The following is a 128,504-nucleotide window of genomic DNA, read 5'->3' on the forward strand; positions in this document are numbered from 1 at the left end:
GTTCTCTATCTTTAGTTATGGATATGGAACACGAAATACCAAAAAAATTAGGTGTACTTGCTACTCATGGAGATGGGGAACCTCCTAAAACCCTCGATGCTCGTTATGTGATAGATATTATGTACTACTTTGATAATCCTGAGAAAACCCCATTCAATCTGGTAATGGGAGACACTTTGGACCAACGTGAATACTTTAGGGATTATCGCTTGACTCAAAAAGGGAAACTATGATGGGATCAAATTTATATGTTGAAGTGGTATGCTAGGCAACTATGCTTGAGATATGATTATACTTGTTGCTCTAGGATGAAGGCTCCACACCTTCCCTTTTTATGCAAATTTAATGATAATAAAACCTTGGCTTCTTATGCTAATGGTATATATGGTTACTATGATGTGGAACAAATAGAAGAATTTGTTGCTTTTATGGGTGCTTATGAAATTGAATCTATGTTCAAAGAATATGAAAATCTTTATGATGCTGTCTATAGACCTGAAAATTTAGCTATCCTTAAATATTGCTATGCCAATTATGAATTCAATTCCGATATTGATGCATTTATTGAGAAAAGTCTCCGCTGTCCAAGAAAAGACTACTATTTTGCAGGAGTCTATGGAAGAAGAAATTGATGAAACTGTGAGCTCATTGGATGAAAAAGATGATGAGGAGAGCGAAGAACAAAAGGAGGAAGAGCGGATTAGCTACCCATGCCCACCTTCTAATGAGAGTAACTCTTCAACTCATACATTTTTAATTTCCCTTCTTGTTTACCGAAGGATGATTGCTATGATCCCTTGAATTCATTTGAAATATCCCTTTTTGATGAACTTGATGCTTGCTATGCTTGTGGCCAAGATGTCAATATGAATGATGCTTATGGAGATGAACTTGCTATAGTTCCTTATGTTAAACATGAAATTGTTGCTATTGCACCCACGCATGATAGTCCTATTATCTTTTTGAATTCTCCCAACTACACTATATCGGAGAAGTTTACCCTTATTAATGATTATATTGATGGGTTGCCTTATACCGTTGCACATGATGATTTTGATGAATATAATATGCATGTGCTTGCTGCTCCTACTTGCAATTATTATGAGAGAGTAACTACATCTCCGCTTCTTTATGTTTCCAATATGATAAAATTGCAAGAAACTGTTTATACTATGCATTGGCCTTTACTATGTGTTCATGAATTGTTCTTTTATGACATGCCGATGCATAGGAAGAGAGTTAGACTTCGTTGTTGCATGATATATGTTACTTTGTGCTCACTACTAAATTACAAATCATTGTTAATTAAAATTGGCTTTGATATACCTTGGGATCCGGGTGGATTCACTACTTGAGCACTATATGCCTAGCTTAATGGCTTTAAAGAAAGCGCTGCCAGGGAGACAACCCGGAAGTTTTAGAGAGTCATTTCTTTCTGTTGAGTGCTTTCATATAGTTTAAAAACAAAAAAAATAAAGAGGGGAACCTAAAACTTTTTCAAAAAGAAAAGCGAAAGTGAAAAAGACGAGCATTGTTGAAGTGGGAGCTAGCCTTGAACTTTGTTCATGCTCACAGAAACTTTGTGAATCTTGATTACAGAAACTTTTCAACAAAAATAATTATCCCCTTGTACAATTCCATTGTATTATAAAAATAATGTGCCAAGGTTTGCCTTTAGGATGTTTACAATGCTTGTTGGTTTGTACAGTGCATGACAGAAACTTTGGCTGTAGTGAGCGATTTTACATTTTTTACTGGAACGTCAAATGGTTCTGATTCTTTTTGCACTGTCTTTCTATACAAATTTTTTATTTTTCCTATTTTTTCAGAATTTTTCAAGTATCAGAAGTATGGTGAATGTTCAGATTATTACAGACTGTTCTGTTTTAGACAGATTCTGTTTTTGATGCATAGTTTGCTTGTTTTGATGAAACTATTGATTTATATCAGTGGATTAAGCCATGAAAAAGTTATACTACAGTAGACACAATGCAAAAACAAAATATGAATTGGTTTGCAACAGTACTTAGAGTAGTGATTTGCTTTATTATACTAACGGATCTTACCGAGTTTTCTGTTGAAGTTTTGTGTGGATGAAGTATTCGATGATCGAGAAGGTCTCGATGTGAGAAGAAGGAAGAGAGGCAAGAGCTCAAGCTTGGGGATGCCCGAGGCACCCCAAGTAAATATTCAAGGAGACTCAAGCGTCTAAGCTTGGGGATGCCCCGGAAGGCATCCCCTCTTTCTTCAACAAGTATCGGTATGTTTTCGGATTCGTTTCGTTCATGCGATATGTGCAAATCTTGGAGCGTCTTTTGCTTTAGTTTTCATTTTTCTTTTATGCACCATGCTGGTATGAGATAGTCCTTGGTCGATTTATAGAATGCTCTTTGCACTTCACTTATATTCTTTGAGTATGGCTTTATAGAATGCTTCATGTGCTTCACTTATATCATTTGAAGTTTGGATTGCCTGTTTCTCTTCACATAGAAAACCGCCATTTATAGAATGCTCTTTTGCTTCACTTATATTTGTTAGAGTGTGAGCATATCTTTTGTAGAACGAATTAAACTCTCTTGCTTCACTTATATCTATTTAGATAGTTGACAGGAATTGGTCATTCACATGGTTAGTCATAAAATCCTACATAAAACTTGTAGATCACTGAATATGATATGTTTGATTCCTTGCAATAGTTTTGCGATATAAAGATGGTGATATTAGAGTCATGCTAGTGGGTAGTTGTGGATTAGTAGAAATACTTGTGTTGAGGTTTGTGATTCCTGTAGCATGCACGTATGGCGAACCGTTATGTGATGAAGTCAGAGCATGATTTATTTATTGATTGTCTTCCTTATGAGTGGCGGTCGGGGACGAGCGATGGTCTTTTCCTACCAATCTATCCCCCTAGGAGCATGCGCGTAGTACTTTGTTTCGATAACTAATAGATTTTTGCAATAAGTATGTGAGTTCTTTATGACTAAGGTTGAGTCCATGGATTATACACACTCTCACCCTTTCACCATTGCTAGCCTCTCTAGTACCGCGCAACTTTCACCGGTACCATAAACCCACCATATGCCTTCCTCAAAACAGCCACCATACCTACCTATCATGGCATTTCCATAGCCATTCTGAGATATATTGCCATGCAACTTCCATCATCATCATATACATGACTCGAGCATTCATTATCATATTGCTTTGCATGATCGTAAGATAGCTAGCATGATGTTTTCATGGCTTGTCTGTTTTTTGATGTCACTGCTACGCTAGATCATTGCACATCCCGGTACACCGCCGGAGGCATTCATATAGAGTCATATCTTTGTTCTAGATATCGAGTTGTAAGTAAATAAAAGTGTGATGATCATCATTATTAGAGCATTGCCCCAGTGAGGAAAGGATGATGGAGACTATGATTCCCCCACAAGTCGGGATGAGACTCCGGGCGAAAAAAAAGAGAAAGGCCAAAAAAAAAGAGAAGGCCCAAAAAAAATGAGAGAAAAAGAGAGAAGGGGCAATGTTACTATCCTTTTACCACACTTGTGCTTCAGAGTAGCACCATGTTCTTCATAGGAGAGTCTCTTGAGTTATCACTTTCATGTACTAGTGGGAATTTTCATTATAGAACTTGGCTGGTATATTCCGATAATGGGCTTCCTCAAACGCCCGAGGTCTTCATGAGCAAGCAAGTTGGATGCACACCCACTTAGTTTCCAGTTTGAGCTTTCATACACTTATAGCTCTTAGTGCATCCGTTGCATGGCAATCCCTACTCACTCACATTGATATCTATTGATGGGCATCTCCATAGCCCGTTGATACGCCTAGTTGATGTGAGACTATCTTCTCCTTTTTGTCTTCTCCACAACCACCATTCTATTCCACCTATAGTGCTATGTCCATGGCTCACGCTCATGTATTGCGTGAAAGTTGAAAAGGTTTGAGAACGTCAAAAGTATGAAACAATTGCTTGGCTTGTCATCGGGGTTGTGCATGATTTGAATATTTTGTGTGGTGAAGATGGAGCATAGCCAGACTATATGATTTTGTAGGGATAACTTTCTTTGGCCATGTTATTTTGAAAAGACATGATTGCTTTATTAGTAGGCTTGAAGTATTATTGTTTTTATGTCAAATGATAGACTATTGCTTTGAATCACTCGTGTCTTAATATTCATGCCATGATTAGATACATGATCAAATTATGCTAGGTAGCATTCCACATCAAAAATTATCTTTTTTATCATTTACCTACTCGAGGACAAGTAGGAATTAAGCTTGGGGATGCTGATACGCCTCCATCGTATCTATAATTTTTGATTGTTCCATGCCAATATTCTACAACTTCCATATACTTTTGGCAAATTTTTATACTATTTTTGGGACTAACATATTGATCCAGTGCCCAGTGCCAGTTCCTGTTTGTTGCATGTTTATGTTTCGCAGAAACCCAATATCAAACGGAGTCCAAACGGGATAAAAACGGATGGAGAATTATTTTGGAATATTTATGATTTTTGGGAAGTAAAATCAACGCGAGACGGTGCCCGAGGGGGCCACGAGGCAGGGGGCGCGCCCTGGACCCTCGTGGGCACCCCGTAAGGCGGTTGACGCTCTTCTTTTGCCGCAAGAAAGCTAATTTTATGAGAAAAATCTGGACGAAAGATTCAACCCAATCGGAGTTACGGATCTCCGGATATAAAAGAAACGGTGAAAGGGCAGCAGAACAGAACGCATAAACAGGGAGAGACAGAGAGACAGATCCAATCTCGGAGGGGCTCTCGCCCCTCCCACGCCATGGAGGCCAAGGACCAGAGGGGAAACCCTTCTCCCATCTAGGGAGGAGGTCAAGGAAGAAGAAGACGAAGGGGCCCCCCTCTCCCCTTCTCTTCCGGTGGCACCGGAACGCTGCCGTGGCCATCATCATCACCGCAATCTTCACCAACAACTTCACCGCCATCATCACCAACTCTTCCCCCCTCTATGCAGCGGTGTAACCTCTCTCTTACCCGCTGTAATCTCTACTTAAACATGGTGCTCAACGCTATATATTATTTCCCAATCATGTATGGCTATCCTATGATGTTTGAGTAGATCCGTTTTGTCCTACGGGTTATTTGATGATCAAGATTGGTTTGAGTTGCATGTTTTATTATTGGTGCTGTCCTATGGTGCTCTCCGTGTCGCGCAAGCGTGAGGGATCCCCACTGTAGGGTGTTGCAATACGTTCATGATTCGCTTATAGTGGGTTGCGTGAGTGACTGAAACACAAACCCGAGTAAGGGGGTTGTTGCGTATGGGATAAAGTGGACTTGATGCTTTAATGCTATGGTTGGGTTTTACCTTAATGATCTTTAGTAGTTGCGGATGCTTGCTAGAGTTCCAATCATAAGTGCATATGATCCAAGTAGAGAAAGTATGTTAGCTTATGCCTCTCCCTCAAATAAAATTGCAATAATGATTACCGGTCTAGTTATTGATTGCCTAGGGACAAATAACTTTCTCGTAACAAAAAGCTCTCTACTAAAACTAACTTAGTTGTGCCTTCATCTAAACAGCCCCTAGCTTTTATTTGCGTGCTCTTTATTTTCTTGCAAACCTATCCAAAAACACCTAAAAAGTACTTCTAGTTTCATACTTGTTCTAGGTAAAGCGAACGTTAAGCGTGCGTAGAGTTGTATCGGTGGTCGACAGAACTTGAGGGAATATTTGTTCTACCTTTAGCTCCTCGTTGGGTTCGACACTCTTACTTATCAAAAGAGGCTACAATTGACCCCCTATACTTGTGTGTTATCACTTGGCAGATAATAAGGATGGCAAAGTGAACAAAGGTATATTGGATATACATGTTATTGATGTGTACTTTACTAGTGTTTATAGCAACCCCTCGGTATTTGATACTGGTTCAGTTGCTAAGAGTAGTAACTCGAAACGAGAGTTACAAAATAAACAGAGACTAGTAATTAAGGGCGAGGCAATGATATGTGTTGGAAGTGATTCCAAGGTTGAGAAGATCACCATCGCACACTCCCTTTACCTTCGGGATTAGTGTTGAACCTAAAATAAATGTTATTTGGTGTTTACGTTGAGCATGAATATGATTGGATCATGTTTATTGCAATACGGTTATTCATTTAAGTCAAAGAATAATTGTTGTTCTGTTTACATGAATAAAACCTTGTATGGTCATACACTTAATATAAATGGTTTATTGAATCTCGATCGTAATGATACATATAATATTGATGCCAAAAGATGCAAAGTTGATAATGATAGTGCAACATACTTGTGGCACTGCCGTTTAGGTCATATTGGTGTAAAGCGCATGAAGAAACTCCATGCTGATGGGCTTTTGGAATCACTTGATTATGGATCACTTGATGCTTGTGAACCATGCCTCTTGGGCAAGATGACTAAGACTCCGTTCTTCGGAACAATGGAGCGAGCAACTAACTTATTGAAAATAATACATACTGATGTATGCGGTCCGATGAGTGTTGAGGCTCACGGCGGGTATCGTTATTTTCTGACCTTCACAGATGATTTGAGCAGATATGGGTATATCTACTTGATGAAACATAAGTCTGAAACATTTGAAAAGTTCAAAGAATTTCAGAGTGAAGTGGAAAATCATCGTAACAAGAAAATAAAGTTTCTATGATCTGATCACGGAGACGAATATTTGAGTTACGAGTTTGGTCTTCATTTGAAACAATGTGGAATAGTTTCGCAGCTCACGCCACCTGAAACACCACAGCGTAATGGTGTGTCCGAACGTCATAACCGTACTTTATTAGATATGGTGCGATCTATGATGTCTCTTACCGATTTACCACTATCGTTTTGGGGTTATGCATTAGAGACAGCTGCATTCACGTTAAATAGGGAACCATGTAAATCCGTTGAGACGACACCGTATGAACTATGGTTTGGCAAGAAACCTAAGTTGTCGTTTCTTGAAGTTTGGGGTTGCGATGCTTATGTGAAAAGTTTCAACCTGATAAGCTCGAACCCAAATCGGAGAAGTGCGTCTTCATAGGATACCCAAAATAAAATGTTGGGTACACCTTCTATCACAGATCCGAAGGCAAGACATTCATTGCTAAGAATGGATCCTTTCTAGAGAAGGAGTTTCTCTTGAAAGAAGTGAGTGGGAGGAAAGTAGAACTTGATGAGGTAATTGTACCTGCTCCCGAATTGGAAAGAAGTTCATCACAGAAATCAGTTCTAGTGATGCCTACACCAATTAGTGAGGAAGTTAATGATGATGATCATGAAACTTCAGATCAAGTTACTACCGTCGTAGGTCAGCCAGAGTAAGGTCCACACCAGAGTGGTACGGTAATCCTGTTCTGGAGGTCATGTTACTTGACCATGACGAACCTACGAACTATGAGGAAGCGATGATGAGCCCAGATTCCGCGAAATGGCTTGAGGCCATGAAATCTGAGATGGGATCCATGTATGAGAACAAAGTGTGGACTTTGATTGACTTGCCCGATGATCGGTGAGCCATTGAGAATAAATGGATCTTCAAGAGGAAGACGGACGCTGATGGTAGTGTTACTATCTACAAAGCTCGACTTGTCACAAAAGGGTTTCGACAAGTTTAAGGTGTTGACTACGATGAGATTTTCTCACTCATAGCAATGCTTAAGTCTGTCCGGATCATGTTAGCAATTGCCGCATTTTATGAAATCTGGCAAATGGATAACAAAACTGCACTCCTTAATGGATTTACTAAATAAGAGTTGCATATGATGCAACCAGAAGGTTTTGTCAATCCTAAAGGTGCTAATAAAATGTGCAAGCTCCAACAATCCAAATATGGACTGGTGCAAGCATCCCAGAGTTGGAATATACGCTTTGATGAGTTGATCAAAACATATAGTTTTATACGGACTTGCGGTGAAGTCTGTATTTACAAGAAAGTGAGTGGGAGCACTACAGCCTTTCTGATAAGTATATGTGAATGGCATATTGTTGATTGGAAATGTAGAATTTTCTGGAAAGCATAAAGGTGTGTTTTGAAATGAGTTTTTCAAAGAAAGACCTCGGTGAAGCTGCTTACATATTGAGCATCATGATCTATAGAGATAGATCAAGACGCTTGATAAGTTTTTTCAATGAGTGCATACCTTGACAAGTTTTTGAAGTAGTTCAAAATGGAACAGTCAAAGAAGGAGTTCTTGCCTGTGTTGCAAGGTGTGAAGTTGAGTAAGACTCAAAGCCCGAGCATGGCAGAAGATAGAGAGAGAATGAAAGTCATTCCCTATGCCTCAGCCATAGGTTCTATAAAATATGCCATGCTATGTACCAGACCTATTGTATACCCTGCCCTGAGTTTGGCAAGGGAGTACAATAGTGAGGACTAAGAAAATATTTCTCGGTTATGGAGGTGATAAAGAGTTCATCATAAAGAGTTACATTGATGCAAGCTTTGACACCGATCTGGATGACTCTGAGTCTCGACTATACATATTGAAAGTGGGAGCATTTAGCTAGAGTAGCTCCGTGCAGAGCATTGTAGACATAGAAATTTGCAAAATACATACGGATCTGAATGTGGCAGACCCATTGACTAAACCTCTCTCACAAGCAAAACATGATCACACCTTAGTACACTTTGGGTGTTAATCACATGGTGATGTGAACTAGATTATTGACTCTAGTAAACCCTTTGGGTATTGGTCACATGGCGATGTGAACTATTGGTGTTAAATCACATGGCGATGTGAACTAGATTATTGACTCTAGTGCAAGTGGGAGACCGATGGAAATATGCCCTAGAGGCAATAATAAAGTTGTTATTTATATTTCCTTATATCATGATAAATGTTTATTATTCATGCTAGAATCGTATTAATCGAAAACTTAGTACATGTGTGAATACATAGACAAAAAGAGTGCCCTAGTATGCCTCTACTTGACTAGCTCGTTAATCAAAGATGGTTAAGTTTCCTAGCCATAGACATGTGTTGTCATTTGATGAATTGGATCACATCATTAGAGAATGATGTGATGGGCAAGACCCATCCGTTAGCTTAGTATAATGATCGTTTAGTTTTATTGCTATTGCTTTCTTCATGACTTATACATGTTCCTCTGACTATGAGATTATGCAACTCTCGAATACCGGAGGAACACTTAGTGTGCTATCGAACATCACAACATAACTGGGTGATTATAAAGATGCTCTACAGGTGTCTCCGATGGTGTTTGTTGAGTTGGCATAGATCGAGATTAGGATTTGTCACTCCGTGTATCAGAGAGGTATCTCTGGGCCCTCTCGGTAATGATCATCACTATAAGCCTTGCAAGCAATGTGACTAATGAGTTAGTTGCGGGATGATGCATTACGGAACGAGTAAAGAGACTTGCCGGTAACGAGATTGAACTAGGTATGATGATACCGACGATCTAATCTCGGGCAAGTAACATACTGATGACAAAGGGAACACCGTATGTTGTTATGCGGTTTGATCGATAAAGATCTTCGTAGAATATGTAGGAGCCAATATGAGCATCCAGGTTCCGCTATTGGTTATTGACCGAAGATGTGTCTCGGTCATGTCTACATAGTTCTCGAACCTGTAGGGTCCGCACGCTTAACGTTCGATGACAATTTGTATTATGAGTTATGTGATTTGATGACCGAAGTTTGTTCGGAGTTCCGAATGAGATCACAGACATAACGAGGAGTCTCGAAATGGTCGAGAGGTAAAGATTGATATATTGGAAGGCTATATTCGGACATCGGAAAGGTTCCGAGTGATACCGGTATTTTTCGGAGTACCGGAGAGTTACGGGAATTCGCTAGGGGAAGTAGTGGGCCTTAATGGGCCATACGGGAAAGGAGAGAAGGGCCTCAAGGGGTGCTCGCACGCCCCCCATGGCAAGTCCGAATTGGACTAGGGAAGGGGCGGCGCCCCCCTCTCTTTCCTTCTCCCTCTCCTACTCCTTCCCTCTCTCCCCTCTTGGAAAAGGAAGGGGACTCCAACTAGGATTGGGAATCCTAGTTGGACTCCCCCTATAGGCGCGCCCCTCCTAGGCCGGCCTCCTCCTCCTCCCTCCTTTATATACGTGGCCAAGGGGGCACCCCAAAACACAACAGACAATCTCTTAGCCGTGTGCGATGCCCCCCTCCACAGTTAAACACCTCGGTCATATCGTCGTAGAGCTTAGGTGAAGCCCTGCGCCGGTAGCTTCATCATCACCGTCATCATACCGTCATGCTGACGGAACCCTCCCTTGGCCTCAACTGGATCAAGAGTACGAGGGACGTCATCGAGCTGAACGTGTGCTGAACACGGAGGTGTCGTACGTTCGGTGCCAGGATCGGTCGGATCGTGAAGACGTACGACTACATCAACCGCATTGATATAACGCTTCCGCTTTCAGTCTACGAGGGTACGTGGACACACTCTCCCCGCTCGTTGCTATGCATCACCTAGATAGATCTTGCGTGATCGTAGTAAAATTTTGAAATTACTGCGTTCCCGGACACCCCCCTCCATAGTCCCCCACTCGCCCCCTCCCCCCCTCGAACCCTAGCTCGCGGCCGCCACCGGCGCCGGCCCCGCCGCCAACCCCTGCCGATCTGCCCGTTCCTCCTAGCTTAGATAATAAAGTTCAGGTTACCCAGCGATTCCAATACCGTCGCCCTACTCCCCTGAGTTTTAGACGAGGCCTGCGGTGTCCCTCCCCACCAGATCCACATCCCCTTCTCCAGAATGTCGCAGCCTAAGCTCGACCACGTATCCCGGGGAGCCCGACGAGCGTTCGGCCAAGAAGAGGTTTATCATGGCCTCTCCGGTGGACGTTGGCGAGGTGGCCGCCGTTTGCCCCGACCTGTCGATCCCGGAGCAACACGTCGCCGCGGAAGCCAGGGAAGATGTTGACTACGTTGCCATGTCGAAGGCTTCATGTCAGCGGGCTAGCGTATTACTGTATCTCGGGAAAGCTGGCTACGACATCAAGCTCGTCCACAGTGACGGCTTCACGCGGGCCATGTCACAGGTTAAGTGGTCCATCCTCAACCCCTCTGGTTCAACCGCCATTGATCTCTTTGTCGGCCATGCCGCTGATCTCCTCCACCAAGCGGTCAAGGATTTGCGAGCTTTATACGCCATCGAGCCCATTTTGTCATTTCTGAAGGACACGTTCTACGGCGGCGGCTTGGGATCCTCAATTGCCAAGTCAGATCTCATCGACCACGACCACGACCACGAGGAGGGCACCCACGAAGGTTCTTCCAAGGTGAAACAGACCATCTATGACATCAGAGAGCGCACCATGGGTCTGTGCTCTTCCAACTGGAAGGATCCCGTCCATAAAATGTGAGGCAACATTCTATCAGCAAATCTTACCTTTTCTAGCTTGCCAACCCGTACCCTTTGTTGTAGTAGCATTTGCCATGCGGTGCTTTAACTGTGTCGTGTTTAATTATTTCAGTTATGCAAAAATGTATTGTTCAATAGGGCTATGTGATGTTTAATTATGAATTGTTCACTTCAGTTTCATGAATGGCTATATTTGGTTGTTTATAGTTAGTAGATGCCTTGTTTATCTGTATTTGGTTGTTAGGTTGGTTGGAGTGAGCATTTTTCCAGTTATCGAGCAGATGCCTTGTTTATATGTATTTGGTTCTTAGTTTGGTTGCAGTGAGCATTTATCCAGTTATCAAGCAGATGCCATGTTTATCTATATTTGGTTGTTAGGTTGCTTTTTTTTAGCATTTGTCCAGTTATCAAGCAGATGCCATGTTTATCTATATTTGGTTGTTAGGTTGCTTTTTTTTAGCATTTGTCCAGTTATCAAGCAGATGCCTTGTTTATCTGTATTTGGTTGTTAGGTTGCTTTTTTAGCATTTGTCCAGTTATTAAGCAGATGCCTTGTTTATCTTTATTTGCTTGTTAGGTTGGTTGCAGTTTATTTCAGTTTTACACATATAACTGGAACCAAATATAGAATGTATTGATGTAGACAAACAATATGGGCATGGAGGAGGGCACAATATGGGCATTCCACTTCACCTTCTCCAGCAACCAGAATGTCTTTCGCCTCTCTCTTTATAGTCTTTAGTACAACTGTGGTTCATCATTCTTTACTTGGTGCTTCTGTAGTTCTTCAGTATATGTACCTGTGCATCGAATTATGCATTCATGGTTGAACCTATATTCGTAATAAACATGGTTGGATATGAAATAAGTGATTGCCTACTTTCAAATTCAAAACATATGATTTTTAAATTAGGGATTAATTAGAGATTAAACTACACACGGTTTGCGAAAGCGAACCATCTGCGATTGACGTGGAGATCAGAAACGTTTCTAGGATCCACTACGTGTGTGATCAATCTCCACTGCACACACGGCATCCTCTTGAAAACTGTTTGCGTTAGGCCACCTTGCGCAAATGTTTACCACATAAAAACTGTGTGTGATGGACAATCTTTGCCACACAGTTTCTTCTACGGACCGTGTGTGATGCATTCAATAACGCAAACAATAAAATTGTTAATATTGTGTGCAATGGCAACGCTATCACAAACGATTTAACGGGAAAAATTGTGTGTGATGTACCTGTGAACGGAAACGTTTTCCTTGAAGCGACTGTGTGGGATGTACATATGAACGGAAACGTTTAGCGGGGACTGACTGTGTGGGATGTATTTGCGACCGGAAACAATTTCGCCTATATGATTGTATTTTTTAGCTCTACTGTACGTATTTCCGTATTTGAGCGCTCGCCGCTCGCACACGACCTCATTTTGCCGAGCGTGCGTGCCAGGAGGGCATATCCCCGACGGCTTCTGGGTCATGTGGGAAGGACCCCCTATTGCCGTCACTCACTAGGCGACGGTTCCAAATGTCGTCGCGGAAAGGGGTTTAAAACCGTTTGTATAGCACCGACGCGTACCAGTGATAACCCTGAACCTCTGGTTATGGCCAACAATATGAAGGAACCTGGACACTTGCTCATCTACACTGGTGTGGATGCTATTTTCTAGTAGCTCCCCTGGACCTGAAGGTTTGAACAAGTATGGCAAATGGTGCTCTTTTCATTCTAAGCATCCACAAAGCCTCTGTGTCGTTGCAGTTGTATATGTAGTTCAGATTGGAGATTCTCTCCTACTCCCGCATAAGCATTGGACCATATCTGATGACAGGTCTCTTAACATGACGAACAACTCTCTTGTGCATGAACATGACCCATGCCTGAATCACAGCTATCAGTGCTCCGGTCTGAAGTATCAGTCGCATCCGAGCGTCCATAATCTAATCCATAGGGTGCGTTGAGCAATGGGAAAATCGATCCTACACCTTGCCTAACGGCCTAACAACGAACCTAACATAGGGGACAAGCAATGTTGCTTACCGGCATCGGAGTCAAGGACGACCAGACGGTGGCCAAATGGAAGAGCAGCAACAGCTCCTACTGCCGGATCTGCCACCGCAGCCGCGTCCGCACAGATCCGAGTCGCAGCTGCCGGTGGTGGTGAGGCCAGAGGAGGTGGCTGTCCTAAAGGTAGCGGTGACCGAGTAAATGGGTGAGCCTAGATTTTGCACCGTGCCGCCGCGCCCGATTTCCATCTCCCGCCATCCCCGCTTGCTTTCGCCCTGCCCCCCGTGTGCGAGCTTGCGCCACCCTCAGCCTGGCTCGCTAGAAACTGCCAATTCGGCAGTTTCTAGTGAGCCAGGCTGAGGGCTGCTTTAAGCTTCATGGGGATGCGAGCCAGCCCACTGTGTTCGCAACCAAACACACATTTCGTGGCCCAACTGGTCCTGGTTGCGATTTTGTTGGCAACCAAACGTGCCCCTAGCAACGACTACAACCACGAAAGCGAGCCAAAGGCGCGCCGCTGTCATCGCTCCTCCCTTGTTGGAGCTAGGAAAAACTTGTTATAGTAGACAATCAGTAAATCATTGTGCTAAGCCCTCATAGAACCAGCACATCAGAACAACAATCGCCGCCGAGGAAGAACTGCGTAGATAGGAAGGATCCAATTTGAAGACAGACACGAAGATCGGATCCAAGTAGATCTAACAAAGAATAACCGACCGAATCCCGCGAGATTCATCAGGGACACATCTCCACATGCCCTTCGACGATGGTAGACGCACAACTGGGACGGGAGCTAGGTGCGGAGAACCTTATTCCACCTTCAGGGAGCTGCCGTCGTCCCACCTTCATGAGCAGGACACAAATCCAAACAACACTCAAAGAAACAATTAAAAACGGAGTCCTCCCGCCGGCAAGGGTAGAGATTCACCGTGCCGCCATGGCCCTAAGGCCATCGGAGACGAGGTAGACCAGCAGGAGGCATAGGAACCCTAAGCTTTTTTCTGGAAAGAAGGGGCGACTAATGGATGTACATGACCACTGATGGCGTGTTTGGTTCAGTGGAAAAGTCGTGGCTTCCGAATCCAATGCTTTCTGAAACAGTATCTAGTTTTTGGTACGCACAACACGTACCAGGTCGGGTGCATGCTGTCAGCGAGGAGGAGCATCAGTGGGCACCAAATTACTTGGCCATTGTGTTTGCACTCACCTACTGGCAACTCGTCGATGAGCACCTTGCAATTTGTGAGGCCGAGGAGGAGGCGATCTCAAACCATGCTAGAAAGCGGTCGCGCATGAGGAACTTGTGGCGCTTCGCAAGCGCGCCAGTGACCGTCGTGGCTATTAGTTGTTTAGTTTAGTAATGGATCCGGTTAATTGCTAGTTTAGTATGGGATCTCTCTAATTAAGTATGTAATAAAACAAGTTTGGATCCTTTCTCAGTTATCTATATTTGTCTGTTTGCGTATTACTTATTGCATCATGTTTTTTTAACAACTTATTGTATCACATCACTTGCTCAGTCTATATACTGACCACCGGCCCTGCCCCCTCGGACCAACAAAGTGATGTCAAGCGAATTAGCACGAAGTTGTTTCAAAGATGGATAATGACACAATACAAAACAAAAACAATCAAATGTTGAGAAATACTAGGGCAAATAACAAAACTCACCCACCCCTTTTGTTTTAGAGTTTATAAAAAGGTTTGATTTGTTTTGTCAAAAGAAAAAAACAGAGTGGGAAAGCTGCACATATTAATAAATGGGAGACGCTACAAGTCCATCGGGTGATCCATATGAAACATCCGCCACCTCGACGGCCGTTTGATGTACGCGCGTGCAACCATCCGATCTACTTCTGGCGCACGGCTCGGCCTCCTCCCCCGACCCATTAATTCCTGAAACAACAGTCGAGTTGCAGAAACAAGCATCTCGCAAGCCATTCGATGCGTGACACGAGCCGTTCAATCCTCCTCTCTAATTCCTGCAACGATGCTCTTGTTGCAAGATCTGGTCTTCTCTGATTTTCTGCAACAAGACCTTGTTGTGAAACCTCATCTTCTATAATTTTCTTCAAAAAGACCCATGTTGCAAAACCCTCTTCTTCTTTTGTTTTCTGCAACAAGACCCTTAGAAAAATTGCAAACAAGATCTCCCGCGCGCGTCTAATTTTCTGCAACAACATTTTTCACGCGTCTAATTTTCTGCAACATCTTTCACACGTCTAATTTTCTGCACATCTTTCACGCGTCTAATTTTCTGCACATCTTTCACGCGTCTAATTTTCTGCAACAAGATCCTTGTTGCAAAAATTGCAACAACATCTTCCGTTGCGTCTAATTTTCTGCAACAAGACCCTTGTTGCAAAAATTAAAACAACATCTCTGCCGCATCTAATTTTCTGCAACATGACCCATGTTGCAAAATTAGCACGGCCATGGATGGGGAAGCTAGTGTAGCCATGGATGAGGGATGCGAGCGTGGCTGCCGGGGATGTAGAAGCACCGTTGTTGTAGAAAACTTGTAGCGGGAAACCGAGCTCGGGGAGGCGGCAGTCATGGCTGTCCACGCCGGTGCTCCCCGAGCAGCGGGTCGACGACAGACGGGGACACTGGTGCTCCCGGGGACGGCAGACGCGGCTCCAGATCTTGTTTCAGATGCGGTGGAGGAGGAACTTGGGCGGGATGGAGGCATGAGAAGAAGAGGAGGGGCGTGGCTGATGGAGGCTAGGCTATCGGCATGCCCACCGACGACGATGCGCGGGTTGGGGATGAGCCAGAAGGGATGATTAGGATGTAGATCAGGGAAGGAGAAAAAGTGACGCACGAGCGGAGGAGGAGATAAGGTTGAGAAAGGGAAGGAGATAGGCTTGGTGTACCCTCAGCGCCACGTGTAGCGCGGAGAAGGCGGCGGACGAGGACGGTGTTTTCAACCGGTTGAAGGTAAGTTTTTCCTTTAATAAATGCAGGGGATTTGCAAACCAACCCGTGGTTGGATGGTTAGGAGAATAGTGGTATCCTCAGTCCATCAGGGTTCAAGTCCTGATGCTCGCATTTCTTCCTGGATTTATTTCAGGATTTCCGGCGATGCGTGTTCAGTGGGAGGGGACGTTCTCGTCGACTACGAGGCGCCTACGGTGACTTCGTAAAATCTCAAGATGATACGCCGGCTCAGTTTCTCGGAGGTGCTCATAGGGTAAGACGTGCGTGTGTACATTCATAGGTGTGTGTATGCACGTATATATGGACACTTGCATCTGTACTGTGTTAAAAACAATAAATGCAGGGGATTTGAACGAGGGGAACAACCCGGGAGAGAAGAAGGGGGTCAGGAGTGTCTAGGTAGGTGAATGACATGTGGGGCGGGACAAACAATGGCCGATATTCACGTGACATGGGCCGAGTCCGATGTGCTTGGTGATAGCGAACTGAGGACGCACCTGTTCAATATATGCCTTTTATTCGATGGATTTTTGGCCGGGAGGAGCTGTCCATGGACGGAGAACTCCATGGGACGATGGATTTTTGCCTTTTATTCGATGGATTTTTGGCCGGGCCATCAAATTAGGGTGCAAATTTAGGTTTCCTGTGTGGGGAGGAACTGCACCAGATTAGATCCCGCAAAGCCGACCCGTAAAAGAGCATATTCCGCGAATATCCTTTTTACGGGTTCATTATGCGGGGTCTGCAACTGCGGCCATCCGCGCCGGGTTCACAAAGGCGTTCTTCCGCGAACTGCAAACACGTTTTGCGGGCCGGCCGGATGCGGAGTCTGCTAGAGTTGCTCTAAATCGTTGTGCTAAACCCTTATAAAACCAACACATTAGAACAACAATCGCCGCAGAGGAAGAACCGTGTAGATAGAAAGGATCCGATTTGAAGACAGACACGAAGATCGGATCCGAGTAGATCTAACAAAGAATCACCAACCGAAACCCGCGAGATTCGTCGGGGACATATCTCCACACGCCCTTCGACGATGGTAGACGCACCACTGAGACGGGAGCTGGGTGCAGAGGACCTTATTCCGCCTTCAGAGAGCTGCTGCCGTCTCGCCTCCATGAGCAGGACACAAATCCAAACAACACTCAAAGAAACAATTAAAAACAGTTCTTCCGCTGGCAATGATTGAGATCCATCGTGCCGTCATGGCCCTAAGGCCACCAAAAACGAGGCAGGCTGGCGGAAGGCATAGGAACCCTATGCTTTTTTTAAGAGAAGGGGTGACTAATGGATCTACATTGACTACACTGATGCCGTGTTTGGTTCGGCGAAAAAGTCGCGGCTTCCGAATCCAGCGCTTTCTGAAACGGTATCTAGTTTTTGGTACGCACACCACGTATCAGGTCGATCGGGTGCACACTGTCAGCGAGGAGAGCATCAATGAGCATCAAATTACTTGGCCATTGTATTTGCACTCACCCGCTGGCAACTCGTCGATGAGCACCTTGTGATTTGCAAGGCCGAGGAGGAGGCGATCTTAAACCATGCTAGAAAGCGGTCGCGTACGAGGGACTTGTGGCGCTCCGCAAGCGCGCTAGTGACCGTCGTGGCTTAGTAGTTTAGTTTAGTAATGGATCCAATTAATTGCTAGTTCAGTATGGAATCTCTTTAAAGTATGTAATACTAGGAAAATTTCTGGTGCGTTGCAACGGAAGATAAAATTCACATACCCATCTGCTCAATGGCAGGGACACCTGGTGCATCGCATGGCCATGATTCTTTAAGATAAACACCTGATGAATATATATAAAACCATAAAATGGTGCAACATGTAGCTTTTGTTAGCCTCTAGTTTTAGGACCCTCATCAAAACTTAAGTGAAGTGTCTCCAGCTGACCCCCACTTCCCTGGTTCTTCATCAACTCGGTATCTCCAAAAACATCCAACTGTCCGAATTCCAGGTCACTCCCTGGTGGCAAATCGGAGCACGGATCGATGGTGATGCTGCTCTATTCGGAAGAGCATGTGTTCTATCTTATCTTACAAGCTATGTTTATACTAATACAATAATGCCCACATAAATTCTCTTTAGAACGCGTAAATAGAAAGTAAATAGAGAAAGAAGAAAGGAAACCACGAATGAAAAACACGATTTTTTTTTTTTTTTGCAAACGTGTTGTTTGCAATACAGGAGTTGGAATGCCACATCAAAACTAATAGCTCGGCCAAAGTACAGCCAAAAACATGAACCCCACCTGTCATTCAACCATGTCTAATACAAATAATTTTCAAGGTGCAACCCCATGTTCATGTAGCCAAAAAAGAAGCAAGCAGTCATTCTCCACCACATATCCTCTCCCGTATGTTCCTTTATTCTCTCTCCTCGCTCACCTCGGCCAGCTCCGGTTCAAGGATAGACTTTTTTCTCTCTGAGGTATGCGAAGAGCAGCCGGTGGTGGATCGTGTGAGGCCGGCATGTTCTTTGCCAATCTTTATGGCGCATGCATGGAAGGTGTGGCCGCCCCCGACGCAGTCCTATATCCCGACCACGAGCTGCAGCTCCAGCTACGAGAATGCTACCCGACCTCGACTCGGGGTCCTCTGTGTGAAAATAGCTGGAAGCGCTTGCACGATGCAGGGGCGCGTTGCGTGTTAATAAAGGGCCCAAGGCCGGCGGCTTACAGGAGGTTAGGATTGGGATAGGTGTGGATTGATCTTCAAGCTAACTATAGGATCATATCACAACAACCTAATCTATCCTAACAGTTTACAACGCACACCACGCCCTATCTATCACGGTTCATAACGTGACCGCAACATACAATTACAATGTTTAACACTCCCCCTCAATCACAACTATCTAAGTTGAGATTGCGCCTAAAAACCTCCAGCTGCCGCAGTGATAGTGGTTTAGTGAAACCATCCGCCACTTGATCACCAGTAGGAATAAAACGAATGTTCAGAAGCTTGTTGGCAACCCTCTCCCGAATAAAATGATAATCAATCTCAATGTGCTTCGTCCTAGCATGAAAAACAGGGTTGGCAGAGAGATAGGTAGCATCAAGATTGTCACACCAAAGTGACGCTGCAGATGGGTGACGAATGCCCAACCCTGTTAACAGATTCTGTACCCAAATTATCTCAGCTGTGGTATTTGCTAAGGCCTTGTACTCAGCTTCAGTACTTGATCTGGACACGGTAGCTTGCTTACGTGCACTCCAAGAAATCAAGTTACCACCAAAAACACAACAAAGCCTCCAGTAGATCTCCGGTTATCAGGACAACCTGTCCAGTCTGCATCTGAAAAGGCACTAACAAGCGTAGAATCTGACTTAGCAAGTTTGAGACCATGACTCTTGGTTGCCTGAAGATGCCTAAGAATTCTTTTTACACCTGTCCAATGAGTATTAGTAGGAGCATGCAGAAACTGACAAACTTTGTTGACTGAGAAACAAATATCTGGCCTGGTTAAAGTTAAATACTGCAAAGCTCCTACAACACTCCTGTACCTGGTGGAGTCCTCGGCTCCAAGCTTCGAACCATCATACAGAGACAACTTCTCCGAGGTAGATAAAGGAGTTGGAGAAGGCTTGCAGCCTTTCATGCCCACTCGCTCAAGGATATCTTGTACATATTTTTCTTGAGACAGAACAATGCCACTAGCAACATGCTTTACCTCAATCCCAAGGAAAAAATGAAGACTGCCCAAATCCTTAAGCGCAAAATCCATGCGCAGATCCTTAAGAAGTGCATCAACTGCTTTAGTGGAGGAGCTGGTGACAATAATATCATCAACATAAATAAGCATAAAACTAGTTATCCCATGTCGATGATAAAAGAACAGTGAAGTGTCTCCCTTGGAGGCAGAGAACCCAAGAGACTGCAACTTGGAATACAGACGATAGTACCAAGCTCGAGGTGCTTGCTTCAGGCCATAAATTGCTTTATCAAGCTTGCAAACATGTCGTGGCAAAACTGAACTTTCATACTCAGGAGGCTGCCTCATAAATACTTCTTCTTCCAGAACACCATGCAAAAACGCGTTCTTAACATCTAGTTGTCGCATGCACCAATTTCGAGATATTGCAACTGAAAGAATTAACCTGATAGTAGCAGCTTTGACCACGGGGCTAAAGGTGTCCTCATAATCGATTCCGTACCTTTGCTTGAAACCTTTGGCCACAAGACGTGCCTTGTACCTGTCAATGGTGCCATCAGATTTCCGCTTGACCTTGTACACCCATTTGCAGTCAATGACATTCCTCCCTCTAACTGGAGGCACCAGGCGCCACGTGTTATTCTCAATAAGAGCAGAAAATTCTTCATCCATGGCTTGTTTCCACTTGGGATCTCCCAGGGCATCTTGCAACGTCTTCGGTTCACCTATGGCACAGAAAGAGCCCCAACGAACACACCCATCATTATAAACTTTGGGTTTAGCAATACCACTTTGTGACCGAGTACGGGGACAGGCAGGAGGAGGCGGAGCTGGCCGAGCTTGCTGGAGCTGAAGACGGTTGTGCGTGGACGATACGGCGGAGTCGGACGAGGCAGACGTAGGCGCAGAAGATCCTGAATCCGCTGCCTGCAGAGAAGCAGACGGATCTGGTGTGGCAGCCGATGACGAACTGCCACTTGGCAGTTTCGGAGTGGGCGCAGGGTGGGAGGGAATCTGCGCCGCACCGGGTTCCAGGCTCCCAGCCCCGCGGACGCCACGTGGGCCTCGCCCAGCCAGCCCGCCGGGAGAGTGCGCATCGTCCCACGCGGGGGACAGCGCGGGGGTCGGCCCGCCAGGGGACAGCGCCTCGGTGCGCCTGCCTGTTCCGCCTGGCCGCCCACCTGGCCCGCCTGGCCACGCGGATCCCGGTGTGGATTCGCCTGCCGCGTCAGAGGGCACGGATCCCGCGGTGGATTCGCCTGGGATCGCCGCGGCAGCTGATCCCGAGAGATCCCGCGGATCTTCTGTGGAGCTCCCTGTTGGCTACATAAAATCATACGAGTTTTCGCCAAAAATTTCAACATTTTCCTGTTCTGTTTCCTGCACACTTTCAGCTGGGTTATTGGCATTAGGCATAGGCATAGGCATATGATCAACAGCAAAATCAGTTCCCTCTTGACCAAAACTCGAAGACGGTAAGAGGTGAGATGGTAAAAGTAGTAACTCCTTACGAAGTTGGGCGCCGGCGTTGGAGTGGAGTTTGGCGAAAGGGAAAACTTGCTCATCAAATACCACGTCACGAGAAACATAGACATGGCCAGAAGCAATATCGAGGCACTTATAGCCTTTGTGAAGAGTACTGTACCCTAAGAAGGCGCATTGTTTGGACCGAAATTCGAGTTTGTGTTTGTTGAAAGGACGCAAGTTGGGCCAAACAGCACAACCAAAAATGCGGAGAAAAGAGTAATTGGGTTTAGTACCAAAGAGCTTTTCTAGTGGAGTTTGGTTCTTGATAACTCTACTAGGGATGCGATTAATGAGGTAAACTGCCGTGAGGAACGCTTCGTCCCAAAACTTGAGCGGCATGAAAGCATGGGCAAGTAGAGAGAGAGACCAACTTCCACTATGTGTCTATGTTTCCTCTCCGCGGAGCCGTTCTGTTGATGAGCATGGGGGCAAGAAACGTGGTGTGTGATGCCAATATGCTCAAAAAAGGAGTTCAACCGTTGGTATTCCCCACCCCAATCGGTTTGCATGGCAATAATCTTTCGATCAAAGAGGCGTTCAACATGAGCTTGGAAAAGACGAAATTTCTCGAAGACATCAGATTTATTTTTGAGCAAATATATCCAGCTAAACTTGCTAAAATCATTGATAAAACTGACATAGTATTTTTGTCTTCCTACAGAGACGGGTCCAGGACCCCAAACATCTGAAAACACTAGCTCTAAAGGAGTTGTGGACTCACTAGTTGAACGAGAATAAGGTAACTGATGGCTCTTGGCCATCTGACATGCATCACACACTAGAAGATGATCTTGTTTATTGGAGACAGGAAGGTTGAAGTCGCGAAGGATCTTTTGAACTACCGGAAGAGCAGGATGCCCTAGGCGCTTGTGCCACCGTGAGGTGGATGGTTTGATGGCAGCAAGAACTTGGCGTTGAGGAGCACTTTGCCGTCCGGTCACGGGGAACAAGCCCCATCTACTCTTGTTTTGCAGAATTGTTCTCCGGGTAGCCTGATCCTTAACAAGAAATAATTCAGGGTGAAGTTCAATAAATACGTCATTATCACGCATAAGATTATAGGCAGAAAGAAGGCTTTGGTCGGCACTAGGAGCATGGAGAATATTGTTCAAGTGCAAGGAACCAGAGGGAGTAGATAGTACTGAATGACCAATATGCTCTATATCCATACCTTGACCACTAGCCGTGTGGATTTGGTCGGTGCCGGTGTAGCGATCACGGACAACTAGTTTCTCCAGCTCGCCTGTAACATGGTCCGTGGCGCCGGTATCAAGATACCAGTTAGTATCCACGCCGTAGGAGTGAGCGGAGTTAGCAGCGCGAGAGTTGCCGCCCCCGCCGCCGCCACCACGCCCACCATTGCCGCGTCCACCACCACCGCCACCTCCAGCGGGGTTGCGAACGTTGTTGTTGTAGCTTTTATCGAACTGTTTCCTGCAGCGCCACGCACCGTGGCCCTCTTCCTTGCTGATTTGGCAGCGTTCGCGGTCACCGCGGTCACCTCCCTGTTGGCGCGGCGCACCACCTCCGCCAGCATTGCCTGAGTTGTCGGCGTAGTTGCCGCCGCTGTAGCCACCGTGTCCGCTACCCTGACCGCCGCGCCCGCCGCTGTAACCGCCCCGACCACCCTTTGCAGCTAGGTTGGCAGAGTGATGAGCGGTATAGGCGGCGTGCTGGGCAGCGATCCGGGCCTCCGCAGACAGCAGGAGCGAAAAAAGTTCGCTGAGACCGATCGTCCGATCGGTGGCAGCGCGCGTGGAGATGGAGGTGACGAACCCGTTGTAGTCAGGCTCGTGCATGAGTCCCTCGAGGATGTGCGAGACGATATCATCCTCGTCCAGGGGCTTTCCTACAGCAGCAAGTTCATCCGCTAGCCCCTTCATCTTCGTGAAGTAAGCGGAAGCAGAGAGATCGCCCTTGCGGGCGTTGCCGATGGCCGAGCGGAGTTGAATCTGGCGCGCCCTGGACCGCGCGGAAAAACTTTCTACCAGGGCTTGCCAGACGCCCGCGGCCGTGGTTTTATTGGACACCTGCATGAGCACTTCGCAAGACAGAGATGCAAGCAAAAAGGTAAGCACCTGTTGATCTTGGGTAACCCAGATCGCATGCTCTGGATTAGGCATCTCGATGGTCTCCTTCTTCCCGTTGGTTTCCTTCTCGGTGACGATGACAGCAGCGGGTTCCTTGATCGAGCCATCAAGGTAGCCCATCATCGCCGCGGCCCTGACGTGCGGGAGAACTTGGACCTTCCACACCAGGAAGTTGTCGCGGGTGAGCTTCTCCGTGATGGTGTGGCCGAGGGAGGCAAGCGAGGGCATGGCCATGGCGTGGGAGGAGGAGGAAGACGACATAACCTAGATGAGATGGAAGAACTAGGCTCTGTATACCATGTGAAAATAGCTAGAAGCGCTTGCACGATGTAGGGGCGTGTTGCATGTTAATAAAGGGCCCAAGGCCGGCGGCTTACAGGAGGTTAGGATTGGGTTAGGTGTGGATTGATCTCCAAGCTAACTATAGGATCATATCACAACAACCTAACCTATCCTAACAGTTTACAACGCACACCACGCCCTAGCTGCCACGGTTCATAACATGACCGCAACATACAATTACAATGTTTAACACTCTGCTCCCATCTCAACCTCCCGCCACGACCTCCTCCTCCCGCTGTGAGCTCGTCGGCCGGCGCCGTCCTCTGCCCCAGCCATAAGGCGCTACTGAATAGGCTGAGACCTCAGGTCCCGCTCTCCTTGTGAATCCGGTTGCTGCAGCTACGTCATCTGCCCGCCTATACGGCCAAGCAACCTCCATCCGGCCAGCTGGTGCCACTGTCGTACTTCGCCGCTGCTTCGCGCGGCTCTCCCCCGACCACTACTGTTAGAGGTCGTGGCCTGTGGGTGGATTTTCTTTGCTGGATATTTTGGTAAGCACGTCTAGAGGTGGGATGGGCAGGTAGGACAGATGAAGGAATCGGGAACATAACGTTTCAGAACAAAGCGAATCGTTTTTCACTTAAAAAGGGAGTGTGGGTTGATTACCTAAAATCATAGGGACTATTTTGCAAAAGAGTCGCGACGGTGAACCCGACAGACTCAACCCATACTTTATTATTATTATAGGGAAAGAAAACAAGTTTGGATTCTTTCTCAGTTATCTATATTTGTATGTTTGCGTATTACTTATTGCATTTTTTTTAACAATTTGCTGTATCACATCACTTGCTCAGTCTATACTGACCGCTGGCCCTGCCCCCTCCGACCAACAAAGTGATGTCAAGCGAATTATCACGAAGTTGTTTTAAAGATGGATAATGACACAGTACAAAACAAAAACAGCCAAATGTTTAGAAGTAGTAGGGCAAATAACAAAAATCACCCACCCCTTTTGTTTTAGAATTTTTAAAAAGGTTTGATTTGTTTTGTCAAAAGAAAAAAAACAAGAGTGACGAACCAACCTGTGGTTGGATGGTTATGAGGATAGTGATATTCCTAGTCCATCAGGGTTTAAATCCTGATGCTCACATTTATCCTGAATTTATTTCAGGATTTTCGGCGATATGCGTTCAACAGGAGGAGACGTTCCCGTAGACTACGAGGCGTCTACGGTGACTTCGTAAAATCTCAAGATGACATGTCGACTCAGTCTCTTGAAGGTGTTCATAGAGATAGAATGTGCGTGTGTGCGTTTAGAGGGATGAGTGTATGGCCCGTATGACATTGACGTGACATGGGCCGAGCCCGATGTGCTTGGTGGCTGCGAACTCCATGGGACGGAGGACCCACCTGTCCAATATATGCCTTCTATTCGATGGATTTTTGGCATATTTTTCTGTCTTATTGTAACTTCAAGTCCTATGTTTCTGCGTAAAAGTCTCACTAAATTTAGGATAGTATTATATTATACATTAAATGAATTTTTGCGCACTCATTGAAAGTGACCCAATTTTGATATGTAAGTGTATGAAATAAGTTCTTAAAAATGTAGTAAAAATATGTTGAAGGATATATGTACATTTTGAGGTCATGTGCTGGGGACGGATAAAATATTCAACTTTGCGCTATGTTAGATCCGGACGGAGTTTTCCTATGATTTTATAAAAATGATAAAATAGCTAAATAAAGTCAAAAAAATACTACAAATTTGGCACATATGATAAAAATTGAGAAGAACACATGAAATAAAGTTCCGTAATATTCATCCCAAATCTCTAACTTTGTAACACCCAAACCAATTTCAGTGATCATTTGAGCTCTTTTCAGCTTATTTTTTTCTACAGCTTGTTTATCATTTATAATGATGAATGTGAACTAAAATCACAATTTGTTACATAATAACATTGTTTTTGCATTATCTTTAGCTATTTAAGTCTGAAAAATGAAATAAGATCTAAATGTTGTCCAAAATTACTAAAACTTGGCATGGAGTCGAAATATTCGTATGATATCTTACGATAAAAATCTTAGAAGAACACACGTAACATAAATAATGATTGTTTGCCAAGTAGACTATCTCCCATAACATCACAAGCAAATATCCACACAACATTTTTTAAATGACCATCTGCACTCATTTTCACTTCAAATGTTGTGTACTTTCTTGAACATTTGTAATGACAAATGTAAATTGAAATCACCGTTTTTATGTAATGATATATTTAGTGTTTTCTCTCACTTTTTTAGTTTAAAAATAAATAATAAAAATAAAGTTGTTGAAAAAGTCAAATCTAGCATGAATTCCCAATATTGGTACATGAGCTTGTCATGAAAAACTGACACGATTTCTTAAAAGGGTGAAAAACACTTTCTTAGAAATGACCCATTGTGGCCTACATATGACGCTTTAGCTAGACCCTATGCGTATGCTCTAGGAATCAGCTGTCCCCATCTTCCGCCGTCCCACATTTGGAGTGATCAACGCATTCACCTCGCCAAGGCATACTACCGTCAACGTCAACATAATGCCAGATAATGCCACCATCATGCATGCGTCCATCCACACGCGCCCGTCGCTGAAACTCCGCCGTGCCTTGCCGCCGAGACCCGTCGTCGGCCTTGTGGTAGGTGTAACACCAATCCTCCTCTTCTCACCTCCAACCAGCACTTGCTCCAAAACGATGCCCCTCAGGAGGGAGAACGACACCGAAGGATCCGTCATTGTCCGATTCGGGGGACCTAGATTTAGGGTTTCCCGCGGAACATCCTGAGCGTGGTGATGCTGTTGGAAATATGCCCTAGAGGCAATAATAAAATGGTTATTATTGTATTTCCTTGTTCATGATAATTGTCTATTGTTCATGCTATAATTGTATTAACTGGAAACCGTAATACATGTGTGAATACATAGACCACAACATGTCCCTAGTGAGCCTCTAGTTGACTAGCTCGTTGATCAATAGATGGTTATGGTTTCCTGACCATGGACATTAGATGTCATTGATAACGGGATCACATCATTAGGAGAATGATGTGATGGACAAGACCCAATCCTGAGCATAGCACAAGATCGTGTAGTTCGTCTGCTAAAGCTTTTATAATGTCAAGTATCATTTCCTTAGACCATGAGATTGTGCAACTCCCGGATACCGTAGGAATGCTTTGGGTGTGCCAAACGTCACAACGTAACTGGGTGGCTATAAAGGTACACTACAGGTATCTCTGAAAATGTCTGTTGGGTTGGCACGAATCGAGACTGGGATTTGTCACTCCGTATGACGGAGAGGTATCTCTGGGCCCACTCGGTAATGCATCATCATAATGAGCTCAATGTGACTAAGTAGTTAGTCGCGGGATCATGCATTATGAAACGAGTAAAGTGACTTGCCGGTAACGAGATTGAACGAGGTATTGGTATACCGACGATCGAATCTCGGGCAAGTAACGTACCGGTTGATAAAGGGAATTGTATACATGATTGATTGAATCCCCGACATCGTGGTTCATCCGATGAGATCATTGTGGAACATGTGGGAGCCAACACGGGTATCCAGATCCCGCTGTTGGTTATTGGCCAGAGAGCTGTCTCGGTCATGTCTGCATGATTCCCGAACGCGTAGGGTCTACATACTTAAGGTTCGGTGACGCTAGAGTTGTTATGGGAATTAGTGTGTAGTTATCGAATGTTGTTCGGAGTCCCAGATGAGATCTCGGACGTCACGAGGAGTTCCGGAATGGTCCGGAGGTAAAGATTTATATATGGGAAGTCCTATTTTGGCCACCGAAAAATGTTCAGATTTTTCGGTATTGTACCAGGAAGGTTCTAGAAGGTTCCGGAGTGGGGCCCACCTGCATGGGGGCCCCACATGAACGTGGGTAGTGGGGGCAAGGCCCCACACTCCTGGTCAAGGCGCACCAAGATCCTCCCTTAGAAGGAATAAGATCATATCCCGAAGGGATAAGATCAAGATCCCTAAGAAAGGGGGATAACAATTGGTAGGGAAGGGAAATATTGGGATTTCTTTTCCCCACCTTTGCCAACGCCCCAATGGACTTGGAGGGCAAGAAACCAGCCCCCTCCACCCCTATATATAGTGGGGAGGCGCATGGGAGCCGCACCCCTTCCCCTGGCGCAGCCCTCTCCCTCCCCAACACCTCCGTAGTAGTAGTAGTGCTTGGCGAAGCCCTGCCGGAGAACTGCAAGCTCCACCACCACGCCGTCGTGCTGCCGGAGCTCTCCCTCAACTTCTCCTGTCCCCTTGCTGGATCAAGAAGGAGGAGACGTCACCGGGCTGTATGTGTGTTGAACGCGAAGGCGCCGTTGTTCGGCGCTTAGATCGGAATCAACCGCGATCTGACTCGCTACGAGTACGACTCCTTCATCCGCGTTCTTGTAACGCTTCCGCATCGCAATCTTCAAGGGTATGAAGATGCACTCCCCTCTCTCTCGTTGCTAGTCTCTCCATAGATTGATCTTGGTGATGCGTAGAAATTTTTTAATTTCTGCAACGATCCCCAACAGTGGCATCATGAGCTAGGTCTATGCGTAGTTTCTATGCACGAGTAGAACACAAGTTGTTGTGGGCGTCGATTTTGTCAATTTACTTGCCGTTACTAGTCTTATCTTGATTCGGCGGCATCGTGGGATGAAGCGGCCCGGACCGACCTTACACGTACGCTTACGTGAGACAGGTTCCACCGACTGACATGCACTAGTTGCATAAGGTGGCTAGCGGGTGTCTGTCTCTCCCACTTTAGTCGGATCAGATTCGATGAAAAGGGTCCTTATGAAAGGTAAATAGAAATTGGCATATCACGTTGTGGTTTTGGCGTATGTAAGAAACGTTCTTGCTAGAAACCTATAGCAGCCACGTAAAAACTTGCAACAACAATTAGAGGACGTCTAACTTGTTCTTGCAGCATATGCTGTGTGATGTGATATGGCCAAAAGGATGTGATAAATGATATATGTGATGTATGAGATTGATCATGTTCTTGTAATAGGAATCACGACTTGCATGTCGACGAGTATGACAACCGGCAAGAGCCATAGGAGTTGTCTTAATTTATTGTATGACCTGTGTGTCAATGAAAACGCCATGTAATTACTTCACTTTATTGCTAACTGTTAGCCATAGTAGTAGAAGTAACAGTTGGCGAGACAACTTCATGGAGACACTATGATGGAGATCATGATGATGGAGATCATGGTGTCATACCGGTGACGAAGGTAATCATGCCGCGCCTCAAAGATGAAGATCAAAGGCGCGAGATGATATTGGCCATATCATGTCACTCTATGATTTGCATGTGATGTTTGTCATGTTTACATCTTATTTTCTTAGAACGACGGTAGCATAAATAAGATGATCCCTCATAAAATTTCAAGAAAGTGTTCCCCCTAACTGTGCACCGTTGCAAAAGTTCGTTGTTTCGAAGCACCACGTGATGATCGGGTGTGATAGATTCTAACGTTCGCATACAACGGGTGTAAGCCAGATTTACACATGCAAAACACTTAGGTTGACTTGACGAGCCTAGCATGTACAGACATGGCCTCGGAACACAAGAGACCGAAAGGTCGAACATGAGTCGTATAGTGGATACGATCAACATGAAGATGTTCACCGATGATGACTAGTCCGTCTCACGTGATGATCGGACACGGCCTAGTTGACTCGGATCATGTATCACTTAGATGACTAGAGGGATGTCTATCTGAGTGGGAATTCATTAAATAATTTGATTAAATGAACTTAATTATCATGAACATAGTCAAAAGGTCTTTGCAAATTATGTCGTAGCTCACGCTTTGGTTCTACTGTTTTAGATATGTTCCTAGAGAAAATTTACTTGAGAGTTGACAGTAGCAATTATGCGGACTGGATCCATAAACTGAGGATTGTCCTCATTGCTGCGCAGAAGTATTATGTCCTTAATGCACCGCTCAGTGTGCTGAACCTCGAGCGTCGGTTGTGGATGTTGCGAACATCTGACATAAACGTTTTGATGACTACATGATAGTTCAGTGCATAATGCTAAATGGTTTAGAATTCAGGCAACAAAGACATTTTTGAAACATTGCAGAACATATGAGATGTTCCAAGGACTTAAATTGGGATTTCAGGCTAGTGCCCACGTCAAGAGGTATGAGACCTCTGACAAGTTTCTTAAGCCTGCAAACTAAGGAGAAAAGCTCAATTGTTGAGCATGTGCTCAGATTGTATGAGTACTACGATCGCTTGAATCAAGTGGGAGTTAATCTTCCAGATGAGATAGTGATGGTTCTCCAAAGTCACTACCACCAAGTTGCTAGAGCTTCGTGATGAACTATAACATATCAGGGATAGATATGATGATCCTTGAGCTATTCGCGACACCGCAAAAGTAGAAATCAAATAGGAGCATCAATTGTTGATGGTTAGTAAAACCACTAGTTTCAAGAAGGGCAAGGGCAAGAAAGGGATACTTCATGAAACGGCAAATCAGTTGCTGCTCTAGTGAAGAAACCCAAGGTTGAACCCAAACCCGAGACTAAGTGCTTCTGAAATAAGGGGAACGGTCACTGAAGCAGAACTACCCTAGATACTTGGTAGATGAGAAGGCTGGCAAGGCCGATAGAAGTATATTGGATATACATTATAATGTGTACTTTACTAGTACTCCTAGTAGCACCAGGGTATTAAAATACCGGTTCGGTTGCTAAGTGTTAGTAACTCGAAATAAAAAGCTACGGAATAAACGAAGACTAGCTGAAGGTGAGATGACGATATGTGTTGGAAGTGTTTCCAAGGTTGATGTGATCAAGCATCGCATGCTCCCTCTACCATCGAGATTGGTGTTAAACCTAAATAATTGTTATTTGGTGTTTGCGTTGAGCATAGACATGATTGGATTATGTTTATCGTAATACGGTTATTCATTTAAGGAGAATAATGGTTACTCTGTTTATTTGAATAACACCTTCAATGGTCTTGCACCTAAAATGAATGGTTTATTGAATCTCGATCGTAGTGATACACATGTTCATGCCAAAAGATATAAGATAGTAATGATAGTACGACATACTTGTGGCACTGCCATTTGAGTCATATTGGTATAAAACGCATGAAGAAGCGGGTTGATGGATCTTTGGACTCACTCGTTTTTTTTGAAAAGTTTGAGACATGCAAACCATGTCTATTGGTTTATACGCATGAAGAAACTCCATGCAGATGGATCGTTTGGACTCACTTGATTTTGAATCACTTGAGACATGCAAATCATACCACACGGGCAAGATGACTGAAAGGCCTCGTTTTCAGTGAGATGAAACAACAGAGCAACTTGTCGGAAGTAATACATTTGATGTGTGCAATCCAATGAGTGCTGAGGCACGCAGTGAATTTCGTTATGCTCTTACTTCACAGATGATTTGAGTAGATTGTAAGTATATTTACTTGATGAAACACCAGTCTGAATTATTGAAAGGTTCAAGTAATTTCAGAGTGAAGTTGAAGATCGTCGTGACAAGAAGATAAAATGTCTATGATATGATCATAGAGATGAATACCTGAGTTACGTGTTTGGTACACAATTAAGACATTGTGGAAATTGTTTCACAACTAATGCGCCTGGAACACCATAGTGCGATGGTGTGTCCGAACATCATAGCTGCACCCTATTGGATGTGGTGCAAACCATGATGTCTCTTATCGAATTACCACTATCGTTTATGGGTTAGGCATTAGATACAACCGCATTCACTTTAAATAGGGCACCATGTAATTCAGTTGAGATGACACCGTATGAACTATGGTTTAGAGAAACCTAAGCTGTCATTTTTTAAAAGTTTGGGGCTGCGACGCTTATGTGAAAAGGGTTTAGCCTGATAAGCTCGAACCCAAAGCGGATAAATGCATCTTCATAGGACACCCAAAACAGTTGGGTATACCTCCTATTTCGGATCCGGAAGCAAAAGTGATTGTTTCTAGAAATGGGTCCTTTCTCGAGGAAAAGTTTCTCTCAAAAGAATTGGGTGGGAGGATGGTGGAGACTTGATGAGGTTATTGAACCGTCACTTCAACCAGTGTGTAGCAGGGCACAGGAAGTTGTTCCTGTAGCGCCTACACCAATTGAAGTGGAAGCTGATGATAGTGATCATGAAACTTCGGATCAAGTCACTACCAAACCTCGTAGGTCGACAAGGATGCGTACTATTTCAGAGTGGTACGTAATCCTGTCTTGGAGGTCATGTTGCTAGACAACAATGAACCTACGAGCTACGGAGAAGCGATGGTGGGCCCGGATTCCGACAAATGGCTCGAGGCCATAAAATCCGAGAGGATCCATGTGTGAAAACAAAGTATAGACTTTGGAAGAACTACTTGATGGTCGTAAGGCTATTGGGTACAGATGGATTTTAAAAGGAAGACGGACAATGATGGTAAGTATCACCATTAAGAAAGCTCGACTTGTCGTTAAGATGTTTTCCGACAAGTTCAAGGAGTTGACTACGGTGAGACTTTCTCACTCGTAGCGATACTAAGAGTCTGTTGGAATTGTATTAGCAGTTACTGCATTATTTATGAAATCTTGCAGATAGGATGTCAAAACATTGTTTCCTCGACAATTTTCTTGAGGAAAGGTTGTATGTGATACAACCAGAAGGTTTTTGTCAATCCTAAAAGATGCTAACAAGTATGCAAAGCTCCAGCAATCCTTCGAAGGACCGGAGTAAGCATCTCGGAGTTGGAATATACGCTTTGATGAGATGATCAAGATTTTGGGTTTATACAAAGTTTATGAGAAACTTGTATTTCCAAAGAAGTGAGTGGGAACACTATAGAATTTCTGATGAGTATATGTTGTTGACATATTGTTGATCAGAAATGATGTAGAATTTCTGGAAAGCATATAGGGTTATTTGAAAAGTGTTTTTCAATGGAAAACCTGGATTAAGCTACTTGAACATTGAGCATCAAGATCTATAAGGATAGATCAAAAACGCTTAATAGTACTTTCAAATGAATACATACCGTGACAAGATTTTGAAGGACTTCAAATAGATCAGCAAAGAAGGAGTTCTTGGCTGTGTTATAAGGTGTGAGCATTGAGTGAGACTCAAGATCTGACCACGGCAGAAGAGAGAGAAAGGACGAAGGTCGTCCCCTATGCTTTAGACGTAGGCTCTACAGTATGCTATGCTGTGTACCGCACCTGAAGTGTGCCTTGCCATGAGTCAATCAAGGGGTACAAGAGTGATCCAGGAATGGATCACATGACAGCGGTCAAACTTATCCTTAGTAACTAGTGGACTAAGGAATTTTCTCGATTATGGAGGTGGTAAAAGAGTTCGTCGTAAATGGTTACGTTGATGCAAACTTTGACACTAATCCGGATGACTTTGAGTAGTAAACCGGATTCATATAGTAGAGCAGTTATTTGGAATAGCTCCAAGTAGCGCATGGTAGCTGCGTCTACAAGATGACATAGAGATTTGTAAAGCACACACGGATCTGAAAGGTTCAGACCCGTTGACTAATAACCTCTCTCACAAGCGAGATATGATCAAACCCCATCGGTGTTGGATTCATTACAATCACATAGTGATGTGAACTAGATTATTGACTCTAGTGCAAGTGGGAGACTGTTGGAAATATGCCCTAGAGGCAATAATAAAATGGTTATTATTGTATTTCCTTATTCATGATAATTGTCTATTGTTCATGCTATAATTGTATTAACTGAAAACCGTAATACATGTGTGAATACATAGACCACAACATGTCCCTAGTGAGCCTCTAGTTGACTAGCTCGTTGTTCAATAGATGGTTATGGTTTCCTGACCATGGACATTAGATGTCATTGATAACGGGATCACATTATTAGGAGAATGATGTGATGGACAAGACCCAATCCTAAGCATAGCACAAGATCGTGTAGTTCGTCTGCTAAAGCTTTTATAATGTCAAGTATCATTTTCTTAGACCATGAGATTGTGCAACTCCCGGATACCGTAGGAATGCTTTGGGTGTGCCAAACGTCACAACGTAACTGGGTGGCTATAAAGGTACACTACAGGTATCTCTGAAAGTGTCTGTTGGGTTGGCACGAATCGAGACTGGGATTTGTCACTCCGTATGACGGAGAGGTATCTCTGGGCCCATTCGGTAATGCATCATCATAATGAGCTCAATGTGACTAAGTAGTTAGTCGCGGGATCATGCATTACGAAACGAGTAAAGTGACTTGCCAGTAACGAGATTGAACGAGGTATTGGGATACCGACGATCGAATCTCGGGAAAGTAACGTACCGATTGACAAAGGGAATTGTATACATGATTGATTGAATCCCCGACATCATGGTTCATCCGATGAGATCATCGTGGAACATGTGGGAGCCAACATGGGTATCCAAATCCCGCTGTTGGTTATTGGCCAGAGAGCTGTCTCGGTCATGTCTGCATGATTCCCGAACGCGTAGGGTCTACATACTTAAGGTTCGGTGACGCTAGAGTTGTTATGGGAATTAGTGTGTAGTTACCGAATGTTGTTCGGAGTCCCGGATGAGATCCCGTACGTCACGAGGAGTTCCGGAGGTAAAGATTTATATATGGGAAGTCATATTTTGGCCACCGGAAAATGTTCGGGATTTTTCGGTATTATACCGGGAAGGTTCTCGAAGGTTCCGGAGTGGGGGGGCAAGGCCCCACACCCCTGGTCAAGGCGCACCAAGATCCCCCCTTAGAAGGAATAAGATCATATCCCGAAGGGATAAGATCAAGATCCCTAAGGAAGGGGGATAACAATCGGTGGGGAAGGGAGATGATGGGATTTCTTTCCCCCACCTTTGCCAATGCCCCAATGGACTTGGAGGGCAAGAAACCAGCCCCCTCCACCCCTATATATAGTGGGGAGGCGCATGGGAGCCGCACCCCTTCCCCTGGCGCAGCCCTCTCCCTCCCCAACACCTCCGTAGTAGTAGTAGTGCTTGGCGAAGCCCTGCCGGAGAACTGCAAGCTCCACCACCACCCCGTCGTGCTGCCGGAGCTCTCCCTCAACTTCTCCTGTCCCCTTGCTGGATCAAGAAGGAGGAGACGTCCCCGGGCTGTACGTGTGTTGAACGCGGAGGCGCCGTTGTTCGGCGCTTAGATCGAAATCAACCGCGATCTGAATCGCTACGAGTACGACTCATTCATCCGCGCTCTTGTAACGCTTCCGCATCGCGATCTTCAAGGGTATGAAGATGCAGTCCCCTCTCCCTCGTTGCTAGTCTCTCCATAGATTGATCTTGGTGATGCGTAGAATTTTTTAATTTCTACAACGATCCCCAACAGATGCAACCTGCAACGACGATGCTTCGAGAAGGAAACGGCGTCAGAGACATCGCCATCGTCCACCAAGACTGCAATCGACACAATTTTCACCGGAACTCGCGTCACGCTGATCTGGCAGCTAGCTGGATCCGCGAGCACCCTCACCATGAAGACGAACGGGGCCACCTGAATGTCGGTAGAGGACCTCTGGCTGCCCCACACCGGTCCCATCACGGGTCCTCGACTGGCCAAAGCCATGCCTTGACGGATCTGCCTGGGAAGCGAGATCCACGACCGCCGCCGCCCATCGCAGAGCTGGGAAGTGCCACCGGAGCAACCCGCCGGCCATGGGGCCGCCGAAGACTGCCGCCACACGGCTTGGAAGCCGCCCTGGCCGCCGTGCAGGGCACCCTACCCGAGTCGCCCCAGTCGCCTCCAGGGGTAGCCACCACATCCTCCTGCCCCAGTGCCTTTGGCGCCGGGCGCCGCCGCCACCGCGGCCAACGCCGGCGGCAGCGGTGGCAGGGATCTGCCGGGATGGGGAGAGGGTCGGGCGACGCTAGGATTGGATTCCCTCGGTGTCTCCCTGAGGTGGAGGCGCGAGGGGATCGAACTCGTCGATAAGTTCACGACATTCATCCCGCTTTATAGATAAAACGCATACCAAAGTGCACAGCTGAACGGTACAAGATAGTGTGGCAACCCTCTTACAAAGCAGATCCCAGGATAACTGGACAACACAACGACAACGCCACACCACGTCCTAAGACAACTAAGCTACCCGACAACGTCCTCATGAGGGAGAACCACACAAAACGTCAACGCCGAACTCGGCCATAAGTTCTTTTTTTCCGGAAGAATTCTTGTATTACTCAATCAAATCACAGGTACAGTCACGCTTAACAGCGTCTAAAATGACCTTCGTCCCGACCCAAGTCATACAGAAGTTCGGCCTTGAGTCCTCCCAAAGTTTGCCAAAACATGACTAGAATTATTACAACTTCGTCCATTCTCAGTCATACGTTCAAGGGTATAAATTGCGTTTCTCTCAAAATAAAACAATCTTTAAATCTTCAGTAAAGCCCATTCTCATGCTATATCATTCTCTGATTTTCTGCGCTTCTTTTGGGGAGTGCTTCGTTTCGGAAGCTTCAAGCTCATTACACCAACATATTACCAGTACACGCAGAGGTTACAGCTTTAAAAATGAACAAATATGTGCCAATCTTCTTGCAGCCTAGGTGTATATATTTTCTATCCTCTATTCCTGGAGCGTCCGAAGCACCTGGTGCAGCGTCGGAGCAAATCGGGTGACGTTGAGCCTGATGTCCTGCTCCAGCCAGTAGTACTTCATGCCCAGCTGCCACCCCTGCTTATGTATCGACTCCGGGTCACTCACCGCCGGGTGGTCCTTGCCGTACTTCTCGTAGAGCGTGCTCTCCTCGGCGGTGATGCTGTACTCGACGTCCCGCAGCCTCATCTCCTTGGCCTGCACGCCGTAGAATATCATGGCCGAGTGCTCCATGTGGCCCCACGGCACCACCTGCAGCATCGCCGCGTCGGTGCGGAGGAAGAAGAAGTTTGTGAGCCCGGCCCCGTGCGCGCCCATCAGCACGTCGCACGAGTCCACCGCCTTGGAGAACTCCTCGAGCCTCAGGTCACGGCGCGGCTCCACGACCACCACCTCGAACCCGGCGGCCTGCACCGCCGCGGAGATCTCCGGGATGTTGACGAACTTCCTGTTCCGGCCGCGGTTGATGAGCATGAGCCGCGGCTTCCGTTTCCCCGTGCCACCGTCGACGCCGCCGCTCGCGTTCTTGTTGGCCTCCTTGTACGGGATGCCAAGGCCGTCGGGCGGCAGCGAGAAGATGTCCCGGATGTACATGCGGAAGTCCAGCAGCGTGTAGTTGCGCGGCGTGCGGGCCGGGTCGATGCCGAGGTCGCGGTGGCTGCGGAGGCCGACGACGATGCGCGGGTGGCACCGGACGCCGGCGTCCTTGTTGAAGTCGACGATGTCGTAGCGGGACAGGTTGGCGAGGATGAGGCGGTACTTGTCGACGAACCACGGCTGGAGGTCGGTGACGAGGAACTGGACCTCGCCGTCGTAGGCGCGGGCGGTGATGAAGAGCGGGACGATCACGTCGCTGAAGTCGTGCCACGGGTTGGACGTGAGCCCGTTCATGGCGAACACGACGGCCGGGACGGCGTGCTGGGAGGTGCACTCGGGCGCCACCAGGGACTCCGCAGCGCTCAGGGTCTTGACCTTCACCTTCTCGATGTACTCCAGGTACTTGCGGGACTGGTCCTTGATGGCCCATTCCTGGCCGTCGGCGCCGCGTTCGGCTGTGGGCGGTACATAGAGGATGGTACGGTTGACGCCGATGGCCCGGGCGTCGCCGGAGATCTCGCAGATGTCATACCGGGGGTCGGACAAATCGCAGACGGGCTTGGGCGGGGCACCTGCATCCGGCCGACGTTTTACCGTTTCACTGATTCATCAGATTACGAATGACGGCAACTGCACATATGAACGGAAGTGAAATTTTCTGGTAACTAACCATGCTTGACGTTGCTCTCATTCTTGTCGCCGTCTTGACCGAGTTCTTGCCGAATGAGCTCTTCCTCCATCCTGTCACTAGCTTCATTCACTGTCTGGCTTGACAAGTCTGTCCTATTGGTTTGCACGTTATCTGAATCAAATAAATTAACAGCTGGTCAATCATCAGTGAACTAAGTAACAAACCGTAAGAGAGACTAGAGAGTACTACGTATGATGATCGATAAAATAATCATAGTATGCCAAAAACAAACAGTCGATGAGTTAGGCAGTGAAAGGTCGTAGTATTACCGGTCGTTTTATTCATTTCGGTTCCAGGTACGTTTTTGTCTTCGATGCGTACTTGTCCCATCGTCTTGGCTGCCTCGTCCTTCTTCCCATTTTCCATGTCATGTACTGCACCTGTCAATGTTAGGTATACATCAACAAACCAAGTTTCGCAGAATTACTTGTCCTTAGATATTCGAGTATATTGTGGAAAGTATAGCGAACTGTAACCACTTGGCCAGCTAGAATGAACTTCTATGTAGTACGTACCAATTTACTACTCCCTCCGTTTCATAACGTAGTGCCTATAGATTTTTTATGAAGTCAAACTTCACAAATTTTGACCAAATGTATAGAGAAAACTATTTATATATACAATGTCAAATATATAAAATATAAAAATACATCTTACGATGAATCTAACAATATATGTTTGGCTTTCTAAATGTAAATATTTTTTTTCATAAACTTGGTCAAAGTTTGTAAGGTTTGACTTTTTTAAAAATCCATAGGCACTACATTACGGAACGAAGGGAGTACTATATTTTCACTTTTTCAGACATAGTTTGGTGTAACTAAAGTTGAAGTAGATGCATGTGTGCGCTCACACAAAACCGCGTAACAATCAACCAACAAGCACACTGCGCACACACGCTCTCTAAAAAAAGTATATATTCTCGAAAAAAAAGTATATTCGTATTCTCTCTTCCGAAAACGTACTACGGTCCTGCCTACACATACTATGTGCTATACCTAATACCCGTGCCACACGTAGGCACATCCCCATCGTTTACTAGTATGCCATTATTAAGCCGCTGATCACGACGCAGCACCCTAACCTATCTTACGTACATGTGCGCGCCGTGGGCCAGGCAGTTCGGTTCCGTCGTTTGACAGGACCCGATGCTCAGCACAGTTCGTTTAGCCAAAAACAAACCCCACAGCATGCTAACAACGACCGAACAGCATTTGATTATTACACAGGGTGGCGATCGATGATCGCGCTAAATCAGAATATAAAGATACGTGTCACCGGACGCGTTAGTCCTAATATACGTACCTTGAGCGGAATTATTATTTGGCGCCGACGACGACGCTGGAGGGGGAGGAGGAGGAGGAGACGTCCTGGCATTCTGTTCGGCCGGCGTGGACCGCAGGGCGACTGCATGCACGTACAAGCGAAATTAGCTGGCTGTATGGTAAGCGTGACGACCTGGCGAATCAACCACATGCTTTGACATTCCACGTTTATACCCCCTTCGTTCATAAATATAAGATGTTCTGCTAACTTTTTTTCGATTCAGATGTATATATACGCATTTTAATGTGTTTGCTTACTCATTTATACTCGTATGTAGTGTATAGTAAAGTATCCAAAAACATCTAGTATTACTTATTTGTGAACGGAGGGAGCACTAGCTAGCTAGTATGACGAAATGTTGCAAATAGATAGGCCGTTACCAATTTAGATATGTGCATGATCCCGTTTTGAGTCTGCTAGAAATACTGCTCGGCGTTAAATTTAGCGCAATAGGTGAGTAGCATGTATTTTTTCTTTTCGAGGGGAGTGAGTAGTATGTATTTGAAGTATGCATTAGCTGAAAATTAATTGTTACGGAAGAATGGCGTGGCTATATGTGGTGCACTCTCAATGAAATTAATAAAACAATTAATGCAGTACAATAATTTGGATGGAAACAAGTATGATTGCATATGTATGGTTTGAATATTTCTGAGGAAGAAGCGTATGTCATTCTCCTGAAAAAGAAAGGTGACTGGTTTTCCACTGTTTTTCTTGATTTGTAGAGCCGGACAAGTCATACATACATAGCCAGTGTGGGAGGAGACTTCCAAATGAAGAGTAGTGTATGGAATCCATACGTCACCGAGTCTACCAGTGGGGTCAAGGGAAACAAAATAAGGATGAATATAGCCGAGTTGAGTTTAGCCATGGAGTCGTGAACAGAAATCGGATGCATTATTCTTCAACTAGTGATAAAAACAATTAAGCTCTAGTATGGCGGACCAGGGTCAAGAGAAACGTCAAGGACGTTACCCCGGTAAACAAGCAGGGAGAACCGCATGCAGGTAATAACTGATAATAATTACTGTAGAAGGTTACCACGGCTACTCAATACTCACCAATGGTGTTGGTCGTCCCGAACTGGCCGGACGCCGTGGTGTAGAGCACGAGGATGACGAAGAAGCCGAAGAGGAAGCCGACCACGGCGCGGTGGTGCTGGGACAGCGCCCTCGCCACGCCCTTCACCGACGGCGCCGCGGCGGCCGACGACGACGACGGGGACGGGTCGGCGGTCATGCCGTCGAAGCGCTCGCGCAACGCCCTCCCGCTCTACCTTCTTTTGTCTGTGTGTAAGTTACAAGGCTCGGCTTATGCGACGGGTAATGTCTGCGCCGCGCGTGTATTTATACAGGCGGCTCGCCGGGCAGAGTGGTAGCGAGTTCCATGTGGCTCTAACTAAGCTTGATTTATCGCCTAAAAAGAACTGGTTTGATTCGTCCACGGAACGTGCCGCTGGCGGCGAGAGGGGGTATCAAATCGTATGATGCGTTGGCCGTTGGCTAGCGAGCTCTCCCGTTCGGCACGTCTCCCTGCGCGCGGTGCGGTGGAGTGGACCTTACACGGCAACAGCCTATCAACGACCCGGTTTGCAGCTCCTTCGCCTTGTGTACTCAGAGCAACTCCAACACACGGACCCAAACAGACACGAATTTTGTGCGTTTTTTGTCCGTTTGGGTCATCTATCCATCAAGCGGACGTGGGGCGAACACTGCGGGTATCCAACGGGAGAGCACAAAAGCGGATAGAGCGGATAGGGAGCAGCGAGGCGAGCTGGGGCGAGCTGCGGGGCGTCCACTCCAGCCGCCGCCGTGCCTCTCCGCTTCCCCTCGCGGCGGCGGCGGCTTCCACCAGGCGCTCTTCGCTGTGGTGCTCGGCGGCGTTGCCCTGGACGCGGCGCGTTAGGCGGGACAGGCTGGCCTCCGCGCGCCGCCAGGCCTCTCCACTCCAACGACCGGCCGTTGTGCCTCTTCGCTTCCCCTAGCGGCCGCCGGGCCCCTCCGCGCGCCGCCCGTCCGCTTCCCTCGCGGCCGCAAGGCCCCTCTCCGCGCCGCCCGTCCGCTCCCCATCGCGCCGCCGGGCCTCTCCAGCCGGAATCGGCCGACGTAGCGGAGGCAGCAGAGGGGATCGAGAGAGAAAGTAGTACGAGTGGGATGAGGCGCACCCCTCTTGCTTCTTATCTGCCCTTGGCACTTCGGTCTCGGACCATTGTCCGTTGATGCTGGACCTAAACATGGATATCAATATAAGGAAGCGTTTCAAGTTCGAAGCATTCTGGTGCAAAGCGGATGGATTTATCGACGTTGTCCAAATGGCATGGACGTCAATCCTGTCAGCATCAAATGTGTATCTCACACTACACAATAAGCTCAGAGCCACGGCCGTTAGTCTCCAAAAGTGGAGCCATCGTTGGATTGGGAATGTGAAGCTGCAAATTACTATTGCTATGGAGGTAATCAAGCAACTAGACACTGCTATGGACTCGAGAGAGCTCTCTGAGGAGGAAAGGAACTTGCGGCGATGCTTGAAGAAAAAACTGCTAGGGATGTGCTCTCTGGATAGAACAATTGCAAGACAACGATCCCGGCTGTTGCAATTGCGGGAAGGAGATGGGAACACAAGGCTGTTTCACCAGCAAGCGAGCCACAGGCAGAGGAAGAACATTATTAGGGCTGTGCGGCACAATGGCCAAATATACTCGGGCCGGGAGGAGGTTGCCTCGGCGGTTGATGCATATTACGGGACTGCTTTTGGCACTGTGGAGCCGCGTGAGCACACTATCAACTTGGATGCCTTGAACATACCACATCTGAACCTCTCACACCTTGAGGAGCCGTTCACAGAAGATGAGGTGGAGAGGGTGATTAAATCCATGCCCCCGGATAAAGCTCCGGGGCCGGACGGATTCACAGGCAGGTTCTATGCAATGTGTTGGCATATCATCAAAGAGGATTTCATGGCAGCCATGCGCTGCTTCTACAATGGTGACATGAGGGTATGGCAGCGATAGACAAGTCTCTTGTTACCCTCCTGCCGAAGAAAGAGGGGGCCCTGGATGTGGGGGACTTCCGTCCCATAAATCTTGTGCATGGTGCAATCAAAATCTTTGAGAAAGTGCTCGCGTGCAGACTAGTGGTGGACTTGCCGAGACTCGTAGGCAATCATCAGAGAGCATTTGTGAAGGGTCGATCGCTGCATGACAACTTCATGCTAGTACAATGCATGGCCAGACGCCTCAACGCCTTGAGAAGCCCGACGATTTTACTTAAGCTCGATATCTCAAAAGCCTTTGATTCGGTGAGGTGGCCTTTTCTCCTGGAGTTACTATAGCAAATGGGCTTTGGACCACGGTGGAGATCATGGATATGCGGTATACTTGCGACCTCATCCACCAGGGTCATGGTTAATGGTGACCCTGGTGACACTATCCTCAACTGCAAGGGGCTACGACAAGGCGATCCCATCTCACCAATGCTATTCATTCTGACTATGGAGCCGCTTCAGCGTTTGTTTGAGTTTGCTGCCAGTGGAGGATTCCTTGCACCCTTGGCGCAGGTAGGCCTAAGGAAGAGGCTTTCCATCTTTGCGAATGATGTGGCTTTGTTTGTGAAGCCTATCCCTATGGATCTTGCTATCTGTCGGTGCATTTTTCAGCTGTTTGGAGAAGCGTCAGGCCTCAAGATCAACATGAACAAGTCGGCAGCCTTGCCAATACGCTGCACGGAGGAGGAAGTCAACTTGGTTTGTAGTCAGCTTGGATGCCCCGTGGGATCGTTCCCTATCAAGTACCTTGGCCTGCCATTGTCCTTACGGAAGCAGACCGCGCCCCAGCTACAATATCTTGTGGATCAAATGGCGAACAAGTTGCCCACGTGGAAAGCTGCCCTGATGCCGAAGAGTGGTAGATTGACCTTGGTACATTCGGTCCTATGTGCCATGCCAATTCATGCGATGATGGCAATGGACTTGCCCATAAAGACGATTGAAGCTATAATCAAGATATGTCGAGGCTTCCTCTGGTGCGGAAGATTGGAAGCGAAGGGTGAAAACTGTGCTGTGGCATGGGACGTTGTTTGTGCTCCCAAATAGGCGGGAGGCTTAGGCTTGCCTAACTTGAGATGGATGAACGTGGCCATGTAGTCTAGATGGCCCTGGCTTAAAAGAACTGATGTGACCAGACCATGGAATGAGCTCCGCATTAAAGTCCCTAAGGAGTCCACGCTAATCTACCAGGCAGCCGCTACGAGCACTGCTAACGATGGGCGCACAACACTCTTCTGGGAAGATCGATGGTTGCATGGGCAGAGGGTACAGGAGGTTGCACCTTTGATCTACAACAGTATACCGAAAAGGATCCGAACCTCTATGGTGGTTAGGCAGTCCACCAAGGATGGCGCTTGGGCCAGGGATGTGGACCTGAACCTGGGGCCGGATGCGCTGCAGCAATTCTTGCTGCTTTGGCAGAGCGTGAGCACTTGGGAGGTTGTGGAAAGCATGCAGGATGCTACCTCATGGTCTTGGGAGACGAATGGTCAGTTTTCGGTCTGATCCGCGTATGCAGCCAAGTTTTGGGCGAGAGAGGTTATACCCACGGCGGACCTAACTTGGAAATCACGCGCGCCATCACAATGCAAATTCTTTGCCTGGCTGGCCTTGCGGGATCGATGCTGGACGTCTGATCGCCTAGCATGGCGTGGGCTACCTCACCAGGATGCGTGTCCTTTTTGTGACCAGGAGTAGGAAACAATCAACCACCTACTACTCACGTGCGTCTTTTCCAGGACGGTCTGGAAGGAGATTTGCGAGGCTTTTGAGCGGCCAGACTGGGCGCCGACGCAGCACGACATCCTTGCACCTTGGCTATGCAACAAACATGGACTGAACGGCATGAGCATCAAGGATCTGCGTAGTATTCTAGGACTAACTATGTGGGAGCTATGGAAGCATAGGAATGCCATTGTCTTCGATGGGGCACAACCCTCGTGTGGGTGTCGGCAGGCCTACTGAAAGGGGATGTAAGCCCCTTCTTCAGTTGGCTGGCACGATGGGATAGACGTGAGGAGTAGCGTACTTTAAGCATTGAACATTGTATTATGGCGGAGGCATTCTTTTACCCTTCTTTTTTAATATATGATATGCACACTCGTGCATATTCGAGAGAAAAAAAAAGTTGTACAAGAGAGAGAGAGAGAGACGAGAGATGCGTGCTAGCGCAGCTGTGCGCGGTCGCTCGTAGGTAGGACCAGGGCGGACACGAGCGGGCGGTAGCGAGCGACGAGAGCATCCGCTTCTGTCCTCTTCGTACCCATTTGTTCCCAGATTTGGGTCAAGTTTGGGTCGGGGATGGACAGCAGGCGGACACGGACGTCCGTTTGGGTCGTCCCATTAGGCCAAGCTTTATGTCCGGATGATCCAAACACACAAAATGGATCGGCCCCTTGGAGTTGCTCTGACTGACTGATGATGCACGCACGCACTTTTGTTTCTGGCGTAATAACAGTGTGCCCGCGGACGGGTCGTGCTCAAGAACTGTTGGCATGCCAGCGAACGGTTTTTTTTTTTTTTTTTGCGAGGATGCCAGCGAACGGGTTTGCTAAGCATAGGTCGACCAGTTTTTGTTTATATCTCAGTCGACGTGATTTGACCGTCTGATGCCCTTGGTTTGTATGGGGTAATGATCGTTTCGGCTCATGGTGAAAATTGAATAATGCTAGACCTACGGAGAAATAATTAAGGATTCAACGGACTATCTAACGCGGAGGATTAGAGCATGAAAAACATATTTCCTTTCCCCAATAAATTGCATGTATTGGGGGCTGACGTAAAAAAAAACACACACACACACTCCAACAGACTTCTAGACTCTCATTTGTCAAAAAATTAATCAGCTCCATCTCTCCCAATATATTGGGATTTTTTTGTCCCTCCCAATATTTCTTCTGATAATTGCCATGTCTCATTTTTCAAAAAATTATTGTGATGTCTCAATAATCACCTCCATCTCTCCCAATATTTTGGGAATTTTTGGCCCTCCCAATACTTCTTCTGATAATTGCTATGTCTTATTTTTTTAAAAAATATTGTGATGTCTCAGTAATCACCTCCATCTTCCCCAATATATTGGGAATTTTTGGCCTTCCCAGTACTTCTTGTGATAATTGCCACATCCGAGGGACATCACCGGAAACCGCCACGCCGCGGCCGAAGACCACAGTGGCCATCGCCACTTGCCCGCACGCCGTTGCTCCACCGCCGTCGGTCGACGAAGACCATCGCCACTGCCGCCATGGTTCCGGAGTCCGCCGAGCCACCATCGGAAGAGAGAATGTCATCACATTGACAAGTGGGGCCTCGAAGTCAGATATATTGCGAAAGAAAGTATTGGGTCTCTGAAAAAACATCTCACATTCACAATCTCCCCAAATTATAGGGAGAGCCGAAAAATACGCTTATGGGAGGGGGTGGGGCTCGTGAGGTTGTTGGAGATGCTCTACGCTTGGAGATTAGTGAGGATGAGGACATGTACATGCGTAATCCCTACCGTAAGTTTTTTTTAACATTTAATCCCTCCTGAAGGGTTCATGTTGTCTTTTAAACATATTACTGGATGCAAAAATATATATTCATGTATTGAAAAGTTTTCTAAAAGGTTCCTTGATTTACATAAATTTGTTTGTCACTTCAATATATATATTCATATACTTTGGAAAAATGATTACATATTAGTACGAAAGCAAAAACATAACCAAAAATAGTAACATCAAAAGGAAATATTGAAAAAGAAAATTAAAAAAAGTAAAATAAAAATAAAATGCATGGAAGAGAAAATGAAAACACTAAAAAAGCAAGCAACCATATAAGTTTTTTAACATGCGCCCTGCCCATGTAGCTCCCTTTCAGGTGTTGTAGAGCACCCCACTGGCAAGTCCTATTCACCGCCTTTAGCACCATATTGCCGCTGAAACACCCCCATGGACCTGCCTAGGTAGTGCTCTTGTTGCCAGAAAAATCAGACGCCACCTGGTATAAACGGAAACTCGACAGGAGATGGCTCCCAAAATATTATTTATATTTTATAAATTTGCCTAAATAGGCTATTATTTAAATTTGCCTAAAATAGGCTATTATTTAAATAATGTATTATTGGAAAATATTTTCATGAATATTAGAAAATGTCTAGGAACTATAAATGTTCATGATTTTATTTAAAAAATCACACATCTGAAAGAGAGTTCACTAATTAAAAACATCAATTTTAAAAATACATGTTTTAAACCTTATTCATGTATTAGGAAAAGTACAATTAAAAATGTACTAAACATAAAAAATAAAAATGAATAAAGAAATGATGAATACGAGAAAAACCATGGAAAACCTGTAGAGAAATAAACAAAAAAACCTAGAATATAGATCGATTGAATATGCTACAGTCTTACGCATGGTAGCTATATTCACCGTGTTAGTTGGGCCTGACGCAATAACAACTATCCTTCACTATGACCGAGGGTAATATGCCAGTTTTTGCTAGACAACCGACCAAATCAAGAAACCAACAAAGAAACTGCCAGAGGATGAGACGTGAGCTGGGCTAGCGAGCAAGTGCATTGTGCGTGCACATAGCACACGGAACAGGGGTACATAGGATAAATATTGTTTTGTGGGAGCTCCTAATCGGCATCTTCAGCACCGGTTAGAAGAAAGAGAGCACGCGTGACATCCCTCATAGGCTGACAAACAGGAGGCCTTATCTCCAGTTCGCTCGTTCTAAAAAAAACAAAAAACTGCGTTGACCAGTCCACGGTTTGATCATTGACTATTCAAAAAATAGAAAAAAGGGAATTCAAAAAACTTCATCAATTTTTATAAAAAACATCACCAAATAGTAAGGGGTTCAAAGATTTTGAATTTTTTAAATCATTTAATTTTGAAAAAAGTTCATCAATTTTGGAAAAATTCATCGATTTTTAAAATGTTTTTCATCATTTTTGGGAAAAAGTTCACGAAAAAGCGAAATAAGATCACTGATTTTGAAAAAAAGTTGCACAATTTGAAAAAAGAAAGAAGGAAAAAACACCTAGGAAAGCCAGATAGAAATACGTAGAAAAAACAAACAGAAAACAGAAACAGGTCGGCCTGCTACTAGAGCTAGTGTATAGGAGGGTGTGTGCCCGGTACCGAATAGCCTTTAAGCGGCGCCTTAAGCACCATATAGGAAATGCCTTATTTTGGGAGCTCCTAATCGGTGCTCTAGACGCCGGTTGGCACTACTAGTGCTCACTCGCCCACGCTCATGGGCCGACCCATCTCGAAGGCGATTCCTTGATTGCATTTCACCGGTTTCCTCTAGTCGCTCGATCACAATTGACCGGGCGCGGTGGACCAGTTGATCGGTCAACCATAGACTTCACAAGTAGATAAGGAAACAAATAATTGTTTTTGCAGAAAATCAAAAAAGTTCATGAATTCAAAAATTTCACATACTCCAAAAAGTTCACACATTTGATAAAAAAATAATGATTTAGAAAAATAGTAATTTTTAATAAAATAATCAAATTTGAAAAAAAATAATCAGATTTGGAACTTTTTTCAAAACTTTTGAAAAAATATTGATTTCCGAATAGGTTTACCCAATTTATAAAAAGTTCATAAATTTTGAAATAAATTTTATGGAATTTGAAAAAAATCATTGAATTTTTAGAAAAAAGTTCATGAATTTGGAAAAAAATTCACCAAATTTGGAAAATCTCGTGGATTTGCAAAAAAAATCAATTTTGCTAAAAAAAATCACGCATTTTCAATAAAATGAAAAAGAAAAAGAAAAAAAAAGAAATATGTGAAGAATAAGAAGATGTAACTAATTTAATTCGGCTGGGTTGCCTGGTTGGCTGCTCTAGAGGAGGAGGGCGGGGTTTGAACGATACACCGCTCACACACTTTTGGGGGGGTTTAAAACAAAAAAGGTGGGTCAGGCAGCGCCGAGGGTTGCTCGGGGGGGGGGGGGGGGGAGGGGAGGTGTGTGCCCATTTGTAAATAATACTGCAACGGAAGAAATGCCCTTGTTTTCTGCCTTCGGTAATGGTAAAACACAAACACTACGGGCTGGCCCATGTACGACTTTATTATATAGTTTTTCATCTTGAGGAACCTTCTAGAAGCTTCCCACCATTTTTTTTCTTTCATGTGCTTGTTTCTAGTTTACTGGTTTCCTTTGTGTTTTTTCAGTTATATTTTCTATTATCCTTTTTATTAACTTTTCTTTACCATTCATGAGAATTTTTTCTAGTTTGTGAATATATTTTTCTAATTCTTGGACACCTTTCAAAATTTGAAACATTTTTTTCAAATACCTTTTCTATTTTCATCATTCTAAGCATAATATCCATAAAATAATTAAAAAATAGTTGAAAACTGGTTGGTCAGAGAGCATGCGGCTTATTTTTTTTCCTGAAGGGAAGGGCCGGTTTTGCTATACAGCCCACCAAATCAACAAGTCACTAGAGAAATCATCCAGAAATCAATAGGGATATGGGCTGGCCCCACTGAGTGAGTGGGTTCATAGTCAACAACAAAAACTGAGCGACTGTGTTGTGTGGTTTCCTTTTTTTAGACAATCTGTTGTGTGGTTTGCTTCTTATTTTGTGTGTAGGATTATCCCTATTTGTTGCTCAACGCGAGTAAAGATGTAGGCAAAATGCACTGATGAGGAGCCCAATTGGCTCGTACATGATTTTGATTTTCTCATTTTAGGGAACTTGTACTATAAGATTTCTTTTCCCCTCTTTGTTTTTTGTACCAGTTTTCCTTTTTGGTTTATTTTATTATTTATTATTTCTTTTCCTTAAATAAATGTTCTTAGTTTTAAAAAATGCCCTCAAAATTGTACTCTATTTTGAAAAATATTTAAAACATCAAATATATTTAAGAAAAAATTACAATTTTTAAAAATATTTGCAAGTTTAAGAAAATGTTTGATTTTTTAAAGATTTTCAAGATTTTTAGAATGTTCTAAGTAACAAAATATGTTTTTTTACAATTTTTTGTTATAAATATATGTTTGGTACATTTTTTTTGGAAAAAACCACAAATAAACACCAACTGAAAACTAATAAATGAAAGAAAAAAATGTAGAAAAGCCGCTCACTACAGAAAGTCGTTACAAGCTAGTGCTAAACGGGCTGGCTTAGTGATCTAAACGTTCTTGTATTAGTTTACGGAGGGAGTACGACATTTAGTCACACGGACCGATACTAGAAGGTCCCGAATAGGAGTACCCAAAAAAGGCATTTCCTACATGACACTTATTGCGCCATTTCGTCGTCGTTTCGCACAGACCGGACGAACTGGCGAATAGGAGTACCCAAAAATGGCATTTCCTACATGACACTTATTGTTTTCTTTACAGTTATTTTGGTCTATTTATTTATCTCCCTTTTTAGATTACTTTATCTTTTTAAATGTGCACGGAATTTATAATTTTGTTTACATTTTTTAAAGTATTCTAATTGAAAAAATGTTCCCTTTTTTAATAAAATATTGCAAAATGCAGAAAATACAAAATCTTAAGTCGTATTTTAAATGTTCAACTTTTCTAGTAGGCAATTAAAGAGAAGTTCCAAATTAATCGTTTTCATGATACGCAGATGTGGGAACTCCAAGAAGAAGGTTAAGTTGCAACTTCATCCATGCTCGCATGAACATCTGTGCCATGGAAGGTGACGTTCGTATGCACGGCAAAGCCGCCACTGTCTACATGGTCTCAACGACTGACGACAGCTACCGGACGGAGGACGGGGCGGTCACAATCCGCCCATTCCCGCGCAAGTGGGAGATACAGACGATCTAGCAGGTTCAGGAGGTGACCATCCGCTCGAGCGCCCCGGGTGCCATGAACATGGTCCTGCCATGTTGCACAATCACCCACTATGTCCCCGCAATGGTCTTTTCCGCCTGGACTACAACAACAACTTCTACCATGACATGGCCAACATTGTTGTCCCTCTCTACAACACAACAAGGGTGTACAACGGTCGCGTCCATCTCTTGGACACCGACTACAACCGCAAATGGATCGTCAAGTATCGACACATCCTCGCAACACTTTCCATCTACCCGGTCATCGATTTTGACACTGGCGACGCTGTGCGCTGCTTCCCATCGATGCAAGTAGGCATCAAGAGCCATAAGGACCTAGGGATCATTCTTGCTCTTTCCAAGAAGGGCTATACGATGATGGACTTTCGGGACTTCCTCCGGTCAGCCTACTCGCTGAAATGTGTGTGGGCAACCCCTACAAGTCATACCTTCGGCGATAGGCTTGATCTTGTCATGCTATTGCAACGCCACTCGAGGGCGCTCACAAATAAGGCAGAGGCCATTGTGACTGCCACTGAGGTCGGATTTGAGGTGGTGGTCGCAGGGCCGAAGGTCGTGCGTGACATGGCCCAGTTCGCGGAGGTGGTGAACTCATGTGATGTAATGGTGGGCGTGCACGGCGCCGGGCTCACCAATATGGTGTTCCTCCCGCACAATGGAACGTTGATGCAGATAGTCCCGTGGGGCGAGATAAAGTGGCCGTGTTGTATTGCCTTCGGCCAGCCCACACCTGACATGGGGCTTCGGTACGTCGAGTACGAGGCAAACACTGAGGAGATGGCGCTCAAAGACATATATCCGAAGGACCACGCCATCTTCACTGTGTTGGGGAACGTAGTAATTTCAAAAAATTTCCTACGCACACGCAAGATCATGGTGATGCATAGAAACGAGAGGGGAGAGTGTTGTCCACGTACCCTCGTAGACCGTAAGCGGAAGCGTTATGAAAACACGGTTGATGTAGTCGTACGTCTTCACGATCTACCGATCCTAGTACCGAACGTACGCCACCTCCGCGATCTGCACACGTTCAGCTCGGTGACGTCCCACGAACTCACGATCCAGCAGAGTGTCGAGGGAGAGCTTCGTCAGCACGACGGCGTGATGATGGTGATGATGAGGCTACCGGCGCAGGGCTTCGCCTAAGCACTGCAACGATATAACCGAGGTGGAATATGGTGGAGGGGGGCACCGCACACGGCTTGGAACAATCAACTTGTGTGTCCTAGGGTGCCCCCTACCCCCGTATATAAAGGAGCAAGGGGGAGGCCGGCCGGCCTTGGGGCGCGCCAAGGAGAGGGGGGTCCTCCTCCTAGTGGGAGTAGGACTCCCCTTTCCTAGTCCAACTAGGAAGGAGGAAGGGGGAAGGAAGGAGAGCGAGAGAGGGAGGAAAGAGGGGGCGCCGCCCCCCTCCTTGTCCAATTCGGACTCCCAAGGGGGGGGAAGCCCTATGCCCTCTCCTCTCTCTCCCACAAGGCCCATTTTGGCCCATTAGTTCCCCCGGGGGTTCCGATAACCCCCCGGCACTTCGATAAATATCCGGTGACCCCCGGAACTCATCCAGTGTCCGAATATAGTCGTCCAATATATCAATCTTTATGTCTCGACCATTTCGAGACTCATCGTCATGTCCGTGATCACATCCGGGACTCCGAACTATCTTCGGCACATCAAAACACATAAACTCATAATACGATCGTCACCGAACGTTAAGCGTGCAGACCCTACGGGTTCGAGAACTATGTAGACATGACCGAGACACGTCTCCGGTCAATAACCAATAGCGGAACCTGGATGCTCATATTGGCTCCTACATATTCTATGAAGATCTTTATCGGTCAAACCGCATAACAACATACGTTGTTCCCTTTGTCAACGGTATGTTACTTGCCCGAGATTCGATCGTCGGTATCTCGATACCTAGTTCAATCTCGTTACCGGCAAGTCTCTTTACTCGTTCCGTAATGCATCATCCCGCAACTAACTCATTAATTACATTGCTTGCAAGGCTTATAGTGATGTGCATTACCGAGAGGGCCCAGAGATACCTCTCCGACAATCGGAGTGACAAATCCTAATCTTGATCTATGCCAACTCAACAAGTACCATCGGAGACACCTGTAGAGCACCTTTATAATCATCTAGTTACGTTATGACGTTTGGTAGCACACAAAGTGTTCCTCCGATATTCGGGAGTTGCATAATCTCATAGTCATAGGAACATGTATAAGTCATGAAGAAAGCAATAGCAATATACTAAACGATCAAGTGCTAAGCTAACGGAATGGGTCAAGTCAATCACATCATTCTCTAATGATGTGATCCCGTTAATCCAATGACAACTCATGTCTATGGTTAGGAAACATAACCATCTTTGATTCAACGAGCTAGTCAAGTAGAGGCAAACTAGTGACACTCAGTTTGTCTATGTATTCACACATGTACTAAGTTTCCGGTTAATACAATTCTAGCATGAATAATAAACATTTATCATGATATAAGAAAGTATAAATAACAACTTTATTATTGCCTCTAGGGCATATTTCCTTCAGTCTCCCACTTGCACTAGAGTCAATAATCTAGATTACACAGTACTGATTCTAACACCCATGGAGTCTTGGTGCTGATCATGTTTTGCTCGTGAGAGAGGCTTAGTCAACGGGTCTGGAATATTCAGATCCGTATGTATCTTGCAAATCTCTATGTCTCCCTCCTTGACTTGATCGCGGATGGAATTGAAGCGTCTCTTGATGTGCTTGGTTCTCTTGTGAAATCTGGATTCCTTTGCCAAGGCAATTGCACCAGTATTGTCACAAAAGATTTTCATTGGACCCGATGCACTAGGTATGACACCTAGATCGGATATGAACTCCTTCATCCAGACTCCTTCATTTGCTGTTTTTGAAGCAGCTATGTACCCCGCTTGACACGTAGATCCCGCCACGACGCTTTGCTTAGAACTACACCAACTGACAGCTCCACCGTTCAATATAAATACGTATCCGGTTTGTGACTTAGAGTCATCCGGATCAGTGTCAAAACTTGCATCGATGTAACCATTTACGACGAGCTCTTTGTTACCTCCATAAACGAGAAACATATCCTTAGTCCTTTTCAGGTATTTCAGGATGTTCTTGACCGCTGTCCAGTGATCCACTCCTGGATTACTTTGGTACCTCCCTGCTAAACTAATAGCAAGGCACACATCAGGTCTGGTACACAGCATTGCATACATGATAGAGCCTATGGCTGAAGCATAGCGAACACCTTTCATTTTCTCTCTATCTTCTGCAGTGGTCGGGCATTGAGTCTCACTCAATTTCACACCTTGTAACACAGGCAAGAACCCTTTTTTGCTTGATCCATTCTGAACTTCTTCAAAACTTTATCAAGGTATGTGCTTTGTGAAAGTCCAATTAAGCGTCTTGATCTATCTCTATAGATCTTGATGCCCAATATATAAGCAGCTTCACCGAGGTCTTTCATTGAAAAACTCTTATTCAACTATCCTTTTATGCTATCCAGAAATTCTATATCATTTCCAATCAACAATATGTCATCCACATATAAAATTAGAAATGCTACAGAGCTCCCACTCACTTTCTTGTAAATACAGGCTTCTCCAAAAGTCTGTATAAAACCATATGCTTTGATCACACTATCAAAACATTTATTCCAACTCGGAGATGCCTGCACCAGTCCATAAATGGATCGCTGGAGCTTGCACACTTTGTTAGCATCCTTTGGACCGATAAAACCTTTAGGTTGCATCATATACAATTCTTCTTCTTCCAGAAATCCATTCAGGAATGCAGTCTTTACACCCATTTGCCAAATTTCATAATCATAAAATGCGGCAATTGCTAACATGATTCGGACGGACTTAAGCATCGCTACGGGTGAGAAAGTCTCATCGTAGTCAACTCCTTGAACTTGTCGAAAACCTTTCGCAACAAGTCGAGCTTTGTAGACAGTAACATTACCGTCAACGTCAGTCTTCTTCTTTAAGATCCATTTATTCTCGATGGCTTGCCGATCATCGGGCAAGTCAACCAAAATCCACACTTTGTTCTCATACATGGATCCCATCTCAGATTTCATGGCCTCAAGCCATTTTGCGGAATCTGGGCTCATCATCGCTTCCTCATAGTTCATAGGTTCGTCATGGTCAAGTAACATGACCTCCAGAACAGGATTACTGTACCACTCTGGTGCGGATCTTACTCTGGTTGACCTACGAGGTTCAGTAGTAACTTGCTGTGAAGTTACATGATCATCATCATTAGCTTCCTCACTAATTGGTGTAGGAGTCACAGGAACAGATTTCTGTGATGAACTACTTTCCAATAAGGGAGCAGGTATAGTTACCTCATCAAGTTCTAGTTTCCTCCCACTCACTTCTTTCGAGAGAAACTCCTTCTCTAGAAAGGATCCATTCTTAGCAACGAATGTCTTGCCTTCGGATCTGTGATAGAAGATGTACCCAACAGTCTCCTTTAGGTATCCTATGAAGACACATTTCTCCGATTTGGGTTCGAGCTTATCAGGTTGAAGCTTTTTCACATAAGCATCGCAGCCCCAAACTTTAAGAAACGACAACTTTGATTTCTTGCCAAGCCACAGTTCATCAGGTGTCGTCTCAACGGATTTAGATGGTGCCCTATTTAACGTGAATGCAGCCGACTCTAAAGCATAACCCCAAAACGATAGCGGTAAATCAGTAAGAGACATCATAGATCGCACCATATCTAGTAAAGTATGATTACGACGTTCGGACACACCATTACGCTGTGGTGTTCCGGGTGGCGTGAGTTGCGAAACTATTCCGCATTGTTTCAAATGAAGACCAAACTCGTAACTCAAATATTCTCCTCCACGATCAGATCGTAGAAACTTTATTTTCTTGTTACGATGATTTTCCACTTCACTCTGAAATTCTTTGAACTTTTCAAATGTTTCAGACTTATGTTTCATTAAGTAGATTTACCCATATCTGCTCAAATCATCTGTGAAGGTGAGAAAATAACGATACCCGCCGCGAGCCTCAACATTCATCGGACCACATACATCAGTATGTATGATTTCCAACAAATCTGTTGCTCGCTCCATTGTTCCGGAGAACGGCGTTTTAGTCATCTTGCCCATGAGGCATGGTTCGCAAGTACCAAGTGTTTCATAATCAAGTGATTCCAAAAGTCCATCAGAATGGAGTTTCTTCATGCGCTTTACACCAATATGACCTAAACGGCAGTGCCACAAATAAGTTGCACTATCATTATCAACTCTGCACCTTTTGGCTTCAATATTATGAATATGTGTATCACTACTATCGAGATTCAACATAAATAGACCACTCTTCAAGGGTGTATGACCATAAAAGATATTACTCATATAAATAGAACAACCATTATTCTCTTATTTAAATGAATAACCGTCTCGCATCAAACAAGATCCAGATATAATGTTCATGCTCAACGCTGGCACCAAATAACAATTATTCAGGTCTAAAACTAATCCCGAAGGTAGATGTAGAGGTAGCGTGCTGACTGCGATCACATCGACTTTGGAACCATTTCCTACGCGCATCGTCACCTCGTCCTTAGCCAATCTTCACTTAATCTGTAGTCCCTGTTTCGAGTTGCAAATATTACCAACAGAACCAGTATCAAATACCCAGGCACTACTGCGAGCATTAGTAAGGTACACATCAATAACATGTATATCACATATACCTTTGTTCACCTTGCCATCCTTCTTATCTGCCAAATACTTGGGGCAGTTCCGCTTCTAGTGACCAGTCCCTTTGTAGTAGAAGCACTCAGTCTCAGGCTTAGGTCCAGACTTGGGCTTCTTCACTTGAGTAGCAACTTGCTTGCCGTTCTTCTTGAAGTTCCCCTTCTTTCCTTTACCCTTTTTCTTGAAACTGGTGGTCTTGTTGACCATCAACACTTGATGCTCCTTCTTGATTTCTACCTCCGCAGCCTTTAGCACCGCGAAGAGCTCGGCAATTGTCTTATCCATCCCTTGCATGTTATAGTTCATCACGAAGCTCTTGTAGCTTGGTGGCAGTGATTGAAGAATTCTGTCAATGACACTATCATCCGAAGATTAACTCCCAGTTGAATCAAGTGATTGTTATACCCAGACATTTTGAGTATATGCTCATTGACAGAATTATTCTCCTCCATCTTGCAGTTGTAGAACTTATTGGAGACTTCATATCTCTCAATCCGGGCATTTGCTTGAAATATTAACTTCAACTCCTGGAACATCTCATATGTTCCATGACGTTCAAAACGCCGTTGAAGTCCCGGTTCTAAGCCGTAAAGCATGGCACACTGAACTATCGAGTAGTCATTAGCTTTGCTCTGCCAGACGTTCATAACATCTGGCGTTGCTCCTCCAGCGGGTTTGGCACCTAGCGGTGCTTCCAGGACATAATTCTTCTGTGCAACAATGAGGATAATCCTCAAGTTACGGACCTAGTCCGTGTAGTTGCTACCATCATCTTTGAACTTAGCTTTCTCTAGGAATGCTTTAAAATTGAATGGAACAACAACACGAGCCATCTATCTACAACAACATAGACATGCAAAAATACTATCAGGTACTGAGTTCATGATAAATTAAAGTTCAATTAATCAAATTACTTAAGAACTCCCACTTAGATAGACATCCCTCTAATCATCTAAGTGATCACGTGATCCATATCAACTAAACCATGTCCAATCATCACGTGAGATGGAGTAGTTTTCAATGGTGAACATCACTATGTTGATCATATCTACCATATGATTCACGCTCGACCCTTCGGTCTCAGTGTTCCGAGGCCATATCTGCATATGATAGGCTCGTCAAGTTTAACCCAAGTATTCTGCGTGTGCAAAATTGGCTTGCACCCATTGTATGTGAACGTAGAGCTTATCACACCCGATCATCACGTGGTGTCCCGGCACGACGAACTTTCGCAACAGTGCATACTCAGGGAGAACACTTGTACCTTGAAATTTAGTGAGAGATCATCTTATAATGCTACCACCGAACTAAGCAAAATAAGATGCATAAATGATAAACATCACATGCAATCAATATAAGTGATATGATATGGCCATCATCATCTTGTGCCTTTGATCTCCATCTCCAAAGCACCGTCATGATCACCATCATCACTGGCGCGACACCTTGATCTCCATCGTAGCATCATTGTCGTCTCGCCAACTATTGCTTCTACGACTATCGCTACCGCTTAGTGATAAAGTAAAGCAATTACATGGCGATTGCATTTCATACAATAAAGCAACAACCATATGGCTCCTGCCAGTTGCCAATAACTCCGTTTCAAAACATGATCATCTCATACAATAAAATTTAGCATCATGTCTTGACCATATCACATCACAACATGCCCTGCAAAAACAAGTTAGACGTCCTCTACTTTGTTGTTGCAAGTTTTACGTGGCTGCTACAGGCTGAGCAAGAACCGTTCTTACCTACGCATCAATACCACAACGATATTTCATCAAGTATGTGCTGTTTTAACCTTCAACAAGGACCGGGCGTAGCCACACTCGATTCAACTAAAGTTGGAGAAACTGACACCCGCCAGCCACCTGTGTGCGAAGCACGTCGGTAGAACCAGTCTCGTATAAGCGTACGTGTAATGTCGGTCCGGGCCGCTTCATCCAACAATACCGCTGAATCAAAGTATGACATGCTGGTAAGCAGTATGACTAGTATCGCCCACAACTCACTTGTGTTCTACTCGTGCATATAACATCTACGCATAAACCTGGCTCTGATGCCACTGTTGGGGAACGTAGTAATTTTAAAAAAATTCCTACGCACACGCAAGATCATGGTGATGCATAGCAACGAGAGGGGAGAGTGTTGTCCACGTACCCTCGTAGACCGTAAGCGGAAGCGTTATGACAACGCGGTTGATGTAGTCGTACGTCTTCATGATCGACCGATCCTAGTACCGAACGTACGGCACATCCAAGATCTGCACACGTTCAGCTCGGTGACGTCCCATGAACTCACGATCCAGCAGAGTGTCGAGGGAGAGCTTTGTCAGCACGACGGCGTGATGACGGTGATGATGAGGCTACCGGCGCAGGGCTTCGCCCAAGCACTGCAACGATATAACCGAGGTGGAATATGGTGGAGGGGGGCACCGCACACGGCTTGGAACAATCAACTTGTGTGTCCTAGGGTGCCCCCTGCCCCCGTATATAAAGGAGCATGGGGGGAGGTGATACGTCCATTTTGCACCATGCTTTTATATCGATATTTATTGCATTATGGGCTGTTATTACACATTATGTCACAATACTTATGCCTATTCTCTCTTATTTTACAAGGTTTACATAAGGAGGGAGAATGCCGACAGCTGGAATTCTGGGCTGGATAAGGAGCAAATATTAGAGACCTATTCTGCACAACTCCAAAAGTCCTGAAACTCCATGAAAGTTATTTTTGGAAATAATAAAAATATTGAGCGAAAGAAGTACATCAGGGGGGCCCCACCTGGCCACGAGGGTGGGGGGCGCGCCCTACCCCCTGGGCGCCCTCTTGCCTCGTGGGCCCCCTGTTGGCCCTCCGGTGGCCATCTTTTGCTATATGAGGTCTTTCGTCCGAAGAAAAATCATAAGCAACCTTTCGGGACGAGACTCCGCCGCCACGAGGCGGAATCTTGGCGGAACCAATCTAGGGCTCCGGCAGAGCTGTTCTGCCGGGGACACTTTCCTCCGGGAGGGGGAAATCATCGCCATCGTCATCACCAACGCTCCTCTCATCGGGAGAGGGCAATCTCCATCAACATCTTCACCAGCACCATCTCCTCTCAAACCCTAGTTCAGCTCTTGTATCCAATTCTTGTCTCCAAGTCTGGGATTGGTACCTGTAGGTTGCTAGTAGTGTTGATTACTCCTTGTAGTTGATGCTAGTTGGTTTATTTGGTGGAAGATCATATGTTCAGATCCTATATGCATATTAATACCTCTCTGATTATGAACGTGAATATGCTTTGTGAGTAGTTACGTTTGTTCCTGAGGACATGGGAGAAGTCTTGCTATTAGTAGTCATGTGAATTTGGTATTCGTTCGATATTTTGATGAGATGTATGTTGTCTATCCTCTAGTGGTGTTATGTGAACGTCGACTACATAACACTTCACCATTATTTGGGCCTAGAGGAAGGCATTGGGAAGTAATAAGTAGATGATGGGTTGCTAGAGTGACAGAAGCTTAAACCCTAGTTTATGCGTTGCTTCGTAAGGGGCTGATTTGGATCCATATGTTTCATGCTATGGTTAGGTTTACCTTAATACTTTTGTTGTAGTTGCGGATGCTTGCAATAGAGGTTAATCATAAGTGGGATGCTTGTTCAAGTAAGGACAGCACCCAAGCACCGGTCCACCCACATATCAAATTATCAAAGTACCGAACGCGAATCATATGAACGTGATGAAAACTAGCTTGACGATAATTCCCATGTGTCCTCGGGAGCGCTTTTCTCTATATAAGAGTTTGTCCAGGCTTGTCCTTTGCTACAAAAAGGATTGGGACACTTTGCTGCACTTTATTTACTTTTGTTACTTGTTGCTCGTTACAAATTATCCTATCACAAAACTATCTGTTATCTATTATTTCAGTGCTTGCAGAGAATACCTTGCTGAAAACCGCTTATCATTTCCTTCTGCTCCTCGTTGGGTTCGACACTCTTACTTATCGAAAGGACTATGATAGATCCCCTATACTTGTGGGTCATCAAGACTCTTTTCTGGCGCCGTTGCCGGGGAGTGAAGCGCCTTTGGTAGGTGGAAGTTGGTAAGGAAAAATTTATATAGTGTGCTGAAATTTACTATCACTTGTTACTATGGAAAGTAATCCTCTGAGGGGCTTGTTCGGGGTATCTTCACCCCGACCAGTAGAGCAAAGAGTTGCTCCTCAACCTACTGAACCTACTGAAAATGAAAATGAAAATGAAGATATTCACTTTGAGATTCCTTCGGGTATGTTAGAAAAACTGCTAGCTAATCCTTTTGCAGGACATGGAACAAAGCATCCTGATGAGCACCTAATATATGTGGATGAAGTTTGTGGATTATTTAAGCTTGCAGGTATACCCGGTGATGTTATTAAGAGGAAGGTCTTCCCTTTATCTTTGAAGGGAGATACATCAACATGGTATAGGCTATGTGATGATACGGGATCATGGAACTACAAACGATTGAAATTGGAATTTCATCAGAAATTTTATCCTATGCATCTTGTTCATCGTGATCGCAATTATATATATAATTTTTGGCCTTGCGAAGGAGAAAGCATCGCTCAAGCTTGGGGGAGGCTTAAATCAATGTTATATTCATGCCCCAATCATGAGCTCTCAAGAGAAACAATTATTCAAAGTTTTTATGCTCGGCTTTCTGATAACAATCGCACCATGCTTGATACTTCTTGTGCTGTCTCTTTTATGATGTAGACTATTGAATTCAAATGGGATTTATTGGATAGAATTAAATGCAACTCTGAAGATTGGGATCTCGACGAAGGTAAGGAGTCAGGTATGACACCTAAGTTTGATTGTGTTAAATCTTTTATGGATACCGATGTTTTCCGTAAATTTAGCACTAAATATGGACTTGACTCTGAGATAGTAGCTTCTTTCTGTGAATCTTTTGCTACTTATGTTGATCTCCCCATGGAGAAGTGGTTTAAATATCATCCTCCCATAGAAGTAAAAGTAGCTGCACCTATTAAAGTTGAAGAAAAGACTATCACTTATAATGATCCTAGTGTTCCTACTTCTTATGTTGAGAAACCACCTTTCCCTGTTAGAATAAAGGATCATGCTAAAGCTTCAACTGTGGTTCGTAAAAGCAATACTAGAACTTATACACCTCCTGAGCAAATCAAAGTTGAACCTAATATTGCTATTTTTAAAGATCTCTTGTCTGATAATATCAATGGGCATGTTATTTATTTCTATGAGGAAACTGCTAGAATTGCCAAACCTTGTGCTAAAGATAAACATAGACCTGTGGTAGGCATGCCTGTTATTTCTGTTAAAATAGGAGATCATTGTTATCATGGCTTATGTGATATGGGTGCTAGTGCTAGTGCCATACCTATTGACTTATACAAAGAAATTAAGCATGATATTGCACCTTCTGAGTTAGAAGATATTGATGTCACAATTAAGCTTGCCAATAGAGATACTATTTCTGTAACACCCCGCATGTAACTTGCCATATTTGTAACTCCGACTCTTGCCATTTTCGGCTATGTGTTATGATATTCCCTCCGTGGTCGGGTTTTGTTTTCCGTTTTGCATTTTTTCTTGTCATGCATTTTCATATCATGTCATCATGTGCATTGCATTTGCATACGTGTTCGTCTCTTGCATCCGAACATTTTCCCCGTTGCCCGTTTTGCAATCCGGCGCTCCTATCTCCTCCGGCGCATCCCTCTTGTTTTCTTTCGTGAGCGGGTGTCAAACTTTCTCGGAATGGACCGAGGCTTGCCAAGTGGCCTTATTACACCACCCGGAGACCACCGGTCAAGTTTCGTTCCATTTGGAGGTCGTTTGGTACTCCAACGGTTAACCGGGCATCCACAAAGTCCATTTGAGTGTCAAGCAAAACCCCCCTCAAAAACCAGCCCAAAACCCACCAAACTCTCTTCCATGCTCTAGGTCGTTCGATCACGATCGTGTGGGCGAAAACCGCACCTCATTTGGACTCTCCTAGCTCCCTCTACCTATAAATATGCATCTCCCCCGAAAAACAAACGCAGTCAAACCCTAACCCTCATCCCTCTCCGCCGCCGGACACGTCCGGGCGGAGCCGGACGCATCCGCCTCCCTCGCCACCGCCACGTGGCACGCCGCCGTACGTCGCCGCCGCCGAGGCCCGCCGGCCCGCCCGCGGCCCTCCCGGCCCGCGCCGTCGCCTCCCGGCCCCGATTGCCCCGCCGTCTCCTCCGCGCGACCCGCCGCCGTCCCGCCGTCGCGCCGGCCACCGCTCACCGGTGAGCTCGCCGCCGCCACCGGCCGTGCCCCTCGCCGCCGCCCGAGGCGCCGCGCCTCCCCTCCTCCTCCGGCCGCAGCTCGGGCCCCGCCGCCTCCTCCCTCCGCCGGAGTCCGCCGCCTCCTCTTCCCCAGCGCCGGCGACCGCGAGCTCCCTCGAACGTCGGCCTCGATCCGATCTGGTATAACTCCGGGCGTTGACTTTCTCTTTCCCCCGAAACTGCCAAGTCCTGTGATTTTTACTGCAAGTGCCCATGTTCATCGTTGCACAACTCCTTGCACGTAGCTCCGATTCGCGCGTGTAATATGTCAAATTGTTTGTCTCGTGATGTTCTACATTTTGTTAAATTGCACCATGTTCATTAGAGGTCATCTTGATGCCCAAATCTCTATTGCAAGAGGGCTAGTTGCTGTTATCTTCTGGTTCTTAGCAGAACTTGGAGATTTGTCATTTTTGTATCATTTAACTGTGCATCTTATCGGCATGAGCTCTACATGTGTTTTGTTTTATGCCATGCCATCTTTCCAAGGGTGTATGCCATGTATTTTTGTGATCTCTGTGGTGACTAGCATAAGCATGCAAAGTAGGCTCCGTAATGTTTCTGATTTCAGGGACTTAGTGATTTCTCTAAGTCCTTGTCTGCTGTTATTTTGTTGCCATATAAACTTGATGCTACAGAGAGATCCATGCATATTTTGGAGATGTTCAGTAAGTATGTTTTATAGCTATAGTTGTAATTTATCCATTACTGCCCTTGTTTGCAATTATGGAGTGCCATAGCATGACTCAATATTTCTCTACTTTTGCTATAAAATATTTTTGGCAGATTCTTAACATGATATGCAATTTTGCCAAGCCTATTGTAGTTGATACATACATGCTATGATTTTGTTCTTGCCATGCTTAGCTTCATAAACATGCTATCTTTCTGTAGGTATGCTAGTTTTGTCATGCATTGCTCTGTAGTGAGTGCATCAAGCTCACCAACATGCCTTCATATTATTTTTCTGCCATGCTCTGTTTTCTGCTAAGTCTGAAACCTGATAACGAAACTTGCTATGTTCACATGCTTGCCATCATATCTTCTGGTCCTTTTTGGCTTATGGTCAGTAAAAGACTTTTGTCATGTGCATTTAGTAGAACACTGCCATGCCTTGTTTTGCTATGTTAAGTTCCTATAGCATGTTGATTTTGTGCTCTGAACATTGCTACCTGATGCTGTTTTCTGCCATGTCCAGTTTTTCACCAAGTCTGTGATCCTGTTATCTTTTGCACTTTTGCCATGCTTGTTTGAGCTTGATATGTTATGATCTAGCCGTAGCTCAGTGTTCATATTTTGTCAAGCATCTCCTGTAGATTACTATCATATACTTTTTTACTATGTTGGGGTGTTGTAGCATTGTTACTTGTTGCATTTTAAGTGCTATCATGCTGTTAATCGCAGATTCGTGTCATTCTTGTTTTGCTTGCCATTTGCAAACCGTGCATCCGTTTCCGGTGATCTTTATATCGATTTCGACCGAAATCATCTCACCTTTCCAGTGGCATGCTTGGCTTGCCAAGTTACTGCCTTGTTCATCATTTTTCTTCCGGAGCACGCATATGCATCGCATATCATATCTTGCATATCATACATGTTTTGCATCATGTTGCTTGTGCATTTCTCGTGGTTGATTGTGGTTCCGTTTGTTTGTGTTCTTGTCTTGGGTAGAGCCGGGAGACAAGTTCATGAACGAGGAACCTGTTGAGTACTCTTACGAGGATCAAGCTCTCGACAACTCTGAGAACCTTGCAGGCAAGATGACCACCCCTCGAAATCACTTCTATCTTTGCTTTGCTAGTTGTTCGCTCCATTGCCATGCTGCGCTACCTATCACTTGCTATATCATGCCTCCCATTTTGCCATGTCAGCCTCTAACCATCCTTTCCTAGCAAACCGTTGTTTGGCTAAGTTACCGCTTTTGCTCAGCCCCTCTTATAGCGTTGCTAGTTGCAGGTGAAGTTGAAGTTGTTCCATGTTGGAACATGGATATGTTGGGATATCACAATATCTCTTATTTAATTAATGCATCTATATATATTTGGTAAAGGGTGGAAGGCTCGGCCTTATGCCTGGTGTTTTGTTCCACTCTTGCCGCCCTAGTTACTGTTATACCGGTATTATATTCCTTGAGTTTGCGTTCCTTACGCGGTCGGGTGATTTATGGGACCCCCTTGACAGTTCGCCTTGAATAAAACTCCTCCAGCAAGGCCCAACCTTGGTTTTACCATTTGCCACCTAAGCCTTTTTCCCCCGGGTTTTCTAGAGCCCGAGGGTCATCTTTATTTTAAACCCCCGGGCCAGTGCTCCTCTGAGTATTGGTCCAAACTGTCAGTCGCCGGTGGCCACCAGGGGCAACTCTGGGCTGGCCTATCGGAAGCTTGGATAATCCGGTGTGCCTTGAGAACGAGATATGTGCAGCTCCTATCGGGATTTGTCGGCACATTCGGGCGACTTTGCTGGTCTTGTTTTACCATTGTTGAAATGTCTTGTAAACCGGGATTCCGAGACTGATCGGGTCTTTCCGGGAGAAGGTTTATCCTTCGTTGGCCGTGAGAGCTTATGATGGGCTAAGTTGGGACACCCCTGCAGGGTATTATCTTTCGAAAGCCGTGCCCGCAGTTATGAGGCAGATGGGAATTTGTTAATGTCCGGTTGTAAAGAACTTGTCACTTGACCCAATTAAAATGCATCAACTGCGTGTGTAGCCGTGATGGTCTCTTCTCAGCGGAGTCCGGGAAGTGAACACGGCCTGAGTTATGAATGACGTAAGTAGGAGTTCAGGATCACTTCTTGGTCATTGCTAGATGACGACCGCTCCGTTGCTTCTCTTCTCGCTCTCTCTTGCATATGTTAGCCACCATATATGCTTATTGCCGCTGCAGCTCCACCTAATTACACCATCCTTTCCTATAAGCTTAAATAGTCTTGATCTCGCGGGTGTGAGATTGCTGAGTCCTTGTGACTCACAGATTCTACCAAAACAGTTGCAGGTGCCGACGATGCCAGTGCAGATGATGGGGTCGATCTCAAGTGGGAGTTCGACGAGGAACGTGGTCGTTACTATGTGTCTTTTCCTGATGATCAGTAGTGGAGCCCAGTTGGGACGATCGGGGATCTAGCATTTGGGGCTGTCTTATTTTCATCTGGATTTTGACCGTAGTCGGTCTATATGTTTGTATTTTTGGATGATGTATGAATTATATTTATGTATTGTGTGAAGTGGCGATTGTAAGCCAACTTTTTATCCCATTCTTGTTCATTACATGGGATTGTGTGAAGATGACCCTTCTTGCGACAAAACCACTATGCGGTTATGCCTCTAAGTCGTGCCTCGACACGTGGGAGATATAGCCGCATCGTGGGCGTTACAATTTCACCAATGGGAATTGTTAGATATGTTGAAGTCTTGTGTGGGAAAACTAAATATCCTGCTAATTTTCTTGTTCTTGGTTCCCCACAAGATAGCTTTTGTCCCATTATATTTGGTAGACCCTTCTTGAACACCGTTAATGCTGGGATAGACTGCGAAAAGGATGTTATTACTATTGGTTTGGGTGATATGTATCATGAGTTTAACTTTTCTAAATTTCGTAGACAACACCGTGAAGAGGAATTACCTAGTAAGGATGAAATTATTGGTCTTGCTTCTATTGCCATACCTCCTAGTGATCCTTTAGAACAATATTTGTTAGACCATGAAAATGATATGTTTATGAATGAAAGAAGGGAAATAGATGAAGTGTTCTTTAAACAGGAACCTATCCTGAAACACAATTTGCCTGTTGAAATCCTAGGGGATCCTCCTCCACCCAAGGGTGATCCCGTGTTTGAGCTCAAACCGTTACCTGATACTCTTAGATATGCTTATCTTGATAAGAAAAAGATATATCCTGTTATTATTAGTGCTAACCTTTCAGAGCATGAAGAAGAGAGATTATTGAAAACTCTGAGGAAGCACCGTGCTGCTATTGGATATACTCTTGATGATCTTAAGGGCATTAGTCCCACTCTATGTCAACATAAAATAAATTTGGAGGAAGATGTCAAACCAGTTCATGATCATCAACGACGGCTGAATCCTAAAATGAAGGAAGTGGTAAGAAAAGAAATACTAAAGCTCCTTGAGGCAGGTATAATTTATCCTGTTGCTGATAGTCAGTGGGTAAGTCCTGTCCATTGTGTCCCTAAGAAGGGAGGTATTACCGTCATTCCTAATGATAAAGATGAATTGATTTCGTAAAGAATTATTGCAGGTTATAGGATGGTAATTGATTTCCGCAAATTAAATAAGGCTACTAAGAAAGATCATTACCCCTTACCTTTTATCGATCAAATGCTAGAAAGATTATCCAAACATACACATTTTTGCTTTCTAGATGGTTATTCTGGTTTCTCTCAAATACCTGTGTCAGCCAATGATCAATCAAAGACTACTTTTACTTGCCCTTTTGGTACTTTTGCTTATAGACGTATGCCTTTTGGTTTATGTAATGCACCTGCTACCTTTCAAAGATGCATGATGGCTATATTCTCTGACTTTTGTGAAAAGATTTGTGAGGTTTCATGGACGACTTCTCCGTCTATGGATCCTCTTATGATGATTGCTTGAGCAACCTTGATCGAGTTTTGCAGAGATGTGAAGAAACTAATCTTGTCTTGAATTGGGAAAAGTGCCACTTTATGGTTAATGAAGGTATTGTCTTGGGGCATAAAGTTTCTGAAAGAGCTATTGAGGTTGATAAAGCCAAGGTTGATGCTATTGAAAAGATGCCATGTCCCAAGGACATCAAAGGTATAAGAAGTTTCCTTGGTCACGCCGGTTTTTATAGGAGGTTCATTAAGGACTTCTCAAAAATTTCTCGGCCTCTGACTAATTTATTACAAAAAGATATACCATTTGTTTTTGATGATGATTGTGTAGAAGCATTTGAAATACTTAAGAAAGCATTGATCTCTGCACCTATTGTCCAGCCACCTGATTGGAATTTACCCTTTGAAATTATGTGTGATGCTAGTGATTATGGTGTAGGTGTTGTTCTATGGCAAAGAGTTGATAAGAAATTAAATGTTATTCAATATGCTAGTAAAACTCTAGACAATGCCTAGAGAAATTATGCTACTACTGAAAAAGAATTCTTAGCAGTTGTATTTGCTTATGATAAGTTCAGGCCTTATATTGTTGATTCTAAAGTAACTATTCACACGGATCATGCTGCTATTAAATATCTTATGGAAAAGAAAGATGCTAAACCTAGGCTTATTAGATGGGTTCTCTTGCTACAAGAATTTGATTTGCATATTGTTGATAGAAAGGGAGCTGAGAACCCCGTTGCAGACAACTTGTCTAGGTTAGAAAATGTTCTTGATGACCCACTACCTATTGATGATAGCTTTCCGAATGAACAATTGAATGTCATAAATGCCTCTTGTAGTACTCCGTGGCATGCTGATTATGCTAATTATATTGTTGCTAAATTTATACAACCTAGTTTCACATATCAGCAAAAGAAAAAGTTTTTCTATGATTTGAGACATTACTTTTGGGATGACCCACACCTTTATAAAGAAGGAGTAGATGGTGTCATTAGACGTTGTGTGCCTGAGCATGAACAGGAACAGATCCTACGAAAGTGTCATTCCGAAGCTTATGGAGGACACCACGCTGGAGATAGAACTGCACATAAGGTATTGCAATCCGGTTTTTATTGGCCTACTCTCTTCAAGGATGCCCGTAAGTTTGTCTTATCTTGTGATGAATGTCAAAGAATTGGTAACATTAGTAGACGTCAAGAAATGCCTATGAATTATTCACTCGTTATTGAACCATTTGATGTTTGGGGCTTTGATTATATGGGACCTTTTCCTGCCTCTAATGGATACACACATATTTTAGTTGCTGTTGATTACGTTACTAAGTGGGTAGAAGCTATTCCAACTAGTAGTGCTGATCATAAAACTTCTATTAAGATGCTTAAAGAAGTTATTTTTCCGAGGTTTGGAGTCCCTAGATATTTAATGACTGATGGTGGTTCACATTTTATTCATGGTGCTTTCCGTAAAATGCTTGCTAAGTATGGTGTTAACCATAGAATTGCATCTCCTTATCACCCGCAGTCTAGTGGTCAAGTAGAATTGAGTAATAGAGAGCTCAAATTAATTTTGCAAAAGACTGTCAATAGATCTAGAAAGAATTGGTCCAAGAAACTTGATGATGCATTATGGGCCTATAGAACTGCATATAAAAATCCTATGAGTATGTCTCCGTATAAAATGGTTTATGGAAAAGCATGTCACTTACCTCTCGAACTGGAACATAAGGCATATTGGGCTATTAAAGAGCTCAACTACGATTTCAAACTTGCCGGTGAGAAGAGGTTATTTGATATTAGCTCACTTGATGAATGGAGAACCAAAGCTTATGAAAATGCCAAGTTGTTTAAAGAAAAAGTTAAAAGATGGCATGACAAAAGGATACAAAAGCGTGAGTTTAATGTAGGTGATTATGTATTGCTATACAACTCTCGTTTAATATTTTTTGCAGGAAAACTTCTCTCTAAATGGGAAGGTCCCTACGTTATCGAGGAGGTCTATCGTTCCGGTGCCATAAAAATCAACAACTTTGAAGGCACAAATCCGAAGGTGGTGAACGGCCAAAGAATCAAACATTATATCTCAGGTAATCCTATAAATGTTGAAACCAATGTTATTTAAACCGTAACCCCGGAGGAATACATAAGGGACACTTTCCAGAACGTTTCAGACTCCGAAAAGGAATAGGTATGTGGTACGGTAAGTAAAACGACTCCAAAACAGTTTTTATGGCAATATTTCTCTGTTTTGGAATATTTAGAAAAATAGAAAAATAAGAAGCAGTCCGGGAAGGACACGAGGACTCCACGAGGGTGGAGGGCGCGCCCCCTACCTCATGGGCACCTCGTGTGCTCTCCGGACTCTGTTTTCTTGCACGATACGTATTTTGGTCTGTTCATTATATAATCTCCCGAAGGTTTTGACTCCCGTATCACGCAATTATCCTTTGTTCTTGTTTCGAGCTGTTGCTGCTGCAGATTAGAGCAAGATGTCTTCTCAAGAGTCAGTCGGGGAGAGCCGGGTGTCTCATCCGGCATCGGAACCAAGGGCAAACAGCGATGCTGACCACTTTGGGCCAGCAACGGAGGAAGAGATGGAGGCTGATTTGATGAGGATAGATGCCATGGAGGATCAAGAAGTCACTTCTCGCTTTCGAGCTGGGTTCACGATGGGAGAACTACAGAGCTCAGCCATTCCAAACTCGGTTATCCCTTCCAATGTTAGATTTCTTTCTTATGAAAATATGAGGAAGATTGTCACTTGTTCTCCCGTAGCTATGCAACACCCTTGGGTGCAAGGAGCTTTAGCCGTTACAGGAAAGCTTTGTAAGGAAGTAATGGACCTCAAGCAGCAAGTCAATAAGCTTGAGGAGGAGAATCGTATCCTGAGGGGCATCATCGCCAAGAATATCGCACCATCACCTCCGAAGAAGGAGATATAATCACATGGGTATGGGCACTCCCCTTGGCAACTGCCAAGCTTGGGGGAGATGCCCCGGTATCGTATCACAACCACATCTCCTTTCTTTACCATTTTTCTTAGTTTGATCCTATTAGTACTATCTTGATCTAGTAGAATAAAGTTTTGGCATGATCTAGTTTTGAGTTTTGCTTTATGATCCCTCTATGTAATCAATTCCGTGAGCTATATAATAAAGATTAGTGTTGAGTCAGGGGCTTGATTATTTTGCCATGATCTTGAGGGAATAAAAGAAAAGAGAAAAGAATAAAAAAAGGAAACAAGGAGATCATATTGATCTTATTGAGAGTAATGACTTCACATAGAAAGAGTATGATGATTAAAAGTTGTTGAGAGTTGACAAACATAGCTTTGGTCATCGTTGCAATTAATAGGAAGTAATAAAGAAAGAGAGGTTTCACATATAAATACACTATCATGGACATCTTTTATGATTGGGAGCACTCATTAAAATATGACATGCTAAAGAGTTGATGTTGGACAAGGAAGACAACGTAATGGGTTATGTTTTCTTATATCTGAGATAAAGTATATTGTCATGGATCATCCAACATGTTGAGCTTGCCTTTCCCCCTCATGCTAGCCAAATTCTTTGCACCAAGTAGAGATACTACTTGTGCTTCCAAAAACCCTTAAACCAGTTTTGCCACGAGAGTCCACCATATCTACCTATGGATTGAGTAAGATCCTTCAAGTAAGTTGTCATCGGTGCAAGCAATAAAAATTGCTCTCTAAATATGTATGATTGATTGGTGTGGAGGAAATAAGCTTTATACGATCTTGTGATGTGGAAGAAATAAAAGCGACGGACTTCATAATAAAGGTTCATATCACAAGTGGCAATATAAAGTGACGTTCTTTCGCATTAAGATTTTGTGCATCCAACCCTGAAAGCGCATGGCAACCTCTGCTTCCCTCTGCGAAGGGCCTATCTTTTATTATTATCTTCTCCCTTATGCAAGAGTCATGGTGATCTTCACCTTTCCGTTTTACATTTTATCCTTTGGCAAGCACAGGGTGTTGGAAAGATCCTGATATATATACCTAATTGGATGTAGGGTAGCATGAGTTATTATTGTTGACCTTACCCTTCAGGTAAAAGGTTGGGAGGCGAAACTATAAGCCCCTATCTTTCTCTGTGTCCGATTAAAACTCCGTAACCACAAGTATTGCGTGAGTGTTAGCAATTATGAAAGACTAAATGATAGTTGAATATGTGGACTTGCTAGATAGCTCTAACATAGACTCTTTCTGATGTTATGATAAATTACAATTGCTTCAATGACTGAGATTATAGTTTGTTGGTTCTCAATAAAGTTTCTGATTCATACTTTGCATTGTGAATAGATTATTACTTGAGCATAAGAAATCATATGACAATATCCATGTATGTTGCTGTTATGAGAATAATCATGATGCCCTCATGTCCGTATTTTATTTTATCGACACCTCTACCTCTAAACATATGGACATATTTGTTGTTATCGGCTTTCGCTTGAGGACAAGCGAGGTCTAAGCTTGGGGGAGTTGATACCTCCATTTTGCATCATGCTTTTATATCGATATTTATTGCATTATGGGCTGTTATTACACATTATGTCACAATACATATGCCTATTCTCTCTTATTTTACAAGGTTTACATAAGGAGGGAGAATGCCGGCAGCTGGAATTCTGGGCTGGATAAGGAGCAAATATTAGAGACCTATTCTGCACAACTCCAAAAGTCCTGAAACTCCACGAAAATTATTTTTGGAAATAATAAAAAATATTGAGTGGAAGAAGTACATCAGGGGGGCCCCACCTGGCCACGAGGGTGGGGGGCATGCCCTACCCCCTGGGCCCGCCCCCCGCCTCGTGGGCCCCCTGTTGGCCCTCCGGTGGCCATCTTCTGCTATATGAGGTCTTTCGTCCGAAGAAAAATCATAAGCAACCTTTCGGGACGAGGCTCCGCCGCCACGAGGCGGAACCTTGGCGGAACCAATCTAGGGCTCCGGCAGAGCTGTTCTGCCGGGGACACTTCCCTCCGGGAGGGGGAAATCATCGCCATCGTCATCACCAACGCTCCTCTCATCGGGAGAGGGCAATCTCCATCAACATCTTCACCAGCACCATCTCCTCTCAAACCCTAGTTCATCTCTTGTATCCAATTCTTGTCTCCAAGTCCGGGATTGGTACCTGTAGGTTGCTAGTAGTGTTGATTACTCCTTGTAGTTGATACTAGTTGGTTTATTTGGTGCAAGATCATATGTTCAGATCCTATATGCATATTAATACCCCTCTGATTATGAACATGAATATGCTTTGTGAGTAGTTACGTTTGTTCCTGAGGACATGGGAGAAGTCTTGCTATTAGTAGTCATGTGAATTTGGTATTTGTTCGATATTTTGATGAGATTTATGTTGTCTATCCTCTAGTGGTGTTATGTGAACGTCGACTACATAACACTTCACCATTATTTGGGCCTAGAGGAAGGCATTGGGAAGTAATAAGTAGATGATGGGTTGCTAGAGTGACAGAAGCTTAAACCCTAGTTTATGCGTTGCTTCGTAAGGGGCTGATTTGGATCCATATGTTTCATGCTATGGTTAGGTTTACCTTAATACTTTTGTTGTAGTTGCGGATGATTGCAATAGAGGTTAATCATAAGTGGGATGCTTGTTCAAGTAAGGACAGCACCCAAGCACCGGTCCACCCACATATCAAATTATCAAAGTACCGAACGTGAATCATATGAACGTGATGAAAACTAGCTTGACGATAATTCCCATGTGTCCTCGGGAGCGCTTTTCTCTATATAAGAGTTTGTCCAGGCTTGTCCTTTGCTACAAAAAGGATTGGGACACCTTGCTGCACTTTATTTACTTTTGTTACTTGTTGCTCGTTACAAATTATCCTATCATAAAACTATCTGTTATCTATTATTTCAGTGCTTGCAGAGAATACCTTGCTGAAAACCGCTTATCATTTCCTTCTGCTCCTCGTTGGGTTCAACACTCTTACTTATCGAAAGGACTACGATAGATCCCCTATACTTGTGGGTCATCAGGAGGCCGGCCGGCCTTGGGGCGCGCCAAGGAGAGGGGGGAGTCCTCCTCCTAGTGGGAGTAGGACTCCCCTTTCCTAGTCCAACTACGAAGGAGGAAGGGGGAAGGAAGGAGAGGGAGAGAGGATGGAAAGAGGGGGCGCCGCCCCCCTCCTTGTCCAATTCGGACTCTGATACGTCTCTGTCGTATCTACTTTTCCTAACACTTTTGCCCTTGTTTTGGACTCTAACTTGCATGATTTGAATGGAACTAACCCGGACTGACGCTGTTTTCAGCAGAATTGCCATGGTGTTATTTATGTGCAGAAACAAAAGTTCTCGGAATGACCTGAAACTCCACGGAACTTATTTTTGGAAAATATTAAAAATATTGGCGAAAGAATCAAGGACAGGGGGGCCACCACCTGTCCACGAGGGTGGGGGGCGCGCCCCTGCCTCGTGGGCCCCCTGTTGCTCCACCGACCTCAACTCCAACTCCATATATTCGTGTTCGGGGAGAAAAAAATCAGAGAGAAAGATTCATCGCGTTTTACGATACAGAGCGGCCGCCAAGCCCTAAACTCTCTTGGGAGGGCTGATCTGGAGTCCGTTCGGGGCTCTGGAGAGGGGAATCCGTCGCCATCGTCATCATCAACCATCCTCCATCACCAATTTCATGATGCTCACCGCCATGCATGAGTAATTCCATCGTAGGCTTGCTGGACGGTGATGGGTTGGATGAGATTTATCATGTAATCGAGTTAGTTTTGTTAGGGTTTGATCCCTAGTATCCACTATGTTCTGAGATGGATGTTGGTATGACTTTGCTATGCTTAATGCATGTCACTAGGGCCCGAGTGCCATGATTTCAGATCTGAACCTATTATGTTTTCATGAATATATGTGAGTTCTTGATCCTATCTTGCAAGTCTATAGTCACCTACTATGTGTTATGATCCGGCAACCCCGAAGTGACAATAATCGGGACCACTCCCGGTGATGACCATATTTTGAGGAGTTCATGTATTCACTATGTGTTAATGCTTTGGTCTGGTACTCTATTAAAAGGAGGCCTTAATATCCCTTAGTTTCCGCTAAGACCCCGCTGCCACGGGAGGGTAGGACAAAATATGTCATGCAAGTTCTTTTCCATAAGCACGTATGACTATATTCGGAATACATGCCTACATTACATTGATGAATTGGAGCTAGTTCTGTGTCACCCTATGTTATGACTGTTACATGATGAACCGCATCCAGCATAATTCTCCATCACCGATCCAATGCCTACGAGCTTTTCACATATTGTTCTCCGCTTATTTACTTTTCCGTTGCTACTGTTACAATCACTACAAAACCCAAAAATATTACTTTTGCTACCATTACCGTTACTTCCATACTACTTTGCTACTAAATACTTTGCTGCAGATATTAAGTTATCCAGGTGTGGTTGAATTGACAACTCTACTGCTAATACTTGAGAATATTCTTTGGCTCCCCTTGTGTCGAATCAATAAATTTGGGTTGAATACTCTACCCTCAAAAACTGTTGCGATCCCCTATACTTGTGGGTTATCAAGACTATTTTCTGGCGCCGTTGCCGGGGAGCATAGCTCTATTCTTTGAGTCACTTGGGATTTATATCTGCTGGTCACTTTGAGGAACTTGAAAGACGAGAAAACAAAAATTTATCCCTCAACTACGAGGGGAGGTAAGGAACTGCCATCTAGCTCTACTTGATTCACCTCCTGTTTTGAGTAAGCTTGCGACACCTAAACCTGCTTCTGCTATTAATTCTGATATGTCGCATGTTATTGATGATGCCACTTCTGCTATGCATGATACTTATGATGAAACTACTTCTATGCTTGACTACTGTGCCACTTGGTGAATTTCTTGATGAACAACTTGCTAGGGCTAGAGAGAATGAAATTATTGAAACTGATAATATTGATGATAGTGATGATGAAGACTCTCCCCCTAATAAATATGAATTACCTGTTGTGCCTGAGGGCTATGTTATGGATGAAGAGACTAAAAGAGACTTTCTTGCTTGCAATGATAGAAGTGATCTTAAGAAATTATTAGCTAAGCTTAAACAAAAAACCCGGAATGCTAGAATGAAATATGATCCTGCTTATGCTACTTCACCTATCTTTGTTACTGATAAGGATTATGAATTCTCCATTGATCCTGATATAATTACTTTGGTTGAATCTGATCCTTTTTATGGCTATGAATCTGAAACTGTAGTGGCACATCTTACTAAATTAAATGATATAGCCACCCTGTTCACTAATGATGAGAGAACTCGCTACTTTTATATCCTTAAAATATTTCCGTTCTCATTAAAGGGTGATGCTAAGATATGGTTTAATTCTCTTGATCCCGGTTGTGTGCGTAGTCCCCAGGATATGATTTATTACTTCTCTGCTAAATATTTCCCTGCTCATAAGAAACAAGCTGCTTTAAGGTATATAAACAATTTTGTGCAAATTGAAGAAGAGAGTCTCCCACAAGCTTGGGGGAGGCTTCTCCAATTACTTAATGCTTTGCCTGATCATCCTCTCAAGAAAAATGAAATACTTGATATCTTTTATAATGGACTAACCGATGCTTCCAGAGATTACCTGGATAATTGTGCTGGTTCCGTTTTCAGGGAAAGAACACCGGATGAAGCTGAAATTCTATTGAATAATATGTTGACAAATGAAAATAATTGGACACTTCCTGAGCCAGCTCCTGAGCCTATTCCTAAACCAACTCCGAAGAAAAGAGGTGTTCTATTTCTCAGTCCTGAAGATATGCAAGAGGCAAAGAAATCTATGAAAGAAAAAGGTATTAAAGCTGAAGATGTTAAGAATTTACCTCCTATTGAAGAAATATATGGTCTTAATCCATCACCTATTGAAGAAACTCATGGTCTTGATAACCCGACACAGGTAGTAAAGGTAAATTCTCTCTATAGATATGATAAAGCTGAAATTCCTCCTACTAAGTTTGCTAGCCAATGCTTGGATGAGTTTGATAACTTTATGGTTAAGAAAGAAGATTTTAATGCTTATTTTGGTAGACAATTAAAACAAAATCCTTATATGATTGAACACTTGGGTGATTATATGTCTAGAGTTAAAGGTGAACTTAAACTCATTAGTAAACATGCTTCTATGGTTACCACTCAAGTAGAACAAGTACTTAAAGCTCAGAATGATTTGCTCAATGAATTAAATAGTAAGAATAATGATTATGCTGTTAGAGTGGCTACTAGAACTGGTAAAATGACTCAGGAACCTTTGTATCCTGAAGGCCATCCTAAGTGAATTGAGCAGGATTCTCAGAGAAATAATGTAGATGCACCTAGTCCTTCTAAAACGAAGAAAAGGAAAAATGATAGGACTTTGCATGCTTCTAGTGAACCTATTGCTGAACCACCTGAGAATCCCAATGATATTTCTATTTCTGATGCTGAAACACAATCTAGTAATGAACATGAAACTAGTGATAATGTTAATGATGATGTTCATGTTGATGCTCAACCTAGCAATGACAATGATGTAGAAATTGAACCTGATGTTGATCTTGATAACCCACAATGAAAGAATCAACGTTATGATAAGAGAGACTTTGTTGCTAGGAAACACGGTAAAGGAAGAGAACCACGGGTTCAGAAACCCACGCCTTTTCCTCCCAAACCATCCAAGAAAAGGGATGATGAGGATTTTGAGCGCTTTGCTGAAATGATTAGACCTATCTTCTTGCGTATGCGATTGACTGATATGCTCAAAATGAATCCTTATGCTAAGTATATGAAGGATATTGTTACAAATAAAAGAAAGATACCGGAAGCTGAAATTTCCACCATGCTTGCTAATTACACTTTCAAGGGTGGAATACCTAAGAAACTAGGAGATCCAGGAGTACCAACTATACCATGCTCCATTAAAACAAATTATGTTAGAACTGCCTTATGTGATCTTGGAGCCGGTGTTAGTGTTATGCCTCTCTCTTTATATCGTAGACTTGATTTGAATAAGTTGACACCTACTGAAATATCTTTGCAAATGGCTGATAAATCAACTGCTATACCTGTCGGTATTTGTGAGGATGTGCCTGTTGTGGTTGCAAACGTTACTATTTTAACGGACTTTGTTATTCTTGATATTCCCGAGGACGATAGTATGTCTATTATTCTTGGAAGACCTTTTTTGAATACTGCAGGGGCTGTTATTGATTGCAACAAAGGCAATGTCACTTTTCATGTTAATGGCAATGAGCATATGGTACACTTTCCGAGGAAACAACCTCAAGTTCATAGTATCAACTCTATTGGAAAAATTCCATCGATTATTTTTGGAGGATTTGAATTTCCTCTACCTACTGTCAAGAAGAAATATGATATTCTTATTATTGGGGATGTACATATCCCCGTTGAGGTAACATAGTGTTATTCGAAATTTCTCCGGTTCCATGTTATTCGGAATGAGTTTGTTAACAAGACTTGATCAACCTTGTTAGTGGATTCCTTTTGATGAGCATGAGATGGATGAAGTTAGAAAGCACAACCTTCTGTACCCTCTCCCTACTTTCTGTTATTTAGTTGAAATAAAGTAAAAATAGTATTTTCTGTCAGTTTTCTGAATTATCCGTGCAATATAAAAATATCCCGAAAATAAAAGTTCTCCAAATGCCTTGCCAATTTAATATGATTTTTGCTGGAATATTTGAGAATATCTGGCACTGAAAACACAGCAGGGGGAGCAAGCACCTGGCCACGAGGGTCCAAGGCGCGCCCCCTGCCTCGTGGGCCCACGGTGGCTCCCCTCCACTTATTCTTGCACCCACACACTTCTTCTTCCTCCCAAAAAAAATCACCATCCAGCTCAAGCACGAGTTCTAGCTCATTTTGCTGCGATTTTTGATCTCCTTGCTCAAAGCACCTCTCACAAAACATTGTTGAGCTTGTTAGGGATCGTAGCAGAATTTTAAAATTTTCCTATGCTCACCAAGATCCATCTATGGAGTATACTAGCAACGAGGGGAAAGGAGTGCATCTACATACCCTTGTAGATCGCGAGCGGAAGCGTTCCAATGAACGTGGATGACGGAGTCGTACTCGCCGTGATTCAAATCACCGATGACCGAGTGCCGAACGGACGGCACCTCCGCGTTCAACACACGTACGGTGCAGCGACGTCTCCTCCTTCTTGATCCAGCAAGGGGGAAGGAGAGGTTGATGGATATCCAGCAGCACGACGGCGTGGTGATGGACGTAGCGGGTCTCGGCAGGGCTTCGCCGAGCTTCTGCGAGAGGGAGAGGTGTAGCAGGGGAGGAGGGAGGCGCCCAAGACTGTTATATTACTGCCCTCCCTCCCCCCTTTATATAGGCCCCCTGGGAGGGGGGGCGCCGGCCAGGAACCCATCTGGATGGGGGGGCGGCGGCCAGGGGGGTGACTTGCCCCCCAAGGCAAGTGGGGCGCCCCCCCACCCTCGGGTTTCCAACCCTAGGCGCAGGGGGAAGGCCCATGGGGGCGCCCCAGCCCACTAGGGGCTGGTTCCCTTCCCACTTCAGCCCATGGGGCCCTCCGGGATAGGTGGCTCCACCCGGTGGACCCCCGGGACCCTTCCGGTGGTCCCGGTACAATACCGGTGACCCCCGAAACTTTCCCGGTGGCCGAAACTTGACTTCCTATATATAATTCTTCACCTCCGGACCATTCCGGAACTCCCCGTGACGTCCGGGATCTCATCCGGGACTCCGAACAACTTTCGGGTTTCCGCATACTCATATCTCTACAACCCTAGCGTCACCGAACCTTAAGTGTGTAGACCCTACGGGTTCGGGAGACATGCAGACATGACCGAGACGCCTCTCCGGTCAATAACCAACAGCGGGATCTGGATACCCATGTTGGCTCCCACATGTTCCACGATGATCTCATCGGATGAACCACGATGTCGAGGATTCAATCAATCCCGTATACAATTCCCTTTGTCAATCGGTATGTTACTTGCCCGAGATTCGATCGTCGGTATCCCAATACCTTGTTCAATCTCGTTACCGGCAAGTCTCTTTACTCGTACCGCAATGCATGATCCCATGACTAACGCCTTAGTCACATTGAGCTCATTATGATGATGCATTACCGAGTGGGCCCAGAGATACCTCTCCGTCACACGGAGTGACAAATCCCAGTCTCGATCCGTGCCAACCCAACAGACACTTTCGGAGATACCCGCAGTGTACCTTTATAGTCACCCAGTTACGTTGTGACGTTTCGCACACCCAAAGCACTCCTACGGTATCCGGGAGTTGCACGATCTCATGGTCTAAGGAATAGATACCTGACATTGGAAAAGCTCTAGCAAACGAAACTACACGATCTTTTATGCTATGCTTAGGATTGGGTCTTGTCCATCACATCATTCTCCTAATGATGTGATCCCGTTATCAATGACATCCAATGTCCATAGTCAGGAAACCGTGACTATCTGTTGATCAACGAGCTAGTCAACTAGAGGCTTACTAGGGACACGTTGTGGTCTATGTATTCACACATGTATTACGATTTCCGGATAATACAATTATAGCATGAACAATACACAATTATCATGAACAAAGAAATATAATAATAACCATTTATTATTGCCTCTAGGGCATATTTCCAACAGTCTCCCACTTGCACTAGAGTCAATAATCTAGTTACATTGTGATGAATCGAACACCCATTGCGTCCTGGTGTTGATCATGTTTTGCTCTAGGGAGAGGTTTAGTCAACGGATCTGCTACATTCAGGTCCGTATGTACTTTACAAATATCTATGTCTCCATTTTGAACACTTTCACGAATGGAGTTGAAGCGACGCTTGATATGCCTGGTCTTCTTGTGAAACCTGGGCTCCTTCGCAAGGGCAATAGCTCCAGTGTTGTCACAGAAGAGAGTCATCGGGCCCGACACATTGGGAATCACCCCTAGGTCGGTAATGAACTCCTTCATCCAGACTGCTTCCTGTGCTGCCTCCGAGGCTGCCATGTACTCCGCTTCACATGTAGATCCCGCCACGACGCTTTGCTTGCAACTGCACCAGCTTACTGCTCCTCCATTCAAAATATACACGTATCCGGTTTGTGACTTCGAGTCATCCAGATCTGTGTCGAAGCTAGCGTCGACGTAACCCTTTACGACGAGCTCTTCGTCACCTCCATAAACGAGAAACATATCCTTAGTCCTCTTCAGGTACTTCAGGATATTCTTGACCGCTGTCCAGTGTTCCATGCCGGGATTACTTTGGTACCTTCCTACCAAACTTACGGCAAGGTTTACATCAGGTCTGGTACACAGCATGGCATACATAATAGACCCTATGGCCGAGGCATAGGGGATGACACTCATCTTTTCTCTATCTTCTGCTGTGGTTGGGCATTGAGCCGTGCTCAACTGCACACCTTGCAATACAGGCAAGAACCCCTTCTTGGACTGATCCATATTGAACTTCTTCAATATCTTGTCAAGGTATGTACTTTGTGAAAGACCAATGAGGCGTCTTGATCTATCTCTATAGATCTTGATGCCTAATATATAAGCAGCTTCTCCAAGGTCCTTCATTGAAAAACACTTATTCAAATAGGACTTTATACTTTCCAAGAATTCTATATCATTTCCCATCAATAGTATGTCATCCACATATAATATGAGAAATGCTACAGAGCTCCCACTCACTTTCTTGTAAACACAGGCTTCTCCATAAGTCTGTGTAAACCCAAATGCTTTGATCATCTCATCAAAGCGAATGTTCCAACTCCGAGATGCTTGCACCAGCCCATAGATTGAGCGCTAGAGCTTGCATACTTTGTTAGCATTCTTAGGATCGACAAAACCTTCCAGCTGCATCATATACAACTCTTCCGTAAGGAAGCCGTTAAGGAATGCCGTTTTGACGTCCATCTGCCATATCTCATAATCATAGTATGCGGCAATTGCTAACATGATTCGGACGGACTTCAGCTTCGCTACGGGTGAGAAAGTCTCATCATAGTCAACCCCTTGAACTTGTCGATAACACTTAGCGACAAGTCGAGCTTTGTAGATGGTCACATTACCATTCGCGTCCGTCTTCTTCTTAAAGATCCATTTGTTTTCTATGGCTCGCCGATCATCGGGCAAGTCAGTCAAAGTCCATACTTCATTTTCATACATGGATCCTATCTCGGATTTCATGGCTTCTAGCCATTTGTTGGAATCCGGGCCCGCCATCGCTTCTTCATAGTTCGAAGGTTCACCGTTGTCTAACAACATGATTTCCAGGACAGGGTTGCCGTACCACTCTGGTGCAGAACGTGTCCTTGTGGACCTACGAAGTTCAGTAGTAACTTGATCTGAAGCTTCATGATCATCATCATTAACTTCCTCCCCAGTCGGTGTAGGCACCACAGGAACATCTTCCCGCGCTGCGCTACTTTTCGGTTCGGAAGGGGTGACTATCACCTCATCAAGTTCCACTTTCCTCCCACTCAATTCTTTCGAGAGAAACTCCTTCTCCAGAAAGGACCCGTTCTTGGCAACGAAGATCTTGCCTTCGGATCTGAGGTAGAAGGTATACCCAATAGTTTCCTTAGGGTATCCTATGAAGACGCATTTTTCCGACTTGGGTTCGAGCTTTTCAGGTTGAAGTTTCTTGACATAAGCATCGCATCCCCAAACTTTTAGAAACGACAGCTTAGGTTTCTTCCCAAACCATAATTCATACGGTGTCGTCTCAACGGATTTTGACGGAGCCCAATTTAAAGTGAATGCGGCAGTCTCTAAAGCATAGCCCCAAAATGAGAGCGGTAAATCGGTAAGAGACATCATAGATCGCACCATATCCAATAGAGTGCGATTACGACGTTCAGACACACCGTTTCGCTGAGGTGTTCCAGGCGGCGTGAGTTGTGAAACGATTCCACATTTCCTTAAGTGCGCACCAAATTCGTGACTTAAATATTCTCCACCACGATCTGATCGTAAGAATTTTATTCTCCTGTCACGTTGATTCTCAACCTCACTCTGAAATTCCTTGAACTTTTCAAAGGTTTCAGACTTGTGTTTCATTAGGTAGACATACCCATATCTACTTAAGTCATCAGTGAGAGTGAGAACATAACGATATCCTCCGCGAGCCTCAACACTCATTGGACCGCACACATCGGTATGTATGATTTCCAATAAGTTGGTTGCTCGCTCCATTGTTCCGGAGAACGGAGTCTTGGTCATCTTACCCATGAGGCATGGTTCGCACGTGTCAAATGATTCGTAATCAAGAGACTCCAAAAGTCCATCTGCATGGAGCTTCTTCATGCGCTTGACACCAATATGACCAAGGTGGCAGTGCCACAAGTATGTGGGACTATCGTTATCAACTTTACATCTTTTGGTATTCACACTATGAATATGTGTAACATCACGTTCGAGATTCATCAAGAATAAACCATTAACCAGCGGGGCATGACCATAAAACATATCTCTCATATAAATAGAACAACCATTATTCTCGGATTTAAATGAGTAGCCATCTCGAATTAAACGAGATCCAGATACAATGTTCATGCTCAAAGCTGGCACTAAATAACAATTATTGAGGTTTAAAACTAATCCCGTAGGTAGATGCAGAGGTAGCGTGCCGACGGCGATCACATCGACCTTGGAACCATTCCCGACGCGCATCGTCACCTCGTCCTTTGCCAATCTCCGCTTATTCCGCAGTTCCTGTTTTGAGTTACAAATATGAGCAACCGCACTGGTATCAAATACCCAGGAGCTACTACGAGTACTGGTAAGGTACACATCAATTACATGTATATCACATATACCTTTGGTGTTGCCGGCCTTCTTGTCCGCTAAGTATTTGGGGCAGTTCCGCTTCCAGTGACCACTTCCCTTGCAATAAAAGCACTCAGTCTCAGGCTTGGGTCCATTCCTTGACTTCTTCCCGGCAACTGGCTTACCGGGTGCGGCAACTCCCTTGCCGTCCTTCTTGAAGTTCTTCTTACCCTTGCCCTTCTTGAACTTAGTGGTTTTATTCACCATCAACACTTGATGTTCTTTTCTGATCTCCACCTCCGCTGATTTCAGCATTGAATATACCTCGGGAATGGTCTTTTCCATCCCCTGCATATTGAAGTTCATCACAAAGCTCTTGTAGCTTGGTGGAAGCGACTGAAGGATTCTGTCAATGACCGCATCATCCGGGAGATTAACTCCCAGCTGAGACAAGCGGTTATGCAACCCAGACATTCTGAGTATGTGCTCACTAACAGAACTATTCTCCTCCATTTTACAGCTGAAGAACTTGTCGGAGACTTCATATCTCTCGACCCGGGCATGAGCTTGGAAAACCAATTTCAGCTCCTCGAACATCTCATATGCTCCATGCTTCTCAAAACGCTTTTGGAGCCCCGGTTCTAAGCTATAAAGCATGCCGCACTGAATGAGGGAGTAATCATCAGCACGTGATTGCCAAGCGTTCATAACGTCTTGGTTCTCTGGGATTGGTGCTTCACCTAGCGGTGCTTCTAAGACATAATCTTTCTTGGCTGCTATGAGGATGATCCTCAGGTTCCGGACCCAGTCCGTATAGTTGCTGCCATCATCTTTCAGCTTGGTTTTCTCTAGGAACGCGTTGAAATTAAGGACAACGTGGGCCATTTGATCTACAAGACATAGTGTAAAGATTTTAGACTAAGTTCATGATAATTAAGTTCATCCAATCAAATTACTCAATGAACTCCCACTCAGATAGACATCCCTCTAGTCATCTAAGTGAAACATGATCCGCGTTAACTAGGCTGTGTCCGATCATCACGTGAGACGGACTAGTCAAGATCGGTGAACATCTCCATGTTGATCGTATCTTCTATACGACTCATGCTCGACCTTTCGGTCCTCCGTGTTCCGAGGCCATGTCTGTACATGCTAGGCTCGTCAAGTCAACCTAAGTGTATTGCGTGTGTTCCGAGGCCATGTCTGTACATGCTAGGCTCGTCAACACCCGTTGTATGCGAACGTTAGAATCTATCACACCCGATCATCACGTGGTGCTTCGAAACAACGAACCTTCGCAACAGTGCACAGTTAGGGGGAACACTTTCTTGAAATTATCATAAGGGATCATCTTACTTACTACCGTCGTTCTAAGCAAATAAGATGCAAAAACATGATAAACATCACATGCAATCAAATAGTGACATGATATGGCCAATATCATTATGCTCCTTTGATCTCCATCTTCGGGGCACCATGATCATCTTCGTCACCGGCATGACACCATGATCTCCATCATCATTATCTCCATCATCATGATCTCCATCATTGTGTCTTCATGAAGTCGTCACGCCAACGATTACTTCTACTTCTATGGCTAACGCGTTTAGCAACAAAGTAAAGTAATTTACATGGCGTTATTCAATGACACGCAGGTCATACAAAATAATAAAGACAACTCCTATGGCTCCTGCCGGTTGTCAAACTCATCGACATGCAAGTCGTGATTCCTATTACAAGAATATGATCAATCTCATACATCACATATATCATTCATCACATCTTCTGGCCATATCACGTCACAAAGCACTTGCTGCAAAAACAAGTTAGACGTCCTCTAATTGTTGTTGCAAGTTTTTACGTGGCTTGTATAGGTTTCTAGCAAGAACGTTTCTTACCTACGTAAAACCACAACGTGATTTGCCAATTTCTATTTACCCTTCATAAGGACCCTTTTCATCGAATCCGTTCCGACTAAAGTAGGAGAGACAGACACCCGCTAGCCACCTTATGCAACTAGTGCATGTCAGTCGGTGGAACCTGTCTCACGTAAGTGTACGTGTAAGGTCGGTCCGGGCCGCTTCATCCCACAATACCGTCGAAACAAGATAAGACTAGTAGCGGCAAGAAGAATTGGCAACATCAACGCCCACAATTGCTTTGTGTTCTACTCGTGCATAGTAACTACGCATAGGCCTGGCTCATGATGCCACTGTTGGGGATCGTAGCAGAATTTTAAAATTTTCCTACGCTCACCAAGATCCATCTATGGAGTATAATAGCAACGAGGGGAAAGGAGTGCATCTACATACCCTTGTAGATTGCGAGCGGAAGCGTTCCAATGAACGTGGATGACGGAGTCGTACTCGCCGTGATTCAAATCACCGATGACCGAGTGCCGAACGGACGGCACCTCCGCGTTCAACACACGTACGGTGCAGCGACGTCTCCTCCTTCTTGATCCAGCAAGGGGGAAGGAGAGGTTGATGGAGATCCAGCAGCACGACGGCGTGGTGATGGACGTAGCGGGTCTCGGCAGGGCTTCACCGAGCTTCTACGAGAGGGAGAGGTGTAGCAGGGGAGGAGGGAGGCGCCCAAGGCTGTTATATTACTGCCCTCCCTCCCCCCTTTATATAGGCCCCCTGGGAGGGGGGGCGCCGGCCAGGAACCCATCTGGATGGGGGGGCGGCGGCCAGGGGGGTGACTTGCCCCCCAAGGCAAGTGGGGCGCTCCCCCACCCTAGGGTTTCCAACCCTAGGCGCAGGGGGAAGGCCCATGGGGGTCGCCCCAGCCCACTAGGGGCTGGTTCCCTTCCCACTTCAGCCCATGGGGCCCTCCGGGATAGGTGGCCCCACCCGGTGGACCCCCGGGACCCTTCCGGTGGTCCCGGTACAATACCGGTGACCCCCGAAACTTTCCCGGTGGCCGAAACTTGACTTCCTATATATAATTCTTCACCTCCGGACCATTCCGGAACTCCTCGTGACGTCCGGGATCTCATCCGGGACTCCGAACAACTTTCAGGTTTCCGCATACTCATCTCTCTACAACCCTAGCGTCACCGAACCTTAAGTGTGTAGACCCTACGGGTTCGGGAGACATGCAGACATGACCGAGACGCCTCTCCGTTCAATAACCAACAGCGGGATCTGGATACCCATGTTGGCTCTCACATGTTCCATGATGATCTCATCGGATGAACCACGATGTCGAGGATTCAATCAATCCCGTATACAATTCCCTTTGTCAATCGGTATGTTACTTGCCCGAGATTCGATCGTCGGTATCCCAATACCTTGTTCAATCTCATTACCGGCAAGTCTCTTTACTCGTACCGCAATGCATGATCCCATGACTAACGCCTTAGTCACATTGAGCTCATTATGATGATGCATTACCGAGTGGGCCCAGAGATACCTCTCCGTCACACGGAGTGACAAATCCCAGTCTCGATCTGTGCCAACCCAACAAACACTTTCGGAGATACCCGCAGTGTACCTTTATAGTCACCCAGTTACGTTGTGACGTTTCGCACACCCAAAGCACTCCTACGGTATCCGGGAGTTGCACGATCTCATGGTCTAAGGAATAGATACCTGACATTGGAAAAGCTCTAGCAAACGAAACTACACGATCTTTTATGCTATGCTTAGGATTGGGTCTTGTCCATCACATCATTCTCCTAATGATGTGATCCCGTTATCAATGACATCCAATGTCCATAGTCAGGAAACCGTGACTATCTGTTGATCAACGAGCTAGTCAACTAGAGGCTTACTAGGGACACGTTGTGGTCTATGTATTCACACATGTATTACGATTTCCGGATAATACAATTATAGCATGAACAATAGACAATTATCATGAATAAATAAATATAATAATAACCATTTATTATTGCCTCTAGGGCATATTTCCAACAGAGCTTGGTTCACTTTTATTTGAAGTTACTAAAATTTTCAGAAATTTTTCAGAGGAAGAAATATGTTTAGGAAAATGTACCAAGGTGGTTCTTCAAGGAAGCAAAGACCCAGGCTTGCAATGCGTGATGCTGACGATGAACCACCAAGGGACGCTCCAGTGCGGCCTTGTGAATGGCCTTCAGAAGACTTTATGGATCGAGCGGGAATCAAGGAAGAATTTAACGCATATTTGCGTAACGCTGATCTTGTGAGCTTCGAGGCAGAAAAGTGCCGTCAGTACCACTATCTCACTAGTTCCTTTGTGAGGAGGTTTGAATTTTCATCTTCACGCAATTCTCAAACTGTCCTGTTTGATCTTTATGAAAATTCTTATACTATGGACTTAGAGGATTTTACCACTGCTTGCAAACTTCCACAATGGGGTAGTACTAGTGAACCTCGCAAATCTGAATTTAGGGATTTTCTTGCTAGTATAACTGTGGGGGAATCTAGAGATATAGCACAAGCTACCATAGGGAGCATTCATTTTCCTGCTATACATTATTTTGCTCTCTTTATAGGTAGGTGCATAAATGGTTAAGATGAAGCATGTCATATGTGTGTCCCTGACCTCATTATTCTTAGGAGCGCTGTGTTAGGAGATAAATCTTATAATTTGGGAGCCATTGTTGCACGTAGGTTGCATCATAATAGATTTAATGGAGAGTTCTTTGGCGGAATTTATGCAACCCGCTTAGCCGATTTTCTTGGTGTAACCATACGCGATGATGATATTGAATTGCCTCCTACTTATCTAGACTTTAATGCTATGGTTCACCATCAGGTTGTCGAGAGGAATGAACCACCTCTCCAGTACCGACTAATCTTTGACAGGCGTCACGCCGTTAATATTGTTCTCCCTGCCCCTACTCTCTTTGACTTTCTGGCAAAGGGGAGACATTTTATAACCAGGGAGGAGGCAAATGAGTACGAAAGGAGGACGAGGGCAGCTCGCCTCCAAGCTGCAGCCCACGATGCGATAGCCGCTGCATCTCATTACGACCCCAACTACAACTATGGATATCCGCCAGGCCATCCGTGGCAATAAGCCAACTTAGGCCAAAAGCCTAAGCTTGGGGGAGTACGTATTTCCCACCGACATTATATTTATGTTTACACACTCATCGCTAGATGTTGGTGCTCATACTCTTTCATTGTACTATCCATGCTAGTTTATTTTCTTTTTCTTGCTTTCTTCTTGTGTGTTTGATAAACCTTAAGAAAAACCAAAAAAATTAGTAGTATCTTTTAGCTAGTTTACTTTCTTTCTGTAGTAGTAATAATTAAAAAGAAAACCCAAAAATATTTTCTGTTCTTCTTTTGCTTGTTGGGAGCTTTCCCGTGTAAATATTTTTATTTCTTTTCTTTTCTTTGGGGGTCGATAGGAGAAGACCATAATGAAATTGTTGAAGTGGCTCTTATATGCATTATTGTTGATTTAACCAAGAGCCCATATTGCCTTGTCTTCTCCTGTTTATTGAATGCTCGCAGATTCCAGCTTAGTCCAATGCACGTGCACTATTATTATTCACATCGTTCGGTCGTGCAAGTGAAAGGCAATTATGACGATATATGATGGACTGATTGAGATGAGAGAAGCTGGTATGAACTCGACCTCTCTTGTTTTTGTAAATACGATTAGTTCATCGTTTCTGATTCAGCCTATTATGAATAAACATGTTTGCAATGACAATTAGAGATCATAGTTGCTTGTTCCATGCTTGATTAGCTATGAGTTATAATGGTTTACCTTGCGTGCCAACATGCTATTAAAATGGTTGTGATGTGGTATAGTGGGGTGGTATCCTCCTTTGAATGATTTAAGTGACTCGACTTGGCACATGTTCACACATGTAGTTGAAACAAAATCAACATAGACTTCACGATATTTATGTTCATGGTGGATTATATCCTACTCATGCTTGTACTCAATGTTCATTAATTTTGATGCATGTTCATGACTGTTGTCGCTCTCTAGTTGGTCGCTTCCCAGTCTGTTGCTAGCCTTCACTTGTACTAAGCGGGAATACTGCTTGTGCATCCAATCCCTTAAACCCCAAAGTTATTCCATATGAGTCCACTATACCTTCCTATATGCGGTATCTACCTGCCGTTTCAAGTAAATTTGTATGTGCCAAACTCTAAACCTTCAAATAAACATTCTGTTTTGTATGCTCGAATAGCTCATGTATCAACTAGGGCTGTCCGTATCTTCCATGTTAGGCGGGTTATTCTCAAGAGGAGTGGACTCAGCTCCTCACTCACCGGGATGCCCAGTCCCATGCTTTATGCAAATCAAATCAAAGTAATTGCAAACAAAACTCCCCCGGGACTGTTGTTAGTTGGAGGCACTCGTTGTTTCGAGCAAGCCATGGATTGATGCTTGTTGGTGGAGGGGGAGTATAAACTTTACCATTCTGTTTGGGAACCGCCTATAATGTGTGTAGCATGGAAGATATCGCCATCTCTTGGTTGTTATGTTGACAATGAAAGTATGCCGCTCAAAATATTATTTATCTCTGCTTCAAAATCGAGCTCTGGCACCTCTACAAATCCCTACTTCCCTCTGCGAAGGGCCTATCTATTTACTTTTATGTTGAGTCATCACCCTCTTATTAAAAAGCACCAGCTGGAGAGCGCCGCTGTCATTTGCATTCATTATTGTTAATTTAGATTGGGTATGACTATGACTGGATCTCTTTTACCATGAATTACAATGTCCAGTCAGTCCTTGATCTTTAAAGGTGCTCTGCATTTATGTTTTGCGGTCTCAGAAAGGGCTAGCGAGATACCATCTTGTTATATCATATTATGATTGTTTTGAGAAAGTGTTGTCATCCGAGATTTATTATTATAGCTCGCTAGTTGATTATGCCATTGATATGAGTAAACATGAGACCTAAGTGTTATTGTGAATGTGGTTAGTTCTAATCTTTGCTGAAAACTTGAATGCTGGCTTTACATATTTACAACAACAAGAGCAAACAGAGTTTATAAAAGTTTTTCTTTATCACTTTCAGTTTATCAACTGAATTGCTTGAGGACAAGCAAAGGTTTAAGCTTGGGGGAGTTGATACGTCTCCGTCGTATCTACTTTTCCAAACACTTTTGCCCTTGTTTTGGACTCTAACTTGCATGATTTGAATGGAACTAACCCGGACTGACGCTGTTTTCAGCAGAATTGCCATGGTGTTATTTATGTGTAGAAACAAAAGTTCTCGGAATGACCTGAAACTCCATGGAACTTATTTTTGGAAAATATTAAAAATACTAGCGAAAGAATCAAGGCCAGGGGGCCCACTGATACGTCTCCAACGTATCTATAATTTTTTATTGTTCCATGCTATATTATATTCTGTTTTGGACATTATTGGGCTTTATTATACACTTTTATATTATTTTTGGGACTAACCTATTAACCGGAGGCCCAGCCCAGAATTGTTGTTTTTTGCCTATTTCAGAGTTTCGCAGAAAAATAATATCAAACGGAGTCCAAACAGAATGAAACCTTCGGGAACGTGATTTTCGGAACGAACGTGATCCAGAGGACTTGGACCCTACGTCAAGACATCAACCAGGAGGGCACGAGGTAGGGGGGCGCGCCTCCCCCCAGGCGCGCCCTCCACCCTCGTGGGCCCCACGTTGCTCCACCGACGTACTCCTTCCTCCTATATATACCTACATGCCCCCAAACTACCAGATACGGAGCCAAAAACCTAATTCCACCGCCGCAACCTTCTGTACCCGTGAGATCCCATCTTGGGGCCTTTTCCGGAGCTCCGTCGGAGGGGCCATCGATCACGGAGGGCTTCTACATCAACACCATAGCCTCTCCGATGATGTGTGAGTAGTTTACCTCAGACCTTCGGGTCCATAGTTATTAGCTAGATGGCTTCTTCTCTCTTTTTGGATCTCAATACAATGTTCTCCCCCTCTCTCGTGGAGATCTATTCGATGTAATCTTCCTTTGCGGTGTGTTTGTTGAGACCGACGAATTGTGGGTTTATGATCAAGTTTATCTATGAACAATATTTGAATCTTCTAAATTCTTTTATGTATGATTGGTTATCTTTGCAAGTCTCTTCGAATTATCAGTTTGGTTTGGCCTACTAGATTGATCTTTCTTGCAATGGGAGAAGTGCTTAGCTTTGGGTTCAATCTTGCGGTGTCCTTTCCCAGTGACAGTAGGGGCAGCAAGGCACGTATTGTATTGTTGCCATCGAGGATAACAAGATGGGGTTTATATCATATTGCATGAGTTTATCCCTCTACATCATGTCATCTTGCTTAAAGCGTTACTCTGTTCTTATGAACTTAATACTCTAGATGCATGTTGGATAGCGGTCGATGAGTAATAGTAGTAGATGCAGGCAGGAGTCGGTCTACTTGTCTCGGACGTGATGCCTATATACATGATCATACCTAGATATTCTCATAACTATGCTCAATTCTATCAATTGCTCAACAGTAATTTGTTCACCCACCATAATACTTATGCTCTTGAGAGAAGCCACTAGTGAAACCTATGGCCCCGGGTCTATTTTCCATCATATTAATCTTTCAACACTTAGTTATTTTTATTGCCTTCTATTTTACTTTGCATCTTTATCATAAAAATACCAAAAATATTATCTTATCATATCTATCAGATCTCACTCTCGTAAGTGACCGTGTAGGGACTGACAACCCCTTATCGCATTGGTTGCGAGGATTTAATTGTTTGTGTAGGTGCGAGGGACTCGTGCGTGGCCTCCTACTGGATTGATACCTTGGTTCTCAAAAACTGAGGGAAATACTTACGCTGCTTTACTACATCACCCTTTTCTCTTCAAGGGAAAACCAACGCAGTGCTCAAGAGGTAGCAAGAAGGATTTCTGGCGCCATTGCCGGGGAGTCTACGCAAAAGTTAACACACCAAGTACCCATCACAAACCCTTATCTCCCGCATTACATTATTTGCCATTTGCCTCTCGTTTTCCTCTCCCCCACTTCACCCTTGCCGTTTTGTTCACCCTCTCTTTTCCGTTCGCCTCTTTTTCGCTTGCTTGTTGTTATGGCTAGTCCCCTATCTTCTCCGTTGTCTCTCGAGAATGAAGTTCTTAATTTTAAACAAAGGGAAGGAGAAAATTTAAAAGATGCTTGGTATAGGATTTGTAATGCTCAAAATAGATCTACCAGGAAGCAATCCACTTCCGTTCTTCTCTGCAATTTTTATGTAGGCACTACTCCTTGGTACAGATATATCCTTGATACTATTACCGGAGGGAATTTCTTAGGTAGCCATACTTTTGATTCTTATAATGCTATGATAGATTTGTTTGGCTCACCCCCTCTTATGATTAATGGAACTATGTTAACTTTGGAGCATGTAATGCAAAGACTTGAAATAATTGAAAATAAAGTTGCTACCGTAGAGCTAATTGAAAATTTGGATCAAAAGATCCACAACCGAATCACTCAATATGGATCTAAAGTAGGAGTCACTTTGAAAAATATTAAGGAGAAGGAACTCATAGTTAATGAGAAAATAAATCAGGATTCCACTAGAATCGATAAACTTGAGAATATCATTACCAACTTGGGAACCGCTTTTTCTTCCGTAAAGAATACTACAAGTCCTCCAACTAAAATTGCCAAGCTTATGTATGTTCCTAAAAATAAGGGTGAATCCTCTAGTAAGGAAACTGCGGATCTCAAATCTATAAGTATTCATCCCAATCTTTTTGCTATCATTAAGGAACCATTTGCTACAAATGAATTTTTAGATCTTGTGCCTAAAAGTTTGATAATTAATAAAAAGAAAGAAACTCCTAAGGATGATAGATGCCTCATTGAAGAATTGCCTACCAAAGATGGCAATACCTAGATCTATCCTTGCTATTATGCCTAGCTAGGGGCGTTAAACGATAGCGCTTGTTGGGAGGCAACCCAATTTTATTTTTAGTTTTTTGCTTTTTGCTTCTGTTTAGGAATAAAAATTTGTTCTAGCCTCTGGTTAGATGTCTTTTTATGTTTTAATTAGTGTTTGTGCCAAGTTTAACCTATAGGATCTTCTTGGATGATAGTTATTTGATCTTGCTGAAAATTCCAGAAACTTTCTGTTCACGAAAATAATTGTTAAAAATCACCAGAACGTGATAAAATATTGATTCCAATTGATGCTGATCAATAAACAACTTATCTAGGTCTTCCTATTTTGGTAGAGTTTTTGGAGGTCCAGAAGTTTGCGTTAGTTACAGATTACTACAGACTGTTCTGTTTTTGACAGATTCTGTTTTTCGTGTGTTGTTTGCTTATTTTGATGAATCTATGGCTAGTAAAAGAGTTTATAAACCATAGAGAAGTTGGAATACATTAGGTTTAACACCAATATAAATAAATAATGAGTTTATTACAGTACCGTGAAGTGGTCTTTTGTTTTCTTTCGCTAACGGAGCTCACGAGATTTTCTGCTGAGTTTTGTGTTGTGAAGTTTTCAAGTTTTGGGTGAAAGATTTGATGGATTATGGAACAAGGAGTGGAAAGAGCCTAAGCTTGGGGATGCCCATGGCACCCCCAAGATAATCTAAGGACACCTAAAAGCCAAAGCTTGGGGATGCCCCGGAAGGCATCCCCTCTTTCGTCTACTTCCATCGGTAACTTTACTTGGAGCTATATTTTTATTCACCACATGATATGTGTTTTGCTTGGAGCGTCTTGTATGATTTGAGTCTTTGCTTTTTAGTTTACCACAATCATCTTTTCTGTACACACCTTTTGAGAGAGACACACATGATTCAAAAATTATTAAAATACTCTATGTGCTTCACTTATATCTTTTGAGTTATATAGTTTTTGCTCTAGTACTTCACTTATATCTTTTAGAGCACGGTGGTGGTTTTGTTTTATAGAAACAATTATTCTCTCATGCTTCACTTAGATTATTTTGATAGTCTTAAACAGCATGGTAATTTGCTTAAATAATCCTAATATGCTAGGTATTCAAGACTAGTAAAAACTTTCTTATGAGTGTGTTGAATACTAAGAGAAGTTTGATGCTTGATGATTGTTCTGAGACATGGAGGTAGTGATATCAAAGTTGTGCTAGTTGAGTAGTTGTGAATTTGAGAAATACTTGTGTTGAAGTTTGCAAGTCCCGTAGCATGCATGTATGGTAAACGTTATGTAACAAACTTGAAACATGAGGTGTTCTTTGATTGTCCTCCTTATGAGTGGCGGTCGGGGACGAGCGATGGTATTTTCCTACCAATCTATCCCCCTAGGAGCATGCGCGTAGTGCTTGGTTTTTGATGACTTGTAGATTCTTGCAATAAGTATGTGAGTTCTTTATGACTAATGTTGAGTCCATGGATTATACACACTCTCACCTTTCCATCATGGCTAGCCTCTTTGGTACCGTGCATTGCCCTTTGTCACATTGAGAGTTGGTGCAAACTTCGTCGGTGCATCCAAACCCCGTGATATGATACGCTCTTTCACACATAAACCTCCTTATATCTTCCTCAAAACAGCCACCATACCTACATATTATGGCATTTCCATAGCCATTCCGAGATATATTGCCATGCAACTTTCCACCGTTCCGTTTATCATGACACGTTCATCATTGTCATATTGCTTTGCATGATCATGTAGTTGACATAGTATTTGTGGCAAAGCCACCATTCATAATTCTTTCATACATGTCACTCTTGGTTCATTGCATATGCCGGTACACCGCCGGAGGCATTCATATAGAGTCATACTTTGTTCTAGTATCGATTTGTAATCATTGAGTTGTAAATAAATAGAAGTGTGATGATCATCATTTTCTAGAGCATTGTCCCAAGTGAGGAAAAATAAAAAAATAAAAAAAGAGAGAAAGGCCATAAAAAAAGAAGAAGGCCCAAAAAAGTGAGAGAAAAAGAGAGAAGGGACAATGTTACTATCCTTTTTACCACACTTGTGCTTCAAAGTAGCACCATAATCTTCATGATAGAGAGTCTCTTGTTTGTCACTTTCATATACTAGTGGGAATTTTTCATTATAGAACTTGGCTTGTATATTCCAACAATGGGCTTCCTCAAATGCCCTAGGTCTTCGTGAGCAAGCAAGTTGGATGCACACCCACTTAGTTTCTTTTGTTGAGCTTTCATATATTTATAGCTCGAGTGCATCCGTTGCATGGCAATCCCTACTCCTTGCATTAACATCAACCGATGGGCATCTCCATATCTCATTGATTAGCCTCGTTGATGTGAGACTTTCTCCCTTTTTGTCTTCTCCACATAACCCCCATCATTATATTCTATTCCACCCATAGTGCTATATCCATGGCTCACGCTCATGTATTGCGTGAAAGTTGAAAAGGTTTGAGATTACTAAAGTATGAAACAATTGCTTGGCTTGTCATCGGGGTTGTGCATGATGAGAGCATTCTTGTGTGACGAAAATGGAGCATGACTAAACTATATGATTTTGAAGGGATGAACTTTTCTTTGGCCATGTTATTTTGAGAGGACATAATTGCATAGTTAGTATGCTTGAAGTATTATTATTTTTATGTCAATATTGAACTTTTATCTTGAATCTTTCGGATCTGAATATTCATACCACAATTAAGAAGAATTACATTGAAATTATGCCAAGTAGCATTCCACATCAAAAATTCTGTTTTTATCATTTACCTACTCGAGGACGAGCAGGAATTAAGCTTGGGGATGCTCCCACCACCTGTCCACGAGGGTGGGGGGCGCGCCTGCCCCCTGGGCGCGCCCCCTACCTCGTGGGCCCCCTATTGCTCATGAGATGCATAAATGATAAACATCACATGCAATCAATATAAGTGATATGATATGGCCATCATCATCTTGTGCCTTTGATCTCCATCTCCAAAGCACCGTCATGATCACCATCGTCACCGGCGCGACACCTTGATCTCCATCGTAGCATCGTTGTCGTCTCGCAAACTATAGCTTCTACGACTATCGCTACCGCTTAGTGATAAAGTAAAGCAATTACATGGCGATTGCATTTCATACAATAAAGCAACAACCATATGGCTCCTGCCAGTTGCCAATAACTCCGTTTCAAAACATGATCATCTCATACAATAAAATTTAGCGTCATGTCTTGACCATATGACATCACAACCTGCCCTGCAAAAACAAGTTAGACGTCCTCTACTTTGTTGTTGCAAGTTTTACGTGGCTGCTACGGGCTGAGCAAGAACCGTTCTTACCTACGCATCAATACCACAACGATGTTTCGTCAAGTATGTGCTGTTTTAACCTTCAACAAGGACCAGGCGTAGCCACACTCGATTCAACTAAAGTTGGAGAAACTGACATCTGCCAGCCACCTGTGTGCGAAGCACGTCGGTAGAACCAGTCTCGCGTAAGCGTACGCGTAATGTCGGTCCGGGCCGCTTCATCCAACAATACCGCTGAATCAAAGTATGACATGCTGGTAAGCAGTATGACTAGTATCGCCCACAACTCACTTGTGTTCTACTCGTGCATATAACATCTACGCATAAACCTGGCCCTGATGCCACTGTTGGGGAACGTAGTAATTTCAAAAAAATTCCTACGCACACGCAAGATCATGGTGATGCATAGCAACGAGAGGGGAGAGTGTTGTCCATGTACCCTCGTAGACCGTAAGAGGAAGCGTTATGACAACGCGGTTGATGTAGTCGTACGTCTTCACGATCGACCGATTCTAGTACCGAACGTACGGCACCTCCACGATCTGCACACGTTCAGCTCGGTGACGTCCCACGAACTCACGATCCAGCAGAGTGTCGAGGGAGAGCTTTGTCAGCACGACGGCGCGATGATGGTGATGATGAGGCTACCGGCGCAGGGCTTCGCCTAAGCACTGCAACGATATAACCGAGGTGGAATATGGTGGAGGGGGGCACCGCACACGGCTTGGAACAATCAACTTGTGTGTCCTAGGGTGCCCCCTGCCCCCGTATATAAAGGAGCATGGGGGGAGGCCGGCCGGCCTTGGGGCGCGCCAAGGAGAGGGGGGAGTCCTCCTCCTAGTGGGAGTAGGACTCCCCTTACCTAGTCCAACTAGGAAGGAGGAAGGGGGGAGGGAGGAGAGGGAGAGAGGGAGGAAAGAGGGGGCGCCGCCCCCTCCTCCTTGTCCAATTCGGACTCTGATATGTCTCCGTCATATCTACTTTTCCAAACACTTTTGCCCTTGTTTTGGACTCTAACTTGCATGATTTGAATGGAACTAACCCGGACTGACGCTGTTTTCAGCAGAATTGCCATGGTGTTATTTATGTGCTGAAACAAAAGTTCTCGGAATGACATGAAACTCCATAGAACTTATTTTTGGAAAATATTAAAAATATTGGCGAAAGAATCAAGGCCAGGGGGCCCACCACCTGTCCACGAGGGTGGGGGGCGCGCCCCCTGCCTCGTGGGCCCCCTGTTGCTCCACCGACCTCAACTCCAACTCCATATATTCGTGTTTGGGGAGAAAAAAATCAGAGAGAAAGATTCATCACGTTTTACGATACGAAGCCGTCGCCAAGCCCTAAACTCTCTCGGGGGGGCTGATCTGGAGTCCGTTCGGGGCTCCGGAGAGGGGAATCCGTCGCCATCGTCATCATCAACCATCCTCCATCACCAATTTCATGATGCTCACCGCCGTGCGTGAGTAATTCCATCGTAGGCTTGCTGGACAGTGATGGGTTGGATGAGATTTATCATGTAATCGAGTTAGTTTTGTTAGGGTTTGATCCCTATTATCCACAATGTTCTGAGATTGATGTTGCTATGACTTTGCTATGCTTAATGCTTGTCACTAGGGCACGAGTGCCATGATTTCAGATCTGAACCTATTATGTTTTCATGAATATATGTGAGTTCTTGATCCTATCTTGCAAGTCTATAGTCACCTACTATGTGTTATGATCCGGCAACCCCGAAGTGACAATAATCGGGGCCACTCCCGGCGATGACCATAGTTTGAGGAGTTCATGTATTCACTATGTGTTAATGCTTTGGTCCGGTACTCTATTAAAAGGAGGCCTTAATATCCCTTAGTTTCCGCTAGGACCCCGCTGCCACGGGAGGGTAGGAAAAAAGATGTCATGCAAGTTCTTTTCCATAAGCACGTGTGACTATATTCGGAATACATGCCTACATTACATTGATGAATTGGAGCTAGTTCTGTGTAACCCTATGTTATGACTGTTACATGATGAACCGCATCCGGCATAATTCTCCATCACCGATCCAATGCCTACGAGCTTTTCACATATTGTTCTCCGCTTATTTACTTTTCCGTTGCTACTGTTACAATCACTACAAAACCCAAAAATATTACTTTTGCTACCGTTACCGTTACTTCCATACTACTTTGCGACTAAATACTTTGCTGCAGATATTAAGTTATCCAGGTGTGGTTGAATTGACAACTCTACTGCTAATACTTGAGAATATTCTTTGGCTCCCCTTGTGTCGAATCCCAAGGGAGGGGGCACGCGGCCAGCCCTAGGCCCTCTCCTCTCTCTCCCACAAGGTCCATGTTGGCCCATTAGTTCCCCCGGGGGTTCCGGTAACCCCCCGGCACTCCGATAAATATCCGGTGACCCCCGGAACTCATCCGGTGTGCAAATATAGTCGTCCAATATATCAATCTTTATGTCTCGACCATTTCGAGACTCCTCGTCATGTCCGTGATCACATTGGGGACTCGGAACTATCTTCGGTACATCAAAACACATAAACTCATAATACGATTGTCACCGAACGTTAAGCGTGCGGACCCTACGGGTTCGAGAACTATGTAGACATGACTGAGACACGTCTCCGGTCAATAACCAATAGCGGAACCTGGATGCTCATATTGTCTCCTACATATTCTACGAAGATCTTTATCGGTCAAACCGCATAACAACATACGTTGTTCCCTTTCTCAACGGTATGTTACTTGCCCGAGATTCGATCGTCGGTATCTCAATACCTAGTTCAATCTCGTTACCGGCAAGTCTCTTTACTCATTCCGTAATGCATCATCCCGCAACTAACTCATTAGTTACATTGCTTGCAAGGCTTATAGTGATGTGCATTACCGAGAGGGCCCACAGATACCTCTCCGACAATCGGAGTGACAAATCCTAATCTTGATCTATGCCAACTCAACAAGTACCATCGGAGACACCTGTAGAGCACCTTTATAATCACGCAGTTACGTTGTGACGTTTGGTAGCACACAGAGTGTTCCTCCGGTATTCGGGAGTTGCATAATCTCATAGTCATAGGAACATGTATAAGCCATGAAGAAAGCAATAGCAATATACTAAACGATCAAGTGCTAAGCTAACGGAATGGGTCAAGTCAATCACATCATTCTCTAATGATGTGATCCCGTTAATCCAATGACAACTCATGTCTATGGTTAGGAAACATAATCATCTTTGATTCAACGAGCTAGTCAAGTAGAGGCAAACTAGTGACACTCTGTTTGTCTATGTATTCACACATGTACTAAGTTTCCGGTTAATACAATTCTAGCATGAATAATAAACATTTATCATGATATAAGGAAATATAAATAACAACTTTATTATTGCATCTAGGGCATAGTTCCTTCACACTGACCCTATCTCCATACACAAACAAGGATTTGCGGAGGGTTGGAAGTATTTCCTCGACGGCGAGAACGTCAGCCTTGACATCGACCGCTTCAAAGGGGTGATGCAGCAAATCTACCAGAACATCACCATCACATAGAGTACGCATGTTTGTCCTAATGTTATGTTCACCGGTGTGTGATTTTGAGAAGAGCTTTACTTATTCGCTTACCTAACCACCCACTGGTTTCTATGTGAGTCCTAAGGAGCTGAATAGGTGTGCAATGAAACAAAGCAAATTATGGAAAAATTACAGAATTATGAAACTTAATTCCAGATACAATTTGCGAGCAAAGATAACGCTCTATTTTTTCCTCCTTGAATAATTCATAATATTCCTTTTTTTGAAAACAAATGAAATAAATGATTTCTTTATTTCACATGGGTTACCTTTATTACATTAATACTTAGATAGTCTTGGGTACGTATGCGTCCACATGGGCATAATGCCTTAGTTTCAAGGTGATGCCTCCAAAGTTGTAAACTTTAGACATCTTCTTGGGAAAATGCACTACAAACTTTGGTCGTCATCACGAAGCCACCGCAACTTCGCCTCCCTGAGCGGAACACAAACTCCAACCGAACTGAAAATTGTAACTAAAAGTGGAGCAAGAGCCCTCCCACCAGCAAGGGACGTGTCCACCATGCCTTCATGTCCCTAAGGCCACCGGAGATGAGACAGGTCGGCGGCGGCAGCGACAGAAGACATGGAAACCCAATCACCTTGTCATCTAGAGACGCAAGACACAAGTAGCATACCTCTAGCCTATATAAAGCCCTCCATGAGAGTCATTTATCAAATGCACATAACTCATTCACTCTCACTTGAATAAACTCAAGGGGAAATGCTTGAAGCTCTAGGTTGTAGCCGAGGGGTTATTCTCACCCTCACCCTAAGACAGAGGATGACGCTTCATCAGAAAGAAGGCGCAAGCATGCTCAAGGATGGCTATACATAGATCAAGCTTCATCAAAAGGCAGAGAAATTTACGTGGATGGTCAAATTGTTGCCATTTTGTGCTGGTTTCTCGGTAACCAAACAATAATCCTAGACTTACCGATGGTGAGCAGACCTCCTTTTCAGATACAGATTTTTCAGGATCTTGTGGCGCAGTGATTCATGATCATGTAGGGAATTACTTAGCAACTGCAACTGCAAAGTTATCACATGTTCCTGATGTTGTTTCATTGAAGCCGCAACTTTGTATGGACAGTTGAAGCTTACTACTCGGATGGGGTGCAACAATCTTTTAGTTCGAACGGACAATACCATTGTGGTTCAACCTCTTAATCAGGATGAAGGATATTCTATGGTGGCAGCCCGTATATTAGATGATTGTCATCGCGATTTGTGTGAGTTCGGGAAGGCCTGCATTGATTATTGCAATAGGGAGTCGAATGTAGTAGCGCATGTGCTAGCTGAATGGGGTCGCGAAAACCCGGCCTCGGTTTGGTTTGAGTCACCCCAGACTTTATCGTTAATTTGACGTGCAGTGATTTGAGTATTAATAAAGCTAGTCATTATGGCTTTCCACTCACAAAAAATTACACCCCCTCCCCTGGATTCCACAGGGTGAACCCCTTGCACCCTAGTCTCCAATAATAATAAAAAACAGGCACATGTCTACAATTGAAAAACCCGTAGATCCTGTCCGTGAGTCTAACATCTCGTTACCAAAAGAGCCCTTGTTTATTCACACAAGCCTTTGCCATTTCTCCTCAGCTAATTAATTATCATTTTGTGTGACTATTCATAATGATCAGTTGAAAAGTAGTACTCCCTCCGTCTCAAAATGTAAGATTATTTTTGACATCATATGGTGTAAAAAATGATCTTACATTTTGAGGCGAAGGGAGTACAAACGAAGCAACAAAGAGCAAAAATTACAGAGTGACGTGCATAACTTCAGGGGCAGCGGACGTACGTAGTCTCTACATCTATGTAACGGTGACGTCCTGGTAGATTTGTTGCATGACCCCTCGGAAGCGATTGATGTCAAGGGTGACGTTCTGGCCATCGAGGAAGATCTTCCACAGCTGGTCGAATCCCTGTTTGTGTATGGAGACGGGGTTGGTGAAGACGGGGTGGTCCCTCGGGTACACGTCCTTGAGCGTCGTCTCCTCGGCGGTCGCCTCGTACTCGACGTACCGGAGCCCCATGTCGGGCACCGTCTCGCCGAAGATGCTCCAGCACGGCCACTTCATCTCGCCCCACGGGATGATCTGCATCGCCGTGCCGTTGTGCGGGAGGAAGACCATGTTGGTGAGCCCGGCGCCGTGCACGCCCACCATCACGTCGCACGAGTTCACCACCTCCGCGAAGTGGGCCATGTCGCGCACGGCCTCCGGCCCCGCGGCCACCACCTCGAAGCCGACCTCCGCGGCGGCCGCGACGGCCTCCGCCTCGTTCGTGAGCGCCCTCGAGTGGCGCCGCAGCAGCATGACGAGGCGAGGCCTGCCGCCGGAGGTCCGGTTGACGGGCGTCGACCACGCGCGCTTCAGCGAGTAGGCCGACCGCAGGAAGTCCCGGAAGTCCATCAGCGTGTAGCCCTTGTGGGAGAGGACGGGGTTGATCCCTAGCTCCTTGTGGCTCTCGATGCCGACGTGCACCTTCGGGAAGCAGCGCACGTCGTCGTCGGCGTCGAAATCGATGACCGGGTAGGCGGAGAGCGCGCCGAGGACGTGCCGGTACTTGGCGATCCACTTGCGGCTGTAGTCGGTTACCACGAGCTGGACGCGGCCGTCGTACTCCCGCGCCGTGTTGTAGAGAGGGATGACGATGTCCGTCACGGCGTGGAAGAAGTTGCTGCTGTAGCCGCCGGTGGAGAAGACCACCGCGGGGACGTCGTGCGTCACCGTGCACCGTGGCGGGGCCATGTCCGCGGCACCCGGGCCGCTCGAGCGGATGGTCACCTCTCGGGCCAGCTGCATCGTCAGTTTCTCCCACTTGCGCGGGTATGGGCGGATCGTGACCGTCCCGTTCTCCGGCCGGTAGCTGTCGTCGGACGGCGAGACCACGTAGACGGTGCCGACCTTGCCGTGCGTACGGACGTCGCCTTCCATGGCGCAGATGTTCATGCGATAAAAGCTGAAGTTGCAACTCAACTTGCTTCTTGGCGCTGCCACATCTGCCACAGTTAATTTGAAACTTCTCTTTAGTTGTCTGCCAGAGTGCCTGCCCCAACCAAATCGTGAATGCAAATCGTGCTTGAACAGGCAGTGGTTTGTTACCTGAATTTACCCCAGAATCGTCTCTCTCACCGTTCATGGCAAGCAACTCCGTTTGGTTTTTGAGATCTGCGACAAATTACATTTGATCAATATCAGCTCCCGAAAGCTAGGCTCTGCTTCACTAGTTATCAGGTGTTGATCGGGCTCTACTTCTGTAACTTCACTACAACACCGCACCTCAAAACATAAAGAATGCTGTAAATGCTAGTAAAACCACACCAAGAAGAAATGGTTGAGCGTAACATGGTTGACATGTGCACAAAACGCCAGATGTGGATTCTACTGATTCTGTTCTGTATTTTTTTTTGTACTTGTTTTTGTTTTTGGCGGTGGATCCCGATCCGCTGACTCCTTAGCTATAGCCTATAGCTTGTACGTAGACACGTAGTATAGTGTGTGTAGCAGGCGCGTGCACTGCACATGAGCCAAACCTCACTCCCGAACAAGTCTAACTTCAACTTCCGTTCTGCAGGGAGAGTCAACTAATTACCTCCGTTGGCATCGGCGACGCCGGCGGCCATCTCGTTACTTGATGCGGTGGGAGGTGGCGCTCCGACGACCGGATCTGAATTCGATGAAGGTTCGACCACATGGCACATATTGTTGTTAACGCCAATCGATGATCTCATTAGAGAAATAAAGCCTCTATAGTCTAGGTTAAATAATGTGAGTTTTGAGGCATACCATGCGCGGATTTTAACCTGGCTACGTCAACTGCTTGTTGCTGCGTTGCACTCTCTGTGCCTGGGACAAGGAAAGAGGACGTAGCCGCCAAGTTAATTGCCAGGATTTCAGCTTAATTAGACGCGCCTGCCATGCACGAGAGTTAAAGCTAGGAATGCATGCGGGCAGGCTTACCTGAAGACGGAACCTTGTTAGCCGATCCATCTGCTGCAGGTTGGGTGAAGCTGAACTGTGCAACTGCAAAACATGAAACGCAGGTCATGTCGCTGTGATTGTTGGTTTTACATTTGTCACCGCAAACATATTATTACCGAAACGAGGAAATAGTACTATCTCTCAACAGATGGACTAACAATCTCTCGAGACCTATGCGCGCTGCAGGATGAATGAGTGAAGTAAAACGATGTCAAACCCCGAGTTCTAGAGAGGTGAGCTTAAAGTATCACTAATGTAATGCTGATCCCTGATCGATATTGTGAACCTCAAAGTGAGGATTCGATTAACTAGTCATTGAGTATAGAAAAATCAGTACTACTAATCTCTACTCCTCGAGAGCTACGGGCTGCAACAAATATGGTAGTACTGTAGTACAAATCATTGTTACCGCTCAATTCTCATATGGATCAAGATTTTGACGAAAGGATTTTACCATAAGTAGTACTTTTTTTCCATTTGGACTGACGGGTAGTACGTTTTACGTCTATCTAACACACAAAACATGCAGTACTTATGCGTATCAAGTAAACCAAAAAGGCAATTTCACACACGAAATCCTAATCATTCACTACGCGTATCAGACAAAATCAAGGTGTGTTAAAATTGCCTCCACGAAATTAAGAATCATATATTCTCCGGAGAAGACAGTTAATGCGGAAAGATCCAACCCCGCATCGCTGCATGCAAGCCCGTAGCTAGGTAAGGTTTACCCTTCGTGAAAAGTACGACACCACACCATCAAAATTGAGAACAGAAAAGCAAAAAACCAACGATGACTCGAAGAAGAACGTAGGTACACCAGCCTGTCAGATCAAGAGAGTTGCCGATCGTACTGTAACTTGGGGGACTTACAGAGTTGTCGTACTGTGACCTGCGGCAGGCAATCGGTCTTGAGCACGACGAGGACGACGAGAGGGAGCAGGAGCCACACCGCGAGCGCCCCTCCGCTCACGACCTTCTTACTGCTCTCGTTCCCCCCGGCCGTCATCTCGCATCCGGATGCTGCTCTCGTACTGGCTTCGAGCTGGTTGCGCCGGAGCTATATGTGCTTTCCGAGCGTAGTACTCTTCTTCTTACAAGTGAAGCATCCTCTACGTGTGTGATCTCTCCTTTTCAAACGCGTTTAATGCGGGATTAGTTTAATCAACGATTCTCATATCCCGTTGTGTGCTCTGGGCAGGGTTCGTTGACCTCCGGTGTCATTAAATCCTATGCATGCACATGTATATATGCACTCTAATGGCATCATTGCCGCTGATCGGACAGAGAGCTCCTTGCAAGGCTAAGCATAGGTGTACCATGTTCTACTATACTTCATACTATAGTATTAACACGAAGTAAATAAATAGCGGAAATTCTATCTGTGCGCATCCCCACACAAGCAAATGCAAGGAAAAACATAGAGATTGTCTAGAAACCACGGAACGGCAAACATCTACTACCAGTAACTTAAGATTTAAGTGTCAAGGTTTAATTAAATTAGACTCGCACAGCAAAGCACAAAGCGATTCAGGTAAAACCTTCCCCACTAAGATGCCTGTGATATATCTAATCTTTTTTGGATTTCGCTAAAAATTTGACATCAGATTTTTAGGCATGGCAAATTGAACGTCCGAGATGAAGCGAGCATGGCAAATCCAACAATGCTCAGTGTTTTGCCAGGACATGCCATGTTTGCTCGCAACAACCTAAATTGCCATCTTGTGGGTTTGATTTGCCATGCCTAAAAATTGAACTTCAGATTTTAACATTTCCGTCTTTTTTATTCAAGTTTCTAAAAGGTGTCCTGTTTCCTTCAAAAAATCAATGTTTGTCATGGCATTTTCTCTTTCAGTTGTACTTTGTTTGTTACCAGGAAAATTACATTACTCTCATAAACTTCGGACAGTTATATTGGAAATTACTTAAGTCCACATGTTTATAACACTTTTTTTGCGTGAATGTTTATAACACTTATTTGCATAACTCTCGGAATAACATTTATTTATATCATGGTTGCATGGAAACAAATCATGCGCTTTGCTAAAGGTCGAGTTGGTATATCGCAATGAGTGAATACTCGCCCTCTGCAAAAAAAAGATGCGGACAACCAACAAGCCGAGAGAAAATAAAAAAAAACAAGTTTTTTTTTTGGAAAAGGAGGCTCACCCCAGTCTCTGCATCTGAAAGATGCATGCGGCCATATTATTAAGAAGTAGGAATAAAACAAAGACTTAGCTCCATTACAGCTCGCAAACGGAGCAAAAATAAAAAGGGAAACTCATTGCCACAACCGGTAGGATAAATAGGACTAGAACACTAGACGCCTATCCTATTATGAGACTGCCATCCAAACCGGTTGAATATAGCCCGTGCTACCATCTCCCACTGGGTACATCCAGTAACCAAAGGCTCCCTGGAGTCCGTAGGAGTGAGTAAGGACCACATACGAATCCATGTCGTAGCTCTGAAGATGACCTGCAAGAAACTTAAAGTATGTTGTCTGTTAAAATCATATCATTTCTGCAATTCTATATAGCCCAAATAAGCACACATATTCCAATCCGAATACGAGACGCAGTAGTATGATGTAAATAAAAGTTGGCTAAGATGTAGGAGGTCCTATCGGAAAAACTACACCAACACCCATAATGGTACAAAATCTCCCTCGCCATGTGCCCTAACCAGGTAGACGTCAACATAAGTCTATGTCCGTTAGCCTATGCAGTATAGTCCAAGTACATAGCCAATATGTACATGCATGAATAATCTACACAGGAGACTGAACACACTTTTCTAGTAAAAACACATCATTCCTCGAAAACATTAGAGCCCAACATAAGGTTGTCGCTCCACGAGGATATGTGAAGATTTCTTTCCATGAACCCGCTCAATCAGTTGCCAGATATATTACACACCTATGGTAGGGCACATGTTAGAAGCTACAATAAACCACATCACACGAGCAAACTAACACTTAAAAATAGGCGTTCAATTGACTTGTCATGGTGGCAAAAGACACAACGCTTACTATCATGCCAATTTCGGCGTCTAAGGTTATCTCTATTCAAGACCAACCCCCTGATTTTAAAACCAAAGGAAAATCTTCACTTGAAGGGTACTTGAGCTTCCATAGTTTTATTATTGTGCATGGGGACATCACTATGGCCGAGTGGCGTGTATAAAGAATGTATAGAAAACTTTTCATTCTGTTGTAAATTCCATCTAAATACATGGATATTATGTGGATATTAGTCTGGTGCAAATTCTATCTAAATACATGGATATTAGTGAAAATAAAGCATATACTACAAAATCTTCAAACAGTGAAAATATCTCACTGATAATTATTTGGATATTAGTGTAATACACGCGATAGGTCTTCATGCCCATTGTTTCACAATAATTCACAGTTTGCTTTTCTCTTAAGTCAAACTTAGAAAAGTTTATTCCGCAATTGTTTTTTAAAAGTTTGATCAGGTTTATAGAAAATATCAACATCCACAATACCTAATCAGTATCGTTAAATCAATCATGCAATATATTTTTACATTGTATTTATTTTGTATTATAGACACTGATTTTTTTAACATGAGTTTGACTTAAAATAAAACTAATATGCAAAGTAAATTAACACAGAGGGAGTATCACTGCCAATTGATCTACTAGCCCTATTGTTAACAATGGACCATATTTGACATATATTTGATAAGTTAACTAAATATTGTCTCGGCTCAAAAGTTAACTAAATATTGAATCATTCAAAATATTTTTAGATTACTCCAATGACGATGGTATGTTACTATTCCAATTTAGTTTGATTATTCCTCCCAAAACAATGTTCGAGTACAAATACTTATAACAATACCAGCTCAATCATAAATATTTATACCTACCCAGAACAAAAGAAACCATGGATATAGCAAATATCATAATAAAGTAAAACATCTCACCATTAATCATGTGGATTTTATATAGTAAACTACAGCTAATATATCTTCACAATGTTATCTAGATATCAATATGCCATCTTTCCGATAAAATGAAGGTGATACAACCGCACCAAATGCAAATCCGGTACATCTGCATAACTAGATGCAAATAGGGACAACCTCCTCTTTCCCACGGGCCTAATAAACCCGGACAGAGGGAGTAATGGATCACCTAAACATGAATCGTTCAAGTATCAATCAGCTTGACTATGTACTAATAGTGTTGTCCAAAGTCAATAGAACATCATATGTTGTGTTACACCTAATACAAAGTTTGGCTGGATTTTTAGTTTTGGTTCTGACGCAATATCATGAACACATCTTGTGCGAACATAGCTAGAAAATGTGAAATAAATCCAAAAGAATGCGAGCACCGGTCAAGTCTAGGACTTGAACACTGATGGGCTGATTCCACCACAAGAAACCTAACCATTTGAGCTACGCTCAGTTTGCATTGGCCAGGTCATTATTTGAACTTTAATTAGTTCCATATGTCTAGACACCAGTAGTCAAAGTTTGAAAATGTTTCACTTTATTTATGCTTAAGATTAGAGCTTTTTAGACAATTAGAGAATGTTATTGTGTCGCTTGTTACCATCACTTCGTTCAGTGTTTTTTCCGAGGTGAAGGACGTAGCTATCATAATCTATCTGGTATTATGAAAACGTTTCAATCATGGAAGAGCCCAATATTATTTAATTGAAACATTTCTGTGAAACTCGCAAGAACACGCTAAGGACTTTCACTAAACAACTAGTGTCGGTAAGCAATTTTTACTCCTATTTTCCTTTTGTTGCATGAACCATACTTCACAACGCCGCGAACCGACGATCACATGTACCATGTTGGAAATACAGATAGATGCCAATCACAATGCTCTACCGTGCGGATCACGAACCCACTAGCCAGTGGTGAAAAAAGTCAGTATAAGAACGCAAAGTACGGATCATGCTAGGAAACAGATCCGATTGAATAAGTCTCTTCTATGCACCCCTAGAAGAAAAGAGAAAGCCTTTTCTAGTCATGCAGCGTCCTCTCCAACGCATAAAACTAGAGCAAGATTGCCAACACCGATGCCGATTGACCGATGCACCTTGCATTATCTCCGGTTTTAGGTGTGGCCACAGGACGAACACCTGAACAAGGAAAGAACAAATGTATGTCACCCGCAAAAGAAAAAAGGAAACAGACGTACTATGTCTATGTGCGTGTTGACAGAGGTGACATCGCACTGGGTGCACGAGGTCGCTCATCATGCATCTGGTTAGAACAATGTTTAGGATTTCTCTCGCACAAATGCAAAACTACTGCATCTGGTTAAAAATAATTAAAGTATTGACTGGTACTCTCCCTTTTTACAGAAAAGTCAAAGACTATATACGCAGGAGCGTTGCTGTACACCCGGCTTTTCGCACTAACGTGAGGTGGAAGTATACATGTGAGTTAAAAGTTTCTAATGGGGGTGAACAAGCTTCTTGGGAATGAGAGCATTATTAGTCTCACTAAGGGCATCTTCAATGCCGACCGTCAAACGACCCGCTTCTGGACGTGTTGTGTCATTCAATCAGTCTGTCGAATGGTCTGAACATGTCTTTTTCCCACAAACCGGAGCCAAAATAGCGGGGCTTTGCGGGCATTCGGACCGCTGCCACGTCCGCGTCTGACCGCGCTGGCCCGCCCAAACCCCCTACCTCGTCCGCGCGCGCTTTCTTGCCCGAAATGGTCAGCATCGCTCCAGAGCGTAAGTGCAACATTCTTGCTCGGCCAGAGCGGACGCGACCTCTCACTGGTGGCAGCATTGAAGTGGCACGTCCGCCGAGAGAGCGTCGCCCGCGCCGCTCACCGGTGCACGCGACTGCTCCTCGTTCATGCGACACCATGGCCGGCCATCTGTTAGTCCGTCTGCTGCCCACATTAATAACACGCGGTTGCCGAGGAACCAACTCCGGCGCCACCCGTCCGTCCGCTTGCCGCCCATCATTGTCATTCGCCCGCTATATAAAATGCAGCCCCGACCATAGATGTAGTCATCCTCCTCCGATCCCTTTTTCCTCTCCGCACCATTCCCACCATGGCCTCCTCACGCTCCAAAGCTCTCTGAGACGGACTGTCGCCGGAGCAGAAGAAGCAGACGGCCGCCATTGCTGTCGGTTGGCAGGCTGACAGGCAACCGGAGGCCGACAACATCCCAATGTAGGACACGGCCGAGGACGAGCCGGCGCCACCCTCGCCGGTGCATTGCACGATGACCATCGGTGAGGCCCCTGCTTATTAGATGAACATAGTGCTGGAGGGGCTGGATGAGCAGTTCTGGAAGGCGCAGGCCGATGCGGCCTACAATCTCCAACTCCTCCAGGAGCACCAACAGGCCGAGGAGCAGCTCGCCGTCGGTAGAGCGATCGCGCCGGACACATACGTGGAGGAGCAGGCGACGCTGCTTGAGTCCTACCACTCCGCCCGCGAGATCCACCTCAACCGCTGGCGGTACCGCTAGCGTCAGGCAAAACTGGAGGCCGACTACAAGGAGTTCAACGAGGTGGCGGACGAGGTGTGGGGAAAGAGCGAGGACAAGGAGGACATCGCCGGCTCCGCCAAGGGTGCGTCCCACTGCCATGACCACAAAGTCGGCACATCCTCCGGCGCCACCGACGGCGAGGAAGTGTAGTGCATGGTAGGACGCCGCTGCTCGAGTCCCAGGAAAGCCATCGCTCTTCCCCTTCACCTGAAGCCAAGCTTGGCGGGTTGATAATCGTCGGCCTATTAGTCACTCAAGCTGTGGTGGCGGAGGCTGCAGAGGCAGAGCTGGAGAGCGTCGAGGCGGAACTGGAGAAGGCGAAGGCAAGTGCAGGAGCTTCAGTTCTCGGGGCTCATAGCCGGACATGGGGAACGGGCGCTAGCGATCATTTAGATTAGGTTTAGATTAAAGTATGTCTTAAATTATACCTCTAGAGTTGGACGAGCTCCGCTTTTAGTTGAAGTATGTCCGAAATGTAATGAATTTCATCCGGTTTATATGAAGTCCACCGTGTTTACATGAATCTCATCCAGTTTATACGAAAATCCACCGTGTTTCCATGAATTCCGTCCGGTTAGTTAAAAAGTTGTTTGAAATGTATGCGGGCATCATTGGTTGGCTGCCTCTGGCATCACTGTTCGCAAACTGATCCCCCTCTGTCCGCGGACAGATGCCGGAGCAAATTTGCGTGTCAGCTAATGAGGTGGAGGTGGAAGTATACCTGTGTGGTAAAAGTTTCTTACCAAAGTAGTGACATCATCCTCAATCCACTCCCATGTATAGTGATGTAAGCAGCCTTATATATTTTTTATAGCGTTTAGTTTCATGTCGTTAAGAGTGCATGATTTCCTGTTTATCAGGGATAGAATAAGTGAAATTATCTGTGTGAGGAGATTGATGAGTTCCCATGAGAGGCATGCCAATGTTGGTATTAGGACCGGAGAATATGTATCTGAAATAATTAACAAAAGCGTTAGCAATTTGCTGCAGCTTAAAATGAATAACATCATTTTTCATCTTTGATGAAGACGATCGTGTTTCTTCTCCTTCTCTTTGGCATGGCGTGGTGAAAGTATCTTGTGTTTGTATCTTCATCTTTAGCCCGCTTTTTAGCCCTTTGTTTGTAAAATTCATTGAGTTTAGTAGATTTTGTTCATACCCGGTGGTCTGTTAGTTTTTCAACACATGATCTTGTTGGTGGAGATACTTCATTTGGATTTAATTAATTTTTTAAAAATGATCAAATTTATTATAAAAGTTCATCGGAAGTACCAAGCATCTAAAAGTAATAAAAATTACAACGAGATTCCGAGACCACCGAAAGACCACTACTGCCGCCAGAGCAAGCCGTCGACTTGTCGATGTCGCCGCTCCCCTACCGGAGCGGGTTTGACCTTGTCAATGACAACCGGGAAGTCTTCATGCACGTGCCCCTAAGGACCAGCGCCCTGAAGCCGCAGTTGTCGCCGTTAAACCCTTGCATAGATCTGAAGCACCTCACCAAATATTGCCACAAGACGAGAAAACCCTTACCTCATCACTTCAAGGAGATGGCAGGAATCTATGTCGGAGCTCTGTTGACTATTTTCAGACGGATGAACTTGAGAAGGATCGAATCCCGAAAGACAAACTCAAAAAAGAAACGTCGCCATCCGTCCAAGTGTCACGCCTGCCAGGACTAAAACCCCCTAATCTAAGCTACCAATCGGAGAGGAGGCATCGGGATTCCCTCCCCACCACCAGTCGTCGGATGGATTTAATTAATATGATCTTCAATGTTAAGCTCTTGTTGGATTGGTTTTTTCTTCCTACACTATCTCTTTAGTGTCCCTACAAGAGCACTAGGGCATCTACAGTGCCGACTCGCAAATTTCCTCCACATCTATCCGTGGATAGGGGGAACCAGTCCGCGGACACTGATGCCGAAGGCCACCATCCAACGTTGCACGCATACATATCAACCACGGTTCAAACCAACCGTACAAAATTCTTGCAAACAGGTCGATATTCATCAAAGTTCAGATAGGAAATAACACAAATCATCCATACATATCATGCAAATAAGTCTAGTACAACAACAATTAACCGGATGCCCAACAAGTTTTCATCAATGGATCATGTCGTCCCACACGCTGCCCCTTCAGCTTCATCCAACTGTGTGTGTACGTAAATGACTGTCTCTGTGTCCTGTGGTACGTCACGACAGCGCGTGCGGGCTACATAATGTGTAGACCGATATTGAGTGAATGAATGGTTTAAACAAGTTGAGCAAGAAGAAGCAAAACTTACAATCTCCTCATTTGTCACGTGCAATGGCCACCTTGCCTCCAACTAACCAACCACGTGACAAAACTTGGTGACGATGGTCTGGATGGTGTATCAGTGATACGATAACGACCTCACATTGCGTTCTTGAATGATGTGTGAAAGGATCGATATAGTTGACTAGAGGGGGGTGAATAGGCAACTAACAATTTTTAGCTTTTCTTTGCCAAATTAAACTTTGCATCAAAGTAGGTTGTCTAGATATGCAACTAGGTGAGCAACCTATATGATGCAACAACAACAAGCACACAAGCAAGCAAGGAATAAATCACAAATAAGCTTGCACAAGTAAAGGCACGAGATAACCAAGAGTGGAGCCGGTGAAGACGAGGATGTGTTACTAAAGTTCCTTCCTTTTGAGGGGAAGTACGTCTCCGTTGGAGCGGTGTGGAGGCACAATGCTCCCCAAGAAGCCACTAAGGCCACCGTATTCTCCTCGCGCCCTCACACAATGCGAGATGCCGTGATTCCACTATTGGTGCCCTTGAAGGCGGCAACCGGACCTTTACAAACAAGGTTGAGGCTCTCTCCACAACTTAATTCGAGGCTCCCAACGAAACCTCGGAGCTTCACCACAATGGAATGTGGCTCCGAAGTGACCCCTTCCATCTAGGGTGCCCAAGCACCCAAGAGTAACAAAATCCACACAAGAAAGTATGGGGGAATCAAATATCCTTTGGTGGAAGTGTAGATCTAGGTCTCCTCCTTCAATCCCTCGCAAATCAATAAGTTTGGGTGGCTAGGGAGAGAGATCGGGCAAGAAAGCTTTAATGGTAGTAATGGAGGAGAGAGAGAGGCAAGAGGTAGGCGGGAGGTAGGAGAAGCACCTCCTTAAATAGGCCCCCCAAGATCCAACCGTTATGTGCAGAAATGCATGGGACCGGTACTTCCGCACAAGACACCGTTACAACCGGTGAATGCGGGGAACCCCTCCTAGGGCACCAGGGCGGTACTTCCGATGGCGCACCCAGTAGTACCGGTTTGTCGGAACAAACCGGAACTACCGCACAGCCACCGCTCAACTACCGGGCCACAACAGAAAGAAAAACCCTCAGGCCGGTAGTTGGAGCGGAGGTTGGACCGGAACTACCGCTGGGCCTGTAGTTCCTGGGCGGTGGAGTCCGAGGCGGTACTACCGCCCTGAACACCGGCAGTACCGATTTATCGAGAAAAACTGGAACTACCGTTCCACCACCGGTCTACTACCGCACCCGGTACAGAAGGGAGTCACCCCTGACCGGTACTAGGGGCGGTGGTAGGACCGGAACTACCGGCCAGCGGTACAACCGCTCAATGAAGCGGTACAACCGCCAAGAGCAGGACTGCACAGAACAGATGATGGGGAACCTCTCTCTCCTCGAACGGAGGGTATATCGTGGGTGCAGAGAATGTGTACGTGAATGATTCACCCAATACCTTTCGATGGATTCCCTCTTAATAGTACGAATGCCCTACGACCAAAGGAAATAAAACGTCGGAAACTCCGTCTTCGAACTTTTCTGCATAGAGGGAAAACCTAACCGTCTTGCGCCACACCATGAGTACCTGAGAAAACTATGGCGCACGATTAGTCCACGTGTGTTGTCATCATCACCAAAACCCTAAGGCAAAGGATGCCCTTACAATCTCCCCCTTTTTGGTGGATGATGACAACCACACGATTAGTCCAGGAGTTCTAAAAATAAAGGAGGGGCTCCCCCTGAGTGTGAGCACTATTTAGAGTTTGCTTTTGGAATGCAAAGTGCGCACACTAGGGAATGCCCCCCTGGATTTTATAGACCAACCGGAGAGCGCAATACAACTGTAATAGACATAAGCAATCGAGACAACATATAATAAGCCAACATATAATAAACTCTACTAAAAGAAGAGTGCATAGATAAATCGAACGACGCATGTCTTACACCATGCACGAGATCACAACAAAGAAGAAGTCCATAGAGCACTAGACAGAGCAGGCAAATAAACTAGAAAGACCAACTGCAAATATAACCACCCATGCAATTCCCGTGACCTAATGGAGCTCTCTCCCCCTTTGGCATCGAGACACCAAAAAGGACAAGAGCAAAGCTAGCGCCCCGGGGCTTAGTAGACCTCCTCGCCAGTAGCCGCAGAGCTGTCTGATGCATCATCATCAATATCATCGTCAGGATCCTGAGCCTCATCAGACTCCTCAGCCCTCGCAGTAGCTGCCTCAGGAACACAGGCAGAGGAAGAAGCAGGTGCTTCACAGACCACTGACAGTTCTCCAAGCACCAAGTATCCTCAGGAGTAATGGTCTTCTCAGAGCCACTCTTCACATCTGGCACATTGAGGTGCCTCATCAACTGAATCTGCCTGCGACGCGCCATCTTCTCAGCAACGTGGGCCTTGTAGAGCTTCTTCTGGATATGTGTCTGCAAGCAAAAGGTCTTCTTGATCTTGGACGTCAGCTTCTCAACCCAGGTGGGCTGGACCCGAGGCTCCAACTCAAAGTCCTCGTCATCCGAGGTAGCATACACATCCTCCTGATTACCCGTAGAAAAGCGGGGATTCTTATGCTTCTTCTTCCTTAGCTCCTTGACATCATGCTCCGTGAGGTTGGCAGGAATGGTGAGAGGCTCTCCTGGCCTACGGACTGCCCAAACGGTGCTCAGAAACTGCATCACAAAGGGAGCATATATCGGTACCTTGCGGTACAACACCATGTTGTACATCTCCTCCCATAGCCACTTGGAGACATCAAACGTGGCACCGAATCCCCTCTTGGTCTTCATGGCCACAAGCAAATCCACCAGATAACCATAGATATCATCTTGATTCCATACCTTGGGAAGCAGCACACACCAAAACACACGATGCATAATGTCATAGACTAGCAGAAGATCATTTGACTTGCCCACAATGCCATGTCCAGGGATGTATAGAGGGGCGAGCTTCACCTTGTCCATGGGGTGAGCACGGTCATGAGGACGGATGCCACCTTGACCCTCAATCCCGGTATCCTCATAACCAAGAGCATTGTAGAAGGCTCCCCACGGAACATGAAAGAACTCATCACGGCACATAAAGGAGAGATGGCGTTCCACATCAGAGCCGAAGTAGACTGTAGCACAGAACTGATGGACGAGCTGCACATCGAAATCACAGTTCATGGTCATGAGCTTGATCAAGTCAAACTCTTCGCAGATCTCCAAAGCTTCTCCAAAGTAATCAAGGTTGTTCTTCCAATGGTCGATGTCAATGGACCACATCCGGGTGAACTTGTTCTTGTGATGCTCAAAAACTTCTGACACAATCCTCAACTGTAACTCATTCCGGAACTGAGAGTTGTTCCAACGGGGATTCGGTGCAACAGTGTAGGGATCCTGGAAACAAAACTTTTGCCAGTCTGGCATCTTCCACTTGTGCATAGGCAAGGCAACACGTTGCTTGGCAGCAGCAGACTTCTCCCGACGAGTGGTCTTGGTAGGAATCACCACTTCATGATCATCCTCATTGTCACCCAAAGGTTTCCCCCTATGAGCCCTCTTCTTGGTATTCTGAGGCTTCCGAGCAGCACGAGAGCTAGAGCCACCTGCACATGCACACAGAAAGCACACAGAAACCCCGGCAAAGATGAGAGGAATGTACACAAGATCAGAGGAATATGTTTCATATACGTGGGTAGAAGAGAAACAGGGTACATAGGTTCAGAGAAACCGGTAGTTCCGGTTGGACCACCGGTAGTACCGCCCGGGCGGTAGTACCGCTCGCAAGGAGCGGTAGTACCGTTGGGAGCGGAACCGCCGAGTGGAAGAACTGGAACCGCCCGTTCTCAAATCTATATGCCATATTCCTATTACTACGTACGCACATGAAGCAGAAAGAGGCTATACGGATCTCTCCCACCAACCATTTGGCCAAAAATGGGGGAGTACAAGCAATGCCCTAGGGTTGGATTCAAAACGAGGAACCCTAAAAGGAGGAGAACAAGGCATTACCGGTATCCATGGAAGAGATCGAAGAGTAGGCGGCCTCCACGGAGCGGATCCGATGGAGGGCCGACCGATCCGGAGAGCCTGAGGGCGCTCCGGGGTGAAGGGCAAAGCAACCGGCGGCGTGGGAGAAAAGGGGGAAGACGAGCACGAAGGGGAAAAGAAAGACCCCTTCTGCCTGCCGCCCGCGTCCCTTTTAAACGCCCCAGATGTCAACCGGTAGTACCGCTCCTAGGAGCGGTAGTACCGGTCCTGTAACTACCAGGCGGTTGAGAGCGGTACTTCCACTCCAGAAGCAGCGGTAATACCGCGTCCAAACACCGGTAGTACCGGTCAGAGGTACTGGTATAGGCAGGAGCAGTAGAACCGCTCGTGCAGGACCGGAAGTACCACTGAGACTGTACAACAGAGGGGAAGACCGGTAGAACCGGTCTGACCATCGGTTGTACCGCCAGGTTGCTACAGCCCAAGCACAAGGAGATCAACTTGTGTACATTTGGAAAGGATGGCTTGGGATAAGAAGGCTTAGGATAGAAACAGGTCACTGTAACATGATGATGAAGACTCTCAAGAGTGCAAGAAGCAACCAAGAAAAGCCACTCTTTAGAGAATTCAAACATCTCGGCAAACGAAAACACCCAACAAGGAAAAACACCTAAGCACAAGGGCAGTGGCCGAAGCCACCTATGTTTGAGTTAAGAGGATATGGCGCCGTGAAGAATTATTCTTGGGCCCATGACCACAACTCGTCTTTGAAGCACAAGTACCATCAACAATGGCTAATGTGAAAGAGTTGATCAATTTATGCATAATGGGGGGAGGAAGAGTTCATTGAGAGAACAACACCCCCCCCCCCTATGTCCATGCCTACACCTAAACAAGATAACAAGCTGAGTATGATGGGGTGTGCAAGGGTTCAAGCAACATTGCTCGAATCAATGATATTTAGCTCATGCCTTAACTCGCGAAATCTTGCTTCATCCAAAGGCTTCGTGAAAATATCTGCAAGGTTATCATGAGTGTTAACATAGTTGAGCTCGATCTCCCCTCGCCTAATGTGATCCCGGATGAAGTGATACCGAATCTCAATATGCTTCGTCTTGAAGTGTTGAACCGGGTTGAGAGAAATCTTGATGGCACTTTCATTGTCACACCAAAGAGGCACTTTTTCATAAATGACACCGTAATCCTTTAAAGTTTGCCTCATCCAAAGAAGTTGTGCACAACAACTACCAGCCGCCACATACTCCGCTTCGGTGGACGAGAGAGACACACAACTTTGTTTCTTGGAAGACCAACTCACAAAAGAGCAACTAAGAAATTGGCACCCTCCGGAAGTGGACTTCCTATCCACTTTGTCTCCCGCCCAATCGGAGTCCGAATATCCTACAAGCTTGAATTTTGCTCCTCTTGGGTACCATAAGCCAAAGTTTGGGGTATGAGCCAAATATCGAAAGATTCGCTTGACCGCCACAAAGTGGCTTTCCTTAGGTGCGGCTTGAAACCGTGCACAAATTCCCACACTCAACATGATATCTGGTCTAGATGCACAAAGGTAAAGCAAGGAGCCAATCATGGAGCGATATACCTTTTGATCCACCGCTTTACCATTGGGGTCAATGTCAAATTGGCACTTGGTGGGCGTTGGAGTGGAAGCCGGCTTGACATCACTTAGCTTGAATCTCTTTAGCATGTCTTGAGTGTATTTGGCTTGGTTGATGAAGGTTCCTTCTCTTCTTTCTTTGACTTCGAATCCAAGGAAGAACTTCAACTCTCCCATCGAAGACATCTTGAACTTAGAGGTCATGAGAGCGGAAAATTCCTCATTGAAAGCTTTGTTAGGGGAACCAAAGATAATATCATCAACATATAGTTGGCACACAAACAACTCCCCTTTGACCTTCTTAGTAAAAAGAGTGGGGTCGATTAGCCCAACTTCAAATCCACGGTCTTGTAACAACTCGGTAAGGTGGTCATACCACGCACGTGGGGCTTGTTTAAGGCCATAGAGTGCCTTATCGAGTTGATACACATGATCGGGAAAGTAGGTATCCTCGAACCCGGGGGGTTGCTTGACATATACCAACTCATTAATAGGACCATTAAGAAAAAGCACTTTTAACATCCATTTGTTGTAACTTAAAGTTGTGATGAGAAGCATAAGCAATCAACAAACAAATGGATTCAAGGCGAGCAACGGGAGCAAAGGTTTCATCGTAGTCGATACCCTCGACTTGGGAGTAGCCTTGAGCCACCAATCTTGCCTTGTTGCGAATGATGGTCCCATGAGCATCGTGCTTGTTCTTGAATATCCACTTGGTTCCAATGACATTGTGGTTCCCCGTTGGCCTTGGCACCAATCTCCACACCTTGTTGTACTCGAAGTTGTTGAGTTCTTCATGCATGGCATTAAGCCAATCCGGATCTTCGAGCGCCTCATATACCTTTTGGGGTTCAACACAAGAGACAAACACGTGATGTTCACAATAGTTTGCCAATTGTCTACGAGTGCTTACCCCCTTTTGAATGCTTCCAAGCACATTCTTCATGAGATGACCCTTGGTGGAGAGCTTGGAAGCAATCTTGGCGGCACGACGCTCCAATTCCTCCTTGGGGGTGAGTCGAGGAGCGGTCACTTGATCATCTTGAGCACCGTCTTGAGCTTGTTCTTGATCTCGAGGAAGCTCTTGATCTTGAACTTGCTCGGAGGAGAGAACTTGACCTTGGGCATCACTTGATGTTACAACACCATCTTGGGATTGATCTTGTCCTTAGTCTTGTTCTTGAGGTTGAGGGCCTTCACTTTGTTCTTCGGAAGCGTGTGGGCCTTGGGTTGGTGATGGATCCACTTGAGTGGAGCATTGTCCTTCTCCTTCGGCCACAAGGGGTTCCTCAATGAGTAGGATAAAACCAACACCCATTCTTCTTATGGCTTGAGGAGGAATTTCATCACCTACATCACAAGTGCCACTTTGCTCCACTTGGGAGCCATTATTCTCATCAAACTCCACGTTACACGTCTCCTCAATGAGCCCCATGGACTTATTGAGGACACGGTAAGCATGAGAGTTTGTAGCATAACCAACAAATATGCCCTCATAAGCTCTAGCCTCAAATTTAGACAAACGAACACCTTTCTTGAGAATGAAACACTTACACCCGAAAGTACTTGAGGTTGGGCTTGTTACCGGTGAGTATCTCATATGGAGTCTTGTTCAAGCCTTTGCGGAGATAGAGACGATTTGATGCATGTCACGCGGTGTTGATGGCTTCGGCCCAAAAGTTGTATGGAGACTTGAACTCCGCCATCATGGTCCTTGCCGCATCCATCAACGTCCGGTTCTTCCTCTCCGCAACACCATTTTGTTGAGGGGTGTACGGTGCGGAATATTGATGTTTGATCCCCTCATCTCTAAGAAACTCATCCAAGGTGTAGTTCTTGAACTCGGTGCCGTTGTCACTTCTTATTGTCAAGATCTTTGCATTGTTTTGACGTTGGGCTTCATTTGCAAAGTCAATGACGGTTTGTTGGGTCTCGCTCTTCCTCTTGAAGAAATATACCCAAGTGTATCTTGAATAGTCATCCACAATCACCAAGCAATACTTTCTACCCCCAAGACTATCAAAGGATGGAGGCCCAAAGAGATCCATATGAAGGAGCTCCAAAGGCCTCTTCGAGTAAATGATAGTAGTGGGAGGGTGAGCCTTTTCATGTAGCTTTCCTTCGATACAAGCACTGCAAGCACGATCTTTAGCAAAACTAACATTCGTTAGTCCATGGAAATGGTCCCCCTTGAGAAGACTTTGCAAAGATCTCATACTGACATGGGCTATACGGCGATGCCAAAGCCATCCCACGTCAACTTTAGCCATTAGGCATGTCGCGGTCTTAGTGGGTCGCTCCGAAAAGTTAATCACATAGAGACCATTCTCGACATGCCCAACAAAGGCTACTTTAAGAGTCTTGCTCCACAAGAGGGCCACGGTATCAATATCAAAGAAGGTGGCAAAACCCATGAGTGCAAGTTGACGAACGGAAAGTAAATTGTATGCAAGGGACTCAACAAGCATGACCTTCTCGATCGTGAGATCATGAGAAATGACAACCTTGCCGAGTCCCAATACCTTAGAAGACGAGGCATCATCCCACTCAACATTGGTGGGCATAGATGGAATCTTGTGCACGTCCACCACCAAGTCCTTGCTTCCGGTCATATGATTTGTAGCTCCACTATCGAGCAACCATGATCCCCCACCAGAAGCAAACACCTACAAGAGATCAATGCTTGGTTTTAGGTACCCATTTTGTAATGGGTCCTTTGATGTTAGTGACAAAGGTCTTAGGAACCCAAATAGACCATTCAATGTACTCATAAGGAGAACCAACAAATTTTGCATAAACATGCCCATCACTAGCACGGCACAACACATAAGAAGGGTTAAAGTCGCCGGCTTTGTTGGAAGGGGTGGCATTGCCCTTCTTGACACCACCACCCTTCGCATTGTTCTTCTTTTCCTTGGGAGCACCCTATCCCTCCTTCACAAAAGTTTGCTTGAGAGGAGGAGGTCGTTTGGTCTTGTCATTCTTCTTCTTGTTCTTGGGCTTGGGTGCGAACCCAATCCCCTCCTTGGATACAACTTCCTTTTGATTACTCAAAAGGTCGTTGAGGTTCTTCTCACCTTGTATGCACGACACAAGGCCCTTCTCAAGTTGCATCTTCAACTTGGCATTCTCCTCAATAAGATGCACGTGCTCACAACATGGGTCAGTAGCATTTGCATTATCAATCAAAACCATATGAGGAAAGGTGGCTTTCTCCTTAGTTAGCTTCACTTGGAGTTGATCGTGAGACTCTTTAAGACTAGCATGAATACTTTTCAAGGCTTTAAGGGCCTTGTCAAGTATATCAAACTCTTCCTTGAGTATAGCAAAATCAACTTCAAGTTTGGCCTTCTCAGAATTTAGCACACGAGATAAGACACAAGCATGATCAAGATCTTTCTTTAATTTAGCATGATCATCATTGTGTGACTCCTCAAGAGCCAAACGAAGACCACGCTCTTCCTCAAGAGCATTAGAGAGATCCGATATCTCATCGGCATAATCACGACTATGCCCCTCCATCTTAGAGATGGTTTCTTCGTGAGCCTCGATGGTGTCATTGGCTTCACCAAGTTGTTCCAAGAGAGCAATGATACGTCTCCAACGTCTCTATAATTTTTTATTGCTCCATGCTATATTATATTCTGTTTTGGACATTATTGGGTTTTATTATACACTTTTATATTATTTTTGGGACTAACCTATTAACCGGAGGCCTAGCCCAGAATTGCTGTTTTTTGCCTATTTCAGAGTTTCGCATAAAAAGAATATCAAACGGAGTCCAAACGGAATGAAACCTTCGGGAACGTGATTTTCGGAACGAACGTGGTCCAGAGGACTTGGACCCTACGTCAAGACATCATCCAGGAAGCCACGAGGTAGGGGGCGCGCCTACCCCCCTGGGCGCGCCCTCCACCCTCGTGGGCCCCCTGTTGCTCCACCGACGTACTCCTTCCTCCTATATATACCTACGTACCCCCAAACGATCAGATACGGAGCCAAAAACCTAATTCCACCGCCGCAACCTTCTGTACCTGTGAGATCCCATCTTGGGGCCTTTTCCGGAGCTACGCCGGAGGGGGCATCGATCACGGAGGGCTTCTACATCAACACCATAGCCTCTCCGATGATGTGTGAGTAGTTTACCTCAGACCTTCGGGTCCATAGTTATTAGCTAGATGGCTTCTTCTCTCTTTTTGGATCTCAATACAATGTTCTCCCCCTCTCTCGTGGAGATCTATTCGATGTAATCTTATTTTGCGGTGTGTTTGTTGAGACCGATGAATTGTGGGTTTATGATCAAGTTTATCTATGAACAATATTTGAATCTTCTGAATTCTTTTATGTATGATTGGTTATCTTTGCAAGTCTCTTCGAATTATCAGTTTGGTTTGGCCTACTAGATTGATCTTTCTTGCAATGGGAGAAGTGCTTAGCTTTGGGTTCAATATTGCGGTGTCCTTTCCCAGTGACAGTAGGGGCAGCAAGGCACGTATTGTATTGTTGCCATCGAGGATAACAAGATGGGGTTTATATCATATTGCATGAATTTATCCCTCTACATCATGTCATCTTGCTTAAAGAGTTACTCTATTCTTATGAACTTAATACTCTAGATGCATGGTGGATAGCGGTCGATGTGTGGAGTAATAGTAGTAGATGCAGGCAGGAGTCGGTCTACTTGTCTCGGGCGTGATGCCTATATACATGATCATACCTAGATATTCTCATAACTATGCTCAATTCTGTCAATTGCTCAACAGTAATTTGTTCACCCACCGTAAAACTTATGCTCTTAAGAGAAGCCACTAGTGAAACCTATGGCCCCCGGGTCTATTTTCCATCATATTAATCTTCTAACAACAAGTTATTTCCATTGATTTTTATTTTGCTTTTATTTTACTTTGCATCTTTATCATAAAAATACCAAAAATATTATCCTATCATATCTATCAGATCTCACTCTCGTAAGTGACCATGAAGGGATTGACAACCCCTTTATTGCGTTGGTTGCAAGGATTTATTTGTTTGTGTAGGTGCGAGGGACTCGTGCGTGGCCTCCTACTGGATTGATACCTTGGTTCTCAAAAACTAAGGGAAATACTTACGCTACTTTGCTGCATCACCCTTTCCTCTTCAAGGGAAAACCAATGCAGTGCTCAAGAGGTAGCAAGAAGGATTTCTGGGGCCGTTGCCGGGGAGGCTTACGCAAGGTCAAGTCAAGATTTGGACTCCCGACAACAAGCCATTTCTGGCGCCGTTGCCGGGAGTCTACGCAAAAGTCAACATACCAAGTACCCATCACAAACCCTTATCTCCCGCATTTATATTATTCGCCATTTGCCTCTCGTTTTCCTCTCCCCCACTTCACCCTTGCCATTTTATTCGCCCTCTCTCTTTTCCGTTCGCCTTTTTTCGCTTGCTTCTTGTTTGCTCGTGTGTTGGATTGCTTGCTTGTCACGATGGCTCAAGATAATACTAAATTGTGTGACTTCACCAATACCAACAACAATGATTTCCTTAGCACTCCGATTGCTCCTCTTACCGATACTGAATCTTGTGAAATCAATGCTGCTTTGTTGAATCTTGTCATGAAAGATCAATTCGCCGGCCTTCCTAGTGAAGATGCCGCTACACATCTAAATAGCTTCGTTGATTTGTGTGATATGCAAAAGAAGAAAGATGTGGATAATGATATTGTTAAATTGAAGCTATTTCCTTTTTCGCTTAGAGATCGTGCTAAAGCTTGGTTTTCGTCTTTGCCTAAAAATAGTATTGATTCTTGGAATAAGTGCAAAGATGCTTTTATCTCTATGTATTTCCCTCCCGCTAAGATTATCTCTCTTAGGAATGATATTATGAATTTTAAGCAACTTGATCATGAACATGTTGCACAAGCTTGGGAGAGGATGAAATTAATGATACGAAATTGCCCTGCACATGGCTTGAATTTGTGGATGATTATACAAATTTTTTATGCCGGATTGAATTTTGCTTCTAGAAATCTTTTAGATTCGGCCGCGGGAGGCACTTTTATAGAAATCACTTTAGGAGAAGCTACTAAACTCCTAGATAATATTATGGTTAATTATTCTCAATGGCACACCGAAAGATCTACTAATAAAAAAGTGCATGCGATAGAAGAAATTAATGTTTTGAGTGGAAAGTTGGATGAACTTATGAAATTATTTGCTAATAAAAGTGTTTCTTCTGATCCTAATGATATGCCTTTGTCTACTTTGATTGAGAATAATAATGAATCTATGGATGTGAATTTCGTTGGTAGGAATAATTTTGGTAACAACGCGTATAGAGGAAACTTTAATCCTAGGCCGTACCCTAGTAATTCCTCTAATAATTATGGTAATTCCTACAACAATTCTTATGGAAATTTTAATAAGATGCCTTCTGAATTTGATACTAGTGTTAAGGAATTTATGAATTCACAAAAGAATTTCAATGCTTTGCTTGAAGAAAAATTGCTTAAAGTTGATGAATTGGCTAGGAACGTTGATAGAATTTCTCTTGATGTTGATTCTTTGACACTTAGATCTATTCCACCTAAGCATTATATCAATGAGTCTCTCAAAGCCATGAGAATTTCCATTGATGAGTGCAAAGAAAGAACCGCTAGGATGCGTGCTAAGAAAGATTGTTTTCTGAAAGCGTGTTCTTCTAGTTTATATGAAAATAAAGATGAAGATCTAAAAGTTATTGATGTGTCCCCTATTAAATCTTTTTTTTGCAATATGAATCTTGATAATGATGGGACTGAATATGATCCACCTTTACCTAGAAGACGTTCCAAAAATTCGGAGTTTTTAGATCTTGATGCTAAAATTAATAAAAGTGGGATTGAAGAGATCAAAACATTAGATATTAATGAACCCACTATTTTGGATTTCAAGGAATTTAATTATGATAATTGCTCTTTGATACATTGTATTTCCTTGTTGCAAACTGTGCTAAATTCTCCACATGCGTATACTCAACATAAAGCTTTTACCAAACATATCGTTGATGCTTTGTTGCAATCTTATGAAGAAAAACTTGAGTTGGAAGTTTCTATCCCTAGAAAACTTTATGCTGAGTGGGAACCTACTATTAAAATTAAAATTAAAGATCATGAATGCTATGCTTTGTGTGATTTGGGTGCTAGTGTTTCCACGATTCCAAAAACTTTATGTGATTTGTTAGGTTTCCGTGAATTTGATGATTGTTCTTTAAATTTGCACCTTGCGGATTCCACTATTAAGAAACCTATGGGAAGAATTAATGATGTTCTTATTGTTGCAAATAGGAAGTATGTGCCTGTAGATTTTATTGTTCTTGATATAGATTGCAATCCTTCATGTCCTATTATTTTTGGTAGACCTTTCCTTAGAACGATTGGTGCAATTATTAATATGAAGGAAGGGAATATTAGATTCCAATTTCCGTTAAAGAAAGGCATGGAACACTTTCCTAGAAAGCAAATAAAATTACCATATGAATCTATTATGAGAGCCACTTATGGATTGCCTACCAAAGATGGCAATACCTAGATCTATCCTTGCTTTTATGCCTAGCTAGGGGCGTTAAACGATAGCGCTTGTTGGGAGGCAACCCAATTTTATTTTTAGTTTTTTGCTTTTTGCTTCTGTTTAGGAATAAAAATTTGTTCTAGCCTCTGGTTAGACTTCTTTTTATGTTTTAATTACTGTTTGTGCCAAGTTAAACCTATAGGATCTTCTTGGATGATAGTTATTTGATCTTGCAGAAAATTCCAGAAACTTTCTGTTCACGAAAATAATTGTTAAAAATCACCAGAACGTGATAAAATATTGATTCCAATTGCTGATGATCAATAAAAAAATTGTCTAGGTTTTCCTATTTTGGCTGAATTTTTGGAGTTCCAGAAGTTTGCGTTAGTTACAGATTACTACAGACTATTCTGTTTTCGACAGATTCTGTTTTTCGTGTGTTGTTTGCTTATTTTGATGAATCTATGGCTAGTAAAATAGTTTATAAACCATAGAGAAGTTGGAATACAGTAGGTTTAACACCAATATAAATAAAGAATGAGTTCATTACAGTACCTTGAAGTGGTCTTTTGTTTTCTTTCGCTAACGGAGCTCACGAGATTTTCTGTTGAGTTTTGTGTTGTGAAGTTTTCAAGTTTTGGGTGAAAGATTTGATGGATTATGGAACAAGGAGTGGCAAGAGCCTAAGCTTGGGGATGCCCATGGCACCCCCAAGATAATCTAAGGACACCTAAAAGCCAAAGCTTGGGGATGCCCCCGAAGGCATCCCCTCTTTCGTCTACTTCCATCGGTAATTTTACTTGGAGCTATATTTTTATTCACCACATGATATGTGTTTTGCTTGGAGCGTCTTATATGATTTGAGTCTTTGCTTTTTAGTTCACCACAATCATCTTTGATGTACACACCTTTTGAGAGAGACACACATGATTCGGAAATTATTAGAATACTCTTTGTGCTTCACTTATATCTTTTGAGTTATATAGTTTTGCTCTAGTACTTCACTTATATCTTTTAGAGCACGGTGGTGGTTTTGTTTTATAGAAACTATTATTCTCTCATGCTTCACTTAGATTATTTTGAGAGTCTTAAACAGCATTGTAATTTGCTTAATCCTAATATGCTAGGTATTCAAGATTAGTAAAAAACTTTCATATGAGTGTGTTGAATACTAAGAGAAGTTTGATGCTTGATGATTGTTTTGAGACATGGAGGTAGTGATATCAAAGTTGTGCTAGTTGAGTAGTTGAGAAATACTTATGTTGAAGTTTGCAAGTCCCGTAGCATGCACGTATGGTAAACGTTATGTAACAAATTTGAAACATGAGGTGTTCTTTGAGTGTCCTCCTTATGAGTGGCGGTCGGGCACGAGCGATGGTCTTTTCCTACCAATCTATCCCCCTAGGAGCATGCGCGTAGTGCTTGGTTTATGATGACTTGTAGATTTTTGCAATAAGTATGTGAGTTCTTTATGACTAATGTTGAGTCCATGGATTATACGCACTCTCACCTTTCCATCATTGCTAGCCTCTTCGGTACCGTGCATTGCCCTTTGTCACGTTGAGAGTTGGTGCAAACTTCGCCGGTGCATCCAAACCCCGTGATATGATACGCTCTTTCAAACATAAACCTCCTTATATCTTCCTCAAAACAGCCACCATACCTACCTATTATGGCATTTCCATAGCCATTCCGAGATATATTGCCATGCAACTTTCCACCATTCCGTTTATCATGACACGTTCATCATTGTCATAATGCTTTGCATGATCATGTAGTTGACATAGTATTTGTGGGAAAGCCACCATTTATAATTCTTCAATACAGGTCACTCTTGGTTCATTGCATATCCCGGTACACCGCCAAAGGCATTCATATAGAGTCATACTTTGTTCTAGTATCGAGTTGTAATCATTGAGTTTTAAATAAATAGAAGTGTGATGATCATCATTTTCTAGAGTATTGTCCCAAGTGAGGAAAAATATAAAAAAAAGGGAGAAAGGCCATAAAAAAGGGGAAGGCCCAAAAAATGAGAGAAAGAGAGAGAAGGGACAATGTTACTATCCTTTTTACCACACTTGTGCTTCAAAGTAGCACCATAATCTTCATGATAGAGAGTCTCTTGTTTTGTCACTTTCATATACTAGTGGGAATTTTTCATTATAGAACTTGGCTTGTATATTCCAACAATGGGCTTCCTCAAATGCCCTAGGTCTTCTTGAGAAAGCAAGTTGGATGCACACCCACTTAGTTTCTTTTGTTGAGCTTTCATATATTTTTAGCTCTAGTGCATTCGTTGCATGGCAATCCCTACTCCTTGCATTAACATCAATCGATGGGCATCTCCATAGCTCATTGATTAGCCTCGTTGATGTGAGACTTTCTCCCTTTTTTGTCTTCTCCACATAACCCCCATCATTATATTCTATTCCACCCATAGTGCTATATCCATGGCTCATGCTCATGTATTGCGTGAAGGTTGAAAAAGTTTGAGATTACTAAAGTATGAAACAATTGCTTGGCCTGTCATCGGGGTTGTGCATGATGAGAGCATTCTTGTGTGACGAAAATGGAGCATGACTAAACTATATGATTTTGTAGGGATGAACTTTCTTTGGCCATGTTATTTTGAGAGGACATAATTGCTTAGTTAGTATGCTTGAAGTATTATTATTTTTATGTCAATATTGAACTTTTATCTTGAATCTTTCGGATCTGAATATTCATACCACAATTAAGAAGAATTACATTGAAATTATGCCAAGTAGCATTCCACATCAAAAATTCTGTTTTTATCATTTACCTACTCGAGGACGAGCAGGAATTAAGCTTGGGGATGCTTGATACGTCTCCAACGTATCTATAATTTTTGATTGTTCCATGCTATATTATATTCTGTTTTGGACATTATTGGGCTTTATTATACACTTTTATATTATTTTTGGGACTAACCTATTAACCGGAGGCCCAGCCCAGAATTGTTGTTTTTTTGCCTATTTCAGAGTTTCGCAGAAAAAGAATATCAAACGGAGTCCAAACGGAATGAAACCTTCGGGAACGTGATTTTCGGAACGAACGTGATCCAGAGGACTTGGACCCTACGTCAAGACATCATCCAGGAAGCCACGAGGTAGGGGGGCGTGCCTACCCCCCTGGGCGCGCCCTCCACTCTCGTGGGCCCCCTGTTGCTCCACCGACGTACTCGTTCCTCCTATATATACCTACGTACCCCCAAATGATCAGATACTGAGCCAAAAACCTAATTCCACCACCGCAACCTTCTGTACCCGTGAGATCCCATCTTGGGGCCTTTTCCGGAGCTCTGCCGGAGGGGGCATCGATCACGGAGGGCTTCTACATCAACACCATAGCCTCTCCGATGATGTGTGAGTAGTTTACCTCAGACCTTCGGGTCCATAGTTATTTGCTAGATGG

The 128,504-nt window shown here is 44.4% G+C and overlaps 2 protein-coding genes and 1 pseudogene across 2 annotated transcripts; 1 reads left to right on the forward strand and 2 right to left on the reverse strand.

Moving 5' to 3' along the window:
* Nucleotides 1-36,250: 36,250 nt before the first annotated feature.
* On the reverse strand, nucleotides 36,251-40,608 carry LOC109735233 (beta-1,2-xylosyltransferase XYXT1). Its single transcript, XM_020294439.4, has 5 exons — nucleotides 40,175-40,608; nucleotides 39,093-39,194; nucleotides 38,057-38,167; nucleotides 37,767-37,898; nucleotides 36,251-37,668 (listed from the first exon to the last, which is right to left on the reverse strand). Exons 1-5 carry the CDS (start codon nucleotides 40,350-40,352, stop codon nucleotides 36,470-36,472), a joined length of 1,722 nt encoding a protein of 573 aa, XP_020150028.1. The 5' UTR covers nucleotides 40,353-40,608; the 3' UTR covers nucleotides 36,251-36,469.
* A 738-nt stretch (nucleotides 40,609-41,346) lies between these two features.
* LOC109735243 (alpha-1,3-arabinosyltransferase XAT2-like) lies at nucleotides 41,347-99,145 on the forward strand (annotated as a pseudogene).
* Nucleotides 99,146-100,731: 1,586 nt separating this feature from the next.
* On the reverse strand, nucleotides 100,732-104,265 carry LOC109735228 (beta-1,2-xylosyltransferase XYXT1). The gene is made up of 6 exons (XM_020294435.4): nucleotides 104,029-104,265; nucleotides 103,135-103,197; nucleotides 102,961-103,020; nucleotides 102,767-102,841; nucleotides 102,277-102,342; nucleotides 100,732-102,173 (listed from the first exon to the last, which is right to left on the reverse strand). The coding sequence occupies exons 1-6, from the start codon at nucleotides 104,162-104,164 to the stop codon at nucleotides 100,984-100,986; spliced, it is 1,590 nt and encodes a 529-aa protein (XP_020150024.1). The 5' UTR covers nucleotides 104,165-104,265; the 3' UTR covers nucleotides 100,732-100,983.
* Nucleotides 104,266-128,504: the final 24,239 nt, after the last annotated feature.

Source organism: Aegilops tauschii, chromosome 7, assembly GCF_002575655.3.
Source record: "Aegilops tauschii subsp. strangulata cultivar AL8/78 chromosome 7, Aet v6.0, whole genome shotgun sequence".
NCBI lineage: Eukaryota > Viridiplantae > Streptophyta > Magnoliopsida > Poales > Poaceae > Aegilops > Aegilops tauschii.

Excerpts from the sequence above, each read along its gene's own strand:
- LOC109735233 (XM_020294439.4), bottom strand. The coding sequence starts at position 40,352 with ATGACCGCCGACCCGTCCCCGTCGTCGTCGTCGGCCGCCGCGGCGCCG. Across the intron at positions 37,899-38,056 it reads CGAAATGAATAAAACGACCG|ATAACGTGCAAACCAATAGG; the intron begins GTAATACTACGA and ends TATTTGATTCAG. Across the intron at positions 37,669-37,766 it reads TGAGAGCAACGTCAAGCATG|GTGCCCCGCCCAAGCCCGTC; the intron begins GTTAGTTACCAG and ends GGCCGGATGCAG.
- LOC109735228 (XM_020294435.4), bottom strand. The coding sequence starts at position 104,164 with ATGACGGCCGGGGGGAACGAGAGCAGTAAGAAGGTCGTGAGCGGAGGG. Across the intron at positions 103,198-104,028 it reads GGTCACAGTACGACAACTCT|TTGCACAGTTCAGCTTCACC; the intron begins GTAAGTCCCCCA and ends CATGTTTTGCAG. Across the intron at positions 102,174-102,276 it reads CGATTCTGGGGTAAATTCAG|ATGTGGCAGCGCCAAGAAGC; the intron begins GTAACAAACCAC and ends TAACTGTGGCAG.